The sequence below is a fragment of the Salmo salar genome, chromosome ssa12 (genome assembly GCF_905237065.1).
Source record: "Salmo salar chromosome ssa12, Ssal_v3.1, whole genome shotgun sequence".
In the NCBI taxonomy this organism is placed as follows: Eukaryota; Metazoa; Chordata; class Actinopteri; order Salmoniformes; family Salmonidae; genus Salmo; species Salmo salar.
In genome coordinates, this window is record NC_059453.1 from 93547195 (window position 1) to 93679599 (window position 132405).

At 42.9% G+C, this 132405-nt stretch overlaps 5 protein-coding genes and 1 pseudogene across 7 annotated transcripts; 4 read left to right on the forward strand and 2 right to left on the reverse strand.

The window, feature by feature from the left end:
* Nucleotides 1–2397: 2397 nt before the first annotated feature.
* Nucleotides 2398–7932, forward strand: LOC106566199 (deoxyribonuclease gamma-like; annotated as a pseudogene).
* Nucleotides 7933–8644: 712 nt separating this feature from the next.
* On the reverse strand, nucleotides 8645–10170 carry LOC106566187 (translation machinery-associated protein 7). Its single transcript, XM_014134060.2, has 4 exons — nucleotides 10013–10170; nucleotides 9492–9547; nucleotides 9255–9342; nucleotides 8645–8841 (listed from the first exon to the last, which is right to left on the reverse strand). The coding sequence occupies exons 1-4, from the start codon at nucleotides 10026–10028 to the stop codon at nucleotides 8807–8809; spliced, it is 195 nt and encodes a 64-aa protein (XP_013989535.1). The 5' UTR covers nucleotides 10029–10170; the 3' UTR covers nucleotides 8645–8806.
* LOC106566185 (mitochondrial potassium channel) lies at nucleotides 10128–12450 on the forward strand. Of its 3 annotated transcripts, none has more exons than XM_014134058.2 (4): nucleotides 10128–10217; nucleotides 10577–10978; nucleotides 11132–11296; nucleotides 11396–12450. In XM_014134058.2, the coding sequence occupies exons 2-4, from the start codon at nucleotides 10637–10639 to the stop codon at nucleotides 12206–12208; spliced, it is 1320 nt and encodes a 439-aa protein (XP_013989533.2). In that variant the 5' UTR covers nucleotides 10128–10217; nucleotides 10577–10636; the 3' UTR covers nucleotides 12209–12450. The 3 variants fall into 3 exon arrangements, with proteins under 3 accessions (XP_013989533.2, XP_013989534.2, XP_045547917.1); XM_014134059.2 differs by having other exon boundaries at nucleotides 10129–10217; nucleotides 10554–10978; XM_045691961.1 differs by lacking the exon at nucleotides 10128–10217 and having other exon boundaries at nucleotides 10232–10978.
* A 373-nt stretch (nucleotides 12451–12823) lies between these two features.
* On the forward strand, nucleotides 12824–27992 carry LOC100380341 (MCM2 minichromosome maintenance deficient 2, mitotin (S. cerevisiae)). Its single transcript, NM_001173626.1, is given in 16 exon segments — nucleotides 12824–12877; nucleotides 13770–13960; nucleotides 14769–14932; nucleotides 19559–19686; nucleotides 19782–19920; nucleotides 20122–20341; nucleotides 20922–21129; nucleotides 21664–21798; nucleotides 22073–22264; nucleotides 23268–23361; nucleotides 23612–23862; nucleotides 24104–24343; nucleotides 24505–24747; nucleotides 26088–26270; nucleotides 26548–26703; nucleotides 27334–27992. Coding segments are annotated over 16 exon segments (2661 nt in total). The 5' UTR covers nucleotides 12824–12871; the 3' UTR covers nucleotides 27445–27992.
* Nucleotides 27993–37512: 9520 nt separating this feature from the next.
* LOC106566198 (podocalyxin-like protein 2) lies at nucleotides 37513–68012 on the forward strand. Its single transcript, XM_045692148.1, has 10 exons — nucleotides 37513–38014; nucleotides 53620–53769; nucleotides 53941–54102; nucleotides 60476–60742; nucleotides 61182–61807; nucleotides 63259–63333; nucleotides 65175–65331; nucleotides 65544–65605; nucleotides 66114–66293; nucleotides 66994–68012. The coding sequence occupies exons 1-10, from the start codon at nucleotides 37984–37986 to the stop codon at nucleotides 67222–67224; spliced, it is 1941 nt and encodes a 646-aa protein (XP_045548104.1). The 5' UTR covers nucleotides 37513–37983; the 3' UTR covers nucleotides 67225–68012.
* Nucleotides 68013–70565: 2553 nt separating this feature from the next.
* Nucleotides 70566–82119, reverse strand: zgc:171566. The gene is made up of 8 exons (XM_014134057.2): nucleotides 81492–82119; nucleotides 80595–80760; nucleotides 80361–80445; nucleotides 79881–80019; nucleotides 79125–79231; nucleotides 77639–77729; nucleotides 77005–77142; nucleotides 70566–71120 (listed from the first exon to the last, which is right to left on the reverse strand). The coding sequence occupies exons 1-8, from the start codon at nucleotides 81592–81594 to the stop codon at nucleotides 70999–71001; spliced, it is 951 nt and encodes a 316-aa protein (XP_013989532.1). The 5' UTR covers nucleotides 81595–82119; the 3' UTR covers nucleotides 70566–70998.
* Between the last annotated feature and the right edge of the window lie 50286 nt (nucleotides 82120–132405).

Below are 132405 nucleotides of genomic sequence, written 5' to 3' on the forward strand. Positions count from 1 at the left end.
TTGGAAAGGAAATGACGCCACACCAAACTGGAAGTCTTCCGACTAGCTTGGAAAGACAGTACCGTGCAGTATCGAAGAGCCCTCACTGCTGCTCGATCATTATATTTTTCCAACCTAATTGAGGAAAATAAGAACAATCCAACATTTATTTTGATACTGTTGCAAAGCTAACTAAAAAGCAGCATTCCCCAAGAGAGGATGGCTCTCACTTCAGCAGTAATAAATTCATGAACTTCTTTGAGGAAAAGATCATGATCATTAGAAAGCAAATGATGGACTCCTCTTTAAATCTGCGTATTCCTCCACAGCTCAGTTGTCCTAGTAGACTGAGGCTGCTAGAATCCTGACTAGAACATAAACATTTGATCATATTATTCCAGTGCTAGCCTCCCTACACTGGCTTCCTGTTAAGGCTAGGGCTGATTTCAAGGTTTTACAGCTAACCTACAAAGCATTACATGGGCTTGCTCCTACCTATCTTTCCGATTTGGTCCTGCCCTACATACCTACACGTACGCTACGGTCACAAGACGCAGGCCTCCTAATTGTCCCTAGAATTTCTAAGCAAACAGCTGGAGGCAGGGCTTTCTCCTATAGAGCTCCATTTTTATGGAATAGTCTGCCTACCCATGTGAGAGACGCAGACTCAGTCTCAACCTTTAAGTCTTTACTGAAGACTCATCTCTTCAGTTGGTCCTATGATTGAGTGTAGTCTGGCCCAGGAGTGTGAAGGTGAATGGAAAGGCTCTGGAACAACGAACCACCCTTGCTGTCTCTGCCTGGCTGGTTCCCCTCTCTCCACTGGGATTCTCTGCCTCTAACCCTATTACAGGGGCTGAGTCACTGGCTTACTGGTGCTCTTTCATATCGTCCCTAGGAGGGGTGCGTCACTTGAGTGGGTTGAGTCACTGACGTGGTCTTCCTGTCTGGGTTGGAGCCCCCCCTTGGGTTGTGCCGTGGCGGAGATCTTTGTGGGCTATACTCGGCCTTGTCTTAGGACGGTAAGTTGGTGGTTGGAGACATCCCTCTAGTGGTGTGGGGGCTGTGCTTTGGCAAAGTGGGTGGGGTTATATCCTACCTGTTTGGCCCTGTCCGGGGGTTTCATCGGACGGGGCCACAGTGTCTCCTGACCCCTCCTGTCTCAGCCTCCAGTATTTATGCTGCAGTAGTTTATGTGTCGGGGGGCTAGGGTCAGTCTGTTATATCTGGAGTATTTCTCCTGTCTTATCCGGTGTCCTGTGTGAATTTAAGTATGCTCTCTCTAATTCTCTCTCTCTCTCTCTCTCTCTCTCTCTCTCTCTCTCAGAGGACCTGAGCACTAGGACCATGCCTCAGGACTACCTGGCATGATGACTCCTTGTTGACCCCATTCCACCTGCTGCTGCTCTAGAAACCCAGCCTAAAATCCCAGACAGCAAGCAATGCAGGTGTAGAAGCATGGTGGCTAGGAAAAACTCCCTAGAAAGGCCAGAACCTAGGAAGAAACCTAGATAGGAACCAGGCTATGAGGGGTGGCCAGTCCTCTTCTGGCTGTGCCGGGTGGAGATTGTAACAGAACATGGCCAAGATGTTCAAATGTCCATAGATGACCAGCAGGGTCAAATAATAATAATCATAGTAGTTGTCGAGGGTGCAACAGGTCAGCACCTCAGGAGTAAATGTCAGTTGGCTTTTCATAGCCGATCATTCAGAGTATCTCTACCACTCTTGCTGTCTCTCCAGACCGATGCTGACAGGAGAAATGAAGCCAAACTTTAATATATAGGCTAAACGCCAGTCATGTTTAACAAATATAATGTAGGTTGTATAATTAATATTAACATTGAAAGGCTTGATTCTGTCGTACTCAAGGCACCTCTCATTGAGTAACTCAAGGTGAAGGCCGACCGGGATACTGCATCCTGCCATTAGCAACTATATTATCCTTATAACGTCTTCTGTGTGGGATATTAAAATAATCACTTCAAGGACATACATCTGGTTTATTAGAAGCAATACATCTGGTTTATTAGAAGCAATACATCTGGTTTATTAGAAGCAATACATCTGGTTTATTAGAAGCAATACATCTGGTTTATTAGAAGCAATACATCTGGTTTATTAGAAGCAATACATCTGGTTTATTAGAAGCAATTACTCCGCAATGCAGAGTGCCTGGATACAGCCCTTTGCTGTGGTATATTTGCCATGTACCACAAACCCCCTAGGTGACTTATTGCTATTATAAACTGGTTACCAACGTAATTAGAGCAGTAAAAATAAATGCTTTGTCATACCAGTGATATACGGTCTGATATATCGCGGCTGTCTGCCAATCAGCATTCAGGGTTGGAACCACCCAGTTTATAATATGTGTTAAATCCTTTTGGCAGGGCCAATAAGAAGCATCCTTACACCATGGTGGAGAGTTCCAGACTGGGGCGCGACACCTACAAGGAACAGTTTGTCTTCCTCTACAGGTACTGACACAATGTGTTGTTAGACAACTTAATCAGATTTCACTTACATTGAGGCTTATCTAATTTGGGGGGGTTTACACAAAGATCTCAATTTTTCCACACACTATAATGAGGGATCCTGTTTTCTGCTAACAATGCCTGCAGTACCGCGGTCGGCCTTAACTTCCATGGCTTCAATGAGAGGAGGCAGACGTTTTGAGCAGGCTAATGTCCTGTTCACATGCTAGTTGGAACTCAGAATTTTCAGAGTTGCTAACTGGTTGAAATCGGCACGTGTATAGCTACAACCAGCACGTGAACAAGGCCTAAGATTGAACTATTTGACAATCATTCCGTGCAACTGAAATTAGGTATTTCCTCATTTTCCAGAGATAATCTACTGTGGCAATTTATTCTACACATAATATTCATATAAAGCTTGAGTTGGTGAGTATAGTTCAGTACAGGAAAGTAGAGTATAGTTCAGTACAGGAAAGTAGAGTATAGTTCAGTACAGTAGATTATAGTTCAGTACAGTAGATTATAGTTCAGTACAGTAGAGTATGGTTCAGTACAGGAAAGTAGAGTATAGTTCAGTACAGGAAAGTAGAGTATAGTTCAGTACAGTAGAGTATAGTTCAATACAGTAGAGTACAATTCGGTACAGGAAAGTAGAGTATGGTGCAGTACAGTAGAGTATAGTTCAGCACAGGAAAGTATAGTATAGTTCAGTAGAGTATAGTTCAGTACAGTAGAGTATAGTTCAGTAGAGTATAGTTCAGTACAGTAGAGTACAGTTCAGTACAGGAAAGTAGAGTATAGTTCAGTAGAGTATAGTTCAGTACAGGAAAGTAGAGTATAGTTCAGTACAAGAAAATAGAGTATAGTTCGGTACAGGAAAGTAGATTATAGTTCAGTACAGTAGAGTATAGTTCAGTGCAGGAAAGTAGAGTATAGTTCAGCAGAGTATAGTTTAGAATGGTAGAGTATAGTTCATAGAGTATAGTTCAGTACAGTAGAGTATAGTCCAGTACAGTATAGTCCAGTACAGGAAAGGAGAGTATAGTTCAGTACAGTAGAGTATAGTTCAGTACAGTAGACTATAGTTCAGTAGAGTATAGTTCAGCATAGTATAGTTCAGTACGGTAGAGTATAGTTCAGTACAGTAGAGTATAGTTCAGTACAGTAGAGTATAGTTCAGCACAGCAGAGTATAGTTCAGCAGAGTATAGTTTAGAATGGTAGAGTATAGTTCATAGAGTATAGTTCAGTACAGTAGAGTATAGCTCGGTACAGTAGAGTATAGTTCGGTACAGGAAAGTAGAGTATAGTTCAGTACAGTAGAGTATAGTTCAATACAGTAGAGTATAGTTCAGTACAGGAAAGTAGAGTATAGTTCAGTACAGTAGAGTATAGTTCAGTACAGTAGAGTATAGTTCAATACAGTAGAGTATAGTTCAGTACAGGAAAGTAGAGTATAGTTCAGCAGAGTATAGGTTAGAATGGTAGAGTATAGTTCATAGAGTATAGTTCAGTACAGTAGAGTATAGTTCAATACAGTAGAGTATAGTTCAGTACAGGAAAGCAGAGTATAGTTCAGTACAGTAGAGCATAGTTCAGTACAGTAGAGTATTGTTCGGTACTGAGTAAAGTTCAGCACAGTAGAGTATTGTCCAGTACTGAGTATAGTTCAGTACAGTATTGCTCAGTACTGAGTATTGTTCGGTAGAATAGAGTATTGTTCAGTAGAGTATAGTTCGGTGGAGTATAGTTCAGTACAGCAGAGTATAGTTCAGTACAGGAAAATAGAGTTTAGTTACATACTGTATAGTTCAGTAAAGTACTCAACTGAACTATACTGTACAGAACTATACTCTGCTATACTGAACTATACTCTGCTATACAGAACTATACTCTGCTATACAGAACTATACTCTACTTTCCTGTACTGTACTATACTCTACTGTACTGAACTATACTCTACTGAACAATATTCTACTGTACATAATTATAATCTGCTGTACAGAACTATACTCTGCTGTAGGCTACTGTACTGCACTGAACCACATACTCTATTGTACTGAACCATACTGTACTGTACTGAACCATACTCTACTGTACTGTACTGAACCATAACTCTACTGTATTTTACTGAACCATACTCTACTGTACTGTACTGAACTGTACTGAACCATACTCCACTTTACTGTACTGAACCATACTCTACTGTATTTTACTGAACCATACTGTACTGTACTGTACTGAACTGTACTGAACCATACTCCACTTTACTGTACTGAACCATACTCTACTGTATTGTACTGAACCGCATACTCTATTGTACTGAACCATACTGTACTGTACTGTACTGTACTGAACCATACTGTACTGAACCATACTGTACTGTACTGTACTGTACTGAACCATACTGTACTGTACCATACTGTACTGAACCATACTCTACTGTACTGTACCATACTGTACGGAACCATACTCTACTGTACTCTACTGAACCATACTGTACTGTACTGAACCATACTCTACTCTACTGAACCATACTCTACTCTACTGAACCATACTCTACTGTACTGAACCACACTCTACTGTACTGAACCATACTCTACTGTACTGTACTGAACCATACTGTACCGTATTGAACCATACTCTACTGTACTGAACCATACTCTACTGTACTGAACCACACTCTACTGTACTGTACTGAACCATACTCTACTGTACTGAACCACACTCTACTGTACTGTACTGAACCATACTCTACTACTGTACTGAACCATACTCTACTAAACCATACTCTACTGTACTGAACCACACTCTACTACTGTACTGAACCATACTCTACTGTACTGAACCATACTGTACCGTATTGAACCATACTCTACTGTACTGAACCATACTCTACTGTACTGTACTGAACCATACTCTACTGTACTGAACCATACTCTACTGTACTGTACTGTAACATACTGTACTGTACTGATCCATAGTGTGCTGTACTGTACTGAACCATACTGTACTGTACTGAACCATACTCTACTGTACTGAACCACACTCTACTGTACTGTACTGAACCATACTCTACTGTACTGAACCATACTCTACTCTACTCTACTGTACTGAACCATACTCTACTCAAGTTTACTGTACTTGAGTTTCTTATAATTCACTGGGTCTTTGTTCTTACAATAAATGTTTTGTATTAATTACCAGCCTTGCTATTTTCAATGTTGCTGATATTTAATTGGGTCAAGGTGTACAGAACGTAAACGCAGCTGTCTGGTATCTAACTTATTTCTGTGGGTTTTTAGTTGCAGGAAAGTTAACTTTCCTTTTTTAACTCTAACTTGCAGGTGCATGTTTAGGGATCCCGAGTGGCGCAGCGGTCTAAGGCACTGCATCTCAGTGCTTGAGGCGTCACTACAGACACCCTGGTTTGAATCCAGGCTGTATCACAACCGGCCGTGATTGGGAGTCACACAGGGTGGCGCACAATTGGCCCAGCATTGTCTGAGTTTGGCCAGTGTAGGCTGTCATTGTAAATAAGAATTTGTTCTTTTAACTGACTTGCCTGGTTAAATAAAGTCATCTCCAGTTATAAGTGTTTTAAGAATTACAGCCCTAACCTGCAACTGTCCATTAAGCTCTGACTGTTGGTTGCATTTGACCCAAGTAGGCTGGCTATTCAACTTGTTTCAGTTTAGGTATTGACTTCCTTTCTATGGAATCCTTGCTTGTTTGATCAACTACTAGTTCATGATGGTTTTACATGAATGTTGATTATTATTTTTATCCAGCAGCAGTCATGAAGGTTTCATCTTTCAATGTCCAGAAATTTGTGAAGGGCAAGATTTCAGACCCACAGAGCCTTGCTATCCTTGTTAAGGTATAGTATGATTGTATACCTGATCTTTCATTTTTATTTTATTTTTTATTTCGCCTTTATTTAACAAGGTAGGCCAGTTGAGAACAAGTTCTAATTTACAACTACGACCTGGTCAAGATAAAGCAAAGCAGTGCGACAAAAACAACAACAGAGTTACACATAAACAAATCATAAAAATCTTATAATCTCCTTTAAGAAAAATTTGGCAAAAAAAAACGTTTCTGAAGGATTTAAATTAGTCAAGTGATTTCTCTCAAGGTGGGTAATTTCATAGTAGTGATTTGAATGATCGTATCAGGGTGCAGTAGCCGGATGTTTTTCCAGACCATGAGACACTATAAATATATAAATAAGGCCCCCTGTCAGGTCAGGAAAACTCCTGGCCCTACATGATAATAATGATTCATTTACAAGTGTGTCATCTGATCTTGTGTTCTTGTCCAAATAGGTCCAATAAGAAGCAACAGTACACTCTGAAAATCAGCACTCGTCTGGGAAGACAGATACAAGGAGCAGTGTATGTTTCTGTACAGGTACAATTCAAACCCATGGTCAACCTTACCCTCATGAACCTCTATCTGATGTCATACATATTTTACATTGTGATCTGATTCAATGCTATTAAATGTGTTGCATTGTTTGTTCTGAAAAGGGATGATTGGGTGGACTTGGTCGGCGCCTGGCAACGAGTACAACCAGGCTGAAGATGTGGATGCCTTCGCCAGGGATCCGTACATTCTCCTCTTTAAAATGTCTCAACACTGGTAAGGAGCACAGGAGCACTGGAATTTAGCGTGATCCATCCATATGCCATTTGATTTAGCAAATCATATGAAAGTGAATGGTAAACAGACAGGTGGAGATTAAAGCAGAGAATAAAATTCCATCCATAAACAGATGTAATATTGACTTGTCATCTCTTCCTGGGTTTCTCAGCGCTAGAGGACTTGGTACTGAACCCAGTACACACCAAGCCTGAGGACTCAAAAGAAGGAGCTGGATGAGCTTTATGATGTCTTCCTGGAAGTGAAAAATAAATGGAAGACTGATGTAAGTTCTGAGCTAAGCCATTGACAGAGCTGGTTTAGAAAGAGGACCTACATATGAGCCTTTGACAAGTAAAATACAAAACCAGCCACATCTTGATTTCAAGATAACTCTATGTGTGAGAATAACATTGATTTATGAACAAACTGCTCTCATAAAAACACTATCCTCATTCTGGATGACAAGTAAATACATTTGTTGTGTAATGTTTCACTTGTACCAGAACTTTATGATCCTAGGTGACTTTAACGCAGACGGGTCCTACGTTTCTAACAAGGACATGAAAACATCTGCAGTGACACATGTCCACTGGATGATTAAAGATGACTGATACCACAGCAAACGAGAACACTTGACAGGTGGCTCACTGATTTATGAACATGTCTTAAAATGAACAATCACCTATGGAGATAACGTGCACATTTTTTTATTGTTAAAATGTCTTAAGGTATAATAAAACACATTTACTTGTGTAATATGACTGCTGACTTGTTCTGATCCACAGATTACATGCTTTACACCATCGTGCCAAACGATTCTACTTTCAGAAGGTATATGTGCTTTCTAAAGAAGATGGAAGTATGCACATTAGACAATACAAGCCAAGTTTAATCCTGGTAGATGGCTTGATTAACAATATTATAAACTATATGAAATTAAACACTTTAGTAGCCTACATTTACAATCTGTCTACACTAGAAATACATGTAAAAGGTGAACCCTCTGACTTACGTCTCCACATCTACCATGTTTTATCCGGCCCCTGAAGGTGAGTGAACATTACCCTGTTGAGGTACAGCTGAAAGGACTGACACCAACTAAATACAGTAAGCAGCATCATAGCGCTTTATTTTGAATCTCCCAAACTTTCCTCTTATGGAAAATCGTCAAAACGGGGTAAACAAGCAACATATTCTACACACATTCAAAAATCCAGTGTCGAAATATGAACAATAAAATGAATTGTAGATAAAACTAATTTTCTGGAACTGGGAAACAGAACCCTCTACATGGACAAAATTGGACTGTATGAAGAGAATTTAGGGAACTGAAGAGAGAACCTCAATGAGAGAAGCTGAATTTACAGATACAGGTGCTGAAGCTGCAGGTGGCCAAGCTTGGAAGAAGTGAAACTGTTTACATTTGACCATAATACTAGCCAGTTGTGCTGCACATCATGTTGGTATGTGTAGTGTAGTTACTGATCTAATGCTGATGTGTTTCCTGACCGTAGCTCAATGATTACAGAGGAGTGTAAATACAGCAGTAGTTACAAGACTTTATTAGTTCAGAACTTTTTCCTTTACAAGAACACATTGGATATTATTTTTTAAAAAGGGTCTTTGCATGTATTTTACAATGGACCCAAACAAGAAAAACAAATATGGGGGTTGGATTTGCCAGGGGCCTGCGATTCCAAATCACTTCTTTCCAGACTTCTTGATTCCTCCACCAGCTGAAAGAAAATGGAGAAGTTGAGAAAACCCATCTGAAATATGTATAACTTTTTCTAGAAAACTCATGTAGTGAGGCACTAATGTATAGACTCAAAGACATCTGTAGCAAGCAGAGTACATTGAATGGCAGGCAAGAATAGCCAAAAAGTTAAAACACTGCCACCTGGTGTTATGAGAATCAACAGACCTATTCTCCTCTGTGCTACATCGTTATCCTCTGCAGTATAAAACAGTTAAACACGGGCAAGGGTAAATAATACTCTATATATCTGGAGTCAGGGAATGGGTGGTTGGGTTGATTTGGGGGCAAATTGAAAGTCCACCCTTTAATTTATTTTGGGTATTGTTCGTTTTCTGATGAAACTGCTAGGAACCCTAATTAGATTCTTATTGTCAACAAAAACATTCTTACTCAAAGGTCCTTTTCCTGCTGCTTTCGTCTTCAATGCCTCCAAGGCTTTCTGGTCTTCTTTCTGCTTCTGTTTGAAGGCCATTTCATCCTGGATTTGACAAAGCAAATCTGCTCAGGATTACAATGGAAATGCACTGGTCCATATTTTAATGTATTCGAATGTTCAAAGATCCTGAGCGTTCCCTCGGGAATGATAAAGGCTACACACAACATTGTGCCAACACCACAATGACTTACATCATCCATCTCCTTTGTCGCTTTCTTGGCAGCTTTTAAAGGCTTCTTCTTACCACCTGTAAGACAAGAACATCTTATTGAATTAATATGAATCAATACCGCATATGAGCATCACACAAAGCCCAGAAGGTAGCATGCTACGTAAGTAGCTAAACTTGATTAAGACATGTGGGAGAAATGTACACATTACACAGCTAGCTATCCATCTAGCATAACTGTGATGCATGTATTAGCAAGCAGATGTAAGAACAATCAACAATATATAAACATCTATGGTACATACGAATGCCATCTCTGTAAATAGATTGAACGTTCAAGCCTAAGTAGCATGGCCATGTCTTTACTTTGGCATGGCTTGCCAGGCGCAAGCTATTCCAGCTACATTGCAATGCACGAGTTGCTAGTTAGCTAGACTTCACAGTCGTAGTCGAAACTTTTCTTCTATCTAGTAGCGGCAATATTAAGTTAAACCTGAAAATAAATATCAAACTTTATGTCAAAAATGTAAATGTGTATCTCACCTTCTCTTCCGGACATATTTCAGACTTTTCAATAAAACAACTGAGCTAGCGTGTTAGCAGTTGCTTACTAATCCGCGCTGTTAGGACCTTACTTCCGCTTTAAACCGGATGTAGGATTTTTGTGATGCGCCTGATCATAAATGCACCTTTCACTTTCTGTAGCCAGCTGATAATTTGCCGAACAATCAACACTTAAAGACAACCGGTACGTGATTATATATTTTTTTTAGGTAAAAAGAAAAATCAGAGAGATTAATAGCTACGAGTAGAACATGATGTTAATTTAGGTTTGGGTTGCAAGTTGTCAAACTGTCAGCTAGCTAGCTAGGTAGCTGTACTCGCTAGCCCGTTCTCTATGGTAATTGATTGGGGGTCTCAGCCACTGCATCATGGATAACATCCAAAATGGCCATAGATTTTCAATGAAATGCATAAACATCAGCATTGTAGAGGTCAAATGAGCAGTGCTAAAAAATATTCATGAACATTCATTGATACATCAAACCCCAACAGCCCACCCATATACTGTACTTTGATACAGGGTTTGACTGTACGGTTTTACAGGTGGCAGCTCCAATGTCTTCTGCTGTAGTGTCATAGTGAATATAACCGTCTGGCTTCTCAATGAGGTACAGAGGGAAACCGCTCATACCATGGTGCCATGGAATATCATGTCTCTACCGTTTCCACATCCCTTGGACGGTCAGAGGGACTGTGTATTCCAGCAGGAGCTACAGCACACAACAACAGAAACCACCACAGTCAAAAGATGACCGAGTAGACAAACCTGCTGTGCCTATTCAGGAGCATGCCATAGCTACAATACAGAATCTGACTGACTTGGGGAAGCAGTGGGGACAGAAGTCTATGAGCACTGCCTCAAACACAGTTAACTACTGGTGGGAGAGGTACGAGGAGTTTGTCGGCCTGAATGAAGTCAGATATGCCCAGTCTAAAGTTACAGAGGTAAGACAATATGCAAGCCAGGTGTATTGATGCATTTTTCACTGTATCTATCTTGTATCTATCTTACTATCTCTTCATTGAGTTTTCCATGACCTGGCCAGGAGAAAACCCTAGTTTGTCCTGGGACCCAGAGTTTGGCATGTTTTTCTTTAGGCAGAAAAGGCCTTCATGGTGGCCAGAGGGATGGTGCGTGAGGCCCATGGCAGCCTGGAGGTCCTACAGGTCCGGCTGAAGGAGGTGAGAGATCGACTGGATCGGGTCTCACGAGAGGAGGTCCATTACTTGGAGCTGGCCACGCTGGAGCACAAGTTGCTGCAGGTAACAACTGTCAACACAGAATAAAATGGAACATACACACATCTGTAGTGTTGCACTCTATTTAAAGAAGCAAACATTCTCACAATGTCTTGACCATAGGAGGAACGTCGAATGCGAACAGCCTACGAAAACGCAGAGGGGGCTGAAAGGGAGAAGTTTGCCTTATTCTCAGCGGGTGTACGTGAGAGCCACGAGAAAGAACGGACGCGGACGGAGCGTACCAAGAACTGGTCTGTGATAGGCTCTGTACTCGGTGCCTTCATAGGGGTCATGGGTTCTACCTATGTCAACAGGGTACGCCTACAGGAGCTGAAGACTTTACTACTAGAGGCCCAGAAAGGACCAGTCAACTTACAGGAGGCTATCAAAGTCCAGGCCAGTATACATAAGACACAACAAGAGGAGCTGAGAGGCCTTATAGACACCCTGAGGGCGACACTACAGCATAGAGCAGCTCAGGCTGAGAAAGATGTGAAGAAGCCAATGGCAGGTCCTGTTCCAGTTCCAGAACCCATCGTGGTTCCACCTCCACTCCAACCCTCTCCAAGTGCCTCTGAGACAGTTCTAAAAGAGATATTGCTCTATAGCCAGAAGGCACAGGTTCTTATAGAAGGTGTCCAGCCCCAGCTTGGGCAGCTAGACCAGGGTGTTGGGACGGTTCAATCGGAACTCAAGGACGTGAAGAATTTAATTGAGACGTATCATAGAGAAGAGAAGCCACCTGTAGTGATAAGTCAACAAGATTCACAGATGTTTGTATGTGAAACAGAGAGTGTTATGCAAGGACTTGACCAGACGGAGAAAAGACTTGAGGCTCAGATAAACCAGACTACCATGTACAACACTGTTCTGGCTTATGTTGCGCTTGCTTTCACTGTACCTGCACTGTATATTCTCTTTAGAGGTGTTTGACTAATGTTATGTACTGTAAAATAGTGTTATTAATCTAACCAGGTCCATCTTGATTTACAATGAAATAATTACAAATTAATATTTTGATTTTCTGTTCATGTCTTTTATACAGGGAAAATGAACCATGCACTGATGTGAAATCAATGACTGTATGAGAGTACTATAATTATGTTTAAATGTAATACATTATCAAATATGTTGAATTACACTACTCAATCTATTAAAATGTAATATGTCAAATATTTTATGTTTTGAATGTAGATTTGTTCTATAAATTAATCTGAAATAAATTGTCACTCCAAGAAAAAAAAGGAACATAAAACCTGTATTTCACACAAAAACATGGTCAAGTGTTACAGCGTTGCCCAATTTATTTATCGGTTGGTCCTATGACGGAAGTTATACAAGCGGTATCCCCGACCACCCGGCTTGCTGAGCGAACCAAAACGAGTGCATCCCAAAAAAATTTCTCTCCATAGGACTGACCAATCACAGAACCATCAATTAGCGCCGACCAATCATAATACTGAGTTTGGTTTTCAACGTTACATATTCATAAGATTTCGCGCGCTTTCCATACCACGTGAAGATTTCGCGCGAAAAGTCAGTGGTCAGACAAAAGACAGTTGAGTGGAAGCAGCGGAGACAAGCGAGCAATACACAATGGCGGTGAGTGATTATTATAGAAAATAGTTTTATATTCATATTTGCATGCTGTTTATTAGTTCACAGGTGGCTGTTTATCGCCTGTGATTGGTTAGCTAGCCTTGCTCGTGTTCTCTTTTGGCTCTTTAGTAAAAACAAGAGAGGAAGACATGTCAGGAAGCAGATTAGCTAGCTACGTTGTGTTGCCCACGAATCTTAGTTAGCTTTGTTACTTGCCAATTTAACAAGGCAAGTCAGTTAATAAAAACAAATTCTTACAATGAAGGCCTCACCCGGCTGACGCTGAGCCGATTGTGCGTCGCCCTATGGGACTCCCGATCACGGCCGGTTGTGATACAACCCGGGATCAAACCAGGGTCTGTAGTTACGCCTCTAAGTACTAGAGATGGCAGTGCCTTAGACCGCTCATAACTAGATGTCAAGTTAACTAACACTTAGTTAGAGATCAACGTGATAGAAAGTACATGTAATAATAGTTTATACGTTTTTATTGGCCATGTTAAAGTTATACACAACGTTGAATGTAGAATTGTATTGTGCGCTAGCTATAACGTTAGCTAGTTTGATTGCCAGGTTGTCAGCCATCAGTCGGCGAAACGAGCACTACATTGTCACCATCATAGTTAGCTAGCTAACTAGAGATACCCTGGTAACTAACTTGAAAAGTAAATGTTTCATTTTATATAGCTCATGTTCGCTAACTAATTTAACGTTAGTTCTTTGTTTACCACGTTACAGTACTTTCTGCGAGTTCAACATATTTAGGGAATTCCGCATTGGAACATCTTGTTACAATAACATTGTTATGCTATAAGTCATCACGTAAATAACTAGCCAAGTTTAGCTAATCGATTTTTTAAATTAACAAGGCTCTGTGTATTCTCCTCTTTGTCAGGATTCATCTGAGTCATATCACATGGTGACCAGCCCCAGCCATGGTTCCAGACGGGGAGACCTGACCTCCAGCCCGGGGAGAGACTTGCCTCCATTCGAGGACGAGTCAGAGGGGCTCCTGGGTGATGGTCCTCTGCCTGGGGAGGAGGAGGAGGGAGATGGGGAAGAACTGATCGGAGATGCGATGGAGAGGTGAGCAAGGGGAGGTGTTAAACTAGCTAGGTTAAAGTCTTACTGTGTTTTCATCTCCCTTGTACTGCTGTGTAACATGATTGCAATAAAAAAATAAAAAAGTATTTGATACATTACATTTACATTTTTTTAGTCATTTAGCAGACGCTCTTATCCAGAGCGACTTACAGTAGTGAGTGCAGACATTTCAGACATTTCTTCTTTTTATTATTTTTATTATTTATTTTTATAAATTATTTTGTACTGGCCCCCCATGGGAATTGAACCCACAACCCTGGCGTTGCACACACCATGCTGGCATTGCAAACACCATGCTCTACCAACTGAGCCACAGTTTTAGGGATTCAATCATGGACACTCTTACTGACAGTTGTGGCTGCTTTGCGTGATGTATTGTTGTCTCTACCTTATTGCCCTTTGTGCTGTTGTCTGTGCCCAATAATGTTTGTACCATGTTTTGTGCTGCTACCATGTTGTGTTGCTACGATGCTGTGTTATGTGTTGCTGCTTTGCTATGTTGTCTCTCATCGTGATTTGTGTTTTGTCATATATATTTTATTTATTTTAATCCCAGCCTCTGTCCCCGCTTGAGGCCTTTTGGTAGACCGTCATTGTAAATAAGAATTTGTTCTTAACCGACTTGCCTCGTTAAATAAAATACATTCATTCAAAGTCGAATTGATCCTTGTCGTTTACCTCATCCTGACTTAAGACGTAGTTCTTAACATAGTGTTCTGGTTGCTTTTATATTATCAAAGCATTTTCGTGTTCACCACACTGATGCCATCTTTCCCCCCCCCCCATACAGGGACTACCGAGCCATCCCTGAGCTGGACAGGTATGAGGAGGAGGGTCTGGATCTTGATGAGGAGCTGTCGGAGCTGTCTCCAGGAGCCAGGGCAGCAGCTGAGGACGCCATGAGGAGGAGAGACAGGGAGCAGGGAGGCAGGCTGAGGAGAGGACTACTGTATGGTGAGGATGTTATATATTATATACATGAGGAGGGGAGGCAGGCTGAGGAGAGGACTACTGTATGGTGAGGATGTTATATATTATATACGAGGAGGAGAGGCAGGCTGAGGAGAGGACTACTGTATGGTGAGGATGTTATATATTATATACATGAGATTCAGGGAGGCAGGCTGAGGAGAGGACTACTGTATGGTGAGGATGTTATATATTATATACATGAGGAGGAGAGGCAGGCTGAGGAGAGGACTACTGTATGGTGAGGATGTTATATATTATATACATGAGGAGGAGAGGCAGGCTGAGGAGAGGACTACTGTATGGTGAGGATGTTATATATTATATACATGAGGAGGAGAGGCAGGCTGAGGAGAGGACTACTGTATGGTGAGGATGTTATATATTATATACATGAGATTCAGGAGAGACAGGCTGAGGAGAGGACTACTGTATGGTGAGGATGTTATATATTATATACATGAGGAGGAGAGACAGGCTGAGGAGAGGACTACTGTATGGTGAGGATGTTATATATTATATACATGAGGAGGAGAGGCAGGCTGAGGAGAGGACTACTGTATGGTGAGGATGTTATATATTATATACAGAGGAGGAGAGGCAGGCTGAGGAGAGGACTACTGTATGGTGAGGATGTTATATATTATATACATGAGATTCAGGGAGGCAGGCTGAGGAGAGGACTACTGTATGGTGAGGATGTTATATATTATATACATGAGGAGGGGAGGCAGGCTGAGGAGAGGACTACTGTATGGTGAGGATGTTATATATTATATACATGAGATTCAGGGAGGCAGGCTGAGGAGAGGACTACTGTATGGTGAGGATGTTATATATTATATACATGAGGAGGAGAGACAGGCTGAGGAGAGGACTACTGTATGGTGAGGATGTTATATATTATATACATGAGGAGGAGAGGCAGGCTGAGGAGAGGACTACTGTATGGTGAGGATGTTATATATTATATACATGAGGAGGAGAGGCAGGCTGAGGAGAGGACTACTGTATGGTGAGGATGTTATATATTATATACATGAGGAGGAGAGGCAGGCTGAGGAGAGGACTACTGTATGGTGAGGATGTTATATATTATATACATGAGATTCAGGGAGGCAGGCTGAGGAGAGGACTACTGTATGGTGAGGATGTTATATATTATATACATGAGGAGGAGAGACAGGCTGAGGAGAGGACTACTGTATGGTGAGGATGTTATATATTATATACATGAGGAGGAGAGGCAGGCTGAGGAGAGGACTACTGTATGGTGAGGATGTTATATATTATATACATGAGGAGGAGAGGCAGGCTGAGGAGAGGACTACTGTATGGTGAGGATGTTATATATTATATACATGAGGAGGAGAGGCAGGCTGAGGAGAGGACTACTGTATGGTGAGGATGTTATATATTATATACATGAGGAGGAGAGGCAGGCTGAGGAGAGGACTACTGTATGGTGAGGATGTTATATATTATATACATGAGGAGGGGAGGCAGGCTGAGGAGAGGACTACTGTATGGTGAGGATGTTATATATTATATACATGAGATTCAGGGAGGCAGGCTGAGGAGAGGACTACTGTATGGTGAGGATGTTATATATTATATACATGAGGAGGGGAGGCAGGCTGAGGAGAGGACTACTGTATGGTGAGGATGTTATATATTATATACATGAGGAGGGGAGGCAGGCTGAGGAGAGGACTACTGTATGGTGAGGATGTTATATATTATATACATGAGGAGGGGAGGCAGGCTGAGGAGAGGACTACTGTATGGTGAGGATGTTATATATTATATACATGAGGAGGAGAGGCAGGCTGAGGAGAGGACTACTGTATGGTGAGGATGTTATATATTATATACATGAGGAGGAGAGGCAGGCTGAGGAGAGGACTACTGTATGGTGAGGATGTTATATATTATATACATGAGGAGGAGAGGCAGGCTGAGGAGAGGACTACTGTATGGTGAGGATGTTATATATTATATACATGAGGAGGGGAGGCAGGCTGAGGAGAGGACTACTGTATGGTGAGGATGTTATATATTATATACATGAGATTCAGGGAGGCAGGCTGAGGAGAGGACTACTGTATGGTGAGGATGTTATATATTATATACATGAGGAGGAGAGACAGGCTGAGGAGAGGACTACTGTATGGTGAGGATGTTATATATTATATACATGAGGAGGGGAGGCAGGCTGAGGAGAGGACTACTGTATGGTGAGGATGTTATATATTATATACATGAGGAGGGGAGGCAGGCTGAGGAGAGGACTACTGTATGGTGAGGATGTTATATATTATATACATGAGGAGGAGAGGCAGGCTGAGGAGAGGACTACTGTATGGTGAGGATGTTATATATTATATACATGAGGAGGAGAGGCAGGCTGAGGAGAGGACTACTGTATGGTGAGGATGTTATATATTATATACATGAGGAGGAGAGGCAGGCTGAGGAGAGGACTACTGTATGGTGAGGATGTTATATATTATATACATGAGATTCAGGGAGGCAGGCTGAGGAGAGGACTACTGTATGGTGAGGATGTTATATATTATATACATGAGGAGGAGAGGCAGGCTGAGGAGAGGACTACTGTATGGTGAGGATGTTATATATTATATACATGAGGAGGAGAGGCAGGCTGAGGAGAGGACTACTGTATGGTGAGGATGTTATATATTATATACATGAGGAGGAGAGGCAGGCTGAGGAGAGGACTACTGTATGGTGAGGATGTTATATATTATATACATGAGATTCAGGGAGGCAGGCTGAGGAGAGGACTACTGTATGGTGAGGATGTTATATATTATATACATGAGGAGGAGAGACAGGCTGAGGAGAGGACTACTGTATGGTGAGGATGTTATATATTATATACATGAGGAGGAGAGACAGGCTGAGGAGAGGACTACTGTATGGTGAGGATGTTATATATTATATACATGAGGAGGAGAGACAGGCTGAGGAGAGGACTACTGTATGGTGAGGATGTTATATATTATATACATGAGGAGGAGAGGCAGGCTGAGGAGAGGACTACTGTATGGTGAGGATGTTATATATTATATACATGAGATTCAGGGAGGCAGGCTGAGGAGAGGACTACTGTATGGTGAGGATGTTATATATTATATACATGAGGAGGAGAGACAGGCTGAGGAGAGGACTACTGTATGGTGAGGATGTTATATATTATATACATGAGATTCAGGGAGGCAGGCTGAGGAGAGGACTACTGTATGGTGAGGATGTTATATATTATATACATGAGGAGGAGAGACAGGCTGAGGAGAGGACTACTGTATGGTGAGGATGTTATATATTATATACATGAGGAGGAGAGGCAGGCTGAGGAGAGGACTACTGTATGGTGAGGATGTTATATATTATATACATGAGGAGGAGAGGACTACTGTATGGTGAGGATGTTATATATTATATACATGAGGAGGAGAGGCAGGCTGAGGAGAGGACTACTGTATGGTGAGGATGTTATATATTATATACATGAGATTCAGGGAGGCAGGCTGAGGAGAGGACTACTGTATGGTGAGGATGTTATATATTATATACATGAGGAGGGGAGGCAGGCTGAGGAGAGGACTACTGTATGGTGAGGATGTTATATATTATATACATGAGATTCAGGGAGACAGGCTGAGGAGAGGACTACTGTATGGTGAGGATGTTATATATTATATACATGAGATTCAGGGAGGCAGGCTGAGGAGAGGACTACTGTATGGTGAGGATGTTATATATTATATACATGAGATTCAGGGAGGCAGGCTGAGGAGAGGACTACTGTATGGTGAGGATGTTATATATTATATACATGAGGAGGGGAGGCAGGCTGAGGAGAGGACTACTGTATGGTGAGGATGTTATATATTATATACATGAGGAGGAGAGGCAGGCTGAGGAGAGGACTACTGTATGGTGAGGATGTTATATATTATATACATGAGATTCAGGGAGGCAGGCTGAGGAGAGGACTACTGTATGGTGAGGATGTTATATATTATATACATGAGATTCAGGGAGGCAGGCTGAGGAGAGGACTACTGTATGGTGAGGATGTTATATATTATATACGAGGAGGAGAGGCAGGCTGAGGAGAGGACTACTGTATGGTGAGGATGTTATATATTATATACATGAGATTCAGGGACAAGGAGGGTAGGCTGAGGAAATTAGGATGTGTGTGTGTATATATCTATCTTGAGGGGGAGAACTCACTAGAGGACTGTCCTATGGGGTATATATTCCATACTCTCTGATCATGGCAAAGGCCCAGAGAGCTGAATATACTGTAGGCCCTTTAAGACCTGTAAGTTTGGCCTGTAGCCTTTTGTCTTTGAAAATACTGCATTAGGCCTATATACTATATCATAATCTTACGCCGTTGTGGAATGTATGAAGTAACTCCAAACCTTGCTGCATCAACGACTTCCACTAATCGTTCACCTTTTTTTCCCAAACCCTTTCTGTTCATCATAACAGTGAGGATGAGAATTATCCTAAGCTTGCCGCATCAATGAACTCCTCCTACTAATTTCTACTCAATTCTCTTCCTCCAAACAGACAGTGAGGATGAGGATGAGCGCCCGGCCCGGAGGCGTCGCCTGGCTGAGCGTGCTGCAGATGGGTCCGGGGCGGAGGGAGAGGATGATGAGATGATTGAGAGCATTGAGAACCTGGAGGACATGAAGGTAAGAATAACAACTTTTTTTTTTTTTAATCTGTTTTAGTTTTTCACACTTTTTAAAATGTCTTTCTTTATTTCCCTGTGATTGGTTGGTTGTAGGGTCACTCAGTCAGGGAGTGGGTGGTCATGGCCGCTCCTCGTCTGGAGATATACCACCGTTTTAAGAACTTCCTGCGCACCCACGTGGATGAGAACGGGCACAATGTGTTCAAGGAGAAGATCACCGACATGTGTAAAGGTATTCAATAAAAGTACTAGATTAATCTGTCTGAAACTTCTCACAGAGAACAAGGACAGACTGGTGAGCTATCAGGATGTAGCAGCCAGGGAGCTGGCCTACTTCCTGCCTGAAGCACCTACTGAAATGCTGAAGAAAATTTTATTTTTTATTTTTATAATGTATGTAAATAACCAATGATGATGTATTTAAAACTTCCAGAGAACAAGGAGAGTCTGGTGGTGAACTACGAGGACCTAGCAGCCAGGGAACATGTCCTGGCCTACTTCCTGCCAGAGGCGCCTACTGAGATGCTGAAGATATTTGACGAGGCAGCCAAGGAAGTAGTCCTGGCCATGTACCCCAAATACGACCGCATCGCTCACGAGATCCACGTCAGGATCTGCAACCTGCCCCTCGTCGAAGAGCTGAGATCCCTCCGGTAAATACTGATAGGAAATGATCACGTGTCTTCCGTGATTTTAAAAGTAGACTCAATGATACAAAGTAGGCATTAGTAGATGGGGGGGGGGGACTTTTTCGACAACGAAGACTGAGGGCAATCATCTCGTCTACAGTTGTTACAGAGCTATTATTTAACCCTGCTGGTCATCTATGAAAGTGCTCTTCAAGGATGATTGAAATCTGGCCTTATTGGCCATGTTCTGTTATAATCTCCACCCGGCACAGCCAGAAGAGGACTGGTCCCCCCTCATAGCCTGGTTCCTCTCTAGGTTTCTTCCTAGGTTCCGGCCTTTCTAGGGAGTTTTTCCGAGCCACTGTGCTTCTACATCTGCATTGCTTGCTCTTTGGGGTTTTAGTGGTGGGTTTCTGTACAAGCACTTTGTGACATCAGCTGATGTAAAAAAAAAAGGGCTTTATAAATGTGATTTGAGGTAGAATATTAGAGGGGGGGTGCTCACAAATGCAGCCTCTTGCACCACTCCCTCTATAGGACTAATAGGATTGATTTGCCTCTTTCCAAAACATGATCCTTTGTTTTTCCCTCTTGTCCTCTCTAGACAACTCCACCTGAACCAGTTGATCCGTACCAGTGGAGTGGTGACCTGCTGTACAGGGGTTCTACCTCAGCTGGGCATGGTCAAGTACAACTGTAACAAGTGTAACTTCATCCTGGGGCCCTTCTTCCAGTCCCAGAACCAGGAAGTGAAGCCAGGCTCTTGCCCCGAGTGCCAGTCCTTCGGCCCTTTTGACATCAATATGGAGTTGGTGAGTCCAGTCGACCAAAAAATATGCTCTAAGGTAGTGGACCAATAGCAATACAGAATCTAGGTGAGTGAACCAATAGAGAATCTAATGAGATTAAAACGAGGAAGTGAAGCTGAGTGCCAGTCGACCAATCAGGCTCTTGACACACGTATGACCCTGGTGACATGATTTCCATCATTTAATAAATACAGGAAGGAAAAGTGGAATAACACTTAAAAAAACAAACAAAAATATATATATATATATTAGAGAATGTTCATAGGGGTTTGTGTGTACTGTAAGTGGTCTGTCCAGAAGAGGTCTACAGGGCAGTACAGCAAGGATGTTAAAATATGTAGCTGCTATTTTAGATGGAACTCAACATGTCAGCTGTGTGTTCTCCCAAATGTCTAATAAATGAGTCTTTATAAACCAAGGTTGAAGCAAAGCAGATACACTGGTTTGTATGTAAAATCACAGAGAATAAAAAATAATTTCTAAATAATGGGCCATTTAGTTTATTTATATATATCTTTTTTTTTTTTTTTTCCACAGACTGTGTACCAGAACTACCAGCGAATCACCATTCAGGAGAGCCCTGGGAAGATCGCCGCTGGCCGCCTCCCACGCTCCAAAGATGCCATCCTGTTGGCCGACCTGGTGGACCAATGCAAACCTGGAGACGAAATAGTGAGTCTGACTCCTAACAGAACTAACTTTCTTTTTTTGTCGTTCTCAACAGCGTAGGGTACAGTGACATTACCTGAGGACTCCATTATAACATATGGTTTCATAGGTAGATGCACCATGTTGTTTGACCCCATTTTGAACATTCATGTGTTTGTTCATACTAGTAAAAAATACCAAAGCAACTCTTTATATCTGGGGCAAAAGTTTAAAAACTTTTTCATCTTTTTCTATAATATTTTCCCAAAAGTAACATTGTAACTTTTTTTCCCTCCAGGAACTGACTGGCATCTACAACAACAACTATGACGGCTCTCTGAACATGGCCAACGGCTTCCCAGTGTTCGCTACGGTCATCATGGCCAATCATATCGCTCTGAGAGACAACAAAGTGGCCGTGGCCGAGCTCACCGACGAGGACATCAAGGCCATCGTGGCGCTGTCTAAGGACGAGCGCATCGGGGAGAGGGTGAGTTAGGAGGACCCTGCTGAGAGAGAGAGAGAGAGAGAGAGATTTTTGTGTGTATGTGGACACCCCTTCAAATTTGTGGATTCGGCTATTTCAGACCCTGCTGGTGTGATGTGGTGAAGCGTGATTCATCACTCCAGAGAACGTTTCCACTGCTCCAGAGTCCAATGGAGGTGAGCTTTACACCACTCCAGCCGATGCTTGGCATTGCACATGGTGATCTTAGGCTTGTGTGTGGCTGCTCGTCCATGGAAACCCATTTCATGAAGCTCCAGACGAACAGTTAATGTGCTGACGTTGCTTCCAGAGGTGGTTTGGAAGTCGGTAGTGAGTGCTGCAACTGAGGACAGACTACGCTCTTCAGCACTCGGCAGTCCTGTTCTGTGAGCTTGTGTTGCCTACCACTACGTGGCTGAGCCGTTGTTGCTCCTTGACTTTTCCACAGCTCTAGCAGGACAGAAATGTTATGAACTGACTTGTTGGAAAGGTGGCATCCTATGACGGTGCCACGTTGAAAGTCACTGAGCCCTTCAGTAAGTCTATTCTACTGCTTGTCTATGGAGATTGCATGGCTGTGTGCTCTATTTTATACCCCTGTCAGCAACGGATGTGGCTGAAATAGCCAAATCCACTAATTTGAAGGGGTGTCCACATACCTTTGTGTGTGTGTGTATGTATGTGTGAGAGTACGCAATTTTCGGCGACCACTTTTGGCTCGTGGGTGCTACTTTCAGAACTATTGGCTAGAAGGTAAACTAAAGTACTGGTGAAGCTCTTTGTCTTGCAGCTCAATGTGTAAAGTAAATGTTGCTTGTCAATACCCGTAGCTAGAAGGGCTTTTAGGAACTCCTATCTAGTCGTTCCTCCTATCATTAATATACCCTATTCATCCCCTGGTCTGTCTCCTGGTCTGTCTCCTGGTCTGTCTCCTGGTCTGTCTCCTGGTCTGTCTCCTGGTCTGTCTCCTGGTCTGTCTCCTGGTCTGTCTCCTGTCTGTCTGCAGATCTTCGCCAGTATCGGCCCCTCCATCTACGGCCACGAGGACATCAAGAGAGGCCTGGCTCTGGCGCTGTTTGGTGGAGAGCCTAAGAATCCAGGTTTGTGGACAATAGAAAAGGCTATTCCTACATACCAATTCTATACCCTTTTCCCTGAAGTGTGCGCCACTCCTATGCTTTAAAACAAAAACAAAAAAATCCCTGTGGGGGAAGTGCACAAGTGTACACTTCAGGGGAAAGGAATGGAGGATTTGGGAGCCGAGTTTTGATTACACAACCTGATTTTTTAAGAAATATAACACAACATTATTTAAAACCATCCACTGACTGGTCCATGCTCTCTTCTAAGGTGGGAAGCACAAGGTACGTGGGGACCTTAACGTGCTCCTGTGCGGTGACCCCGGTACGGCCAAGTCTCAGTTCTTGAAGTACGTGGAGAAGGTGGCCAGCAGAGCGGTGTTCACCACCGGCCAGGGAGCCTCCGCTGTGGGCCTGACCGCCTACGTACAGAGACACCCGGTGACCAGGGAGTGGACCCTGGAGGCTGGAGCCCTGGTGTTGGCGGACAGAGGAGTCTGTCTCATTGATGAGTTTGATAAGGTGAGGGGGGGGATTGTTTTTATACCCATCTGCCGACGCCTTAATAACCGTTTGTGTTTTTCGTGGGGTGTAGCTTGTGATATTCACATCTCATGAGTAAGGCCTGGCGTCTCTTCTGATTGGTAACTTCTAATTGGGGCCATGAGATTTCCCTGAACATGTGACCTGACCAGGTAAAACTCTTGGCCCCACTCAAGTTGTGGGAAACAGTATGGGGCTTAAAACAATCGCTCCTGTCCAGATGAACGATGCAGACAGGACCAGTATCCACGAGGCCATGGAACAACAGAGCATCTCCATCTCCAAGGCTGGCATCGTCACCTCGCTCCAGGCACGCTGTACTGTCATCGCTGCTGCCAACCCTATCGGTGGTCGTTATGATCCGTCTCTGACCTTCTCTGAGAACGTGGATCTGACCGAGCCCATCGTGTCTCGTTTTGACGTCCTGTGTGTGGTCAGAGATACTGTGGACCCGGTGCAGGTAAAGCTGCCTATCAACTAGCTTCCAAATGCTAACTTCCTTCATACATTTTTCATATTTTGTAATATTGGTACAAACTGGATTGTAATATAACTACTGTTGCTTAATTGATACTCTACAAAAACCCTGAAAACTCGACATCTCTCTTTTTACTACAACAGGATGAGATGCTGGCTCGTTTCGTGGTGGGCAGCCACATCAAGCATCACCCCAGCAACAAGGAAGCTGGGATGGCTGGCTTGGAGGAAGTGGTTCTGCCCAACACCACAGACGTACCTCCTATCCCCCAGGAGCTGCTGAGGAAATACATCATGTACTCCAAGGAAAGGGTCCGGCCCAAACTCAACCAGATGGACCAGGATAAGGTGGCTCACATCTACAGCGACCTGCGCAAAGAGTCCATGGTCAGTCTGTGACGAGTCTATTGCCTCAATTACAAAAGTCTTGCTAACTTGTTAGCTATTGGCTATTCAGAACAAACGTGTGAGAAGAAAAAAATAATCTGGAAATCAAGGTTTGAATCCTGTGTACCACAATCCTGTTAGCCATGTGAGTTTAGATCCCAGAACCAAGAGAACCGGTTTGATGGGACTCGTGCGGCAGACCTGAAACAGCCGTAATGCGAATTGGAATGTCTTGACTTAGTCTTAACCCCGGAATCAATAATAATCAATAGCTTTGTCTCCTTCCTGTCTGCTGTAAAGGGACTGGCAGCATCCTAGCTCATTATATTGGGAGTGCTGTAGTATCAATAGTGAGTCACAGCTACATATCTTCTCTAGGCGACAGATTTTTTTTATTTGGTTCTGATCACATCCCTGTTAGTTTAACGTCTTGTGTGTGTGTGTAATTAAATCCATATTGTTACGGAGTAGGAGACAGGCAGGCTCCCCGTCACATCGAGTGTATCCGCGTGGTTTATGATTAGTAATAGATCTATGTATTCCTCTCTAGGAGACAGGCAGCATCCCCATCACATCGAGTGTATCCGCGTGGTTTATGATTAGTAATAGATCTATGTATTCCTCTCTAGGAGACAGGCAGCATCCCCATCACATCGAGTGTATCCGCGTGATTTATGATTAGTAATAGATCTATGTATTCCTCTCTAGGAGACAGGCAGCATCCCCATCACATCGAGTGTATCCGCGTGGTTTATGATTAGTAATAGATCTATGTATTCCTCTCTAGGAGACAGGCAGGCTCCCCATCACATCGAGTGTATCCGCGTGGTTTATGATTAGTAATAGATCTATGTATTCCTCTCTAGGAGACAGGCAGCATCCCCATCACATCGAGTGTATCCGCGTGGTTTATGATTAGTAATAGATCTATGTATTCCTCTCTAGGAGACAGGCAGCATCCCCATCACATCGAGTGTATCCGCGTGGTTTATGATTAGTAATAGATCTATGTATTCCTCTCTAGGAGACAGGCAGCATCCCCATCACATCGAGTGTATCCGCGTGGTTTATGATTAGTAATAGATCTATGTATTCCTCTCTAGGAGACAGGCAGCATCCCCATCACATCGAGTGTATCCGCGTGGTTTATGATTAGTAATAGATCTATGTATTCCTCTCTAGGAGACAGGCAGCATCCCCGTCACATCGAGTGTATCCGCGTGGTTTATGATTAGTAATAGATCTATGTATTCCTCTCTAGGAGACAGGCAGCATCCCCATCACATCGAGTGTATCCGCGTGGTTTATGATTAGTAATAGATCTATGTATTCCTCTCTAGGCGACAGGCAGCATCCCCATCACAGTGCGTCACATCGAGTCGATGATCCGCATGGCTGAGGCCCACGCCAGGATGCACCTCCGAGACTACGTCGTGGAGGATGACGTCAACATGGCCATCAGAGTCATGCTGGAGAGCTTCATCGACACTCAGAAGTTCAGCGTCATGAGGAGCATGAGGAAGGTAAGCACAGGAACGGACTCCTCGACCTTAGGGGCCTGAGTCCTCGACCTTAGGGGCCAGGGGCCTCGACCTTAGGGGCCTGGGTCCTCGACTAAAGTTCACTTTCAATGGATATGAATTGGTGTCCGGGAAACCAGTCCTAGCAGGAGGCTTGCTAGTCACTTCCTCTAGTGACATCCTGAAACCAACCCCAGTCTGCTTGCTCCCCTGTTAACTGGTTTTCAGACAAGACAACTGGCTGCTGTTTTATTCTTCTCCCTCTTCCTCTTCTCTCTAGACGTTTGCCCGTTACCTGGCGTTCAGACGAGACAACAATGAGTTGCTGCTGTTCATCCTGAAGCAGCTGGTGTCGGAGCAGGTGGCGTATCAGAGGAACCGTTACGGAGCACAGCAGGACACCATCGAGATCCCAGAGAAAGACCTGGTGGACAAGGTAACGAGCTGCTTATCATGGTGTTGTCTTCCTCGGTAATGTACTACACCAAGCTGCTAATCATGGTGTTGTCTTCCTCGGTAATGTACTACACCAAGCTGCTAATCATGGTGTTGTCTTCCTCGGTAATGTACTACACCAAGCTGCTAATCATGGTGTTGTCTTCCTCGGTAATGTACTACACCAAGCTGCTAATCATGGTGTTGTCTTCCTCGGTAATGTACTACACCAAGCTGCTAATCATGGTGTTGTCTTCCTCGGTAATGTACTACACCAAGCTGCTAATCATGGTGTTGTCTTCCTCGGTAATGTACTACACCAAGCTGCTAATCATGGTGTTGTCTTCCTCGGTAATGTACTACACCAAGCTGCTAATCATGGTGTTGTCTTCCTCGGTAATGTACTACACCAAGCTGCTAATCATGGTGCCATCTCAATAGTCTGATGGCTTCGTCTCCTCTCCCTCGTCTGTTGTCTAGCGAGATGCTAACCGTTGGCATAATGTCAACTTGATTCATCTCTGTATCTATTTCTATTCTTCCCCTGGGGGGGGGGAATATCTTGTTACATTTTGTTGTCAACACTGCTGTAGTTTCTGAATTGTTCTGTTTGTGTTCTCTCCTTCCCCAGGCCAGACAGATCAGCATCCACAACCTGTCAGCGTTCTATGACAGCGAGGCGTTCCGATCCAACAAGTTCTCTCACGACACGAAGAAGAAGTTCATCCTGCAGCAGTTCTAAATCTGTTGCCGGGTAAAAAAACAACAACAAAAAGACTGTTCTAAATTCACCCTTTTCCATATGTAGTGTACTACTTTTGAATAGGGTCCATAGAGGTGTGATTTTTGGACGCAGCCTGTCTGGATGTGTAAATAGTTGTAAATGTTCTTCACCCTGTTGTTGGCTAAAAGAAGAATCCTATTATAAACTAAATGGCCCAATTGTAATGTTACAATATTGTATCTGTTAATGTGCAAGTTTTGTGAACCACTATACCTTTATTCCAAACTACTTTCTACTTTTACATCTTGGAACATAGCTTGTGTGTTTTTCTAACGGCCTTTTTGACATTTAACTGTAAGCTGTATTAATGTTTTGAAAGTTATTATTATAAAAAATGTTTTAGATAGTCTAGCCTGAAATCAGATTATCTTCCTGACACTGAAATATGGTGTAATATTATTTCCTTCTGGACCAATGACTTTCTGATGATCTTTATGATTTCCTGTTCTGGTCTGTGACAAGAGTTCTGGGATAATGTTTTGATAATAAATTACATTTTTGTAGAAGCATGTCATCACCCTGAATGTACTGAAGACATGGTTACCGAGTGGCGCAGTGGCGCACTGCATCCCAGCGCCGGAGGCGTCACTACAGACGCCACTATCACTGGGCTGTATCACAACCGGCCGTGATCAGGAGTTTCATAGCGCGGCGGACAATTGGCCCGGCGTCGTCCGGGTCAGGGCAGGGTTCGGTCGGGGTAGGCTGTCATTGTAAAATAAGAATTTGTTCTTAACTGACTTGCCTAGTTAAATTAAACAATAAATAAATGTAGATCCTTTGTTTAAACGGCGTCACCTGCCGCCACTGCAAGGCATCGACATCTGTAGGTGTGGTGGTGCGTTATCTGTAATGTTAAGGAAGTCGCACGTTTTTGATCGTCTTGAGTTCGATTACGTCATGCTAAACCGCAGATCATACTATTGACCAAGGGCCCGTTTCCGATTTAGGCAATTACACTTCTCAGTACTTGGTATTCTGTCTTTACCTTTTATGAAGGTGAGTAATGGGCTTTGCATTACGCACGCTGAATACATGTAATTCAACCGCTTGAAAACTCTCCCACTTGCTTACCAACAGATTTTCGCTTGGGTGTTTTCAATAGGGTTTTCAGTACATTTTATCTTACTGATGCAAATTTTGTTGACAGACTAAAATACATTGAGAGAACGGGTTCAGAAAATAGGGATCAATTAAAGAAATATATTTTAATATATGCATATTCATCTCTGTTTCAACACCAATTTGATAGATATAAAAAATACACCATCTTGTCTATTTAGACACGTGGGGGGAAAGTATGTATGAATTATAACTGGTTCGGAGAGCGTTTACGAACAAAATATATTGAATCAAAAATAGTGGTTTGACTCATTTGATAATTGCCACATTCAGTTCTATAACCCATGGTAATAGAATTTAAATTCCTCTATTGCCTACTCTAACCAGAACTGTGACGACGGCCAATTCGGGTTCGAACTGTTAGGCCTTGGTCTGCGCTCTGTTACGTAACATTTTAATTGACTATTCCCATTTTGCAGGGGGTGGAGCAGCACCCTTAACACCTCTAATAGCCGTGGGATGTAGAGGTGTATCTGTAGGCCACACCTACATTTCTTAAATCTCCACCCCGAACGAATAGCAGGTGATTTAGCATGCTATTCTCATGCATAAGTTCAAGGTCAAAATACTCAGAAGTGCATAAAAAGAGATCAACGTTCCATTTACTTATGCTTAACTCTGTTTGACCTCTACCACCATGTCACCTGTGCAACCAGAGGTGACAACTCGAGATGTCCTTTTACTCCACACACACACACAAAGGTGTCAAGGTCCTCCATCGCTATCTCTTTGGCAAATCAGACCATAACTCTGTCCTCCTGCTTCCTTCTTACAAGCAAAAACTTAAACAGGAAGTAGTAGTGACACGCTCAATACGGAAACTGGTCCGATTTGAAGCGAATGCTAAGCTACAGAACTGTTTCACTGGCACAGATTGGTCGGAAGTTGACATACACCTTAGCCAAATACATTTAAACTCAGTTTTTCACAATTCCTGACATTTAATCCTAGTAAAAATGCCCTGTCTTAGGTCAGTTAGGATCACCACTTTATTTTAAGAATGTGAAATGTCAGAATAATAGTAGAGTGATTTATTTCAACTTTTATTTCTTTCATCACATTCCCAGTGGATCAGAAGTTTACATACACTCAATTAGTATTTGCCTTTAAATTGTTTAACTTGGGTCAAATGTTTCAGGTAGCCTTCCACAAGCTTCCCACAATAAGTTGGGTGAAGTTTGGCCCATTCCTCCTGACAGCTGGTGTAACTGAGTCAAGTTTGTAGGCCTCCTTGCTCGCACACGCTTTTTCAGTTCTGCCCACAAATTTTCTATAGGATTGAGGTCAGGGCTTTGTGATGGCCACTCCAATACCTTGACTTTGTTGTCCTTAAGCCATTTTGCCACAACTTTGGAAGTATGCTTAGTTAGGGTCATTGTCCATTTGTAAGTCCCATTTGCGACCAAGCTTTAACTTCCTGACTGATGTCTTGATGTTGCTTTAACATATCCACATAATTTTACTTCTTCATGATGTCATCTATTTTGTGAAGGGCACCAGTCCCTTGTGCAGCAAAGCACCCCCACAACATGATGCTGCCACCCCTGTGCTTCACGGTTGGGATGGTGTTCTTCGGCTTGCAAGCCTCCCCCTTTTTCCTCCAAATATAACGATGGTCATTATGGCCAAACAGTTCTACAATCTTTGTCCCCATGTGCAGTTGCAAACTGTAGTCTGGCTGTTTTATGGTGGTTTTGGAGCAGTGGCTTCTTCCTTGTTGAGCGGCCTTTCAGGTTATGTCTATATTGGACTCGTTTTACTGTGGATATAGATACTTTTGTACCTGTTTCCTCCAGCATCTTCACAAGGTCCTTTGCTGTTATTCTGGGATTGATTTGCACTTTTCGCACTAAAGTACGTTCATCTCTAGGAGACAGAGCTCGTCTCCTTCCTGAGCGGTATGATGGCTGCGTGGTCCCTTGGTGTTTATACTTGCGTACTATTGTTTGTACAGATGAACGTGGTACCTTCAGGCATTTGGAAATTACTCCCAAGGATGAACCAGACTTGTGGAGGTCTACAGTTTTTTTCTGAGGTCGTGGCTGATTTCTTTTGATTTTCCCATGATGTCAAGCAAAGAGGCACTGAGTTGGAAGGTAGGCCTTGAAATACATCCACAGGTACACCTCCAATTGACTCAAATGATGTCAATTAGTCTATCAGAAGCTTCTAAAGCCATGACACAATTGTCTGGAATTTTCCAAGATGTTAAAAGACACAGTCAACTTAGTGTATGTAAACTTCTGACCTACTGGAATTGTGATTAGGTGAAATAATCTGTCTGTAAACAATTGTTGGAAAAATGACTTGTGTCATGCACAAAGTAGATGTCCTAACCGACTTGCCAAAACTATAGTTTGTAAACAAGAAATTTGTGGAGTGGTTGAAAAACGAGTTTTAATGACTCCAACCTAAGTGTATGTAAACTTCAGACTTCAACTGTATGTTTTGGGATTCATCCGATAACATTGTTTACCACAGTCACCATCTTCATTAAGTGCATTGATGACATCGTCAGTGCATTTGGAAAGTATTCGGATCCCCTTGACTTTTCCACATTTTGTTACGTTACAGCCTTATTCTAAAATGGACTAAATTGTTTTTTTCCCCTCAATCTATACACAATATCCCACAATGACAAAGCAAAAATAGGTTTTTTGAAATCTTTGCAAATGTATTAAAAATACAGAACTGAAATATAACATTTACATAAGTATTCAGACCCTATACTATACCCTAGTACTTTGTTGAAGCACCTTTGGCAGCGACTGCAGCACCGAGTATTCTTGGGTATGACGCTACAAGCTTGGCACACCTGTATTTGGGGAGTTTCTCCCATTCTTCTCTGCAGATCCTCAAGCTCTGTCAGGTTGGATGGGGAGTGTCGCTGCACATCTATTTTCAGGTCTCTCCAGAGATGTTCAAGTCCGGGCTCTGGCTGGGCCACTCAAGGACATTCAGAGACTCCTATGTTGTCTTGGCTGTGTTGTTGTCCTGTTGGAAGGTGAACCTTTTCCCTAGTCTGGGGTCCTGAACGCTCTGGAGCAGGTTTTCATCTAGGATCTCTCTGTACTTTGCTCCGTTCATCTTTCTCTCGACCCTGACTAGTCTCCCAGTCCCTTCTGCTGGAAAACATCCCCACAACATGATACTGCCACCACCATGCTTCACCGTAGGGATGGTGCCAGGTTTCCCCCACCATGCTTCACCGTAGGGATGGTGCCAGGTTTCCTCCACCATGCTTCACCGTAGGGATGGTGCCAGGTTTCCTCCAGACGTAACGCTTGGCATTCAGGACAAAGAGTTCAATCTTGGTTTCATCAGACCAGGGAATCTTGTTTCTCATGGTCTTAGTCCTTTTAGGTGCCTTTTGGAAAACTCCAAGCGGGCTGTCGTGTGCCTTTTACTGAGGAGTGGCTTCCGTCTGGCCACTCTACCATAAGTTTTCTCTTTGTCATTATGGGGTATTGCATGTAGATTGATGAGGGGGAAAAAAATGATATAATCCATTTTAGATTAAGGCTGTAACGTAACAAAATGTGGAAAAAGTCAACGGGGTCTGAATACTTCCTGAATGTACTACATGGCTACCTCAATTACCTGTCATTGGTATTTGCTGTGAAATGTATTCCTTGTGTCACTTTATTTTTTTTATTTTTTTTTACTTTGCTTTGTTAGAAAAGGACCCGTAAGTAAGTTTCACTCGTCTCACGGGTTGTTTATGACGCATGTGACAGATAAAAATGAGTTGATTTGATTTTGTCTCTACATCTCGTCTATCAGTGAATCAAACTCCTAGCCTGCTGTATATCTCAGCCTGGTCTCATTGACTAGACGTAACATTGTACATCTAGTCTATGACACTCAAATTAGTTTGACATGCTACGTTTACTTAACACAAATGAAAGGAGTGTGCATGTTCGAATCTCATCACGGACAACTTTAGCATTTGCGCTAGTTAGCAACTAAATACTATTTTTTTTCTACTTTGCATGTTTGCTAACCTTTCCCCTAACCTTAACCCTTCCCCTTCTCCTAACCTTAACCTTTTAGCTAACCCTTATCCTAAACCTTTAACCTCATGGGCTAGGTGGGACGCTTGCCCATAGATCTATGGAGGATCCCTGATTGTGATAAATATATATGTATTCCACAGTAAATCTCTCTGTTGCAGTCCAACTTCCTGTGTAGCCATTTGTTACTCCTTGTGTTATATAGCAGCCCTTTGCAGGGAAAGCATGTGGTTCTCTGCTCTCCTGCTGAGCTCTGGAAGGGGCAATGTTGTTAACCATCTGGTCTGGACCTAAGCAACCACATCCTTCAAATGTGCACTGCACTCACAGGCACTGCACCACACTGGGCATTGACTGGCAATTCTAGTGTGTGTGTGTCAGCTACTTTGTTATCTCTGTCTTAGGATTTCCAACATCGTCTTCTTCATGGAGGTCAATAGAATGATTAAAGACTATTCTCTGCTCTCAGTAGTTTCCAGGATGCTGCTGTAGGTGCACTCACAATCACTGAACCGCACCAGACATCCTTCACAATCACTGCACCAGACATCCTTCACATCCTTCACAATCACTGCACCGCACATCCTTCACAATCACTACACCGCACATCCTTCACAATCACTGCATCACATTTTTACATTTTAGTCATTTAGCAGACGCTCCTATCCAGAGCGACTTACAGTAATGAATGCATACATTTCATACATTTTTTCCCCCCATACTGGTCCCCCGTGGGAATCGAACCCACAACCCTGGCGTTGCAAACACCATGCTCTACCAACTGAGCCACACGGGATCCATGGACATCCTTCACAATCACTGCATCACATCGGACATCCTTCACAATCACTGCATCACATCGGACATCCTTCACAATCACTGCATCACATCGGACATCCTTCACAATCACTGCATCGCATCGGACATCCTTCACATCCTTCACAATCACTGCATCGCATTGGACAACCTTCACAATCACTGCATCGCATCGGACATCCTTCACATCCTTCACAATCACTGCATCGCATTGGACATCCTTCACAATCACTGCATCGCATTGGACATCCTTCACAATCACTGCATCGCATTGGACATCCTTCACAATCACTGTATTACATTGGACTTGATATTGATTGTTTGATTCTTCATCTTTGACCCAAGTCATTTGCATCTTTAGCCAGTGGTGTATGTGCACAATGATAATGTACACACACAAGCACTTTAGCTGATTGTTCTGAAGAGTTATCTCAGGACTTCCACTGTCGTCTTCTATCTCCTTCTCCTACCCAATCAGAAGGGCGATGTACATCTGATGGAGGTCAATACCATGATGAATGTTTATTCAACCAGCCGAGAATACTGTCCAGAATGCTGCTGGGATGATAGGAGAATGGGCAACAGACAGAGGCTAGTGGACTTTGCAGCGTTGCATAGGCAGGTAGCGAGCTTTAAGGGTAGATAGTATGATCATTTTTACATTTTAGTCATTTAGCAGACGCTCTTATCCAGAGCGACTTACAGTAGTGAATGCATACATTTCATTTCATACTTAAAAAAATAAAAATCCTACTGGCCCCCCGTGGGAATCGAACCCACAACCCTGGCGTTGCAAACACCATGCTCTACCAACTGAGCCACAGGGAAGGCTAATGATAGTCCCATGATAGTGATAAATGATAAATGATAGTCCCATGATGACCCTAACTCTTCACGACCCTAACTCAATCACTGCATCACACCACACTGGACATTGACTGTATGACTCTACATAATTATCTTTAGCCAAAGCGTAGGTACATACACTACCGGTCAATAGTTTTAGAACACCTACTCATTCAAGGGTTTTTCTTAATTTTTTACTATTTTCTACATTGTAGAATAATAGTGAAGACATCAAAACTATGAAATAACACATATGGAATCATGTAGGAACAAAAAAAAAAGTGTTAAACAAATCAAAATAGATTTTATATTTGAGATTCTTCAAATAACCACCCTTTGCCTTGATGACAGCTTTGCGCACTCTTGGCATTCTCTCAACCAGCTTCACCTGGAATGCTTTCCCAACAGTCTTGAAGGTGTTCAAACATATGCTGAGCACTTGTTGGCTGCTTTTCCTTCACACTACGTTCAGACTCATCCCAAACCATCTCAATTTGATTGAAGTTGGTTGATTGTGGAGGCCAGGTCATCTGATGCAGCACTCCATCACTCTCCTTCTTGGTCAAATAGCCCTTACACAGCCTGGAGGTGTGTTGGGTCATTGTCCTGTTGAAAAACAAATGATAGTCCCACTAAGCCCAAACCCGATGGGATGGTGTATCACTGCAGTATGCTGTAATAGCCATGCTGGTTAAGTGTGCCATGAATTCTAAATAGATGACAGACAGTGTCACCAGCAAAACACCCCCACATCATAACACCTCCTCCTCCATGCTTTACAGTGGGAAATAAACATGCAGAGATCATCCGTTCACCCACACCGCGTCTAACAAAGAAACAGCGGTTGGAACCAAACATCTCCAATTTGGACTCGAGACTCCGGACTTCATTGCTCGTGTTTCATGGCCCAAGCAAGTCTTCTTCTTATTGGTGTCCATTAGTAGTGGTTTCTTTGCAGCAATTCGACCATGAAGGCCTGATTCACGCAGTCTTCTCTGAACAGTTGATGTTGAGATGTGTCTGTTACTTAAACTCTGTGAAGAATTTATTTGGCCTGTAATTTCTGTGGCTGGTAACTCTAATGAACTTATCCTCTGCAGCAGACGTAACTCTGGGTCTTCCATTCCTGTGGCGGTCCTCATTAGAGCACGTTTCATAGCGCCTGATGATTTTTGCAACTGCACTTGAAGAAACTTTCAAAGTTCCTGACATTTTTCTCTTTGGTTATTTGAGCTGTTCTTGCCATAATATGGACTTGGACCAAATAGTGCTATCTTCTATTTTACCTTTATTTAACTAGGCAAGTCAGTTAACCTCTATGGGCTAGGTGGGACGCTTGCGTCCCACCTACGTAACAGCCACTGCCAGCCTGTGGCGCGATTTTCAAAACCTTAAAAATCCTATTACTTCAATTTCTCAAACATATGACTATTTTACAGCCATTTAAAGACAAGACTCTCGTTAATCTAACCACACTGTCCGATTTCAAAAAGGCTTTACAACGAAAGCAAAACATTAGATTATGTCAGCAGAGTACCAAGCCAGAAATAATCAGACACCCATTTTTCAAGCCAGCATATAATGTCACCAAAACCCAGAAGACAGCTAAATGCAGCACTCACCTTTGATGATCTTCATCAGATGACAACCCTAGGACATTATGTTATACAATACATGCATGTTTTGTTCAATCAAGTTCATATTTATATCAAAAACCAGCTTTTTACATTAGCATGTGACGTTCAGAACTAGCATACCCCCGCAAACTTCCGGGAATTCGCTAACATTTTACTAAATTACTCACGATAAACGTTCACAAAAAGCATAACAATTATTTTAAGAATTATAGATACAGACCTCCTCTATGCACTCGATATGTCCGATTTTAAAATAGCTTTTTGGTGAAAGCACATTTTGCAATATTCTAAGTACATAGCCCAGGCATCACGGGCTCGCTTATTTAGACACCCGGCAAGTTTAGCACTCACCAATATCAGATTTACTATTATAAAAGTTTGATTACCTTTTGTTGTCTTCGTCAGAATGCACACCCAGGACTGCTACTTCAATAACAAATGTTGGTTTGGTCCAAAATAATCCATTGTTATATCCGAATAGCGGCGTTTTGTTCGTGCGTTCCAGACACTATCCGAAATAGTAAAGAAGTGTCGCGCGCATGGCGCAATTCGTGACAATAAAATTCTAAATATTCCATTACCGTACTTCGAAGCATGTCAACCGCTGTTTAAAATCAATTTTTACGACATTTTTCTCGTAGAAAAGCGATAATATTCCAACAGGTAATCTCCTTTTCGGCAAACAGAGGAAAAAATCCCAAAGGCGGGGGCAGTCGGGGTCACGCGCATAAGCCCAGTGTCCCTTGATCGGCCACTTGAGAAAGGCGATAATGTGTTTCAGCCTGGGGCTGGAATGACGACATTCTGTTTTTTCCCGGGCTCTGAGCGCCTATGGACGACGTGGGAAGTGTCACGTTAGAGCAGAGATCCTTAGTAAATGATAGAGATGGAAAAGAAGTTCAAGAAATGGTCAGACAGGCCACTTCCTGTAAAGGAATCTCTCAGGTTTTGACCTGCCATTTGAGTTCTGTTATACTCACAGACACCATTCAAACAGTTTTAGAAAATTTAGGGTGTTTTCTATCCATATGTAATAAGTATATGCATATTCTAGTTACTGGGTAGGAGTGGTAACCAGATTAAATCGGGTATGTTTTTTATCCAGCCGTGTCAATACTGCCCCCTAGCCCTAACAGGTTAACCTAACTCCTAACCTTAACCCCTAGAGCTAGCTAACGTTAGCATTAGCCACCTAGCTAACGTTAGCTACAACAAATCTGTGGATGTCCGTCATGGTATATGTTATGAATTTGCAAATTCATAACATTTTACGAAATTGAATTTGTAACATTGTAGGAATTGTACATTCGTAACATATCATACCATGATGGACATCCACAAGTTAATACGAAAATTTAACATGTCATACTAAATAGGGTGTCTCGGATTTACTAAAAGAATAATACGATATGCTCTGAGACCAGGTTGCATCTCTACAGCTCTTTTATCAGAAAACCCAAATTGTGGGTGTGTGGTGTACAATTGGTAGAATACATAAAGGCCTGTTCTTCTAGTTTAAATTAATCACTGCACCCGTGCTATCATTTACACGAAAGAATGTGACTGTCAACATTTCATTCAGACGAGAGGGTTTACCTCTTAAGTGTCATTGTTTACATTATGTGACATACTCTGACGGGTGCGTATGCCCGCACAGACAGGCGTTGTCATGTGCCGCGTTCAAGACAACTCGGAAATTTCCGACTTGCACACTCGTTGAAGAAACATGGTGCCGGAGCTTCAACACTTGGAAAATATCAAAATAGACCAATAACGTACATACATTTTTAACTTCGGAGATACCGAGTTTCCGAGTTGTCTTGAAAGCACCATATTAGCAGCATCTGTCAGTGCGAGCCTGTCTCCACACACACACACACACACAGCGCTGAGAGAGATGCAGATAATCGTGAACCGGAGTATCCAAGTTCAGACGCTTATTACGTTTAGCGTTTCCCTTAACCAGCCAGTATGCGATGAGGCGCGTTCTCTCTGCCCGCTACAGCTGAAAACCAACGAGTAATAACACTTCTAAATAGTCTGGAATTGTTTTCGCTGCAGTCATGGCAGGCCTGCGTCGCCCGCTTTTATTCGGTAAGTCTTGTTTTTATTATGGCAGGTCTGCGCCGCTACAGTAGTCTAGTTACTGTTATTGGTGTCGCATTATAGCCCAAATCAACGTAAACTACGCGCTCAATCTCTTTTCAATTGAAACATTGCTTGGTTGTTGAAACATTGATACAAAAAAAAAATGGTATCATTTGTAATTGTTTAAATGATGGTTATTCGTGTTTTCGACCAGGATCCTTTCTACTATGAATTATCAACTAAAAAAGCTCAACGTGTCTCACTGAGTGTGTTTCTGCAGCAATCATAAATCACACGCCGTGTTTTCTCATGCAATATTCACAGATGCATAACATTGTCATCATCATTCTGTTGCTCAACAAAGGAGGGCCTGGACGTATCCAAAGAAAATCCATGTAGTTATGGTCTGTTATCTCCTACTTGATATCTTCTACACCCTAATAGAAGATAATATTAAATGTGACTCATTTGTGAGGCTTATTATAAAAGTGGACCCACTGATTTGGTGCAGTAGTGATTTCAAGTAGACCTGTGTTTAAACATGAAACCAGTGTGTTTAAAAAAAAATAATATATATATATATATATATATATTGTTTTTCTTTTTGTTAATCTGGCGTCATGAGATCATTTAGATTTAAAATAGATTTAATGTCAAAAACAATAAATATTATAGTTTACAGTACAGTACTGTTTTGCCTGTTTCTGTGTAGTACAGTACACAGCCTATAGAAAGAAGTCTGTCCTCAGACAGTCGAGAAGCAACACCAAACTCACGAGGAGCTGGATTGTATAGATCTAGAATTGATGATCTAAGGAAGCCCAGTTATGTGTAGGCTTTATTAATGAAGTTATGGTGGTGCGCTCCTACAGGCTAGTCATTATACTGGACACGACGAGCACAGCACAGTCAAACCTGGTTGGAGATTATCATCCCATTATTATCCCATTACTAGACAGTACACACATTTATCTTCACAGTACACACATTTATCTTCACAGTCTTATGGAACAGTTGTTTTCCTTCTGAGTTAACAAGTGACTTACCACTCAACCCCTCAACCCATAGTTTAATTGTAGTGACACTGTACTTGACAGATATTGATTGCATGGAACATTGTAAACCATCAGAACAGAGGCCACTAATTAGTGTTGCCACTCAGTGCTATAGCCAACTTATTGTATTGTTTGGTTCAATGAAAACAGTAGTCAGAGGAGTTGGCCTACTGGTATGGAACCAGGCTCCATCATTTCTCTATATCATTTCACCTCATCCAGACTCGGGACAATCATTTGCCAACTTCATCATTTTTTTAATGAGGGGATTGTATTATTTGCTGTCCTATTTCCATGACAGCCAATGAGAATATTACCTTGTTGCTCTATTGGTCCAGTGCTGACATTTACAGTAGTGCTGATATTTACAGTAGGGCTGACATTTACAGTAATGCTGACATCTACAGTAGTGCTGATATTTACAGTAGGGCTGACATTTACAGTAATGCTGACATCTACAGTAGTGCTGATATTTACAGTAGTGCTGACATTTACAGTAGTGCTGACATTTACAGTAGTGCTGACATCTACAGTAGTGCTGATATTTACAGTAGGGCTGACATTTACAGTAATGCTGACATCTACAGTGGTGCTGATATTTACAGTAGTGCTGACATTTACAGTAGTGCTGACATTTACAGTAGTGCTGACATTTACAGTAGTGCTGACATCTGTTTTAAGCACTATGCAGGCACAGAAGAACAAGGACAGCACTTCGGTACAGTAGCCTATAGGTTTCTCTGAAACTTCCCTCCCTCCACTGGCTCTGTAAAATGTGTTTACTTCAACACAATACTTTCCACTGCATTGGCTGGCTGGCTCACGACATCAGGAAGGATTCAATATCCAACACCGTGATTGTTTCTCAGTGACTATATTCTCAAAGATTATTATATTATTATATTACAGTGCATTTGGAAAGTATTCAGACCCCTTGACTTTCCCCCCCCCAATTTTTTTTTTTACATTACAGCCTTATTCTAAAATGGATTCAATTGTTTTTTTCAATTGTTTTTTTCTTCAGTATCACACTACACACAATACCCCAAAATGAAAAAGCAAAAACAGGTTTGACATTTTAGCAATAGTCCAAACATAAAAAAAATAAATATATATATCACATTTAAATAAGTATTCAGACCCTTTACTCAGTACTTTGTTGAAGCACCTTTGGCAGCGATTACAGCCTCGAGTCTTCTTGGGTATGACGCTACAAGCTTCGGCACACCTGTATTTGGGGAGTTTCTCCCATTCTTCTCTGTAGATCCTCTCAAGCTCTGTCAGGTTGGATGGGGAGCGTTGCTGCACAGCTATTTTCAGGTCTCTCCAGAGATGTTCGATCGGGTTCAAGTCCGGGGTCTGGCTGGGCCACTCAAGGTCATTCCGAAACTTGTCCTGAAGCCACTCCTGTGTTCTTGGCTGTGTGCTTAGGGTCGCTCTCTTGTTGGAAAGTGAACCTTTGCCCCAGTCTGAGGTCCTGAGTGCTCTGGAGCAGGTTTTCATCAAGGATCTCTCTGTACTTGCTCTGTTCATCTTTCCCTCGATCCTGACTAGTCTCCCAGTCCCTGCCACTGAAAAAACATTCCCACAGCATGATGCTGCCACCACCATGCTTCACCATAGGGATGGTGCCAGGTTTCCTCCAGATGTGATGCTTCGGCTTTCAGGCCAAAGAGTTCAATCTTGGTTTCATCAGACCAGAGAATCTTGTTTCTCATGGTCTGAGTCCTTTAGGTGCCTTTTGGCAAACTCCAAGCGGGCTGTCATGTGCCTTTTACTGAGGAGTGGCTTCTGTCTGGCCACTCTACCATAAAGGCCTGATTGGTGGAGTGCTGCAGAGATGGTTGTCCTTCTGGAAGGTTCTCCCATCTCCACAGAGGAACTCTAGAGCTCTGTCAGAGTGACCATCGGGTTCTTGGTCACCTCCCTGACCAAGGCCCTTCTCCCCCGATTGCTCAGTTTGGCCGGGCGGCCAGCTCTAGGAAGAGTCTTGGTGGTTCCAAACAAAATGATGGGGGCCACTAGGTTGTAATCTTGGGGACTTTTAATGCTGCAGAAATGTTTTGGTACCCTTCCCCAGATCTGTACCTCGACACAATCTTGTCTCAGAGCTCTACGGACAATTCCTTCGACTTGCTGGCTTGGGTTTTACTCTGACATGCACTGTCAACTGTGGGACCTTATATAGACAGGTGTGTTCCTTTCCAAATCATGTCCAATCAATTTACCACAGGTGGACTCCAATCAAGTTGTAGAAACATCTCAAGGATGATCAATGGAAACAAGATGCACCTGAGTTAAATTGCAAGTCTCTTAGCAAAGGGTCTGAATACTTATGTAAATATGGTATTTAAAAAAAATAATTTTTAAACCTGTTTTCTCTTTGTCATTATGGGGTATTGTGATGTCATTATGGGGTATTGTGATGTCATTATGGGGTAGTTATTGTGTGTGGATGTATGAGGAAAAACATTGATTAAATCAATTTTAGAAGAAGGATGTAACATATCAAAATGTGGAAAAATTCAAGGAGTCTGAACATTTTCCAAATGAACTGTATACACATATGAACTTGGTAATCTCAGCCTGTACACTTTCAACAGTTTTCTGCTGTGAGAAATGTACACTGTAGGCAGCCAGAGAACAGGCACTATACATTTCACTACTACCCACAGCTAAAGCTACCTGGCTGCCTACGCAGTGCTGTAAAGTCAGCCTCCCTCCCTCTGGCTATAGCCCTGCCATCCTCCTACAGGACACAGCATCATCCTGGAACCCATTCAAAGCAGCTAGAGTAGTCATTCATCATACTATTGACCCTCATGAATGTACTTAGCAGGACAGGTAAGTGATTGATTACTGATGTAGAATGATATTTAATTTATTTATTTAACCTTTATTTAACCAGGTAGGCAAGTTGAGAACAAGTTGTCATTTACAACTGCGACCTGGCCAAGATAAAGCAAAGCAGTTCGACAACATACAACAACACAGAGTTACACATGGAGTAAAAACAAACATACAGTCAATAATACAGTAGAAAAATAAGTCTATATACAATGTGAGCAAATGAGGTGAGATAAGGGAGGTAAAGGCAATAAATAGGCCATGGTGGCTATGATATGATATGGATATAATGAGATAGAGAGCTCTATAAAGATGAAGCAGCCTGAAGCACTTGTGTGAATCACACACACAGAGTATATACTACCGGTCAAAAGTTTTAGAACACTTACTCATTCAAGGGTTTTTCTTTATTTTTACTATTTTCTAAATTGTAGAATAATAGTGAAGACATCAAAAAATATGAAATAACACATATGGAATCATGTAGTAACCAAAAAAGTGTTAAAGAAATGACATTCTTCAAATAGCCACCCTTTGCCTTGATGACAGCTTTGCACACTCTTGGCATTCTCTCAACCAGCTTCACGAGGTAGTCACCTGGAATGCATTTCAATTAACAGGTGAGCCTTCTTAAAAGTTAATTTGTGGAATTTATTTTCTTCTTAATGTGTTTGAGCCAATCAGTTGGGTTGTGACAAGGTAGGGGGGTATATAGGGGCGGCAGCGTAGCCTAGTGGTTAGAGCGTTGGACTAGTAACTGAAAGGTTGCAAGATCGAATCCCCGAGCTGACAAGGTACAAATCTGTCGTTCTGCCCCTGAACAAGGCAGTTAACCCACTGTTCCTAGGCTGTCATTGAAAATAAGAATTTGTTCTTAGTTAACCTGTTAGGGCTAGGGGGCAGTATTGACACGGCTGGATAAAAAACATACCCGATTTAATCTGGTTACCACTCCTACCCAGTAACTAGAATATGCATATACTTATTACATATGGATAGAAAACACCCTAAATTTTCTAAAACTGTTTGAATGGTGTCTGTGAGTATAACAGAACTCAAATGGCAGGTCAAAACCTGAGAGATTCCTTTACAGGAAGTGGCCTGTCTGACAATTTCTTGAACTTCTTTTCCATCTCTATCATTTACTAAGGATCTCTGCTCTAACGTGACACTTCCCACGTCGTCCATAGGCGCTCAGAGCCCGGGAAAAAACAGAATGTCGTCATTCCAGCCCCAGGCTGAAACACATTATCGCCTTTCTCAAGTGGCCGATCAAGGGACACTGGGCTTATGCGCGTGACCCCGACCGCCCCGCCTTTGGGATTTTTTCCTCTGTTTGCCGAAAAGGAGATTCCCTGTCGGAATATTATCGCTTTTCTACGAGAAAAATGTCGTAAAAATTGATTTTAAACAGCGGTTGACATGCTTCGAAGTACGGTAATGGAATATTTAGAATTTTATTGTCACGAATTGCGCCATGCGCGCGACACTTCTTTACTATTTCGGATAGTGTCTGGAACGCACAAACAAAACGCCGCTATTCGGATATAACGATGGATTATTTTGGACCAAACCAACATTTGTTATTGAAGTAACAGTCCTGGGTGTGCATTCTGACGAAGACAACAAAAGGTAATCAAACTTTTATAATAGTAAATATGATTATGGTGAGTGCTAAACTTGCCGGGTGTCTAAATAGCGAGCCCGTGATGCCTGGGCTATGTACTTAGAATATTGCAAAATGTGCTTTCACCAAAAAGCTATTTTAAAATCGGACATATCGAGTGCATAGAGGAGGTCTGTATCTATAATTCTTAAAATAATTGTTATGCTTTTTGTGAACGTTTATCGTGAGTAATTTAGTAAAATGTTAGCGAATTCCCGGAAGTTTGCGGGGGTATGCTAGTTCTGAACGTCACATGCTAATGTAAAAAGCTGGTTTTTGATATAAATATGAACTTGATTGAACAAAACATGCATGTATTGTATAACATAATGTCCTAGGGTTGTCATCTGATGAAGATCATCAAAGGTGAGTGCTGCATTTAGCTGTCTTCTGGGTTTTGGTGACATTATATGCTGGCTTGAAAAATGGGTGTCTGATTATTTCTGGCTTGGTACTCTGCTGACATAATCTAATGTTTTGCTTTCGTTGTAAAGCCTTTTTGAAATCGGACAGTGTGGTTAGATTAACGAGAGTCTTGTCTTTAAATGGCTGTAAAATAGTCATATGTTTGAGAAATTGAAGTAATAGGATTTTTAAGGTTTTGAAAATCGCGCCACAGGCTGGCAGTGGCTGTTACGTAGGTGGGACGCAAGCGTCCCACCTAGCCCATAGAGGTTAACTGACTTGCCTAGTTAAATAAAGGTAAAATAGAAGATAGCACTATTTGGTCCAAGTCCATATTATGGCAAGAACAGCTCAAATAACCAAAGAGAAAAATGTCAGGAACTTTGAAAGTTTCTTCAAGTGCAGTTGCAAAAATCATCAGGCGCTATGAAACGTGCTCTAATGAGGACCGCCACAGGAATGGAAGACCCAGAGTTACGTCTGCTGCAGAGGATAAGTTCATTAGAGTTACCAGCCACAGAAATTACAGGCCAAATAAATTCTTCACAGAGTTTAAGTAACAGACACATCTCAACATCAACTGTTCAGAGAAGACTGCGTGAATCAGGCCTTCATGGTCGAATTGCTGCAAAGAAACCACTACTAATGGACACCAATAAGAAGAAGACTTGCTTGGGCCATGAAACACGAGCAATGAAGTCCGGAGTCTCGAGTCCAAATTGGAGATGTTTGGTTCCAACCGCTGTTTCTTTGTTAGACGCGGTGTGGGTGAACGGATGATCTCTGCATGTTTATTTCCCACTGTAAAGCATGGAGGAGGAGGTGTTATGATGTGGGGGTGTTTTGCTGGTGACACTGTCTGTGATCTATTTAGAATTCATGGCACACTTAACCAGCATGGCTATTACAGCATACTGCAGTGATACACCATCCCATCGGGTTTGGGCTTAGTGGGACTATCATTTGTTTTTCAACAGGACAATGACCCAACACACCTCCAGGCTGTGTAAGGGCTATTTGACCAAGAAGGAGAGTGATGGAGTGCTGCATCAGATGGCCTGGCCTCCACAATCAACCAACTTCAATCAAATTGAGATGGTTTGGGATGAGTCTGAACGTAGTGTGAAGGAAAAGCAGCCAACAAGTGCTCAGCATATGTTTGAACACCTTCAAGACTGTTGGGAAAGCATTCCAGGTGAAGCTGGTTGAGAGAATGCCAAGAGTGCGCAAAGCTGTCATCAAGGCAAAGGGTGGTTATTTGAAGAATCTCAAATATAAAATCTATTTTGATTTGTTTAACATTTTTTTTTTTTTCCTACATGATTCCATATGTGTTATTTCATAGTTTTGATGTCTTCACTATTATTCTACAATGTAGAAAATAGTAAAAAATTAAGAAAAACCCTTGAATGAGTAGGTGTTCTAAAACTATTGACCGGTAGTGTATGTACCTACGCTTTGGCTAAAGATAATTATGTAGAGTCATACAGTCAATGTCCAGTGTGGTGTGATGCAGTGATTGAGTTAGGGTCATGAAGAGTTAGGGTCATCATACTATCTACCCTTAAAGCTCGCTACCTGCCTATGCAACGCTGCAAAGTCCACTAGCCTCTGTCTGTTGCCCATTCTCCTATCATCCCAGCAGCATTCTGGACAGTATTCTCGGCTGGTTGAATAAACATTCATCATGGTATTGACCTCCATCAGATGTACATCGCCCTTCTGATTGGGTAGGAGAAGGAGATAGAAGACGACAGTGGAAGTCCTGAGATAACTCTTCAGAACAATCAGCTAAAGTGCTTGTGTGTGTACATTATCATTGTGCACATACACCATTGGCTAAAGATGCAAATGACTTGGGTCAAAGATGAAGAATCAAACAATCAATATCAAGTCCAATGTAATACAGTGATTGTGAAGGATGTCCAATGCGATGCAGTGATTGTGAAGGATGTCCAATGCGATGCAGTGATTGTGAAGGATGTCCAATGTGACGCAGTGATTGTGAAAGATGTCCGATGCGATGCAGTGATTGTGAAGGATGTCCAATGCGATGCAGTGATTGTGAAGGATGTCCGATGCGATGCAGTGATTTTGAAGGATGTCCAATGCGATGCAGTGATTGTGAAGGATGTCCAATGTGACGCAGTGATTGTGAAAGATGTCCGATGCGATGCAGTGATTGTGAAGGATGTCCAATGCGATGCAGTGATTGTGAAGGATGTCCGATGCGATGCAGTGATTTTGAAGGATGTCCAATGCGATGCAGTGATTGTGAAGGATGTCCAATGTGACGCAGTGATTGTGAAGGATGTCCAATGTGACGCAGTGATTGTGAAGGATGTCCGATGCGATGCAGTGATTGTGAAGGATGTCCGATGCGATGCAGTGATTGTGAAGGATGTCCAATGCGATGCAGTGATTGTGAAGGATGTCCAATGCGATGCAGTGATTGTGAAGGATGTGAAGGATGTCCAATGCGATGCAGTGATTGTGAAGGATGTGAAGGATGTCCAATGCGATGCAGTGATTGTGAAGGATGTGAAGGATGTCCGATGCGATGCAGTGATTGTGAAGGATGTCCAATGTGACGCAGTGATTGTGAAGGATGTCCGATGCGATGCAGTGATTGTGAAGGATGTGAAGGATGTCCGATGCGATGCAGTGATTGTGAAGGATGTCCATGGATCCCGTGTGGCTCAGTTGGTAGAGCATGGTGTTTGCAACGCCAGGGTTGTGGGTTCGATTCCCACGGGGGACCAGTATGGGGGAAAAAATGTATGAAATGTATGCATTCATTACTGTAAGTTGCTCTGGATAGGAGCGTCTGCTAAATGACTAAAATGTAAAAATGTGATGCAGTGATTGTGAAGGATGTGTGGTGTAGTGATTGTGAAGGATGTGCGGTGCAGTGATTGTGAAGGATGTCTGGTGTGGTGCAGTGATTGTGAGTGAGTGCACCTACAGCAGCATCCTGGAAACTACTGAGAGCAGAGAATAGTCTTTAATCATTCTATTGACCTCCATGAAGAAGACGATGTTGGAAATCCTAAGACAGAGATAACAAAGTAGCTGACACACACACACTAGAATTGCACAGTCAATGCCCAGTGTGGTGCAGTGCCTGTGAGTGCAGTGCACATTTGAAGGATGTGGTTGCTTAGGTCCAGACCAGATGGTTAACAACATTGCCCCTTCCAGAGCTCAGCAGGAGAGCAGAGAACCACATGCTTTCCCTGCAAAGGGCTGCTATATAACACAAGGAGTAACAAATGGCTACACAGGAAGTTTGACTGCAACAGAGAGATTTACTGTGGAATACATATATATTTATCACAATCAGGGATCCTCCATAGATCATGTTCCAAGTAAAGGAAACAAATATCTGGTATCTGTTTGGTATGATTTATTAGTGTCTTGTTGTTGTTGTTGTTGTTGTTGCTCTTGTTGTTGTTGATGTTGCTCTTGTTGTTGTTGTTGCTCTTGTTGTTGTTGTTGATGTTGCTCTTGTTGTTGTTGTTGCTTGTGTTGTTGTTGTTGTTGCTCTTGTTGTTGTTGATGATGCTCTTGTTGTTGTTGTTGATGTTGCTCTTGTTGTTGATGTTGCTCTTGTTGTTGTTGTTGCTCTTGTTGTTGATGTTGCTCTTGTTGTTGTTGTTGCTCTTGTTGTTGTTGTTGATGTTGCTCTTGTTGTTGTTGTTGCTCTTGTTGTTGATGTTGCTCTTGTTGTTGTTGTTGCTCTTGTTGTTGTTGTTGCTCTTGTTGTTGTTGTTGATGTTGCTCTTGTTGTTGTTGTTGCTCTTGTTGTTGTTGTTGCTCTTGTTGTTGTTGTTGATGTTGCTCTTGTTGTTGATGTTGCTCTTGTTGTTGTTGTTGCTCTTGTTGTTGTTGTTGCTCTTGTTGTTGTTGTTGATGTTGCTCTTGTTGTTGTTGTTGCTCTTGTTGTTGATGTTGCTCTTGTTGTTGTTGTTGCTCTTGTTGTTGTTGTTGATGTTGCTCTTGTTGTTGTTGTTGCTCTTGTTGTTGATGTTGCTCTTGTTGTTGTTGTTGCTCTTGTTGTTGTTGTTGATGTTGTTGTTGCTCTTGTTGTTGTTGTTGCTCTTGTTGTTGTTGTTGATGTTGCTCTTGTTGTTGTTGTTGCTCTTGTTGTTGTTGTTGATGTTGCTCTTGTTGTTGTTGTTGCTCTTGTTGTTGTTGTTGTTGTTGCTCTTGTTGTTGATGTTGCTCTTGTTGTTGTTGCTCTTGTTGTTGTTGTTGTTGCTCTTGTTGTTGTTGTTGTGCGAGTGTGAATTATTATGGTCAGTAGTACTTAGCCTTTCTATCAGTCATGGGTCAATGAAGTGACATTCAATGTAAAGTTTTGTCTCAGTCCTGGGTGATCTCCAAGTCTTGACCTTGAAGCTAGATGTAGAATACATATGTACAAGTCTTGACCTTGAAGCTAGATGTAGAATACATATGTAAAAGTCTTGACCTTGAAGCTAGATGTGGAATACATATGTAAAAGTCTTGACCTTGAAGCTAGATGTGGAATACATATGTAAAAGTCTTGACCTTGAAGCTAGATGTAGAATACATATGTAAAAGTCTTGACCTTGAAGCTAGATGTGGAATACATATGTAAAAGTCTTGACCATGAAGCTAGATGTAGAATACATATGTACAAGTCTTGACCTTGAAGCTAGATGTAGAATACATATGTAAAAGTCTTGACCTTGAAGCTAGATGTAGAATACATATGTACAAGTCTTGACCTTGAAGCTAGATGTAAAATACAGCTGTCCAAGTCTTGACCTTGAAGCTAGATGTAGAATACATTACTGTTTCAGCTCGTTGGTGAAAAAGGGCCACTTTTCCCTATGGGCCCTGCTCAAAAGTAGTGCACTGTATAGGTAATTGGGGTGTCATTGGGACGTACCCAAGGTTAGACGCAGACAGCCATGTGGAAACTCAGAGAGAACACAACCAGACCAGTACTATAATAGTTGGCCAGTATGTGGTCCAGTGAAACACGTTCCCATGATTCCTTACATTGCCTGAGACCTGCCGGAAGACTTGTGTTAGCTCCCTGAGCTTCAGCCTTTAGCTCGGCGCGCTAACACTGCCTCATGGTTGAGACAGGTTCAAACCCAGTTAGTCACACCAGAAGTTCTGGGGACTCAGAGGAGGATCTTAATTTGATCAGCCTGTTGCAGGATAACTTTTTTGGCAATGCAGAAAATGTAAAACTGACGACGCTGGGCCAATTGTGCGACTCCTCATGGGTCTCCCGGACACGCACAGCTGTGACACAGCCTGGGATTGAACCCAGGTCTGTAGTGACACCTCAAGCACTACAATGGAATGCTTTAGACAGCTGCACTACTCGGAAGGCCTATGACTGACTGCTCTATGGAGAGATAAGAGACTCAATAAGACGATAGTGTTCTCCATTCTGCTCTACGAGTTTTTAAGTTAAACCATACGAATGAATGGAAGTCTGGAGGTAGTTTCGTGCTAATAAATATAAGGGGTTAAATATGTGTCCAAAAAAATATATATATTTTGTGAGCTTTCTTATATCTCCTAGACATAGGACAGACACTTATTACAAAACCTTCATTCCTTATGATACATTTTTGGACTGTCTTTTTTTTGGCATTTATGAATGTGTTATTCAATGTGTTTCTATGGGCTATTGTAGTAAAGGCCAAATTCAATATTTTATCAAATAATTGTTTTATACATGTTTTTTTTATAGCAAAAATTCAAAATCAAATAGCTACATGATTCATGGTATGACCATCTTAAAACAATTCCATATGTTCGCTTTTCGAGGTTAAAAGGCTTCTGAAGGTTATAATTTCCACTTTGAAGCGGCCAGAGGCCCCAAACAACCGGGATGTGTTTGAAGAGCCAGCAGACAGACAGAGCCACGCCAGGAAGAGAACAGAGATGTGTATGAAGAGCCAGCAGACAGACAGAGCCACGCCAGGAAGAGAACAGAGATGTGTTTGAAGAGCCAGCAGACAGACAGAGCCACGCCAGGAAGAGAACAGAGATGTGTTTGAAGAGCCAGCAGACAGACAGAGCCACACCAGGAAGAGAACAGAGATGTGTTTGAAGAGCCAGCAGACAGAGCCACACCAGGAAGAGAACAGAGATGTGTTTGAAGAGCCAGCAGACAGACAGAGCCACACCAGGAAGAGAACAGAGATGTGTTTGAAGAGCCAGCAGACAGAGCCACACCAGGAAGAGAACAGAGATGTGTTTGAAGAGCCAGCAGACAGAGCCACACCAGGAAGAGAACAGAGATGTGTTTGAAGAGCCAGCAGACAGAGCCACGCCAGGAAGAGAACAGAGATGTGTTTGAAGAGCCAGCAGACAGAGCCACGCCAGGAAGAGAACAGAGATGTGTTTGAAGAGCCAGCAGACAGAGCCACACCAGGAAGAGAACAGAGATGTGTTTGAAGAGCCAGCAGACAGAGCCACGCCAGGAAGAGAACAGAGATGTGTTTGAAGAGCCAGCAGACAGACAGACAGAGCCACACCAGGAAGAGAACAGAGATGTGTTTGAAGAGCCAGCAGACAGAGCCACGCCAGGAAGAGAACAGAGATGTGTTTGAAGAGCCAGCAGACAGAGCCACGCCAGGAAGAGAACAGAGATGTGTTTGAAGAGCCAGCAGACAGAGCCACGCCAGGAAGAGAACAGAGATGTGTTTGAAGAGCCAGCAGACAGAGCCACGCCAGGAAGAGAACAGAGATGTGTTTGAAGAGCCAGCAGACAGACAGACAGAGCCACACCAGGAAGAGAACAGAGATGTGTTTGAAGAGCCAGCAGACAGAGCCACGCCAGGAAGAGAACAGAGATGTGTTTGAAGAGCCAGCAGATAGACAGAGCCACGCCAGGAAGAGAACAGAGATGTGTTTGAAGAGCCAGCAGATAGACAGAGCCACGCCAGGAAGAGAACAGAGATGTGTTTGAAGAGCCAGCAGACAGACAGACAGAGCCACACCAGGAAGAGAACAGAGATGTGTTTGAAGAGCCAGCAGACAGACAGAGCCACACCAGGAAGAGAACAGAGATGTGTTTGAAGAGCCAGCAGACAGACAGAGCCACACCAGGAAGAGAACAGAGATGTGTTTGAAGAGCCAGCAGACAGAGCCACGCCAGGAAGAGAACAGAGATGTGTTTGAAGAGCCAGCAGAGACAGAGCCACGCCAGGAAGAGAACAGAGATGTGTATGAAGAGCCAGCGCAGACAGAGCCACGCCAGGAAGAGAACAGAGATGTGTTTGAAGAGCCAGCAGCACAGACAGAGCCACACCAGGAAGAGAACAGAGATGTGTTTGAAGAGCCAGCAGACAGACAGAGCCACGCCAGGAAGAGAACAGAGATGTGTTTGAAGAGCCAGCAGACAGAGCCACGCCAGGAAGAGAACAGAGATGTGTTTGAAGAGCCAGCAGACAGAGCCACGCCAGGAAGAGAACAGAGATGTGTATGAAGAGCCAGCAGACAGACAGAGCCACGCCAGGAAGAGAACAGAGATGTGTTTGAAGAGCCAGCAGACGGACAGAGCCACGCCAGGAAGAGAACAGAGATGTGTTTGAAGAGCCAGCAGACAGACAGAGCCACGCCAGGAAGAGAACAGAGATGTGTATGAAGAGCCAGCAGACAGAGCCACACCAGGAAGAGAACAGAGATGTGTATGAAGAGCCAGCAGACAGAGCCACACCAGGAAGAGAACAGAGATGTGTATGAGTTATGTATCAGTGACAGAAGCCCTGCCAGCTGTAAAGGCTTGTCCTTATCTAACTACAAGCCTCTGTGACTCTGCATTAATGAAATCCACAGCCTGGAAAGTGTGTTTTGGGAATAAACAAGAGCCTAAACCTCTGTCTTGGTGATGCTTTCTGCCATGTAGCCGTGACCTCATTGTCCTAGTCAAAGAGGAGCCAGGCTTACTTATCTACAGTATCTGCAAGGCTCTGTGACTCAGCATTTAGAAAGTCATGGCTAGGATGGGAAATGTATTTTGAGAACAAGGAATAAATCTGTCTTCTTGTCATGTGGCTGGTGACAGAGCCACTGGGGAGCTTAGCCCAGTGTGACCTCATAGTTCAACATATTCAAACAGTGTGGAATTAAAGCTGGTTGGACTCTAGACTGTATTAAAGCCATTTGTGGTTAAAACTGGGGCTGGGATCAGACAGGGGCACATTCTTTAACAGGTCAAAGACTGACAGGTGTCACTCAAGTGCTTAGTAACTTAATGTCTATCTGTCACATACATTATCTGCTTTTAGTCATTTTACAGACACACTTATCCAGAGCGACTTACAGAAGTGCATGCATACATTTTCACATACTGGTCCTCCGTCGAATGCATACATTTCATACATTTATTTCTCCGTACTGGTCCCCCGTGGGAATCGAACCCACAACCCTGGCATTGCAAACACCATGCTCTACCAACTGAGCCACACGGGACCAGCTACACATTTAGAGTATTACCTTCTATTTCAAATCAAACCAAACTTTATTTGCCACATGCACCGAATACAACGTGTAGACTTTACCGTGAAATGGTTATTTACAAGCCTTTTAACCAACAGTGCAGTTCAAGAAGAAGAAAGTGACTATGCATACGTAACAAACAAACAGCGAGTAGCAGCAGTGTACGGGGGGGGGGGGATCAATGTAAATTGTCCAGTGGCGATTTTTATGAATTGTTCAGCAGTCTAATGACTTGGGGGTAGAAGCTGTTGAGGAACCTTTTGGTCCTAGACTTGGTCCTAAACTTGGTCCTAGACTTGGTCCTAGACTTGGTCCTAGACTTGGTCCTAGACTTGGTCCTAGACTTGGTCCTAAACTTGGTCCTAGACTTGGTCCTAAACTTGGTCCTAGACTTGGTCCTAGACTTGGTCCTAGACTTGGTCCTAGACTTGGCCCTAGACTTGGCCCTAGACTTGGCCCTAGACTTGGCCCTAGACTTGGTCCTAGACTTGGCCCTAGACTTGGCCCTAGACTTGGCGCTCCGGTGTTGCTTGCCTATCGGTAGCAGAGAAAACAGTCTATAACTTGGGTGACTGGAGTCTATTTGAAAGGACATCTTATTTTAGTAAATCTTAATTTAGTAAATCTTAATTTAGTAAATCTTATTTTAGTAAATCTTATTTTAGTAAATCTTAATTTAGTAAATCTTAATTTAGTAAATCTTATTTTAGTAAATCTTAATTTAGTAAATCTTAATTTAGTAAATCTTATTTTAGTAAATCTTAATTTAGTAAATCTTATTTTAGTAAATCTTCATTTAGTAAATCTTATTTTAGTAAATCTTCATTTAGTAAATCTTATTTTAGTAAATCTTCATTTAGTAAATCTTATTTTAGTAAATCTTCATTTAGCAATGCTTTATTTCACAGCCCGATGTAAGCTGGTACTTACCTAGTATATCTAAGAAATGGATGGAAATCTTCTCTCTCCGTCTCTCCTTCTCTCTCTCTCTCTCTCTCTTTCCATCTCTCTCATCTCTTTCTTTCCTTCTCTCTCTCCCTGTCCTTCTCTCTCTCTCTCTTTCTTTCTTTCTCTTTCTATCTTTCCTTCTCTCTTTCCTTCCCTCTTTCTTTCCTTCTCTCTTTCCTTCTCTCTCTTTCCAGGCTCCACACTGTTGTTCCTACTGTCATGTGATGCCCTGCTGAGTGATGGGCCACCCACCCTGCTGTCCACCTCCCAGCCCTCCCAGCCCTCTCCCCTGTCCCTCATGGACCTGGACCAAGATGTGGAGGAGCAGCCTGAGATGATGACAGGTACATTAGAGAAGTGGACCAGCAACCAAAGGGTTGCTGGTTCAAATCCTATACCCGACAGGGAAATCTATTGGGGCATAGTCTTGCATCATTATCCTAGAGCAAGGCATTTAATCCCCAAACTACTCCAGGGAGTGTCTGTGAGTAAATAAGTTTTCTTCTTCTCTGTAGTTCCAGGCAGCCCCACCACAGTACCAGGCCTAACCCCCCAGGGACAGGAGTCCTCAGGGTTATTCAATGACGACAACAAGCCTCTCCAGTCCTCTGTTCATCTCTGGGATGATGTCAGAGACCAAGTCAACACCACTGGTCTAGACAGCAAGTCCCTCAGAGGTACGTGGATGTATGTATATGACAGTGGTATGTCCTTTCTGTTTGACATCAGAGTTCCCCTGCTATATCTTGTCCACTCTTTTGTGAGAAGGACAGAGAAGATCTTTGATAGAGTGAATACATGGCAGCAGGTAACATGTCCCAAACAGCAGCGCTAGATGCTCACCACCACACACACTATATAAATTAATATGATATTGCTGAGATGGGTGTATTTATTCCCAGAACTGTTTATTGTGGTGGGCTGGGTACAGGCTAGGTACAGGCTGGGTACAGGCTAGGAACGGGCTGGGTACGGGCTGGGTACGGGCTAGGTACGGGCTGGGTACAGGCTAGGTACAGGCTGGGTACAGGCTGGGTACAGGCTAGGTACAGGCTGGGTACAGGCTGGGTACAGGCTGGGTACAGGCTAGGTACAGGCTGGGTACAGGCTAGGTACAGGCTGGGTACAGGCTGGGTACAGGCAGGGTACAGGCTAGGTACAGGCTGGGTACAGGCAAGGTACAGGCTGGGTACAGGCTGGGTACAGGCTAGGTACTGGCTGGGTACAGGCTGGGTACAGGCTAGGTACAGGCTGGGTACAGGCTGGGTACAGGCTAGGTACAGGCTGGGTACAGTACAGTAGAGTACAGTAGAGGACAGTACAGTAGAGGACAGTAGAGTACAGTAGAGGACAGTAGAGGACAGTACAGTAGAGGACAGTACAGTACAGTAGAGTACAGTAGAGGACAGTACAGTAGAATACAGTACAGTACAGTAGAGGACAGTAGAGGACAGTACAGTAGAGTACAGTAGAGGACAGTACAGTAGAATACAGTACAGTACAGTAGAGGACAGTAGAGGACAGTACAGTAGAGGACAGTACAGTAGAATACAGTACAGGACAGTAGAGGACAGTAGAGGACAGTACAGTAGAGGACAGTACAGTAGAATACAGTACAGTACAGTAGATTAGAGTACAGTAGAGTACAGTAGAGGACAGTACAGTAGAGGACAGTACAGTACAGTACAGTACAGTAGAGGACAGTATTGCACAGTACAGTAGAGGACAGTACAGTAGAGGACAGTACAGTAGAGGACAGTACAGTACAGTAGAGGACAGTACAGTAGAGGACAGTACAGTACAGTAGAGGACAGTACAGTAGAGGACAGTAGAGGACAGTAGAGTACAGTACAGTAGAGGACAGTAGAGTACAGTACAGTAGAGGACAGTACAGTACAGTACAGTAGAGGACAGTAGAGGACACTACAGTAGAGGACAGTACAGTACAGTACAGTAGAGGACAGTACAGTAGAGTACAGTACAGTAGAGGACAGTAGAGGAGAGGACAGTACAGTACAGTAGAGGACAGTAGAGAAGAGTACAGTAGAGGACAGTAGAGGACAGTACAGTACAGTAGAGTACAGTACAGTAGAGTAGAGTACAGTAGAGGACAGTACAGTACAGTAGAGGACAGTACAGTACAGTAGAGGACAGTACAGTACAGTAGAGGACAGTACAGTAGAGTACAGTAGAGGACAGTACAGTAGAGGACAGTACAGTAGAGGACAGTAGAGGACAGTACAGTAGAGAACAGTAGAGGACAGTACAGTAGAGTACAGTACAGTAGAGTACAGTAGAGGACAGTACAGTAGAGGACAGTACAGTACAGTAGAGGACAGTACAGTAGAGGACAGTACAGTACAGTAGAGGACAGTACAGTACAGTAGAGGACAGTACAGTAGAGGACAGTAGAGGACAGTACAGTAGAGGACAGTACAGTACAGTAGAGGACAGTAGAGTACAGTAGAGGACAGTACAGTAGAGGACAGTAGAGGACAGTACAGTAGAGGACAGTAGAGGACAGTAGTAGGCTAGTTGTGATGTCAGTTGTCCTCCTCTCTTTCTTAGTAATAAGACTCTCTTTAACCTGCTGAACCCAGAGATCACTGAAAGGATGACACAAAATAATCCATGCGGGACATGCTGTCACATCTTTTTAGTCCAGGACTATAGGTTAAATCGCCAATCTTTAATAGTCCTATCAGTCAAAAATAGGAGACTATCTTTAATAGTCCTATCAGTCAGTGGTAGTCTGCTATCTTTAATAGTCCTATCAGTCTATCTTTAATCAAATCAAACTTTATTTGTCACATGCGCATGAATACAACAGGTGTAGACTTTACCGTGAAATGCTTTACTTACAAGCCCTTAACCAACAGTGCAGTTCAATAAGAAGAAAATATTTACCAAGTAGAATAAAATAAAAAGTAATAATAAAAAGTAACACAATAACAATAATGAGGTTATATAGAGGGGTCACCGGTACCGAGTCAATGTGCAGGTACAGGTTAGTCCAGGTCATTTGTACATGTAGGTGGAGCTGAAGGGATTTATGCAAACAGTTTACATACACTTAGGTTGGAGTCATTAAAAGTCTTTTTTCAACCACAACACAAATTTCTTGTTAACAAACTATAGTTTTGGCAAGTCGGTTAGGACATCTACTTTGTGCATGACACAAGTAATTTTTCCAACAATTGTTTACAGACAGATTATTTAACTTATAATTCACTGTATCACAATTCCAGTGGGTCAGAAGTTTACATACACTAAGTTGACTGTGCCTTTAAACAGCATGGAAAATTCCAGAAAATTATGTCATGGCTTTAGAAGCTTCTGATAGGCTAATTGACATCATTTGAGTCAATTGGAGGTGTACCTGTGGATGTATTTCAAGGCCTACCTTCAAACTCAGTGCCTCTTTGCTTGACATCATGGGAAAATCAAAAGAAATCAGCCACGACCTCAGAAAACAAATTGTAGACCTCCACAAGTCTGGTTCATCCTTGGGAGCAATTTCCAAACCCCTGAAGGTACCACGTTCATCTGTACAAACAATAGTACGCAAGTATAAACACCATGGGACCACGCAGCCATCATACCACTCAGGAAGGAGACGAGTTCTGTCCCCTAGAGATGAACGTACTTTGGTGCGAAAAAGTGCAAATCAATCCCAGAACAACAGCAAAGGACCTTGTGAAGATGCTGGAGGAAACAGATACAAAAGTATCTATATCCACAGTAAAACGAGTCCTATATCGACATAACCTGAAAGGCTGCTCAGCAAGGAAGAAGCCACTGCTCCAAAACAGCCTTAAAAAAAGCCAGACTACGGTTTGCAACTGCACATGGGGACAAAGATCGTACATTTTGGAGAAATGTCCTCTGGTCTGATGAAACAAAAATAGAACTGTTTGGCCATAATGACCATCGTTATGTTTGGAGGAAAAAGGGGGAGGCTTGCAAGCCGAAGAACACCATCCCAACCGTGAAGCACGGGGGTGGCAGCATCATGTTGTGGGGGTGCTTTGCTGCAGGAGGGACAGGTGCACTTCACAAAATAGATGGCATCATGAGGCAGGAGAATTATGTGGATATATTGAAGCAACATCTCAGACATCAGTCAGGAATTTAAAGCTTGGTCGCAAATGGGGTTTCCAAATGGACAATGGCCCCAAGCATACTTCCAAAGTTGCGGCAAAATGGCTTAAGGACAACAAAGTCAAGGTATTGGAGTGGCCATCACAAAGCCTTGACCTCAATCCTATAGAAAATGTGTTGGCAGAACTGAAAAAGCGTGTGCGAGCAAGGAGGCCTACAAACCTGACTGAGTTACACCAGCTCTGTCAGGAGGAATGGGCCAAAATTCACCCAACTTATTGTGGGAAGCTTGTGGAAGGCTACCCGAAACGTTTGACTCAAGTGAAAAAATGTAAAGGCAATGCTACCAAGTACTAATTGAGTGTATGTAAACTTCTGACCCACTGGGAATGTGATGAAAGAAATAGAAGCTGAAATAAGTAATTCTCTCTACTATTATTCTGACATTTCACATTCTTAAAATAAAGTGGTGATCCTAACTAACCTAAAACAGGGAATTTTTACTAGGATTAAATGTCAGGAATTGTGAAAAACTGAGTTTAAATGTATTTGGCTAAGGTGTATGTAAACGTCCGACTTCAGCTGTAGATAACAAACAAACAGCTAGTAGCAGCAGTGTACAAAAGGGAGGGGGGGTCAATGTAAACTGTCCGGTCCTGGATGGCAGGAAGCTTGGCCCCAGTGATGTACTGGGCCATTCGCACTACCCTCTGTAGCGCCTTACGGTCAGATGCCGAGCCGTTGCCATACCAGGCGGTGATGCAACCGGTCAGGATGCTCTCGATGGTGCAGCTGTAGAAACTTTTGAGGATCTGGGGACCCATGCCAAATCTTTTCAGTCTCCTGAGGGGGAAAAGGTTTGTTTCGTGCCCTCTTCACGACTGACTTGGTATGTTTGGACCATGATAGTTCGTTGGGGATGTGGACGCCAAGGAACTCTCGACCCGCTCCACTACAGCCCCATTGATGTTAATGGGGGCCTGTTCGGCCTGCCTTTTCCTGTGGTCCAAAATCAGCTCCTTTGTCTTGCTCACATTGACCGAGGGGTTGTTGTCCTGGCACCACACTGACAGTTCTCTGACCTCCTCCCTATAGGCCATCTCATAGTTGTCGGTGATCAGGCCTACCACTGTTGTGTCGTCAGCAAACTTAATGATGGTGTTGGTGTCGTGTTTGGCCATGCAGTCGTGGGTGAACAGGGAATACAGGAGGGGACTAAGTACACACCCCTGAGGGGCCACAGTGTTAAAGATCAACGTGGCAGACGTGTTGTTGCCTACTCTTACCACCTGGGGGCAGCCCGTCAGGAAGTCCAGGATCCAGTTGCCGAGGGAGGTGTTTAGTCGCAGAGTCCTTAGCTTAGTGATGAGCTTCGTGGGCAATATGGTGTTGAACTCTGAGCTGTAGTCAATGAACAGCATTCTCACATTGGTGTTCCTTTTGTCCAGGTGAGAAAGGGCAGTGTGGAGTGCGATTGAGATTGCGTCATCTGTGGATCTGTTGGGGCGGTATGCGAATTAGAATGGGTCTAGGGTGTCCAGGAGGATGCTGTTGATGTGAGCCATGACCAGCCTTTCAAAGCACTTCATGGCTACCGATGTGAGTGCCACGGGGCAGGTTACCTTCGCTTCCTTGGGCACAGGGACTATGGTGGTCTGCTTGAAACATGTAGGTATTACAGACTCGGTCAGGGAGAGGTTGAAAATGTCAGTGAAGACACTTGACAGTTGGTCAGCGCATGCTTTGAGTACACGTCCTGGTAATCCGTCTGGCCCAGCGGCTTTGTGAATGTTGACCTGTTTAAAGGTTTTGTTCACATCGGCTACCTGGAGTGTTATCGCACAGTCGTCCGGAACAGCTGGTGCTCTCATGCATGCTTCAGTGTTGCTTGCCTCCAAGCGAGCATAAAAGGCATTTAGTTCATCTGGTAGGCTCGCGTCACTGGACAGCTTTGTAGTCCGTAATAGTTTTCAAGCCCTGCCACGTCCGATGAACGTCAGAGCCGGTGTAGTAGGATTCAATCTTAACCCTGTATTGACGCTTTGCTTGTTTGATGGTTCGTCTGAGGGCATAGCGCGATTTCTTATAAGCGTCCGGAATTGGTCTCCCGCTCCTTGAAAGCGTAAGCTCTAGCCTTTAGCTTGATGCGAATGTTGCCTGTAATCCATGGCTTCTGGTTGGGATATGTACGGACAGTCACTGTGGAGACGACATCATCGATGCACTTATTGATGAAGCCGATGACTGAGTAGTAGCCCTATCAGTCAATAATAGGAGACAATGGCTGTCACGAGCACCTTAGAGGCTGCTGCCCTATATACATCGACTTGAAATCACTGGCCACTGTAATAAATGGAAAACTAGTCACTTTAATAATGTTAACATACTTGCATTACTCATCTCATATGTATATACTGTATTCTATTCTACTGTATCTTAGTCTATGCCGCTTTGACGTTGCCCGTCCATATATTTATATATTCTTAATTACATTCCTTTACTTGGATTTGTGTGTATTGGGTATACGTTGTGAAATTGTTAGATATTACTTGTTAGATATTACTGCACTGTCGAAGCTAGAAACACAAGCATTTCGCTACACCTGCAATAACATCTGCAAAACATGTGTATGTCACCAATTAAAAAATGGATTTGATTTGTGTCCGAGAAAGCGGTTCTATATGTACATCATATGTCAGTGTGACTGTATCGGGGGGAGGGTGCCACCCAGTCTATTGTAAATCAAGCAACACTAGGGATTGACAGTCTGTCTGTGTTGTGGATAATACATCTGTCCCAGTCACACTGACATACGTCACAACACAGAGTTAAGGAGCGTTCCTAAGTTCATTATAATAAATCATAGGTTATGACTGTGTGTACTAGTAAATACCTGGTCATCCCTGTACTGTAAAGTCAAGTACTACCATTTCTTCTTGTTCGTCTCAGGTTACAGTCAGACCCTCTCCCAGACCTCCACCTCTCCTATGGAGGAACCCAGAAAGGGAAATCACACCGTTCTGGATGCGGTGGAGAAGCAGGAGCGGGAGCTATGGGAGATGGAGAGAGAGTCCAGCGACGTCCCACTGGAGGCTGGCTACGGCCAGAGGCAGGACCTGCCTACCACCACCTCCAACACCTCCAACACCAACACCTCCAACACCACCACCACCACCACCACCACCACCACCCCCACCCCCAACAACCCCACCCCCAGTACCACCACCTCCAACACCTCCAACACCACCACCCCCACCCCCAACAACCCCACCCCACCACCACCACCACCACCCCCAATACCCCCACCACCCCCACCACCAACACCCCCACCCCCAACAACCCCACCCCCACCACCACCACCACCCCCAATACCCCCACCACCCCCACCACCAACAACCCCACCCCCAGTACCACCACCTCCAACACCTCCAACACCACCACCCCCACCACCACCACCCCCACCCCCAACAACCCCACCCCCCACCACCACCACCCCCAATACCCCCACCACCCCCACCACCAACACCCCACCCCCAACAACCCCACCCCCACCACCACCACCACCCCCAATACCCCCACCACCCCCACCACCAACAACCCCACCCCCAGTACCACCACCTCCAACCCCACCACCCCACCACCACCACCCCCAATACCCCCACCACCCCCACCACCAACACCCCTGCTGCTGACCCTCTGGTTCCTGTAGAGTCAACCACCTTAGATCCCCAATACGTCCCAGTGTACGGGGGTTCACAATCAACTCCTGAAGACACAGTGGAGGTAGAGATAGCAGATGAGGAGGAGGAGGAGGAGGAGGAGGAGGAGGAGAGGGAGAGTTCCACCTCTGAGCCTGATGCCTCCACCTCCAGACCAACCCTCCCAGAGGTGGGTGTCTTCCCCAGTCTTGCGCCTCTCCAGTCGGACAACACCCATACAGAAGACCAGGAGGAGGAGGTGGTGGAGGAGGAAGAGGAGGCAGTGGTCCTTGGAGGACCTAGGAGTGACTCGGGAAGAGCAGGGAGAGGAGGGGAGATCTCTCCCCTGACCACAGTCCCCTTGGCGTCTCTGGCGCCCACGGTCGACTTCACAGAGGATTCATGGGACCGTCCGGAGGACGAGGAGATCCAGGAGAAGGAGCAGAGGCAGCAGCAGGAGAGGAGGAAGGAGGAGGAAAGGAGGAATGAAGAGGAGGAGCAGGCGGTCAGGCATGGAGGAACAGAGCTGTTAACAGAGACAGAGCTCCTCCATGGTGCACACTACTCACAGGGGATACAGCAGGTTCAGTAGTATCTCTAATATCTAATGTAGTGGAGGAAGTTCAGTAGTATGTCTAATCTCTAATGTAGTGGAGGAGGTTCAGTAGTATGTCTAATCTCTAATGTAGTGGAGGAGGTTCAGTAGTATCTCTAATCTCTAATGTAGTGGAGGAGGTTCAGTAGTATGTCTAATCTCTAATGTAGTGGAGGAGGTTCAGTAGTATGTCTAATCTCTAATGTAGTGGAGGAGGTTCAGTAGTATGTCTAATCTCTAATGTAGTGGAGGAGGTTCAGTAGTATGTCTAATCTCTTAATCTCTAATGTAGTAGAGGAGGTTCAGTAGTATCTCTAATCTCTAATGTAGTAGAGGAGGTTCAGTAGTATCTCTAATCTCTAATGTAGTAGAGGAGGTTCAGTAGTATCTCTAATCTCTAATGTAGTGGAGGAGGTTCAGTAGTATCTCTAATCTCTAATGTAGTGGAGGAGGTTCAGTAGTATGTCTAATCTCTAATGTAGTGGAGGAGGTTCAGTAGTATCTCTAATCTCTAATGTAGTAGAGGAGGTTCAGTAGTATCTCTAATCTCTAATGTAGTGGAGGAGGTTCAGTAGTATGTCTAATCTCTAATGTAGTGGAGGAGGTTCAGTAGTATGTCTAATCTCTAATGTAGTGGAGGAGGTTCAGTAGTATCTCTAATCTCTAATGTAGTAGAGGAGGTTCAGTAGTATCTCTAATCTCTAATGTAGTGGAGGAGGTTCAGTAGTATGTCTAATCTCTAATGTAGTAGAGGAGGTTCAGTAGTATCTCTAATCTCTAATGTAGTAGAGGAGGTTCAGTAGTATCTCTAATCTCTAATGTAGTGGAGGAGGTTCAGTAGTATGTCTTATCTCTAATGTAGTAGAGGAGGTTCAGTAGTATCTCTAATCTCTAATGTAGTAGAGGAGGTTCAGTAGTATGTCTAATCTCTAATGTAGTGGAGGAGGTTCAGTAGTATGTCTAATCTCTAATGTAGTAGAGGAGGTTCAGTAGTATCTCTAATCTCTAATGTAGTGGAGGAGGTTCAGTAGTATGTCTAATCTCTAATGTAGTGGAGGAGGTTCAGTAGTATCTCTAATGTAGTAGAGGAGGTTCAGTAGTATCTCTAATGTAGTGGAGGAGGTTCAGTAGTATCTCTAATCTCTAATGTAGTAGAGGAGGTTCAGTAGTATCTCTAATCTCTAATGTAGTGGAGGAGGTTCAGTAAACTAGGATCATATGAGGACTGAGCCTTGCCTGAAGACTTGTTAGCCCCCTGAGGTAATGCTCAAACTTTAGTTCGGCGTTCTCGTGACACACAGGAGACTGGTTTGAACCCAATCGGTTACACTATGGAACTGTGTATCACTCAGCCCCAGATATATTTTTTGAAGTTTGTGATTGGTTTGACAGCCTTTTACTAACTTCCTTTTCACCTCCTCTCTTAATGTAACCGCCAGGTGATCTGTGTGGACTGGAGCGATCTGGCTGGGAAGGGGTACGTCATCCTCAACATGTCAGACAACGTTGACTGTGTGAGTACCACAACGGGTCTAGCCACCAGGTGACATCATAAAGATATTTTAGGATCGTAATATTGCAGAACTGTATTGCTGATGTTTCTTAGAATCATTCGTTGGATAAAGTTCTGATTTTTGGTAAATGTGTAATTGAATCAATAGGGCATGACGTGATGCCATTAGATGGTTAAACCAGCCTGAACACTAGTGAATCTATAGTGAGTGTAGCGTACATTCTGGTCTAACCAGGCTATAGATCCAGACAGCTCCATTGTTGTCCTTCACTGTGAGACAACCCAGGAGCCCTTTCACTGTGAGGCAACCCAGGAGCCCTTTCACCGTGAGATAACCCAGGAGCCCTTTCACCGTGAGATAACCCAGGAGTCCATTCACTGTGAGACAACCCAGGAGCCCGTTCACTGTGAGATAACCCAGGAGCCCTTTCACCGTGAGATAACCCAGGAGCCCTTTCACTGTGAGGCAACCCAGGAGCCCTTTCACTGTGAGATAACCCATAAGCCCTTTCACCGTGAGATAACCCAGGAGCCCTTTCACTGTGAGACAACCCAGGAGCCCTTTCACTGTGAGGCAACCCAGGAGCCCTTTCACCGTGAGATAACCCAGGAGCCCTTTCACCGTGAGATAACCCAGGAGCCCTTTCACCGTGAGATAACCCAGGAGTCCGTTCACTGTGAGACAACCCAGGAGCCCTTTCACCGTGAGATAACCCAGGAGCCCTTTCACCGTGAGATAACCCAGGAGCCCTTTCACTGTGAGGCAACCCAGGAGCCCTTTCACTGTGAGATAACCCAGGAGCCCTTTCACTGTGAGACAACCCAGGAGCCCTTTCACTGTGAGGCAACCCAGGAGCCCTTTCACCGTGAGATAACCCAGGAGCCCTTTCACCGTGAGATAACCCAGGAGCCCTTTCACCGTGAGATAACCCAGGAGTCCGTTCACTGTGAGACAACCCAGGAGCCCGTTCACTGTGAGATAACCCAGGAGCCCTTTCACCGTGAGATAACCCAGGAGCCCTTTCACTGTGAGGCAACCCAGGAGCCCTTTCACTGTGAGATAACCCAGGAGTCCGTTCACTGTGAGACAACCCAGGAGCCCGTTCACTGTGAGATAACCCAGGAGCCCTTTCACCGTGAGATAACCCAGGAGCCCTTTCACTGTGAGGCAACCCAGGAGCCCTTTCACTGTGAGATAACCCAGGAGCCCTTTCACCGTGAGATAACCCAGGAGCCCTTTCACTGTGAGATAACCCAGGAGCCCTTTCACCGTGAGATAACCCAGGAGCCCTTTCACTGTGAGACAACCCAGGAGCCCTTTCTTTCCTCTGACAGTCGGTTTACAACATTCTCCTCACCGCCCTCCTCTCCACCCCCCCACCCTCATCCCCCCCCCTCCCTCCTCCGTCACCATGGAAACAACACAAAGCCGTGCAATTATAATCAATGTGACCTTTTTGGTTGTCACGCCAACCGCTGCAGAGTAATCACAACTACCCAGCAGGGAGGAAGACAGAAACCCTCTGATCCACAAAACAGCAGCTCCTCAAAGGAGCATGATTAGTTCAACAGCGTAGTTGGCAGGCAGATAGAACGTTGATTTATTCCATACAGCATGAGTCATCACCGTACAACTTTAAAAATTTTTTTCTCACAGAATACCATTTTGTATGTTAAACAGTTGCATATTTTGACTGTCTGTTTGTTTCTACCTTATCCTCCTGTCCTTGTTTCAGCTAGATCCTCTATACGACTAACTACAGATCTGACAACAAACAGGCCACCTGATGCCCCTTTGTTTTTCACTGTAACCTCTGACCTCTCCTGTTGTGTTATGTTCAGGATGACTTCCGTGTGGAGAGTGGAGACCGGCTCTTGGAGCTGCTAGAGACAGCCTTCTCTAGGAAGATGAACAGTCCTCAGGGTTCCTGGCTCATCTCTCTCTCTAAACCCACCAGACAGGACCACCAGCTGCTCATCACGCTGGCCAGCGAGCACGGTACCAGATAAATCAGAGAGCCGGGGCCCCACTTTCTCATTGCAGTCAAGCTCTCAAACCTAGGTTTCATAGAAATTCTGTGAAATATGTGATCCCGAGCCAAACTTGGTCAAATTATATGAAGATATACACGTAGATGTCTCAAACACAGGGAGTTGCTCACTTGTGTGATTTTTAGTACAATTTTTGTGTGATTTCTGACTGTCTTTTAGGAGTTATTGCCACCAAGGACATGTTGTCAATGTTAGGAGAAATCAGGAGAGGTTTACACGAGGTAAGATCCGTCGGTTTCTATGTACGGTTGTAAATTGGATCCTTCCGATCCTTCTGACTTTGTGTAAGGTTGTAAATTGGATCCTTCCGATCCTTCTGACTTTGTGTAAGGTTGTAAATTGGATCCTTCCGATCCTTCTGACTTTGTGTAAGGTTGTAAATTGGATCCTTCCGATCCTTCTGACTTTGTGTAAGGTTGTAAATTGGATCCTTCCGATCCTTCTGACTTTGTGTAAGGTTGTAAATTGGATCCTTCCGATCCTTCTGACTTTGTGTAAGGTTGTAAATTGGATCCTTCCGATCCTTCTGACTTTGTGTAAGGTTGTAAATTGGATCCTTCCGATCCTTCTGACTTTGTGTAAGGTTGTAAATTGGTCAGCCTGGTCTCAGTCCATCGTATCAACTGATTTAAAAAAAAACAACAAAAAACAAATTGCAGCACATCTTGGACCAGGTTAGTAATTCATCTGTCTGAATGAAAGTGAACTGTTCCATGTGTCTGGTTCCAGATCGGTATCCAGAACTACAGCAGTGCTAACACCTGTCACTCCAGACCCAGTCAGATGCGTAGCGACTACGGGAAGCTGTTTGTGGTCCTGGTGATCATAGGTTCTGTCTGTGTGGTCATCATCGCATCTGGTCTCATCTATATCTTCTGGCAGAGACGCCTGCCTAAGATCAAGACTATGGTAGGTGTAGATTTACTATAGTGCTGCAAAGCACTTTGTGACAATGTTGTTGTAAAAAAAAAATAAGGGCTAAATGAATAACATTGAATTGATTGATTGATGGATGAATTATGATGTTACTCTCCCCACGCTCAATTATTCAATTTCTTGTAAATTTATTATTATTATTTTCTTTTTAGCCTTTTTTTCCCCCAATTTCGTGGTATTAAATTGGTAGTTACAGTCTTGTAACTACCAACTCCCGTACGGACTCAGGAGAGGCGAAGGTCGAGAGCGGTGCGTCCTCCTAAACACGACCCAACCAAGCCGCACTGCTTCTTGACACAATGCCCACTTAACCCGGAAGCCAGCCGCACCAATGTGTCAGAGGAAACACCGTACACCTGGTGACCGTGTCAGTGTGCACTGCGCCACAGGAGTCGCTAGTGTCGGCCAAACCCTCCCCTACCCGGATGACGCTGGGCCAATTGTGCACGGGCCAATTGTGTACAACATTGTGCGCTGTCCCATGGGTCTCCTGGTCGCAGCTGGCTGCGACAGAGCCTGGACTCGAACCCAGGATCTCTAGTGGTACAGCTAGCACTGCGATGCAGTGCCTTCGACCACTGTGCCACTCGGGAGTCCCACGCTAAAATTATTTCAAACGTTATGTTTTGATTATGTAGAAACTTCTCCTCTTTCTTCTCCTTTCCCTCCCAAGACTCGAGGCGAGGAATTCCATTTTGTGGAGAACGGCTGCCATGACAACCCTACCCTGGATGTGACGAGTGACAGGGGGGGGCAGCCAGAGATGCAGGAGAAGAAACACCGTCACGCCAACGGACTGACGGCTGGGTCGGGGGGGGAGGGAGGGAGCAGTGGCTGGCAGGTCCTGGTCAACAAACCTGGAGGGAAGGAAGAGGATAATATGGAAGAGGATACACACCTTTAGTAGAGAGAAGAAGAGTGGAAGAGGATACACACCTTTTAGTAGAGAGAAGAAGAGTGGAAGAGGATACACACCTTTTAGTAGAGAGAAGAAGAGTGGAAGAGGATACACACCTTTTAGTAGAGAGAAGAAGAGTGGAAGAGGATACACACCTTTTAGTAGAGAGAAGAAGAGTGGAAGAGGATACACACCTTTTAGTAGAGAGAAGAAGAGTGGAAGAGGATACACACCTTTTAGTAGAGAGAAGAAGAGTGGAAGAGGATACACACCTTTTAGTAGAGAGAAGAAGAGTGGAAGAGGATACACACCTTTTAGTAGAGAGAAGAAGAGTGGAAGAGGATACACACCTTTAGTAGAGAGAAGAAGAGTGGAAGAGGAGAAGGAGGGTGGAAAAGGTAGCCTGGACCCAGATCTGTTTGTGTGTCTTGCCAACTTCTATGGTCACTGTCACATTTGGCGTGGCAAGACAGCACAAACAGATCTGGGAGTCGGACTAGGCTAGAAAGAGAACTCATGTGAATGCATCGGCTGTCAAATTATACTGAGCAAAAATATAAACGCAACATGTAAAGTGTTGGTCCCATGTTTCATGAGCTGAAATAAAGATCCCAGAAATTTTCCATACACACAAAAAAGCGTATTTCTCTCAAATTTTGTGCACAAATTTGTTTATAGTCCTGCTAGTGAGCATTTCTCCTTTGACAAAGTAATCCATCCACCTGACAGGTGTGGCATATCAAAAAGCTGATTAAACAGCATGATCAGTACACAGGTACAGCTTGTGCTGGGGACAATAAAAGGCCACTCTAAACCAGAGCTGTTGTCAGAGAATTGAATGTTCATTTCTCTACCATAAGCCACCGTCAACGTCGTTTTAGAGAATTTGGCAGAATGTCCAAGCGGCCTGACAACCGCAGACCACGTGTAACCACGCCAGCCCAGGACCTCCACATCCGTCTTCTTCACCTGAGAGATCGTCTGAGACCAGCCACCCGGACAGCTGATGAAACTGAGGAGTATTTCTGTCTCTAATAAAGCCCTTTTGTGAGGAAAAACTCAATCTTATTGGCTGGGCCTTGCTCCCCAGTGGGTGGGCCTGGCTCCCTAGTGGGTGGGCCTATGCCCTTCTACGCCAACCCATGGCTGCGCCCCTGCCCAGTCATGTGAAATCCATAGATTAGGGTTCTAACGAATTTATTTCAATTGACCGATTTCCTTATATGAACTGTAACTCAGTAAAATCGTTGAAATTGTTACATGTTGCGTTTTATATTTTTTTTGTTCAGTACAGAAAGACAAAGTATAGTAATCAGAAGTCACTTAAACAACTTATTAAAGCTACTTAGATGTTTTATCAATTGACTATGATTATGATATGGACTTGATCATCTACTCTGCTTTCCTTTCCTTTTGTCAACTAAGCATGATTCACATCTATTACTTAACACTGTACAGCTACAGGGACTTTTCAGAATAATGAAACGTTGATATTGAAGCGAATAGAGGTGGTGTCCCTCTGTTACGTGTATGAATGTTCGTAGTTGAACTACTGATGTTAGAATACTGTATTTATTTGACCATGTTGAATGCAGAGTTAAACTCTTTGTGCTAGCTATTCTTTATGATGTAAAGTTGGAATGGCTTTTTCTGTATCTGGTCTGTTCACACCGATCTTAGTTCAAAGTCACACAATCATTTGGAAGCATCCGTTAATTCCCAGCCTCCTTACAATCAAGACTGAGTTAGCAAAATAACTAGCTTGGTTGCCTGATCTGATTGCTTTAGCAAACTGATCTCTGGCTGCTGTGGCATGGTAACAAACAAGGGATTGGCTAAAGTACCTACAATTATATATATATACATATATATATTAATTTATCATAAGCACAGCAAATAATGTTTTCGGCTATGTGCTGTAGAAGGCCTGTAAATACGAATGTAAAGTCATGCTGCTAGTATTTCTGCTGAGGCACCGAAGCTAATGACATACTGTAGTTTAAATATATCTTCTCTGCCTGACAGTATTGTCTCTACTTCAAAATGGTGGGAAATGTTTTTTTTTTTTGTCTGCAGTCAGCTATAGAGCTCAGATCTTTTTGAGAGAGATCAATATCACCGAGATAGACTCACATCTCTCATAGCGTACACTGTGCTTAGCCTAGAGGTGTTTGAAATGCTTAAATCCGTAATACAAGCTAAAACTGTGTTGTGTGTGTGTGAAATCATCCAAAGAATAGTCAAATTTTATATGGTAGGGATAAGCTACTAAACACAGGTGGTTGGTGGCACCTTAATTAGGGAGGACGGGCTCATAGTAATGGCTGGAACAGAAGAAATGGAACATCAAAACACCAGGTTTCCATGTGTTTGATACCACTCCATTTACTCCATTCCAGACATGAATAGCTGTCTTCCCCTCTGCAACCTCCTGTGGTACTAAACTAACGCTTTCCCCTCCTGTTTGTTTTATTTTGCACTAGACAAGCAGATAGCCACAATGTGCTCTTTAAAATCTGTATTGGACGGTTGACCGCTCCAGGGTTGTGTTCATTAAGGCACCAAACGGAAGAAAACTGACAATCAGGGAAGGACTTGTTGGATCTGGTCCAATAACAAACGTTCGTAAAAAAACAAACAATTTAAAGCAATTTTACATTGCGTTCACTAATGAACACGACCCGGGAAAGTTCAGAGAATAAGGTCCTGATGTTCAGGATTGGTGGGTTTGAACTCAGTTTCATTGTCGTTATTAATGGCAAATCTCAATTGAAAATGTTTTAGTCCAAGACTAGGCTTATTGGAAACCAGCCGTAGGGCTGTGTGTGGGCTGCTCTTTGTATTGCTCCTGCACTGTTGTCTCTATCGTATGAGCAGCTCAGTAGCGTTAAAATGTCAAGTTTCTCGTATGTCATTTGTATAAGAATAATCCCCAGGTTCCATTGCTAACATCGAGTGAGAGTTGGCTGGAGAGAAGTTTAGAAGTATACTGTATCTTTGTTATTTTGATTTATAAAATGTACATTATTTTGTGTGAAACTTTGTATTCATGTTAGTTTTCATTTTTCACTGTTTTGTTATCTATGTATCATGTAATGTATGGAAAAATAAACATTTTTTGAAATGCTGCTTTGGTCGGACTTATATAGTCAGAAAGGCAGATTGCTTGAAGCCTACATGATATTGAAATATTATACAATTGCGCCATCTAGTGTATACTATAGAAAACCTCCCCATTCTGGAGCTACTTGTATATAATGTGCTTGAATCTGAATATTCAAGCACATATTGATGATGGCTTGATGCCAACTGACTGGCCCAATATATAAGAAATAATGTCAACAAGGTTTTGTTTGCAGACTTTATTGTCCATTAGTTTGACACATGGGTGAGTAAACAATAAAAACACTATTGTGATGGCACTAAAATGTGCTATCAATGCATTACAAACAGATTAATTCAGAATACTTTTTGCATTCGTGTGCAGGCAGTTTCGTTCTGTTTTCAGACGTTACAGTCAAGTTGTCATAATGGCAGTAAGAATGTACATATTTTCCCATTAATATCTTTACATCCAATATATTTCAACATTTTTAAAAACACATCAAGACTCCAAACCAAGTAAAAAAGAAAAGTAACATTTTTAGGATCATCTAACAGCAACAACTGCAATAAACACTGATCCAAAACATTTTTATTTATTTTTTACAGCTAATCAGAGCTCAAATACAAATGCAGTTTATTTTACAGTTTTAAAGAGACTATAATCAATTGTTAAATCTAATCAAAGTAATAATTTTGCACAAATATACCATCTAGACCTGTGAATACAGGAGAATAGTTGTAGATGAGAGCCCTCTCCTCCTCACTGGCTGAAGAGAACTTGTGACGATTCTTCATGGCTGTGAACAGGAGGATGAGTAGAACAACAGGAGATATTAGCCAACTGTGTTTAAAACGCTAGCATACTCCCAGATCTATAGGCCTACTACACTGAATAGAAATATAAATGCAACAATTTCAAAGATTTCACTGAGTTAAAGTTTATATAAAAGGAAAACAGCCAATTGAAATACATGAAATTAGGCCCTAATCTATGGATTTCACATGACTGGGAATACAGATATGCATCTGTTGGGTCACAGATAGTTTGGATGAGAAAACCAGTCAGTATCTGGTGTGACCACCATTTGTCTCATGCAGCGCTATACATCTCCTTCGTATAGAGTTGATCAGGTTGTTGATTGTGGCGTGTGGAATGTTGTCCCACTCCTCTTCAATGGCTGTGCAAAGTTGCTGGATATTGGAACTGGTAACATTAGTCGTACACGTTGATCCAGAGCATCCCAAACATGCTCAATGGGTGACATGTCTGGTGAGTATGCAGGCCATTGAAGAACTGGGACATTTTCAGCTTCCAGTAATTGTGTACAGATTCTTGTGACATGGGGCTGTGCGTTATCATGCTGAAACATGAGGTGATGGCAGCGGATGAATGGCACGACAATGGGCCTCAAGATCTCGTCACGTTATCTCTGTGCATTCAAATTGCCATTGATAAAATACAAAATTGTGTTCGTTGTCTGTAGTTTATGCCTTCCCATACCATAACCCCACCTCCACCATGGGGCACTCTGTTCACAATGTTGACATCATTAAACCGCTCACCCACACAAACGCCATACACACCGTCTGCCCGGTACAGTTGAAACTGGAATTTATTCATGAAGAGCACACTTCTCCAGCGTGCCAGTGGCCATCGAAGGTCAGCATTTGCCCACTGAAGTCGGTGACGATGCCGAACTGCAGTCAGGTCAAGACCTTGGTGATTAGCATACAAATGAGCTACCCTGAGACGGTGTCGGACAGTTTGTGCAGAAATTATTTAGTGTGCAAATACTGGATGTGGAGGTCCTGCGCTGGCGTGGTTACACGTGGTCTGCGGTTGTGAGGCCGGTTGGACGTACTGCCAAATTCTCAAAAAATGACGGAGGTGGCTTATGGTAGAAAAATTAACATTACATTTCTCTGGCAACAGCTCTGGTGGACATTCCCAAATGCCAAAATTGCCACGCTCCATCAAAACTTGAGACATCTGTGGCATTGTATTGTGTGACAAAACTGCACATTTTAGAGTGGCCTTTTGTCCCCAGCACAAGGGGCACCTGTGTAATGATCATGCCATTTAATCAGATTTTTGATATGCCACACCTGTCAGGTGGTTGGATTATCTTGGTCAAGAAGAAATGCTCATTAACAGGGATGTACACAAATGTGTGTACAACATATGAGAGAAATAAGCTTCTTGCGTGTGTAGAACATTTCTGGGATCTTTTATTTCAGAATAAAATGAAACATGGGACCAATACTTACGTTAATATTTTTTGTTCAGTGTATATGTGTTGTTGTAACCAACCATACTGTTGCATTACAATAATACGGAGTTGGCTAAACAGAAACCCATGTAGGAGCAGGATAGTGTCATACACAGTTCATTCAGTATTCAGACCCTTGACTATGTCCACATTTTGTTACGTTACAGCCTTATTCTAAAATAAAAACATTTTTAAATCCCCCCCTCAATCTACACACAATACCCCCATAATGACGTCACAATAGCCCCATAATGACATCACAATACCCCCATAATGACAAAGTAAAAACAGGTTTAGAAATGTTTGCAAATGTATTAAAAAGAAAAAAAAAAATACTTTATTTACATAAGCATTCTGATATTTTGCTATGAGACTCGAAAATGAGCTCAGGTGCATCCTGTTTCCATTGATGTTTCTAGAACTTGATTTGAGTCCACCTGTGGTAAATTCAATTGATTGGACATCATTTGGAAAGGCACACACCTGTCTATATAATGTCCCACAGTTGACAGCGCATGTCAGAGCAAAAACCAGGGAGGTGACCAAGAACCCAATGGTCACTGACTGAGCTCCAGAGCTCCTCAGTGGAGATGGGAGAACCTTCCAGAAGGACAACCATCTCTGCAGCACTCCTCCACCAACCAGGCCATTATGGTAGAGGGGCCAGACAGAAGCCACTCCTCAGTAAAAGGCACATGACAGCCCGCTTGGAGTTTGCCAAAAGAGCCCTAAGGACTCTCAGACCATGAGAAACAAGATTCTCTGGTCTGATGAAACCAAGATTGAACTCTTTGGCCTGAAAGCCGAAGCATCACATCTGGAGGAAACCTGGCACCATCCCTATGGTGAAGCATGGTGGAGGAAACCTGGCACCATCCCTACGGTGAAGCATGGTGGGGGAAACCTGGCACCGTCCCTACGGTGAAGCATGGTGTTGGTAGCATCATGCTGTGGGGATGTTTTTCAGCAGCAGGGAATGGGAGACGGGAAAGATGAACTGAGAAAAGTACAGAGGGATCCTTGAGGAAAACCTGCTCCAGAGTGCTCAGGACCTCAGACTGGGTTGAAGGTTCACCTTCCAACAGGACAACAACACAGCCAAGACAACATAGGAGTCTCTGAATGTCCTTGACTGGCCCAGCCAGAGCCCGGACTTGAACATCTCTGGAGAGACCTGAAAATAGCTGTGCAGCGACGCTCCCCATCCAACCTGACAGAGCTTGAGAGAATCTGCAGAGAAGAATGGGAGAAACTCCCCAAATACAGGTGTGCCGAAGCTTGTAGCGTCATACCCAAGAAGACTTGAGGCTGTAATCGCTGCCAAAGGTGCTTCAACAAAGTACTGAGTAAAGGGTTAGAATACTTATTTAAATGTGATATTTCCAGCCAGCGTCGTACAGTCCTATAACTGTACAGTCACTCACCGGGCCAGCGTCGTACAGTCCAATAACTAATCTACAGTCACTCACCAGGCCAGCGTCGTACAGTCCAATAACTAATCTACAGTCACTCACCAGGCCAGCGTCGTACAGTCCAATAACTGTACAGTCACTCACCAGGCAAGCGTCATACAGTCCAATAACTAATCTACAGTCACTCACCAGGCCAGCGTCATACAGTCCAATAACTAATCTACAGTCACTCTCCAGGCCAGCGTCGTACAGTCCAATAACTGTACAGTCACTCACCAGGCCAGCGTCGTACAGTCCAATAACTAATCTACAGTCACTCACCAGGCCAGCGTTGTACAGTCCAATAACTAATCTACAGTCACTCACCAGGCCAGCGTCGTACAGTCCAATAACTAATCTACAGTCACTCACCAGGCCAGCGTCGTACCGTCCAATAACTAATCTACAGTCACTCACCAGGCCAGCGTCGTACCGTCCAATAACTAATCTACAGTCACTCACCAGGCCAGCGTTGTACAGTCCAATAACTAATCTACAGTCACTCACCGGGCCAGCGTCGTACAGTCCAATAACTAATCTACAGTCACTCACCGGGCCAGCGTCGTACAGTCCAATAACTAATCTACAGTCACTCACCAGGCCAGCGTCGTACAGTCCAATAACTAATCTACAGTCACTCACCAGGCCAGCGTCGTACAGTCCAATAACTAATCTACAGTCACTCACCAGGCCAGCGTCGTACAGTCCAATAACTAATCTACAGTCACTCACCAGGCCAGCGTCATACAGTCCAATAACTGTACAGTCACTCACCGGGCCAGCGTCGTACAGTCCAATAACTGTACAGTCACTCACCAGGCCAGCGTCGTACAGTCCAATAACTAATCTACAGTCACTCACCAGGCCAGCGTCGTACAGTCCAATAACTAATCTACAGTCACTCACCAGGCCAGCGTCGTACAGTCCAATAACTAATCTACAGTCACTCACCGGGCCAGCGTCATACAGTCCAATAACTAATCTACAGTCACTCTCCAGGCCAGCGTCATACAGTCCAATAACTAATCTACAGTCACTCACCAGGCCAGCGTCGTACAGTCCAATAACTAATCTACAGTCACTCACCGGGCCTGCGTCGTACAGTCCAATAACTAATCTACAGTCACTCACCGGGCCAGCGTCGTACAGTCCAATAACTAATCTACAGTCACTCACCGGGCCAGCGTCGTACAGTCCAATAACTAATCTACAGTCACTCACCGGGCCAGCGTCGTACAGTCCAATAACTAATCTACAGTCACTCACCAGGCCAGCGTCGTACAGTCCAATAACTGTACAGTCACTCACCAGGCCAGCGTCATACAGTCCAATAACTGTACAGTCACTCAACAGGCCAGCGTCATACAGTCCAATAACTGTACAGTCACTCACCAGGCCAGCGTCGTACAGTCCAATAACTAATCTACAGTCACTCAACAGGCCAGCGTCGTACAGTCCAATAACTAATCTACAGTCACTCACCAGGCCAGCGTCGTACAGTCCAATAACTGTACAGTCACTCACCAGGCCAGCGTCATACAGTCCAATAACTGTACAGTCACTCACCAGGCCAGCGTCGTACAGTCCAATAACTGTACAGTCACTCACCAGGCCAGCGTCGTACAGTCCAATAACTAATCTACAGTCACTCACCAGGCCAGCGTCGTACAGTCCAATAACTAATCTACAGTTACTCACCAGGCCAGCGTCGTACAGTCCAATAACTAATCTACAGTCACTCACCGGGCCAGCGTCGTACAGTCCAATAACTAATCTACAGTCACTCACCAGGCCAGCGTCGTACAGTCCAATAACTAATCTACAGTCACTCACCGGGCCAGCGTCGTACAGTCCAATAACTAATCTACAGTCACTCACCAGGCCAGCGTCGTACCGTCCAATAACTAATCTACAGTCACTCACTGGGCCAGCGTCGTACAGTCCAATAACTAATCTACAGTCACTCACCAGGCCAGCGTCGTACAGTCCAATAACTAATCTACAGTCACTCACCGGGCCAGCGTCGTACAGTCCAATAACTAATCCACAGTCACTCACCAGGCCAGCGTCGTACAGTCCAATAACTAATCCACAGTCACTCACCAGGCCAGCGTCGTACAGTCCAATAACTAATCTACAGTCACTCACCAGGCCAGCGTCATACAGTCCAATAACTAATCTACAGTCACTCACCAGGCCAGCGTCGTACAGTCCAATAACTGTACAGTCACTCACCGGGCCAGCGTCGTACAGTCCAATAACTAATCTACAGTCACTCACCAGGCCAGCGTCGTACAGTCCAATAACTAATCTACAGTCACTCACCAGGCCAGCGTCGTACAGTCCAATAACTGTACAGTCACTCACCAGGCCAGCGTCGTACAGTCCAATAAATAATCTACAGTCACTCACCAGGCCAGCGTCGTACAGTCCAATAACTAATCTACAGTCACTCACCAGGCCAGCGTCGTACAGTCCAATAACTAATCTACAGTCACTCACCGGGCCAGCGTCGTACAGTCCAATAACTAATCTACAGTCACTCACCAGGCCAGCGTCGTACAGTCCAATAACTAATCTACAGTCACTCACCGGGCCAGCGTCGTACAGTCCAATAACTAATCTACAGTCACTCACCAGGCCAGCGTCGTACAGTCCAATAACTAATCTACAGTCACTCACCAGGCCAGCGTCGTACAGTCCAATAACTGTACAGTCACTCACCAGGCCAGCGTCGTACAGTCCAATAACTAATCTACAGTCACTCACCAGGCCAGCGTTGTACAGTCCAATAACTAATCTACAGTCACTCACCAGGCCAGCGTCGTACAGTCCAATAACTGTACAGTCATCCACCGGGCCAGCGTCGTACAGTCCAATAACTGTACAGTCACTCACCGGGCCAGCGTTGTTCTTAACTGATTTGCCTGCTTAAAGAAAAGTGGACTAAAATAACTCACCCTCGGAGACAAAGAAGAGTGCTGTGTAGAAGGATGCTCTGACGGAGGCAGCAGAGTGGACCATACCTGGCTTATCGACCCACTCAAAGGGACTCTTCTCAGGATGCCACTGGACAGCATAGAATGGATAGTGGTATGCTAGAACAAGAGAAACAGACATGAGAACATATATATATACTAGAACAACTCTAGGTCCTCGTTACAGCATAGTCATTAGACAGTAGAAAACAGACAGGGATTCACTACAAGAGAAAAACAGATCACTGTAGTCTCCATGTACAGTGTGGCTGACTAGGACCTGGAGTCTGACCGATTGATAAAAATCAACACACTGAAGTGAATGTATTTGTAAAAACATCACCCACGAGTTGAATACGTGTGAATCAACATACCCTGCTTGTGAATTATTGCACACACACACACCTACACCCAGCTGCAGGGATCCCATGGTTACATAATGTTTACCTACAGTAAACAGTGTGTTCAAATACAGTAAAACGTTTGTCCAAGAACCAGCTTAACAGATATCAGCTGAAAAGTGATAAGTCCTACCAGTAACGCCGACAACATTTGGCAGCCAAATTAACCTTGTGACTAAAGTCACTCTAGCCATGCTCAAGACACCGTACAGTACCTTCCATGGTAGAAATGAACTCTCTCCTGCCGTCTGTATTGGTGGTCAGAATCTTGTAGAAACGTTTCAGTTTGGCATTCCGGCTGTAGTTCTGGTGACATGAATCATTACATTTAGTTATTTTGGAATGTTCCGGAATTAAACAGGTTACATTGTTGCTGAGAAATACTTTTTTTATTTAATTTTTTGCTCTAGTCTAGGAAACAGGAGAACTGAAATGTCTAAAAGGTATAGGACAAGATATATTCAAATCAAATTTTATTTGCCACATGCGCATGAATACAACAGGTGTAGACTTTACCGTGAAATGCTTTACTTACAAGCCCTTAACCAACAGTGCAGTTCAAGAAGAAGAAAATATTTACCAAGTAGAATAAAATAAAGAGTAATAATAAAAAGTAACACAATAACAATAATGAGGCTATATACAGGGGTCACCGGTACCGAGTCAATGTGCAGGGGTACAGGCTAGTTGAGGTAATCTGTACATGTAGGTGGGGGCGAAGTGAGGTCATTTCTACATGTAGCTGGGGGCTAGTTGAGGTCATTTCTACATGTAGCTGGGGGCTAGTTGAGGTCATTTCTACATGTAGCTGGGGGCTAGTTGAGGTCATTTCTACATGTAGCTGGGGGCTAGTTGAGGTCATTTCTACATGTAGCTGGGGGCTAGTTGAGGTCATTTCTACATGTAGCTGGGGGCTAGTTGAGGTCATTTCTACATGTAGCTGGGGGCTAGTTGAGGTCATTTCTACATGTAGCTGGGGGCTAGTTGAGGTCATTTCTACATGTCGCTGGGGGCTAGTTGAGGTAATCTGTACATGTCGTTGGGGGCTAGTTGAGGTAATCTGTACATGTCGTTGGGGGCTAGTTGAGGTAATCTGTACATGTCGTTGGGGGCTAGTTGAGGTAATCTGTACATGTCGTTGGGGGCTAGTTGAGGTAATCTGTACATGTCGTTGGGGGCTAGTTGAGGTAATCTGTACACGGTAACTCTGACGCACAAACATTCAAACAAGTCTTCAGATATTCTCGGAACGAGACTGCTTGAGGTGGTATTACACTTACAGCTCAGTGGTTTGACAAGTTGAATAATTCACATACAGAATCATTCTTGTAGAAAAGAGAAGGAAGAAAGCACTGATAGGGCAATATTAGGGCTCTGTAGATAGCTGCTCTTTGGTAAAAAGGGGTTCATTGGTCATCAAAAAACGAGGATTTGTATGGCATGTTCAATGTAACAAACTCCTTAGAACTGATGTGTTGTTTTGGCAGCACTGCCTTCACCCTGACGAATACCATGCTGCCGAAACGCAGCAGTCCATAAAAATAAAACAAATCCATAAAAAAATTATTAAAAAAGCATTTTAATTCTATAAAATATTTCCTTCCTTAAAAACAAGTCTATTAGACCTAAAACAAGTCAGCCAGCAGTCAGACAGTACCAGAGACATATTCATGCGTGTTTATTGACGTCATCAGACAGTACCTGTAGCGACAGACTCCAGCTGTGGAAGTTGGAGGTGATGTTGTCCTCTGACAGAGACTGTAGCAGGCTACCGGGGAAGGCCTTGAACAGACGGCTGTTCTGTGAAGCTGTGGTAAACAAAGATAACTAGAATATTAAAAGCTTGAATCCTTAGTTGATACATATGTTTTTGGACTTGTAAATGAATGATATATACACCCATTGATTCTTGAAGAATATAAAACGTATAAAATGCCTGTCGTACCCAATCAGAACCCAGAATATAAACTTGTTTTTCTCCAATGTTTGTAAACAATGTGAATGTAAACAAACACTGTATAGCCTCAACACGTGGTAAATCTATACTATATCATGGATGGTCAGGCCTTGTATCCATAACGCTGGCTGTGAATCTGAGAGTAGTTACATTTCTCCAGGCCCATCCCTCAGCTTTTTATCAAAACAGTGGTGGCCGCTGGGGTGCCCGCTTTGTTATTATTTCACCTGCAGATTGTAGTTTTAAAGGCCAAAAATGTTTTGTCAAGACCAATGTTCAGTTTCTTTTGGTCCAGGGAACCTTTTTTCCCCCTATCATTTAGTCAAGCAATGGAAAAACGTTACGTTTTTCTTTCTATTTGCTGCCCAAATGAACACGGCCCTGTACTCCTATGAGGAGAAACTTCGGTCTGTGCAGTGTACAAGGCACAATATCAATATTTATAGACAAACATAGGCCTTTACTCATAAAGTGTGCAGAAACACGGTGTGGTCTCTGACCTGGGGTGAATGTGAGAGGCAGGGCCACAGCCTTGGTGTCTGTTAAAGTCAGAAGGTTCTTGTTGCTGGTCAGTACTGTCATCTGCTGTAGACCTTGGCACGTACCCCAAATAGGGAAGTAATCAGACGCATCGTTGGCCTGCATGGAGTAGAGGAAGACAACGACAAAAGAGGACCACGAATCAACCGGAGTTCTGCCCAACAGGTGTTGCTCAACAGGTGGAAGCAATATAGTGGACGCTCCACCACTAACTACACTGTTTATAGAAAGGTTAGAGACAAGGGAAAGGGGTAGGGAGCAGTCTTAATTAAACTGTGGCTACCAAACAGTATATTCAACATTTAAAACGATAGATTCGTTCTTTGAAACCGTTATATAGTTACTGAAAACAATTCAAAAACAGCCATCGTCAATGGAGGGATAAAAACCAAATTGCATTTTGGTGGGTATGGAATTGAGACATTGATTATATTATGTACCTTGATAGCCAGATCATAGAAGATCTTTGACAATCGACTGAACTGGGACGTCTCCAGATCTACGTCCCCTCCTGGTAGCAGCAACCTAAAACAACCAATCAACCAATCAGAATCAAGCAATCAAATTGAAATCAGAATTATTCATAATTGCATATAGTCCCTGGCATTTTAATTAATTTTCGATGAAGGAATCTCTTTACAGTAACATAATAAGTGAGCAATAATTTCACTCACCCGTTTATTGAGTTAAATATCTTCTCATATTCTTCATCCGTTTGGTGTATTCTTATGGGAACAACTCTGGCTCCAGCACTTTCCAAGTACTTTACATAGGAAGCAGCGATGTAGGAGGATCCCCGAGCATGAGGGTCTCCCACTATATTCTCTTGAGCCAGGATCCCTGAAATAACAATACACTTTCCATTACACTACAACAAAACAACAAGACTAGCAGCATGTCTAGGTGGGTGTAGTTGTACATTAAGTTGCCTCACGCTACAGAAACAGGAGCCAGGCTCCTGGCCAGTTCTGGCTTGGACATGACTTACAACAACACAAGGCCATATTCCTTTGAAAAACAACAAAAAACAGCAACAAACCCTCCAGTTGGGTTTGCTTTAAAGCTGATGGATAGGGTTAAAAGGTTACTGTGAAGACAGGTGTGGTTAATATATACAGCCATCATCATCATCTCACAGACTCATCATTCTTCTTAACTGTCCTCTCTCTGTCTACACTTGATTAACAACGTCTATAGGCGATTTCAATAGACTATTTTGCTACTTAGCCGATATATATAGGCATTTCTAAATAACATGCTTTTTAGAAGGCGAAATATTGAGAAGACTGTCTATAACTCTGCAATGGCTACATGAGGATTCACGTTGATCAGTGAAAAATATGAAATATATTTGTATAAAATTGATCAAATCTATGATGACATTCTGAAGTGAGTTTCTCTTGTTTCACTTCCTAGAAAAATTGACAATTTCATGTTGGAATTGGTAGGCTCCGATAATGTTCCCAGAACATTCTAGAATAACACATTAACAGCAGCAGCACATAAGGAACATTCCAGCTACACTCTCATACATACAAATTCAACCTATAGACTGATTCGGAAGGACTTACCGATGATGGGTCTGTAATTTAGATGGTCACTACAAACCACCAGCAGAGGCACACCGCAAAGGCAAGCGGCCAGCACCGCAAGAACCGCAAACGGAGGACTCATTCCCCTGGGGTAGCCTACCACACCAACATAAAATAAAACACGCTAAAATTCGCAGACACTAGTTCTCCTGCTTAACTGATCAGCAGCGCGGTATGTGATGGTGGTACCAGTGAGAATGAAGAGGCTGTAGTCTACTGCAGTTATGTGACGCGGAATCCCTACAGTAGAAACCTATCGATTCTCTTCGCGCGTGGCGGGGGACGCGTCAAAAATCGATTTCAGTCACGTGTGCAATTATGAAAACTCACCGAATGACAAAAATCGTGTGGACATGCGACATATTTCAACCAGGCTATAACACGAGAGGCAAAATTATGCTATTTCAGTGGCGTGTATTCATGGATATCAAGAGAAGCCAGGCTTCGCCAAAACATTAACCAAGAAAAAAAACATAAAATAATGACAAGAGGATAAACGTATCATACCAGAGAAAGCACCGAGCGAGCGAAACAGCGCCCCTCTGTCTCTCTATGTGTAGCCAGCCCATCTATCTGATTGCAGTCTTGTCAAAAAGAGTATTGCATTCAATGCAAGCGAAGCCACATAGCATTTTGGCCTCCCTTGATGAACAAAATGTACAATAACAGCCAATCAGCGTTGAGCTAAATTGAGCAAGCTGAACTGTAAATGATCCTGGTGCACCCCCCCCAAAACAATGTCAAGGGAAGCCAGTTTGGATTTGGCTTCAATCCAATCACATCACATCAAACCAAACGTCAATGACAGAAGAACATTTGAATTGTTGCATCTCGGACTTGTGGTTTTACTTAATTATCCGTACTGGCCTATGATTATATTGGTGAATCGGATCCAACCATAAATTCATACATTGTGCCCCTGGCCTAAGAGGATGGACATCACAATTATCACAACATATAGGTTGTAAAATGTCTTTTCCCCCCTGGCTTGGCTTCCCCAGTGATTTTACCCATGCACCACTACTGTTATTAAATCGGCATTCATGAATTCATCATGATTGACATTTGTAGGTGTCACACTTATGGTGGGAAAATTACAAACTCTGTTATACACATACGCTGTATCAGCCTTAAACCTGTACATGTCCACTGTCTGTTTCTGTCATGTACGAAGAAGCCAGTGTTTTTGTCTTTGTGTAACTTAGTCAAGCGACCAAAGACAAAGGGCCGTCTGAGAGTGACCACCGTTTTTGGTCCATCCTGTCCTTTTCGTATCTTTCAAGGGCACAGCTGTGTGGAGATATGAAGATAAGAGGCTAGCTTGAGCAGCAGCAGCTACATAGTAACAAAACTGGCGATATCACTTGTTTTGCTATGCTATGTTCGCTGCAGGTAGCCTAGTGGTTAGAGCCAGTAACTGAAAGGTTGTTGGATCAAATCCCCGAGCTGACAAGGTAAAAATCTGTCATTCTGCCCTTGAACAAGACAGTTAACACACTGTTCCCCGGTAGGCTGTCATTCCTAGTTAAATAAAGGTTACATGTACCCACCATGACCTCACACACCTGCTAAACTGCCACATAGACAAACAAGGTTGTACTTTCCTATAAAAGCTGAGACCCAACTCTTGTTCGTTGAGCCTTAACTCTGCACCATTGAGGGATTGTTAATAATTGCCCCAGATTTGCAAATCTTATAATAAAATTGTTGTTCAAAGAATCTACAGTCTCTCTTCCTTTCTGGTTAGAATTTCCACGACACTCTGCAAATGCATCTAGTGCGTCCTCTGCAGTCTACTTCTGTGAACAAATCGAACATACCTTTTTCCTTTAAGGAATCCTAGGAAATGAGTTATTGCTAGAATGGAGAGCTCTTTTATTATAGCTCAGTGATGGAGAGGCCAGAGATAGCCAGACTAGTAAATTGGGCAGAGGAACAGTAGAGGTGCATGAATAAAATCACTGGGGAAGCCAGGATTTTTTAAAACTATATTACAACCTGTGTTGTGATAATTGTGTTGTTTGCTCTATAACCTGTTAGTTCATATGCCTTGCCACTGTGATATATATACAGTGCATTCGGAAAGATTTCAGACCCCTTGACTTTTTCTATATTTTGTTACATTACATCCTTATTCTAAAATTGATTAAATTGTTTTTTTCCCCTCATCAATCTACACACAATACCCCATAATGACATCACAATACCCCATAATGACATCACAATACCCCATAATGACGAAGAAAAAAATGGTTTTTAGAAATGTTTGCAAATTTATTACAAATAAAAAAAATGAAATATCAAATTTTCATAAGTATTTCGACCCTTTACTCAGTACTTTGTTGAAGCACCTTTGGCAGCAATTACAGCCTCAAGTCTTCTTGGGTATGACACTACAAGCTTGGCATACCTGTATTTGTGGAGTTTCTCCCATTCTTCTCTGCAGGTCCTCTCAAGCTCTGTCAGGATGGATGGGGAGTGTCGCTGCACCTCTATTTTCAGGTCTCTCCAGAGATGTTTGATCGGGTTGAAGTCCGGATTCTGGCTGGGCAACTCAAGGACATTCAGAGACATGTCTCGAAGCCACTCCTGAGTTGTCTTGACTGTGTGTTTATGGTCATTGTCCTGTTGGAAGGTAAATCTTCGACCCAGTCTGAAGCCCTGAGCGCTCAGGAGCAGGTTTTCATCAAGGATTTCTCTGTACTTTTTTCTGTTCATCTTTCCCTCGATCCTGACTACCCTGCCACTGAAAAACATCCCCACAGCATGATGCTGCCACCAACGTGCTTCACCACAGGGATGGTACCAGGTTTCCTCCAGACGTGATGCTTGGCATTCTGGCCAAAAAGTTCAATCTTGGTTTCATCAGACCAGAGAATCTTGTTTCTCATGGTCTGAGAGTCCTTTAGGAGCCTTTTGGCAAACTCCAAGTGGGCTGGCATGTGCCTTTTACTGAGGAGTGGCTTCCGTCTGGCCACTCAACCATAAAGGCCTGATTGGTGGAGTGCTGCAGAGATGGTTGTCCTTCTGGAACGTTCTCCCATCTTCACAGAGGAACTCTGGAGTTCTGTCAGAGTCACCTCCCTGACCAAGGTCCTTCTCCCCTGATTGCTCAGTTTGTCCCGGGCGGCCAGCTCTAGGAGGAGTCTTGGTGGTTCCAAACCTCATCCATTTAAGAATGATGGAGGCCACTGTGTTCTTGGCGACCTTCAATGCTGAAGAAATGTTTTGTTACCCTTCCCCAGATCTGTGCCTCGACACAATCGACACAGACCTCATGGCTTGGTTTTTGCTCTGACATTCTGTTTTTAACTTTTAATAAATGTGCTAAAATGACTAAAACCGTGTTTTTGCGTTGTCATTATGAGGTATTGTGATGTCATTATGAGGTATTGTGATGTCATTATGAGGTATTGCGATGTCATTATGAGGTATTGTGATGTCATTATGAGGTATTGTGTGTAGATTGATGATGGAAAATATATTGATGGGAAAAAATATATTGAATCAATTTTACAATAAGATTGTAACAACAAAATGAGGAAAAAGTCAAGGGGTCTGAATACTCTCCGAATGTACTGTAGGCCTAAGGCCGAGACACAGTGGCAGAATAAATTCAATCATACCTTTGTTTCATCACAAAACCGGAGAGCAAAATCTGTCCGGTGGAGTCTACAAAGCATTATGCATGTCAGAAACATGTTACATGTGTTTATTTTAATTTTTTTATTTAACAAGGCAAGTCAGTTAAGAACAAAATCTTATTTACAATGACGGCCTACCAAAAGGCAAAAGGCCTCCTGTGGGGATGGGAGCTGGGACTAAAAATTAAAAAAATAAGAAATATATAAATATAGGACAAAACACACATCACGACAAGAGAGACAAGACAACACTACATAAAGAGAGATCTAAGACAACAACATAGCATGGCAGAAACACATGACAACACAGCATGGTAGCAACACAACATGACAACATCATGGTAGCAACACAAAACATGGTACAAACATGATTGGGCACAGACAACAGCACAAAGGGCAAGAGGTAGAGACAACAATACACCACGCAAAGCAGCCACAACTGTCATTAAGTGTCCATGATTGAGTTTTTGACTGAAGAGATGGAGATAAAACTGTCCAGTTTGAGTGTTTGTTGTAGCTCGTTCCAGTCGCTAATTGCAGCGAACGTAAAAGAGGAGCGACCCAGGGATGTGTGTGCTTTGGGGACCTTTAACAGAATGTGACTGGCAGAACGGGTGTTGTATGTGGAGGATGAGGGCTGCAGTAGATATCTCAGATAGGGGGGAGTGAAACCTAAGAGGTTTTTATAAATAAGCATAAACCAGTGTGTCTTGCGACAGGTATACAGAGATGACCAGTTTACAGAGGAGTACAGAGTGCAGTGATGTGTCCTATAAGGAGCATTGGTGGCAAATCTGATGGCCAAATGGTAAAGAACATCTAGCCGCTCGAGAGCACCCTTACCTGCCCATCTATAAATTATGTCTCTGTAATCTAGCATGGGAAGGATGGTCATCTGAATCAGGGTTAGTTTGGCAGCTGGGGTGAAAGAGGAGCGATTATGAGAGGAAACCAAGTCTAAATATAACCTTAGCCTACAGCTTTGATATGTGCTGAGAGAGGGACAGTGTACCGTCATACTCCCAAGTACTTGTATGAGGTGACTACCTCAAGCTCTAAACCCTCAGAGGTAGTAATCACACTGGTGGGGAGAGGGACATTCTTCTTACCGAACCACATGACCTTTGTTTTGGAGGTGTTCAGAACAAGGTTAAGGACAGAGAAAGCTTGTTGGACACTAAGAAAGCTTTGTTGTAGAGCATTTAACACAAAATCCAAGGGGAGGGGCCAGCTGAGTATAAGACTGTATCATCTGCATATAAATGGATAAGAGAGCGTCCTACTGCCTGAGCTATGTTGTTGATGTAAATTGAGAAGAGTGTGGGGCCTAGGATCGAGCCTTAGGGTATTCCCTTGGTGACAGGCAGTGGCCGAGACAGCAGATTTTCTGACTTTATACACTGCACTCTTTGAGAGAGGAAGTTAGCAAACCAGGCCAAAGACCCCTCAGAGACACCAATACTCCTTAGCCGGCCCACAAGAATGGAATGGTCTACTGTATCAAAAGCTTTGGCCAAGTCAATAAAAATAGCAGCACAACATTGCTTAGAATCAAGGGCAATGGTGAAATCATTGAGGACCTTTAAGGTTGCAGTGACATCCATAACCTGAGCGGAAACCAAATTGTATACCAGAGAGAATACTGTAGACATCAAGAAAGCCAGTCAGTTGATTATTGACAAGTTTTTCCAACACTTTTGATAAACAGGGCAAAATAGAATTAGGCTTATGACAGTTAGGATCAGCTTGATCTCACCCTTTAAATAAAGGATGAACCGTGGCTGCCTTCCAAGCAATGAGAACCTCCCCAGAAAGGAGACAGGTTAAAAAGTTTGTAGATAGGCTTGGCAATGATAGGGGCAGCAACCTTAAAGAAGAAAGGGTCTAAACTATCTGACCCAGATGTTTTTTTGGGGTCAAGTTTCAGGAGCTCCTTTAGCACTTCGGACTCAGTGACAGCCTGCAGGGAGAAATTTTGTAGCGGGGAAGGGGAAAAAGCGAGAGAAGTATAGGGGATAGTCGCATTAGAAGGGGTGGGAGATGAGGAAATGTTGGATGGACAAGGAGGCATGGCTGAGTAAAATAGGAATCCTGACTTAATGAAGTGGTGATTAAAGAGCTCAGTCATGTGCTTCTTGTCAGTAACAACCACATCATCAACATTAAGGGACATTGAGGAGCTGTGAGGAGGAGGGTTAATGCTCCAGGTCTTTAACCATTTTCCAGAACTTCTTGGGGTTAGACCCACAGAGAGAGAACTGCTCCTTAAAGTAACTAACTTTGACCTTCCAGATAGCCTGAGTGCACTTATTTCTCCTTTGCCTGAACGAGAGCCAGTCAGCCTGAGTATGCGTGTGCCGAGCCTTTCGCCAAATGTAATTCTTGAGGTCGAGTAACTCTGCGAGATCACGGTCGAACCAGGTGCTGAACCGGTTTTTAATTCTCATTTTCTTTATGGGGGCGTGTTTGTTAACAATACCACTGAAAATATCAAAAAGTATGTCCAAGCGTCTTCGACAGAAGGGATCAAGCTAATTCTATACCATTTTACAGAGGCCAGTTCATGAAGGAAGACTTGCTCATTACAGTTTTTTAGCCAGCGTCTATGACAAATCAGGACAGGTCGTTTCACTGAGCAGCCATTATGAACACAGGCTGTAAAACAGTGATCACTAAGGTCATTACAGAAAACACCAGACTGAAACCTATCAGGATTATTTATGAGGATAACATCAAGAAGAGTAGCCTTTTCTGGGTGTTTGGAGTCATACTTTATGGGATTGGTAATAATCTGAGAAAGATTTAGGGAGTCCCATTGCTTTAGGACTTGCTCAGGTGGTTTAAGCATGTCCCAGTTTAGGTCACCAAGCAGGACAAATTCAGACTTAGTGTAAGGGGCCAGGAGAGAGCTTAGGGCAGGTAGGGTACAGGCCGGTGCTGATGGAGGACGATGGCACCCAGCAACAGTCAACAAAGAGCTATTTGAAAGTTTAATACTTAAAACCAGCAAATCAAATTGTTTGGGGACAGACTTGTGGAGACAACTGAGCGCTGAAGGTGATCCTTGGTAAAGATTGCCACTCCCCCACCTTTGAAAGATCAGTCTTGCCGAAAAAGTTTATTTTTAATTTTTAATTTCACCTTTATTTAACCAGGTAGGCTAGTTGAGCACAAGTTCTCATTTGCAACTGCGACCTGGCCAAGATAATGCGTAGCAATTCGACACATACAACAACACAGAGTTACACATGGAATAAACAAAACATACAGTCAATAATACAGCAGAACAAAAGAAAAAAAAGTCTATATACAGTGAGTGCAAATGAGGTAAGTTAAGGCAATAAATAGGCCAAGGTGGCGAAGTAATTACAATATAGCAATTAAACACTGGAATGGTAGATGTGCAGAAGATGAATGTGCAAGTAGAGATACTGGGGTGCAAAGGAGCAAGATAAATAAATAAATACAGTATGGGGATGAGGTAGGTAGATAGATGGGCTGTTTACAGATGGACTATGTACAGGTGCAGTGATCTGTAAGATGTTCTGACAGCTGGTGCTTAAAGCTAGTGAGGGAGATATGAGTCTCCAGCTTCAGAGATTTTTGTAGTTCGTTCCAGTCATTGGCAGCAGAGAACTGGAAGGGAAGATGACCAAAGGAGGAATTGGCTTTGGGGGTGACCAGTGAGATATACCTGCTGCAGCACATGCTACAAGTGGGTGCTGCTATGGTGACCAGTGAGCTGAGATAAGGCGGGGCTTTACCTTGCAGAGACTTGTAGATAACCTGTAGCCAGTGGGTTTGGCGACGAGTATGAAGCGAGGGCCAACCAACGAGAGCGTACAGGTCGCAATGGTCGGTAGTGTATGGGGCTTTGGTGACAAAACGGACGTCACTGTGATAGACTGCATCCAATTTATTGAGTAGAGTGTTGGAGGCTATTTTATAGATGAATTCACCGAAGTCGAGGATCGGTAGGATGGTCAGTTTTACGAGGGTGTGTTTGGCAGCATGAGTGAAGGATGCTTTGTTGCGATATAGGAAGCCGATTCTAGATTTCATTTTGGATTGGAGATGCTTAATGTGAGTCTGGAAGGAGAGTTTACAGTCTAACCAGACACCTAGGTATACATCTTTGATGTATACAGAGAAAAAGGTTATAACCAGAAAGGTTAACATCAGTATTCAAAACACTCTTTCTTAACCACGTCTCAGTAATGACCAACACGTCTGAACCCACACTTTCAATTGATCCATTTGAGGTAATAAGCTTCTAGTGTTAACGTGCAGAAAACCCAGGCATTTACGAGAGCAGAAATCAGAGAAACAGATATCAGAGCACAAGTCAGAATTGAGTCTAGCAACAGTAGATGGGCCAGGGTGTACATGCACATTTCCAGATATCATCAACAGTAATACAATCAAGGCACGGCATAGTACAGGGAGAGCTCTGCAGTGCTGATTTATGACATCTGAATGTGCATCAAATGGCAACAAGATCATATTGTACAGCAATTTCATCAGGTAGCATGAATACAAAGCTGGCGTTAGAATAGGATGGGAGGCCAAAAGTCTGTGTAACCAATAGAGAGTCAGAGTCCCGAGTGTTGGGAACAAACATAGTCTGTCCCATGGTTGGGTAAAGAAAGTTCGTAGTCAACAAAGCACGCAGGTGTTATGAGGTGAATAGCAAAATACACAAGAAAAAAATGTAATATATAACGACTTGGGCTAGCCATTGTAAGATCAGAGTCACTCGCCCCAACAGTGCCTGTGTGCTGGAGGTGAGCGAAAGCTCGGGTGAGGGGGTGGGGGTGGGGGGGGAGTGTGGTGGGGGTACCCACCAGGGCAGACGGTGAACAGATCTTCAGGCGGAATCCAAGCAGCAATGCAGCAGGCAGTGGGAGTAGGTGTCACACCCATTTGTGAGACGCTTTTATTTCTGGAGGCAGATTTCTTGTAGAAAATGCCAGTGGATGGTCTTTGAACAGCAGGTAGGGGCTTCAAGGTCTCTGGATCTGGGTGGGGTAGACTGCCATTCATTGGGCTTAAAGGCTTCGACACCTCTCGCTTCACATGCCAGTGCTAATTGAAGTTGTATCTCTTTGTCCTAGTAAGCTTGGTAGCCTTAGCATTCAGTCCTTATAAAGTATTGGCTTTTGAAAGTAAAAAAAAAGCTTCAGAATAAGCATTACTCACTCAGTTCCAGGTTGGATGGTGACTTACAGCATTGTCAATCAAGTTAGTGTTTCTGACATTTTCAGACTACTAAACAACTATTAATTTAGAACACCGGAGAGTTACCGCAAGTCGCAAAGAAAACAGAAGCTGCCTCCACTTTTCCAGCACCATTTCAACATCATCAAATCATCTATGGTTAGTCTAATACAGTGACAACAAAAATATTCAAAAAACAATTTAGTAAATTAGATGCCTGTGCTGATGGAGGACGATAACACCCAGCAACAGTCAACAAAGAGCTATTTTAAAGCTTAATGCTTAAATCCAGCAAATCTAATTGTTTGGGGACAGACTTGGTGGAGACAACCGAGCACTGAAGGTGTTCCTTGGTAAAGATTGCCACTCCCCCACCTTTGGAAGATCTGTCTTGCCGAAAAAGGTTATAACCAGAACGGTTAACATCAGTGTTCAGAATACTCTTTCTTAACCATGACTAAGTAATGACCAACACTTCTGGATTGGATCTATTTTAGGTAATAAGCTTCTAGTTCTAACGTGCAGAAAACCCAGGCTTTTTTGAGAGCAGAAATCAGTATTAAAACAGCCGACTTCCCGCTCTCCCCCTCTACGAGAGAGGACCCACTGTAACCTGATCCTTCAGATCATCACAGGAGAGTCATGACATTCCCCCTCTACGAGAGAGAGAGAGCACGCTGTAGAGAGGACCCACTGTAACCTGATCCTTCAGCTCTTCACAGGAGAGTCATGACAGTGTGTAAGTAAAAACAAACATGTTGACTCATCCTACTTGTAGAGAAACGCCAATTCCATCCTCCTCTTTTTCATGTTACCGAAACGGTCTATGACTGTCAAAAACGAAACACTTTTAGTTTTTGCTGTCCTAGGCTACCTGGCTAAAATGCTTGCTCGCAAGGCTAACTTACTTTCACGTGCAACGATTAGCCAGCTAGTTAACATTAGCCTACTACATCTATCTACATATTGAACTTCCATCCCATCAGGCATGAGGCACAATGTATGAATTTATGGTTGGATCAGATTCGCCATTATAATCATTGACCAGTAAGGAGAATTCATTGAACGTCCAAATCCCTATCTCTGTCCACGGCTAATTTAGGAAAGAGATTAATTTTAGCTAGCTAGTCACCAGAGGTTAACAACACAATGAGATGCAACAATTCAAGTTCTGTCAATGAGGTTTGGCTTGATGCGATTGGTGCGTCAGGACCATTCACAGTTGAGCTTGCTCAGATTAGCTTAACGCTGATTGGCAACATTTTTTTCTTCTTTTTTTTTGTCAAGGGAGGCCAGATGCTCGCTGGCTTCCCTTGCCTTCAATGCTTAGGGTGACAACAATGTCATCTTGTTGATTTTGCCAGGGTCAGAGTAGAACAGAAGGTGTTGTATGATGGGTAGAGGAGGAGTAGTAGGCCTAGGCCAATACAGAGTGATACGAATTTGTGCTTCAGTAAGGTTGGCTTCTTAGTATTCATTGTCATGGTTATCAACTGTACTACAGAAATGGAACATAAAATCTCAGAAAATAGATATTGTGGTGGCAACTGGGTTAAAATGCTTACCGGAGTAGTGCAGGGTTTCCCAAACTTGGTCCTCGGGACCCCAAGGGTTGCACATTTCGTTTTTTTACCCTGACACGACACAGCTTCAATCACATTCACATCAAGCTTTGATAATTTGAATCAGCTGTGTAGTGCTACAGAAGAAAAAAAACCCTGCACCCCTTGGGGTCCCGAGGACCGAGTTTGGGAAACGCTGGAGTAGTGGTTACAGAGTAAATAGCACAGCACCACCCTTGCTTCTGATTGACGGAAGGTTAGCTACAAAGGCCAGTGTAATAAAAAAAAACACTTAGTAAAAAAAATGCTAAAGTAGCCATCTAGGTAATTGAAAAAAGATGTCAAAATTTTTTAATGTTATCTTTTTTTTACCCCTTTTTCTCCCCAATTTCGTGGTATCCGATTGGTAGTTACAGTCTTGTCTCATCACTGCAACTTCCGTACGGACTCGGGAGAGGCGAAGGTCGAGAGCCATGCGTCCTCCGAAACACGACCCAACCAAGCCGCACTGCTTCTTGACACAATGCCCACTTAACCCGGAAGCCAGCCGCACTAATGTGTCAGAGGAAACAGAACGCGATGGGACAAGGACATCCCTGCCGGCCAAACCCTCCCCTAACTGAGATAACCGTTTCATACATAAAACTAACTACAGTGTTCCAAGCTGCCTCTAGGAGCAACTTCAGCACAGGATCTGTTCGTCGGGAGCTTCATGAAATGGGTTTCCATGGCCGAACAGCCACACACAAGCCTAAGATCACCATGCGCAATGCCAAGCGTCGGCTGGAGTGGTGTAAAGCTCACCACCATTAGACTCTGGAGCAGTGGAAATGTGCTCTCTGGAGGGATGAATCAAGCTTCACCATCTGGCAGTCTGATGGGCGAATCTGGGTTTGCAGGATGCCAGGAGAACGCTACCTGCCCCTGTGCATAGTGCAAACTGTGCAGTTTGGTGAAGGAGGAATAATGGTCTGGGGCTGTTTTTCATGGTTCGAGCTAGGCCCCTTAGTTCCAGTGAAGGGAAATCTTAACGCTACAGCATACAACGACATTCTAGACGATTCTGTGCTTCCAACTTTGTGGCAACAGTTTGGGGAAGATCCTTTCCTGTTTCAGCATGGCAATGCCCGCGTGCACAAGGTGAGGTCCATTCAGAAATGGTTTGTCAAGATCCGTGTGGAAGAACTTGACTGGTCTGCACAAAGCCCTGACCTCAACCCCATCGAACACCTTTGGGATGAATTGGAACGCCGACTGCGAGCCAGGTCTAATCGCCCAACATCAGTGCCAGACCTCACTAATGCCCGTGGCTGAATAGAAACAGGTCCCCTGCAGCAAGCCTTCTCAGAAGAGTGGAGGCTGTTATAAACTCAATAAAAAAAGAAACGTCCTCTCAATGTCAACTACATTTATTTTCAGCAAACTTAACATGTGTAAATATTTCTATGAACATAACAAGATTCAACAACACAGATAAACTGAACAAGTTCCACAAACATGTGACTAACAGAAAGTATTAAGTACTGCAGTGCATCTCCTCCTCATGGACTACACCAGATTTGCCAGTTCTTGCTGTGAGATTTCCTGCAATGACAACAAGCTCAGTCCGATGATGCTGTGACACACCGCCCCAGACCATGACGGACCCTCCACCTCCAAATCGATCCCGCCCCAGAGTACAGGCCTCGGTGTAAAACTCATTCCTTCGGCGATAAACACGAATCCGACCATCACCCCTGGTGAGACAAAACCGCGACTCGTCAGTGAAGAGCACTTTTTGCCAGTCCTGTCTGGTCCAGCGACGGTGGGTTTGTGCCCATAGGTGACGTTGTTGCCGGTGATGTCTGGTGAGGACCTGCCTTACAATAGGCCTACAAGCCCTCAGTCCAGGCTCTCTCAGCCTATTGCGGACAGTCTAGGCACTGATGGAGGGATTGTGCGTTCTTGGTAACTCTGTAGTCCGAATGCCTCCTTGCAGCATGACTAAGGCACATTCACGAGATGAGCAGGGACCCTGGGCGTCTTTCTTTTGGTATTTTTTAGAGTCAGTAGAAAGGCCTCTTTAGTGTCCTGTTTTCATAACTGTGACCTTAATTGCCTACCGTCTGTAAGCTGTTAGTGTCTTAACGACCGTTCCACAGGTGCATGTTCATTAATTGTTTATGGTTCATTGAACAACCATGGGAAACAGTGTTTAAACCCTTTACAATGAAGATCGGTGAAGTTATTTGGATTTTTACAAATTATATTTGAAAGACAGGGTCCTGAAAAAGGGACATTTATTTTTTTGCTGAGTTTAGCAGCAAAGGGGAGACCAACTCCATATTAATGGGCAGCAGGTAGCCTAGTGGTTAGAGCATTGGACTTGTAACCAGAAGGTTGTAAGATTAAATACCTGAGCGGACAAGGTAAAAATCTGTCGTTCTGCCCCTGAACAAGGCAGTTAACCCACTAGGCCGTCATTGAAAATAAGAATTTGTTCTTAACTGACTTGCCTAGTAAAATAAAATAATGCCCATGATTTTGGAATGAGATCTTTGACAATCAGGTGTCCACATACTTTTGGTCATGTAATGTGTGTGTGACACTCTAGAGAATGTGAACAAACATCTCTGCAGTTCCTCCTGTGCCAGAAAGGACCAGACCTACTTATAGAAGACTTACAGTGGTTTACATGTAGCTACTTGCATAAGGTTGGTCATAGATGGTGCTAAATAGGTTTGAATAGCTGTAGTCTAGAGCACTAACGCACTGGATCAGACCTAGTTGTTGGACATTGATGTGTTGCATGGTTTTCAGAGGCCTTCTTGTAACATCAAACGTATTCAAGTCTATATTTAATGTCCATGTATAAAAAAAAGCGATTCTAACCCCACTTAGGCTGCTTATTGACAACCATGAAAACAAACCTTTATTTAACTTAGCAAGTCAGTTAAGAACAAATTCTTTTTTACAATGACGGCCTTCCCCGGCCAAACCGGACGACGCTGGGCCAATTGTGCGCTGCCTTATGCAGATGGGAATGAGTACCTAACTCTCACTGATAGTTTACCATTTTTAAGTAAAAAAGTAGCATAAAACTAAAATCTAATCTGGTCTTTGTTACAGCATATGACCAGCAACACAGTGGAGGAGCCTCTGGATCTGATGCGATCTCAGTCTGGATGAGAGGATATATGTGAAGATTAGGAATGACAGAGACAGATTGCACGTGAGTAGCCGATAAGACAGTGGTGATTCCTTTGACTTGGTTGCCTAGCTGCAGAAGTGTACATGTTTATTGTGATCAGTGTATACAGAGCAGATACAGTTGAAGTCTGAAGTTTACATACACTTAGGTTGGAATCATTAAAACTCATTTTTCAACTACTCCACAAATTTCTTGTTAACAAACTATAGTACTGGCAAGTCGGTTAGGACATCTACTTTGTGCATGACACAAGTCATTTTTCAAACAATTGTTTACAGACAGATTATTTCACTTATAATTCACTTATAATTCACTGTGTCACAATTCCAGTGGGTCAGAAGTTTACATACACTAAGTTGACTGTGCCTTTAAACAGCTTGGACAATTCCAGAAAATGATGTCATGGCTTTAGAAGCTTCTGATAGGCTAATTTACATAATTTGAGTCAATTGGAGGTGTACCTGTGGATGTATTTCAAGGCCTACCTTCCAACTCAGTGCCTCTTTGCTTGACATCATCGGAAAATCAAAAGAAATCAGCCAATACCTAAGAAAAAAAATTGTAGACCTCCACAAGTCTGGTTCATCCTTGGGAGCAATTTCCAGACTCATGAAGGTACTATGTTCATCTGTACAAACAATAGTACGCAAGTATAAACACCATGGGATCAGCAAGCCGTCATACAGTTCAGGAAGGAGACGCATTCTGTCTCCTAGAGATGAATGTACTTTGGTGCGAAAAGTGCAAATCAATCCCAGAACAACAGCAAAAGACCTTGTGAAGATGCTGGAGGAAACAGATACAAAGTATCTATATCCACAGTAAAACGAGTCCTATATCGACATAACCTGAAAGGCCGCTCAGCAAGGAAGAAGCCACTGCTCCAAAACAGCCTTAAAAAAGCCAGACTACGGTTTGCAACTGCACATGGGGACAAAGATCGTACTTTTGGAGAAATGTCCTCTGGCCTGATGAAACAAAAATAGAACTGTTTGGCCATAATGACCATCGTTATGTTTAGAGGAAAAAGGGGGAGGCTTGCAAGCCGAAGAACACCATCCCAATTGTGAAGCACGGGGTGGCAGCATCATGTTGTGGGGGTGCTTTGCTGCAGGAGGGACTGGTGCACTTCACAAAATAGATGGCATCATGAGGCAGGAAAATTATGTGGATGATTGAAGCAACATCTCAGACATCAGTTAGGAAGTTAAAGCTTGGTCGCAAATGGGTCTTCCAAATGGACAATGACCCTAAGCATACTTCCAAAGTTGCGGCAAAATGGCTTAAGGACAACAAAGTCAAGGTATTGGAGTGGCCATCACAAAGCCCTGACCTCAATCCTATAGAAAATGTGTTGGCAGAACTGAAAAAGTGTGTGCGAGCAAGGAGGCCTACAAACCTGACGCAGTTACAACAGCTTTGTTTGGAGAAATTGGCCAAAATTCACCCAACTTATTGTGGGAAGCTTGTGGAAGGCTACCCAAAATGTTTGACCCACGTTAAGCAATTTAAAGCCAATGCTACAGAATACTAATTGAGTGTATGTAAACTTCTGACCCACTGGGAATGTGATGAAAGAAAATAAAAGCTGAAATAAATCATTCTCTACTATTATTCTGACAGTTCACATTCTTAAAATAAAGTGGTGATCCTAACTGACCTAAGACAGGGAATTTTTACTAGGATTAAATGTCAGGAATTGTGAAAAACTGAGTTTAAATGTATTTTGCTAAGGTGTATATAAACTCCTGACTTCAACTGTATATCCTGGCTTGCCAAACTAGAGGCCTAACTTGGCACTTGCCACTGTAGAATCAGTCTTGACCTTTGAAATAATCCAAAGCTGTTTACAGTAGTTTTGTGTCTGTGGCCCCTGCTAAATCGAACCCAGGAACTTGGAGTTGCCAGCAACAGGCCCTAATGATCCTCTTTGTGGCATGAACTCCTAAGTCTGTGGTTTGTCTTTGTTCCAGGCCTACAATCAGCACTTAAACATGATATTGGGAGATGTTGAGGAGACGGTAACAACAGTAGAGAACAGCAAAAAAATATAAAAAAAACCAAACCAAAAAATCAGAATAGTTTCCCTAGCTTTTTACCTAGCCAGCTTGTCATTGTGCGTTCTATGCGAGAAAGAAAATGGAGGTGCATTAAAGTTGGGAGTGCCACTGGGGGAGAAACATGCATTCTGATAGGCAGGAAAATGTGTTTCCCAGCATTCCATTGCTACTGCGTATATTTCTCATCTCCTAATAATGAGCGCTCTGCGCCGTTTAAAACCCCCCCGGATTATATAGCGCTCCGCAATACCTTTGTGTGCATAGGGGAGACGGGGGGCTAAATGTAACGGGTAGGCCTACATTATATTAACTGTGTTTATGAAGTTTTTTGGGGGACATTAAAGTCATCAATATGTTGCTAACTAGTAACAAGATCATGTTTAGAGTTTGGGATCTAGCTAATGATTAGCCCAATGGTTACATGCTTCAGCTGCCCTACATATGATAATGCTTATTGCAAATAGCACAGCTGTCCGTCAGCATCATTTTATCTTTACTCATTTTGGAATAGAATGTCCTTTTGAAAAGTCACCAGGACTGACCTCAGTCAGCTCCTGGGTTCTCTTGGTTTGTAAGACTGGTAGGGTAGGATGTGTTACGAGTTGTAACGTTTTGGAGATAGGATAAGATGTGGTGTTCTGGAAGGGAGATACAAAAAAAAAGGTGAAACATTAGGAACACATAACATTTAAAAAAAACAATGCCGACATGCCAAAGTAGTGCCAGGTGACTGGAGAACATGAGCTTAACCCTCTAGAGCATGAGCTTAACCCTCTAGAACATGAGCTTAACCCTCTAGAACATGAGCTTAACCCTCTAGAACATGAGCTTAACCCTCTAGAGCATGAGCTTAACCCTCTAGAGCAGGAGCTTAACCCTCTAGAACATGAGCTTAACCCTCTAGAGCATGAGCTTAACCCTCTAGAGCATGAGCTTAACCCTCTAGAGCAGGGGTGTCATGAGCTTAACCCTCTAGAACATGAGCTTAACCCTCTAGAGCATGAGCTTAACCCTCTAGAGCAGGAGCTTAACCCTCTAGAGCATGAGCTTAACCCTCTAGAGCATGAGCTTAACCCTCTAGAGCATGAGCTTAACCCTCTAGAGCATGAGCTTAACCCTCTAGAACATGAGCTTAACCCTCTAGAGCATGAGCTTAACCCTCTAGAACATGAGCTTAACCCTCTAGAGCAGGGGTGTCAATCTCATTCCATGGAGGACATAGTGTCTACTGGCTTGTGTTTTTTTCCCCTTTCAATTAAAGCCCTAGACAACCACGTGAGGAGGGTTTCTTACTAATTAGTGACCTTAATTCATCAATCAAGTACAAGGGTGGAGCGGAAGACTCGGGGGGGGGGGAGTGGGGTGTTGTAGAGCAAAACAGAGAACACCATCGTATTCATGAGTCACCTTTCCATAGAAATGTCATAGTCAAACCGTTTGGGCGCTACAGACGTTTTCATGAGAAGACAGATTTGTTGTTGTTGTTGTTGTTGGGACGTCTCATGGTCTGACAAACATCGCTGATACTGTCAGGAGAAACAAAGAAGGAGCATTAGCATGGATACAACAGAAGTTCAGGCAGCATAATATACATGGTTTAAACACTTCTACTACATATACAGATATGAAAAAGGCACTTTCAGTCACACTCTGTGGCATCATCAAACTATTCTAGTGTTGAGGAAGGGGCGTGCGGGTTAAGTGGGGAATGAGGAGAGGGGATTAAGGGAGTGGGAACAGGTTTGGAGGGAAGGAGCATGCGGGTTAAGTGGGGAATGAGGAGAGGGGATTAAGGGAGTGGGAACAGGTTTGGAGGGAAGGAGCGTGCGGGTTAAGTAGGGAATGAGGAGAGGGTATTAACCTGTTTAGGATAGGGGGCAGTATTTTCACGGCCGGATAAAAAACGTACCCGATTTAATCTGGTTATTACTCCTGCCCAGAAACTAGAATATGCATATAATTATTTTATTCGGATAGAAAACAACCTAAAGTTTCTAAAACTGTTTGAATGGTGTCTGTGAGTATAACAGAACTCATATGGCAGGTCAAAACCTGAGAAGATTCCATACAGGAAGTGGCCCTATCTGACCATTTCTTGTCCTTCTATAGCCTCTTTATCAAAAATAGAGGATCTCTGCTGTAACGTGACATTTTCTAAGGCTCCCATAGGCTCTCAGAAGGCGCCAGAACGTTGAATGATGACTCTGAAGTCCCTGGGCGAAAAACAGTAGGGGTTTTGGAAAGTGGTCGTTCTGAGAACAATGACACGGGTGCGCGCGTGCATGTGAAGACTCCATTTTCTATTTTCAGTGTTTGAACGAAAACAAGGTCTCCCGGTCGGAATATTATCGCTATTTTACGAGAAAAATCGCATAAAAATTGATTTTAAACAGCGTTTGACATGCTTCGAAGTACGGTAATGGAATATTTTGAATTGTTTTGTCACGATACGCGCCGGCGCGTCACCCTTCGGATAGTGTCTTGAACGCAAGAACAAAACGCAGCTATTTGGATATAACCTCTTGACGGTCGCCTAGGATAGGGGGCGAGCGATTTTTGGAAAAGATTTGTGCCCTTTTTAAACGGCCTCCTACTCAAACTCAGAAGCTAGGATATGCATATAATTAATACTTGTGGATAGAAAACTCCCTAAAGTTTCTAAAACTGTTTGAATGGTGTCTGTGAGTATAACAGAACTCATATGGCAGTCAAAACCCCGAGACAGATCGTACCAGGATGTGGAATTCTGAATTGCGGACTCAACTTCATCACTTTGCCTGTAAATCACACAGTGAGCAATGGTTCATTGAGCACTTTCTATTGCTTCCACTAGATGTCCCCAGTCTTTACAAAGTGATTTGAGCCTTCTACTGTGAAAACTGACTGAATGAGACGCTGTGGAAAGTGGTCACATGGAGAGGGCCATCACCATTATGACGCCGGCGCCCCTGGCTACCCTCCCCTTTCGGAACGTTTTGAAAGACAATGCAATCGTCCCCCTTGAATCTTATTGGAGCTCTGGTTGAAAAAGGCCCTAAAGATTTATGTTATACAACGTTTGACATGTTTGAACGAACCTAAATAAAAATAAAAAATGCATTTTTTCGAAAGAGGAGTCCCGCGCACGACGGAACTTTTGGTGCAGCCTTCAGAACGCGCTAACAAGAACAAGCTATTGGAACATAAAGGATTAACTTTTTCGAACGAAAATACATTTGTTGTGGACCTGGGATTCCTGGAAGTGCTTTCTGATGAAGATAATCAAAGGTAAGGGATTATTGACAATAGTATACAAGACTAGATTTGATATGCGATTGTTCCAAGATGGCGCTGACCTATATTGCTAGCCTATTTTCTGAGTATCGCATCCCTTTTTATCGCAAAGTGTGATTACCCAGTAAAGTTATTTTTAAATCTGGCATTACAGGTGCTTTCAAGAGATATTCATCTATAAATCTTAGAATGACAATATTACATTTTAAAAATGTTTTCGAATAGTAATTTAGTAAATTGTAGCGCTGTTTCACCGGATGCATTTGTGGGAAAATAGTTAGTCAACGTTACGCGCCGATGTAAAATGCTGTTTTTATATATAAATATGAACTTTATCGAACAAAAGAATGCATGTATTGTGTAACATGATATCCTAGGTGTGTCATCTGATGAAGATTGTCAAAGGTTAGTGCTGCATTTAGCTGTTTTTTGGTTATTTGTGATGCATGTGGTTGGTCGGAAAATGGCTATGTGGCTACTTTTACGATATACTCCTCTAACATAATCTAATGTTTTGCTTTTGCTGTAAAGCCTTTTTGAAATCGGACGACGTGGGTCGATTCAGGAGAGGTGTATCTATAAAACGATATAACATAGTCCTATATTTGAAAAAAATATATATTAAATTTCGTTATGCTAATGGAGATAGGATTTTTCGCTGGATGTCCGTCCCGCATATGGGACGAGCCGAAGTACGGTAATGGAATATTTTGAAATTTTTTGTCACGATACGTGCCGGCGTGTCACCCTTCGGATAGAGTCTTGAACGCAAGAACAAAATGCAGCTATTTGGATATAACTATGGATTATTTGGAACCAAAACAACATTGGGTGTTGGAGTAGAAGTCCTGGGAGTGCATTCTGACGAAGAACAGCAAAGGTAATCCAATTTTTCTTATAGTAAATCTGAGTTTGGTGAGTGCCAAACTTGGTGGTTGTCAAAACAGCTAGCCATGATGGCCGGGCTATCTACTCAGAATATTGCAAAATGTGCTTTCACCGAAAAGCTATTTTAAAATCGGACACCGCGATTGCATAAAGGAGTTCTGTATCTATAATTCTTAAAATAATTGTTATGTTTTTTGTGAACGTTTATCGTGAGTAATTTAGTAAATTCACCGGAGGTTTTCGGTGGGTATGCTAGTTCTGAACGTCACATACTAATGTAAAAAGCTGGATATTGATATAAATATGAGCTTGATTGAACAAAACATGCATGTATTGTATAACATAATGTCCTAGGAGTGTCATCTGATGAAGATCATCAAAGGTTAGTGCTGCATTTAGCTGTGGTTTTGGTTTTTGTGACATTATATGCTAGCTTGAAAAATGGGTGTGTGATTATTTCTAGCTGGGTACTCTGCTGACATAATCTAATGTTTTGCTTTCGTTGTAAAGCCTTTTTGAAATCGGACAATGTGGTTAGATAAAGGAGAGTCTTGTCTTTAAAATGGTGTACAATAGTCATATGTTTGAAAAATTGAAGTTTTGGGATTTTTGAGGAGTTTGTAATTCGCGCCACGCTCTATCATTGGATATTGGCGAGGCGTTCCGCTAGCGGCACATCTAGATGTAAGAGGTTTTAAGGGAGTGGGAACAGGTGTGGAGGGAAGCAGCGTGCAGGTTAAGTGGGGAATGAGGAGAGGGGATTAAGGGAGGTGGAACAGGTTTGGAGGGAAGGAGCGTGACCTAGGGGTAATTGGAAGCAATTTGAGTCCTGTAGGGGTGCCATGACAAGGCTACAATCTAAATATTTGTAAGATATTTACACGTTCCCATTGACCCTAGAAAAAGGAATTGTTGTTGTAGTGTGCAGGTGCTCCTCTAACCAAGATTTGTGGACCCCTGAAGAGGTGCTCAGACAGCCCTGGAAATGTAACACTGAACTGCTGAAAGAAGGGTCAAGATGGCAACTTAATGTGTTTCTCTGTTTTCCAGTCAACAAAGAGGAACATCCCCATGTTGTTTGTCAGAGGCGATGGCGTCGTCCTGCTAGCGTCGCCCAACAGGGCGGGCTAGCAGCTCATGTTATGTTCATGGATCCTGAAGGAGAGGAAAGGACTTGTTTTCAATGGTGTTTTTGTTGTCAAATTGTAGATGCAGAGACTTTTATTTAGTTTAACTTTTGCTCGTTTTGAGTGACCAATGGTTTTAAGAAGTATTATTTTAGTTGGATCGCTATGGAAATTGTTTAAGATATTGATATCCTCCAATACAGTAAAGGAAATTAACCACTGGAGGCTGGTAGCTTCTTAATTAGGAGAGAACGGGCTCGTGGTAATGACTGGAGCGGATTTTGTGGAATGGTATCAAACACGTGGTCTCCAGCTGTTTCATGCAATTCCATTTACTCCGTTCCGGCCATTATGAGCCGTTCTCCTCTCGGCAGCCTCCTGTGAAATCAACCCAGGTGATGATTTAAATTGTTCCAAATAACACAAACCAGGATCATTTCACAAGCTCCTCTGTATTGTACAATAACACAGCCTGCATTTCTGTCTCAAAGTTGTTAGTCTTTTATATTTTTGTAGTGAACATGAACTATGCTAAGACAAGAACCATGTCCTCAGCTGTAAGTAACAATACCTCAGTACTCAATTTTGTTATTGTTTAAGTTCACTATTCTTTGATGCTTATTTGATGCTTATTTGAATAAAAAAAACAAAAAACAAATGGGATTAAAAAACAAATGAAGTTAGTTGTACAATACATTTTTTTTTGATAGATAAAATAATTAGCATATCATTTTTAACCTTGCGTATACTTTCCTTCTCCCCGATGAAAGGTGGCGTTCGAAGAGGGGAGGACACTCTTCCGTTCGCCTACTAACAAAATGACATCTCCTCAACCACTTATCAGGCTTCTGTGTCACGGAGGAGAGAGGGTGGAGGACTGACACTTTATTACCAAACGAGAAGGCCAAGGAGAGAATCTGAACCCTTTGTGTCCTGTAGTATTCCTACCAGTAGATGGCAGTGTTTAACACATACTCTAGACCTCTACTGTCTCACGCCAGTCACTAAAACTTCTGGAATTTTCCATTGCTGGGGTGGAGGAGATGGCAAGACTGGGAAGGATAAACAGACTGTGTTTTTTTAACTTTCATTTTCTAAGTTCAAAGCATTTATCATCGGTTAATCATGGCTTCTTTTTTCTTTGTTACAAGATGTAGGACTACTAGCCGGCAGGCCTAAATCAATCAATCAATTTGACACTGTTCATTCAAACGATTTGAAGTGTGTCTGTATGGATACATCAAACTGCAGTGATGGTTTATGTGTAGTTATGGGGTCAAGATCAAGGGCTGTATGTATCAAGCCTCTCAGAGTAGGAACGCTGATCTAGGATCAGCCTCCACCCACCCACCCCTGTTCATATATATTCATATATATATTATATTCATGTGTGTATATATATTATATTCATTTATATTATATTCATATATATTCATGCATATTCATATATATATTATATCCATATATATTATATTAATGTGTATATATTATATTCATGTATATTCATGTATATTCAAATATATATTATATTCATATATATTATATTCATGTATATTCATATATATATTCATGTGTGTGTATATATATATATATATATATATATATATATTCATGTGTGTGTATATATATATATATATATATATATATATATATATATATATAATATTCATGTATATTCATATATATTATATTCATGTGTATATATATTGTATTTATGTATATTCATGTATATTCATTTATATTATATTCATATATATTATATTTATGTTTATTCATGTATATTAATTTATATTATATTCATATATATATTATATTCATGTATATTAATTTATATTATATTCATATATATATATATATATATATATATTATATTCATGTATATTAATTTATATTATATTCATATATATTATATTCATGTATATTAATTTATATTATATTCATATTTATATTATATTCATATATATATTATATTCATGTATATTAATTTATATTATATTCATATATATATTATATTCATGTATATTAATTTATATTATATTCTATATATATATATATATATTATATTCATGTATATTAATTTATATTATATTCATATATATTATATTCATGTATATTAATTTATATTATATTCATATTTATATTATATTCATATATATATTATATTCATGTATATTAATTTATATTATATTCATATTTATATTATATTCATATATATATTATATTCATGTATATTAATTTATATTATATTCATATATATATTATATTTATTGTGATCTAGAAGGCTACCTCTCGAGACTCAGACCCAATATCCAACTGTCTATATAAGAATTCCCAGAATTCCCTACAGCAGGCCCAGGCTACCACTGATTAGTAGCGTAGAGAAGCGATGTGTCAGTAAATAGATGCTGTAAGATAGATGCTGTTTCCTCCCTGACAGGAAGTTTGTTCTTGAGAGAATACAAAATTAACTTATTCTCCAGCCAGGAGGACAAAGTTGTGTCCTAAATGGCTCCCTATCCCCTATTGAAGTGCAGTAACTTATTCTCCAGCCAAAAGGACCAAGGCTGCGTCCCTATTAAAAGGCACTACATTTGACCAGAGCCCTGTGAATGGCATTTGGAATGCAGGCCAAGTCTTCTTCTTCTTCCCACAGACTAATAATAACCCTCTGCCAGCAGTTTATCACCAAGCTGAGATTGGGCCGGGGTCAGGGTTGATACAGTGGCGAGGCATGTGAACCTCGCTGGGTGAAACACCAAGAAAGCATGTTTTTTTTCTCTCATCCCGCTGCCAGTTTGGAAAAAGCGTTGTGTCTCAGTACCCCTATCCACCACACTCCACTGTCTTCTTGTGTAAAGACAACATTAGCTTTGATTGTGTCTCATTACCACCTGCCGCCACACTACACTCACTCCACTGTCTTCTTATGTAAAGACAACATTAGCTTTTGTTTGTGTCCCAAATGCCACCCCATTCTATATAGTGCACTACTGTTGACCAGAGCCCTATATGACTATATAGAGAATATGGTGCCATTTGGAATGCAGACTTCGGCTGCATTAGTCTGCTATAATTACCTATTACCTATTATATTACCTATAATTACCTACTGGTACTATGTGAATGCTTTCGTTATTATGCAATAGCTCTCTTTGTGTCTCTATCTCTGTCTCTCTCTCTCTCTTTCTCTCTGTTTCTCTCTCTCTTTCACTCTGTTTCTCTCTCTCTTTCTCTCTCTCTTTCCCTCTCTCTGTTTCTCTCTCTCTGTTTCTCTCTCTCTCTTTCCCTCTCTCTGTCTCTCTCTCTGTTTCTCTCTTTCCCTCTCTGTTTCTCTCTCTCTTTCTCTCTCTGTTTCTCACTCCCTCTCTCTCTGTTTCTCTCTCTCTATCTTTCCCTCTCTCTTTCTCTCTCTCTTTCCCTATCTCTGTTTCTCTACCTCTGTTTCTCTCTCTCTCTTTCCCTCTCTCTGTTTCTCTCTTTCTCTCTCTCTGTTTCTCTCTCTCTTTCCCTCTCTCTGTTTCTCTCTTTCTCTCTCTCTGTTTCTCTCTCTCTCTCTTTCCCTCTCTGTTTCTCTCTCTTTCCCTCTCTCTGTTTCTCTCTCTTTCCCTCTCTCTGTTTCTCTCTCTCTCCCTCTCTGTTTCTCTCTCTCTTTCCCTCTCTCTGTTTCTTTCTCTCTTTCCCTCTCTCTGTTTCTCTCTCTCTCTATCTTTCCCTCTCTCTTTCTCTCTCTCTTTCCCTATCTCTGTTTCTCTACCTCTGTTTCTCTTTCTCTCTTTCCCTCTCTCTGTTTCTCTCTCTTTCCCTCTCTGTTTCTCTCTCTCTTTCCCTCTCTCTGTTTCTTTCTCTCTTTCCCTCTCTCTGTTTCTCTCTCTCACTCCCTCTCTCTCTGTTTCTCTCTCTCTTTCCCTCTCTCTCTTTCTCCTTCTCTCTCTGTTTCTCTGTCTGTATTGTAGTTCTATTGAGATAATAGTGGTAGCTATCCTATCAGTACATCCTCCCCTATTATTTTCTATCCTATCAGTACATCCTCCCCTATTATTTTCAAACAGTAGAACAGTGGCGCGTGTTGCCTTTTCGCGATCCTCCCCCTTCTTCTTCTGTGGTTGTGTCACTTTATATTGCAAATATGTTGTTAAGCCTGGCAGATTATATAACCACAGAGAGCGAGATGGCAGCTGTCGGAGAAAGGGCCATGTGAGCAGTGATGCCAATTCAGCCGACCAAAACGTAACATGTTCAACAACAACAGTAATGGCCTGTCATCAAGGCAAAGGGTGGCTATTTGAAGAATCTGAAATATAAAAGGTCCCCAAAGCACACACATCCCTGGGTCGCTCCTCTTTTCAGTTGGCTGCAGCTAGCGACTGGAACGAGCTGCAAAAAACACTCAAACCGGAGCAGTTATATCTCCATCTCTTCATTCAAAGACTCAATCATGGACACTCTTACTGACAGTTGTGGCTGGTTTGCGTGATGTATTGTTGTCTCTACCTTCTTGCCCTTTGTGCTGTTGTCTGTGCCCAATCATGTTTGTACCATTTTTTGTGCTGCTACCATGTTGTGCTGTTGTCATGTTGTGTTGCTACCATGCTGTGTTGTCATGTGTTGCTGCCATGCTATGCTGTTGTCTAAGGTCTCTCTTTATGTAGTGTTGTGGTGTCTCTCCTGTCGTGATGTGTGTTTTGTCCTGTATTTATTTATTTATTATTTATATTTATATTGTATTTATGTGTATATATATTCTTTTAACTCAGCCCCCGTCTCCGCAGGAGGCATTTTGCCTTTTGGTAGGCCATCATTGTAAATAAGAATTTGTTCTTAACTGACTTGCCTCGTTAAATAAATAAAATATTCAGACCCCTTCCATTTTTCCACATTTTGTTACGTTACAGTCTCATTTTAAAATTGATGAGGAAAAATGTTTTTTTAATCCATCTATCCATAATGGCAAAGCAAAAAAATAAAAATATTGATACAGTAGACCAATGTCACATACACATTGTTAGCAGATGTTAATGCGAGTGTAGCGAAATGCTTGTGCTTCTAGTTCCGACTATGCAGTAATATCTAACATGTAATCTAACAAATTCATAACAACTACCTTATACACGCAAATACACACAAATGTAAAGGGATGAATAAGAATATGTACATATAAATATATGGATGAGCGATGGCGTGCGGCATAGGCAAGATGCAGTAGATGGTATAGAATACAGTAAACAGTATATACAGTATATACATATGAGATGAGTAATGTAGGATATGTAAACATTATTAAAGTGGCGTTATTTAAAGTGACAAGTGATACATTTATTAAGTCCATTTATTAAAGTGGCCAGAGATTTAGTCTGTATGTTGGCAGCAGCCTTTCTATGTTAGTGATGGCTGTTTAACAGTCTGATGTCCTTGAGATAGAAGCTGTTTTTCAGTCTCTCGGTCCCTGCTTTGATGCACCTGTACTGACCTCGCCTTCTGGATGATAGCGGGGCGAACAGGCAGTGGCTCGGGTGGTTGTTGTCCTTGATGATCTTTTTGGCCTTCCCGGGTGCTGTAGGTGTCCTGGAGGGCAGGTAGTTTGCCCCCGGTGATGTGTTGTGCAGACCACACTACCCTCTGGAGAACCTTGCGGTTGAGGTTGGTGCAATTGCCGTACCAGGTGGTGATACAGCCCGACAGGATGCTCTCGATTGTTCATCTGTAAAAGTTTGTGAGGGTTTTAGATGACAAGCCACATATCTTCAGCTCGAAGGAATTGTCTGTAGAGCTCCGAGAGAGGATTGTGTCAAGGCACAGATCTACGAAAGGGTACCAAAAAATGTCAACGGTCTCCAAGAACACAGTGGCCTCCATCATTCTTAAATGGAAGAAGTTTGGAACCACCAAGACTCTTCCTAGATCTGAGAGAGAGAGAGCAAACTCAGGGAAGAAGAGCGTTGGTCAAGGAGGTGACCATTGGGTTGATGGTCACTCTGACAGAGATCCAGAGTTCCTCTGTGGAGATGGGAGAACCTTCCAGAAGTACAACCATCTCTGCAGCACTCCACCAATCAGGCCTTTATGGTAGAGTGGCCAGACAGAAGATACTTCTCAGTAAAAGACACATGACAGTCCACTTGGAGTTTGCCAAAAGGCACCTAAAGGACTCAGACCATGAGAAACAAGATTCTCTGGTCTGATGAAACCAAGGTTTAACTCTTTGGCCTGAATGCCAAGCTTCACGTCAGGAAGAAAGCTGGCACCATCCCTATGGTGAAGCATGGTGGTGGCAGCATCATGCTGTGGGGATATTTTTCAGCATTAGGAACTGGGAGACTAGTCAGGATCGAAGGAAAGATGAACGGAGAAAAGTACAGAGAGATCCTTGATGAAAACCTGCTGCAGAGCACTCAGGACCTCAGACGGTGGCAAATCAAATCAAATCAAATGTATTTATATAGACCTTCTTACATCAGCTGATATCTCAAAGTGCTGAACAGAAACCCAGCCTAAAACCCCAAACAGCAAGTAATGCAGGTGTAGAAGCACGGTGGCTAGGAAAAACTCTAGAGAGGAACCAGGCTATGAGGGGTGGCCAGTCCTCTTCTGGCTGTGCCGGGTGGAGATTATAACAGAACATGGCCAAGATGTTCAAATGTTCATAAATGACCAGCATGGTCAAATAATAATAATCACAGTAGTTGTCGAGGGTGCAACAAGTCAGCACCTCAAGAGTAAATGTCAGTTGGCTTTTCATAGCCGATCATTGAGAGTATCTCTACTGCTCCTGCTGTCTCTATAGAGAGTTGAAAACAGCAGGTCTGGGACAGGTAGCACGTCCGGTGAACAGGTCAGGGTTCCATAGCCGCAGGCAGAACAGTTGAAACTGGAGCAGCTGCACGGCCAGGTGGACTGGGGACAGCAAGGAGTCATCATGTCAGGTAGTCCTGAGGCATGGTCCCAGGGCTCAGGTCCTCCGAGAGAGAGAAAGAAAGAAAGAAAGAGAGAATTAGAGAGAGCATACTTAAATTCACACAGGACACCGGATAAGACAGGAGAAATACTCCAGATATAACAGACTGACCCTAGCCCCCCGACACATAAACTACTGCAGCATAAATACTGGAGGCTGAGACAGGAGGGGTCAGAAGACACTGTGGCCCCATCCGATGATACCCCGGACAGGGCCAAACAGGTAGGATATCACCCCACCCACTTTGTCAAAGCACAGCCCCCACACCTCTAGAGGGATATCTTCAACCACCAACTTACCATCCTGAGACAAGGTCGAATATAGCCCACAAAGATCTCCGCCACGGCACAACCCAAGGGGGGGCACCAACCCAGACAGGAAGACCACGTCAGTGACTCAACCCACTCAAGTGATGCACCCCTCCTAGGGACGGCATGGAAGAACACCAGTAAGCCAGTGACTCAGCCCCTGTAATAGGGTTAGAGGCAGAGAATCCCAGTGGAGAGAGGGGAACCGGCCAGGCAGAGACAGCAAGGGCGGTTCGTTGCTCCAGAGCCTTTCCGTTCACCTTCACACTCCTGGGCCAGACTACACTCAATCATAGGACCCACTGAAGAGATGAGTCTTCAGTAAAGACTTAAAGGTTGAGACCGAGTCTGCGTCTCTCACAAAGGTTCACCTTCCAACAGGACAATGACCCTAAGCACACAGCCAATACAACAAAGAAGTGGCTTCTTGACAAGTCTTAGTATGTCCTTGAGTGACCCAGCCAGAGCCTTGAACCCGATCGAACGTCTCTGGAGAGTACTCAGTAAAGGGTTTAAATACTTATGTAAATGTGATATTTCAATTTTTTTTATTTTCAATACATTTGCAAAATTTTCTAAAAACCTGTTTTTTGCTTTTTCATTTTGCGGTATTGTGTGCTGATTGAATGAGGAATAAAAACAATTTCATTCCTCTTAGAATAAGGCTGTAACGTAACAAAATGTGGACATTGTCAAGGGGTCTGGAAACTTTCCGAATGCGCTGTGTATAGGAAATAACCCTGGCTTGGACTTTGTTGTTTTTATATTCTCAGTCTGGTGTTTTGATTGGTTAATCCCTTCCTGTCACTGTCACGGTACAGTAGGTAAAATACGGTACAATAGGTACAACACGGTACAATACAGTACAGTAGGTACAGTAGGTAAAATATAGTACAGTACGGTACAATAGGTACAGTAGGAGCAATATAGTACAATACGGTAAAATAGATACAGTAGGTTCAGTAGGTACAATACGCTTCAGTAGGTACAGTAGGCTCAGTAGGTACAATACAGTACAATACGGTACAGTAGGTACAATATGGTTCAATACGGTACAGTAGGTACAATAAAGTACAATATGGTTCAATACGGTACAGTAGGTATAATACGGTATAGTCGGTACAGTAGGTACAATATGGTTCAGTACGGTACAGTAGGTACAATAAAGTACAATACGGTACAATATGGTACAGTAGGTACAATACGGTATAGTCGGTACAGTAGGTACAATATGGTTCAGTAGGTACAGTAGGTACAATACGGTACAGTAGGTACAATACGGTAAAGTCGGTACAGTAGGTACAATATGGTACAATACAGTACAGTAGGTTCAGTAGGTTCAGCAGGTACAATACGGTTCAGTAGGTACAGCAGGTTCAGTAGGGTTCAGTAGGTTCAGTAGGTTCAGTAGGTACAGTAGGTTCAGTAGGTTCAGTAGGTACAGTAGGTTCAGTAGGTTCAGTAGGTTCAGTAGGTACAGTAGGGTTCAGTAGGTACAGTAGGTACAGCAGGTACAGCAGGTACAGTAGGGTTCAATAGGTTCAGTAGGTTCAGTAGGGTTCAGTAGGGTTCAGTAGGGTTCAGTAGGTACAGTAGGTACAGCAGGTACAGCAGGTTCAGTAGGTTCAGTAGGTTCAGTAGGTACAGTAGGTTCATTAGGTTCAGTAGGTTCAGTAGGTTCAGTAGGGTTCAGTAGGTACAGTAGGTTCAGTAGGTTCAGTAGGTACAGTAGGGTTCAGTAGGTACAGTAGGTACAGCAGGTACAGCAGGTACAGTAGGTTCAGTAGGTTCAGTAGGTTCAGTAGGGTTCAGTAGGTTCAGTAGGGTTCAGTAGGTTCAGTAGGTTCAGTAGGTACAGCAGGTACAGTAGGTACAGTAGGTACAGTAGGTTCAGTAGGTTCAGTAGGTACAGTAGGTACAGCAGGTACAGTAGGGTTCAGTAGGTTCAGTAGGTACAGCAGGTACAGCAGTTACAGCAGGTACAGTAGGGTTCAGTAGGTTCAGTAGGTACAGCAGGTACAGTAGGGTTCAGCAGGTACGGTAGGTTCGGTAGGTACACCAGGTACAGTAGGGTTCAGTAGGTTCATTAGGTTCATTAGGTTCAGTAGGTTCAGTAGGTACAGTAGGTTCAGTAGGTTCAGTAGGTACTGTAGGTTCAGTAGGTTCAGTAGGTACAGTAGGTTCAGTAGGTACAGTAGGGTACAGTAGGTACAGTAGGTTCAGTAGGTTCAGTAGGTACAGCAGGTACAGCAGGTTCAGCAGGTTCAGCAGGTTCAGTAGGTACAGCAGGTTCAGTAGGTTCATTAGGTTCAGTAGGTTCAGTAGGTTAATTAGGTTCAGTAGGTTCAGTAGGTTCATTAGGTTAATTAGGTTCAGTAGGTTAATTAGGTTCAGTAGGTTCAGTAGGTTCAGTAGGTTCATTAGGTTCAGTAGGTTCAGTAGGTTCAGTAGGTTCATTAGGTTCAGTAGGTTCAGTAGGTTCAGTAGGGTTCAGTAGGTTCAGTAGGGTTCAGTAGGTTCAGTAGGTTCAGTAGATTCAGTAGGTTCATTAGGTTCAGTAGGTTCAGTAGGTTCAGTAGGTTCAGTAGGTTAATTAGGTTCAGTAGGTTAATTAGGTTCAGTAGGTTAATTAGGTTCAGTAGGTTCATTAGGTTCAGCAGGTTCAGCAGGTTCAGTAGGTTCAGTAGGTACAGCAGGTACAGTATGTACAACATGGTACTATCTGTCTGTCTGTCACTCTGTCTGTCTGTGAGTGTGTCTCTCTCCAATATGGTACTATCTGTGAGTCTGTCTGTCTGTCTGCCTCTCTCTCTCTATCTGTGAGTCTGTCTGTCTGTCTGTCTGTCTGCCTCTCTCTCTCTGTCTGTGAGTCTGTCTGTCTGCCTCTCTCTCTCTGTCTGTGAGTCTGTCTGTCTGCCTCTCTCTCTCTGTCTGTGAGTCTGTCTGTCTGCCTCCCTCTCTCTGTCTGTGAGTCTGTCTGTCTGCCTCTCTCTCTCTATCTGTGAGTCTGTCTGTGAGTCTGTCTGTCTGCCTCTCTCTCTCTATCTGTGAGTCTGTCTGTGAGTCTGTCTGTCTGTGTGTCTGTTTGTCTGTCTGCCTCCCTCTCTCTATCTGTGAGTCTGTCTGTGAGTCTCTCTGTCTGTGAGTCTGTCTGTCTGTGTGTCTGTTTGTCTGTCTGCCTCTCTCTCTCTGTCTGTGTGTCTGTCTCCATCTGTATGGCTGGATTCTGGTAAATAGATGTGTTTAGAGATGAAATGGAATTTGTTTTGAAGTGAACATTGATTACCCACAGCCTCTTTCTGTGTCCTTGTGATGCATTCTGGTAATACATTAATTCATATCAGAATTATCCTCCCCACATAAACAATGACCTCTCTCTGCGTCGGGGCTCCTTTCTAAAATATACATTTATCTCAATTGGATCCGCCTACAGCCTCGAAATCCAAACAGATTGATTGGATTTTGTCTGATTGATTGGATTTTGAGGCTAATTAACCTGGGTAAGTAAAGGGTAACCTAAAAAAACAAAACTGTGTCCTCTGCAGAGAGAGAGAGAGAGAGAGAGAGAGAGAGAGAGAGAGAGAGAGAGAGAGAGAGAGAGAGAGAGGCTGAGTCCAAATGATCCACAAGTGTGTCCCGCGGTGGCCTGTGAGTGTCCTGTCCTGTGAGTGTCCTGTAGGCTGTGAGTCAACCTGTCACGCTCCCAATCCCTCTAAGCAGGAAATGGCTGGAGAGAGTTTCTCTGACAGAAATAGACGGAAGGATTTGCGTGTGTGAACAGCTTTTAGTAAACTGTCTATTCATGTCTACAGATCCTCGTCGACGTTAATGCCATTACAACACGTGTGGGCAACATCAACAGCAGATCGTGGTGTTTTTTAGACTACCAGCTAGATTCTGGTCATGACAATGGATCAGTGCTCTTTAAGTGATCCTGAGTTTTCTCCGATTTCGTTGTCATTCTATGACTTGACCACGGCAGGTTAAAAATCATCATTTATTGATGAAACCGAACTGTTCCAAGCTTCACCTGGTCTGTCTGTCTGTCTGTCTGTCTGTCTGTCTGTCTGTCTGTCTGTCTGTCTGTCTGTCTGTCTGTCTGTCTGTCTCTCTCTCTCTCTCTCTCTGTGTGTCATATAGTAATTTTCAACAGAAAATATTTTGTTGAAATGTTTAGTTCTATTTCTCCTTTTCAGAGCTCAGAGTTAGTTTCACGTCTGTTTTCTCCAACCAGCTTTGGCCTGATGAGTAGCAGCAATAAGAAATTAGTCAAAAACAACTATCAGCAAGGAAGTGGTGAGGCCATTTCATCTTCTGCAGATGTACAGTAATGTGTTCTGTGGTCTGGGTTTCTGCTGGCATGCCGCTCATTTACTACGTTACAATGTGTTAGGCATTTAATAAAGTCTGTTATGTAAAATGGAAATCTGGAATTAGTTAAACCAGAGAGAGCCTGTAGCCTTAGGAGCCCAACCAAAGGAATTGTATTAACAGTTTATGTTCTTATAAAAGGTTGGAATCAAATCCTTCGGGTCTGTATTTAAAGGGCTGCTGTGTTGTCCTGAAACTGACCATGTGCTTATGTGATTGGATTTATATTGCGTTTCTCTCAAGGCAATACACATTTTTATTATTAAACTGAGTATCTCTCAAGGTGATTTTTATTTTTTATTTTATTAAACTGCGTCTCAAAGTGATTTATATTTTAATTAAACTGCTTCTATCTCAAGGTGAGTTTTGATTTGAAATGTAAAAAAATTTTTTAAAAAGAATATTGACCCATCAAAACAATATATATATATATAATATAACAACAGAAAGAATGGAAGAAGGAACAAAAAATAGTCTTGTTTTGTGTTTGTGGTCTATATTGTGTGGTTCAATCATATGACTAGCTTATTGCACAACAACAATTTTGTCTATTCCAAAAGGTCAAGGCCTAATGGTGGATATTTACGATAATACCCAGAAGGAATTCGCTACGAACTATTATCACCAAAACATTATCACTGACATAAACTGCCAACACAAAATCCCCAATGCTATTATCACCAAAACATTATCACTGACATAAACTGCCAACACAAAATCCCCAATGCTATTATCACCAAAACATTATCACTGACATAAACTGCCAACACAAAATCCCCAATGCTATTATCACCAAAACATTATCACTGACATAAACTGCCAACACAAAATCCCCAATGCTATTATCACCAAAACATTATCACTGACATAAACTACCAACACAAAATCCCCAATGCTGTGTATGCCAGTTTAATCTATGTTAATTATGTCCCCAGATATATTGCACATCGTTGTCTACATTGCACATAGTTTTGTAGTTATCCACCACCACACATTCCTGGCAAGCTGGTATAAGCCGTTCTCTTACCTCACCACCAAGTCAATGAGCACTGGTAGATTTATTGTCAATACATCCAGTTATGTGAGATTGCATCTCAAATATAACTTCATAGACCTCCTTCTAATCATTTTTCACATACTGTATCTGGTACATTTGGGATTTTGATGTTGTTGTGTGTTGGTCAAATATAGCATACTGTCGATGGTCAAAAACCAATGTAGCGTGCTGTTATTTGTCACAAACCAATGTAGCGTGCTGTTACTTGTCACAAACCAATGTAGCGTGCTGTTATTTGTCACTGCTAGTCATAACCAGTACCCCATGAACAGGCCAGTCCAGTACCGTTGAGCTTGGTTTGGCTCAGCTCATCTGTGTGAAAAGGTTTATATTTTTTCTCCTTATACAGTGACTCATGAGTAGCATTCTGAACTGTTTTCAAAACGTATTCGTCCAAACTCCATGGTGCCCTCTGAGAAGGTTATGACTGTGTGTGTGTCAGTATGCGTGTGTGTGTGTCAGTATGCGTGTGTGTGTGTATGTGTGTATGTGTGTGTGTGTGTGTGTGTGTGTCAGTATGTGTGTGTGTGTGTGTGTGTGTGTGTGTGTGTGTGTGTGTGTGTGTGTGTGTGTGTGTCAGTATGTGTGTGTGTGTGTGTGTGTGTGTGTCAGTGAGTGTGTGTGTGTGTGTGTCAGTGAGTGTGTGTGTGTGTGTCAGTATGTGTCAGTATGTGTGTGTGTGTGTGTGTGTGTGTGTGTGTGTCAGTGAGTGTGTGTGTGTGTGTGTGTGTGTGTGTGTCAGTGAGTGTGTGTGTGTGTGTGTGTCAGTGAGTGTGTAGTCCACATAACCAGTCTTGTTATTGCCAATGTGCAGTGGGATTTTTTTGTGTATTTTTTGTTGTTGTGCCCAGTCATGTAAGGTTGTAATTTAAAAATATATATAATAATCATGTTTGTGTCAGGCCGAGAAGGGCAAAGCTACAGCTTATGACTTATGGCAGCAGTGTTGGAACAGTAGGCTGGTGGTGAACATGCACTTCAATTTGAGGTGGGCCCTGAGGTGGGCCCTGTGGTGGGCCCTGTGGTGGGCCCTGAGGTGGGCCCTGACACCGTTCTTGTGGTGTTGGCTGCTGATTCATGCTCAGGTCAATTCAATTGAGTTGTTTGCTTATTTATACATTTGTCATCTATTTTTTTTAAGCTTTTTTAAAAATGTTGTCTTATTTCTTCCTGCCTGTCAGAGTAGGAACATTCATTGGACTGCATTCTATGTGTATCCTGTGCATATGACAAATAAAGTTGACCTTGCTTGTTTGATCTGTGTCAGACTGTTTAGCTTAACAACAGTAGAAGCTGCTTAGGCTTTTGTGTGTGTGTTTTGTGTAGACTACATTCAGGTATTTATGGTTTCATATTAGTGTATTCCAGATAGCCGCCAAATCTTGGTTCAAATACTGTTTGAAATCTGGTGATAGGGCTTACCCAATAAATAACTTTTACAAAAAAAATCACAAATTCATGGTAAACAGGTTGGAGAACTCAAAACACAGGCCGGGACCTCACGTCTTGCGTAACTTCCAGAACCACAGCTGTTCGTTTAGAAGATGATGGTAACTGATTATGGAAGCTGTGTGTGAGTGTGTTACAGTGCTGATTAAAGAAGCTTTGGCTCTGGCAAACAGTACAGGAGTACACTACAATACACCATGCCGTTAATGTATATGTGTCAGAGATTAAATGTGCCTCCATTCACCCATGCCCACACAAAGAAACCATGTTTCATAACACAGCTGACAAAAGGGTTATAATTAGCCTAGAAAAATGTTTTTAACTTTCCAATCCACTCTCTTCAGAGGGCTGTCAGTCAGTCATCATAGCAGTGGAGGTGGTTCCCCTCCACGATGTGTGTGTGTGTTCCCGTGTGGCTCAGTTGGTAGAGCATGGTGTTTGCATGGTGTTTGCAACGCCAGGGTTGTGGGTTCGATTCCCACGGGGGACCAGTACGAAAAGGAAAAAAAAATGAATGTATGAAATGTATGCATTCACTACTGTAAGTCGCTCTGGATAAGAGCGTGTGTGTGTGTGTGTGTGTGTGTGTGTGTGTGTGTGTGTGTGTGTGTGTGTGTGTGTGTGTGTGTGTGTGTGTGTGTGTGTGTGTGTGTGTGTGTGTGTGGATATTGCCTATGACACATGTCTACTGTACAGACAGGACGGTCTACTGTACATGATAGTAGCAGAGAGACAGATACATACTGTAGGTGGCATACTGGGTGCTCTCCAAAGCGGGCCTCCCAAGTGGTGATGCAGTCTAAGGCACTGCATCACTACACACCCGGGTTCGATCCCGGGCTGTGTAACAGCCGGCCATGACCTGGAGGCGGCGCACAATTGGCCCAGTGTCGTCCGGGTTAGGGGAGGGTTTGGCCTGCTGGGATTTCCTTGTCCCATTGTGCTCTAGCGGGCCGGACGCCTGAAAGCTGACTTTGGTCGCCAGCTGGACGATGTTTCCTCCAAAACATTAGTGTGTCTGGGTTAAGCAGGCAGTGCGGCTTGGCAGGGTCGTGTTTCAGGAGGACGCATGGCTCTCGACCTTCACCTCTCCCGAGTCCGTAGAGGAGTTGCAGCGATGGGACAAGACTGTAACTACCAATTGGACATCATGATTGGGGGGGGGTTAATCGATCGGACATGTTGTGTAGGTTTAGGTTAGGCCCGTCTACTCTGCTCTGCCAGCCCGTGGCAAGACCAAAGCTGGACTAAATCGCTAAATATTTCCCCGTACTGGCTTTGCCCCAGGCATTTGAATCTGTATTGGATGAGAATATGTCCATTGTGCGAAGCTAAGCTTTCTAAAGCGTTGTTTGTAAGCAGTTAATTGTACGATGTGGCAGTCTCCATCCCTCCCTGGCATGACCCTCGTTGTTTGGACTGTGGACAATAGCGTTAATGTCTGTCTGCTTGTATCCCAAATGGCATCTGATTCCCTATAATGTGCCACTAGTTATGACCAGAGCCCTATGGTGCTAAGTAGGCTTCCATTTAGGATGCAGCCCTTGTGTTAGTCATGCTGTGTGTAGCAGAATAAACACCCTCGCTCCCATCTCTCATTTCTCATTGTTGTGGTTCTCAAGGTTTTTGTGAAGCCTGCCAGGAACAATGATGGAGATATGTGCAAATTCTGAAGTAATCATTATTGTTGGATTATCGTGAATTATTTTGAATGAATTTCAATTGGACCCCCCCCCCCGGAAGTACTTAAACAGCTATATTTATACCACTAGGCTTCAGAGTTCCAAAATCGTCTGTTTTTGTAACACTCAGTCTCCATGTTCAGGTTGTCACAGACTTCTTGGAGAGATCATTCAGTGGCAATATCTGGACACACACACACACACACACACACACACACACACACACACACACACACACACACACACAAACTAATATTACTCTAGATCATGACTGTAGTAAAACAATGCTTCTGTGATTTCATTTGGTAGTTTACTTTAGGGCAACTGTTCAACAGGCCGTCCGATGCCAATGTAGAGTTCTGTCCCAGATGGCACCCTATTCCCTTTATAGTGCACTACGTTTGACCAGGGCACATAGGGAATAGGGTGCCATTTGGTATTCTTTTTATGGTGCGCTATGTTTGAGACGCAGCTCAACGTCTTAATTGTTCATGCAACAGTAAAAGTGTGGTTTGCCTGGCAGCGGACAGGAGGACTGGCACCATGAAAAAAACAAAACTGCTTCTGTTTGTGTTTTAGCTCCACATGCAGAAGATTCTGTGGCCTACCCCTTGTGCCGAAACAGACCGATGTGCATACCATGGCCCAATGTGAATACCATAACCCAATGAGAATACCATAGTCCAATGTGAATAGTATAGCCCAATGTGAATACTATAGCCCAATGAGAATACCATAGTCCAATGTGAATACTATACCCCATTGTGAATACCATAGCCCATAGCCCAAAATGAATACCATAGCCCAATGTGAATACTATAGCCACATGTGAATAGCATAGCCCAATGCGAATACTATAGCCCATTGTGAATACCATAGCCCATAGTCCAACGTGAATACCATAGCCCATTGTGAATACCATAGCCCAATGTGAATACCATAGCCCCACGTGAATACCATAGCCCAACGTGAATACCATAGCCCAATGTGAATACCATAGCCCAATGTGAATACTATAGCCCATTGTAGATACCATAGCCTCTGGCTGGGCCATTCAGAGACTCGTCCCGAAGCCACTCCTGCATTGTCTTAGCTGTGTGCTTAGGGTCGTTGTCCTGTTGGAAGGTAAACCTTCTCCCCAGGCTAAGGTCCTGAGTGCTCTGGAGCAGGTTTTCATCAAGGATCTCTCTGTACTTTGCTCCGTTCATCTTTGCCTCGATCCTGACAAGTCTCCCAGTCACTGCCGCTGAAAAACATCCCCACAGCATGATGCTGCCAACACCATGCTTCACCGTAGGGATGGTGCCAGGTTTCCTCCAGACGTGACGCTTGACATTCAGGCCAAAGAGTCCAAACTTGGTTTCTTCAGACTAGAGAATCTTGTTTCTCGTGGTCTACAAGTCTTTAGGTGCCTTTCGGCTACACATACTCTAAACGCATACATGTTACACATACTGTAAACACATATAGGTCACATACTGTAAACACATACAGGCTACACAATCTGTAAACACATACAGGTTACATACTCTAAACACATACAGGATACACATACTCTAAACACAACACATATAGGTCACATACTGTAAACACATATAGGTTACATACTGTAAACACATATAGGTTACATACTGTAAACACAACACATATAGGTTACACATACTGTAAACACATATAGGTCACATACTGTAAACACAACACATATAGGTTACACATACTGTAAACACAACACATATAGGTCACATACTGTAAACACAACACATATAGGTTACACATACTGTAAACACATATAGGTCACATACTGTAAACACATATAGGTTACATACTGTAAACACATATAGGTTACACATACTGTAAACACATATAGGTCACATACTGTAAACACATATAGGTCACATACTGTAAACACATATAGGTTACATACTGTAAACTCAACACATATAGGTTACATACTGTAAACACATATAGGCTACACATACTGTAAACACATATAGGTCACATACTGTAAACAAATATAGGTCACATACTGTAAACACATATAGGTCACATACTGTAAACACATATAGGTTACATACTGTAAACACAACACATATAGGTTACATACTGTAAACACATATAGGTTACATACTGTAAACACAACACATATAGGTTACATACTGTAAACACATATAGGTTACACATACTGTAAACACATACAGGTTACATACTCTAAACACATACAGGATACACATACTCTAAACACATACAGGATACACATACTGTAAACACATATAGGTTACATACTGTAAACACAACACATATAGGTTACACATACTCTAAACACAACACATATAGGTTACATACTGTAAACACATATAGGTCACATACTGTAAACACATACAGGCTACACATACTGTAAACACATACAGGCTACACATACTGTAAACACATACAGAATACACATACTGTAAACACATACAGGCTACACATACTGTAAACACATACATGCACACACGCAAGCATACACACGTTCGCACGTGTGGACACACAGACACACGTGTAAACATGAGTGTGCACAGACAAGCAAGCAATCTAGCAAGCAAGTGCACACATCATTCATTTCACAAATACATTGTCATCTTTCTGTTGATCTCAAACGCTCACATTACGTCAACATCTTCTGATTGTTCTGTGTTCTCAATGTTATTTGTGAACGTGAATGAATGGCCGCTTCTCACCAGCAGCATCTGAAAGGTCCTGTATGGCTGGACGATGCCCTGAAGTGCTGATCACATGTCTGTTGAAGCTTCACAACGGGTTAGGGTTAGTACTAGAACATAGAACATAGACGCCACGCTTCAGGTTTCGCTCAGAGAAACTATGTGAATTACAAGCAAACTTATGTAAACATGGACACTGTTACACTTTCACACATGAATCACTGTTCTACACACATTGAAACAGTCAGACAGGACACACACACACACACACACACACACACACACACACACACACACACACACACACACACACACACACACAATAACATTGTTCACAAACAGAAAAACAGTTTTTAATATAATTTCTGAGCATCCTAAAACCGGCTATGGAAACATTACTGAATTATGTCTTAATTAGATTCCAGTTCTTCTCCTGCCTGGTGGAACTTGCCACATGGTCTGTATTCCAAATGACTCCCTATTTCCTTTATAGTGAACTACTTTTGACCAGGGCCCATAGAGTTCTGGTCAAAAGTATTGCACAACAGAGGGAATAGGGCGCTATTTAGGATGAAACTATGGTGACGAAGATTAGATATGATCCACAGTACATCACAACGTGGTTCTAAAAAGGTACATTCTGTCTTCCTGAATGAAGTTCAGTGGTGAAAGCTCACATCCTGACTTGGTAGCACTTTCTAACATTTTTCCATTTAAGCGAAGCGTCTTGGTGTGGAGTGAATTTTTTCCCATCTGTGCATCAGATATACCAGCCTAGTACCTCCGAGTACTACCTCTGGTCAGGGTCAATAACATTGTGCTTTGGTGAGTTGTGTCGTTTCCAAGTATTCTTATGTGGAGTGTACTTCCCTGAATCCTAGGGCATTATCTCCGGGCGCTGAGTCAGGGCTTCATGTACGAGGCAAGGTTACGCATCACGTGATTCTGGTTGGCTGAACCACTTCTATTACACTTACATAACAAATCCCCCCACAAAATCCTCCCCGTAATCCTCACATTTGTCAGCCCATTTGGCTCCCTGCGTGTTTTCTGATAACAGCTTCGAAGTGAGGGTCAACACTTAACAGGACAGTTTGAGGTCAATTACGACTAAAGCACCAGTCATGGGCTTAACGAAGAGATTAACCAGTCATGGTTTTAACAAAGAGATTAACCAGTCATGGTTTTAACAAAGAGATTAACCAGTCATGGTCTTAACAAAGAGATTAACCAGTCATGGGTTTAACAAAGAGATTAACTAGTCATGGGTTTAACAAAGAGATTAACCCGTCATGGGCTTAACAAAGAGATTAACCAGTCATGGTTTTAACAAAGAGATTAACCAGTCATGGGTTTAACAATGAGATTAACCAGTAATGGGTTTAACAAAGAGATTAACCAGTCATGGTTTTAACAAAGAGATTAACCAGTCATGGTCTTAACAAAGAGATTAACCAGTCATGGGTTTAACAAAGAGATTAACCAGTCATGGGTTTAACAAAGAGATTAACCAGTCATGGGTTTAACAAAGAGATTAACCAGTCATGGTCTTAACAAAGAGATTAACCAGTCATGGGTTTAACAATGAGATTAACCAGTCATGGGTTTAACAAAGAGATTAACCAGTCATGGGTTTAACAAAGAGATTAACCAGTCATGGTCTTAACAAAGAGATTAACCAGTCATGGTTTTAACAATGAGATTAACCAGTCATGGGTTTAACAAAGAGATTAACCAGTCATGGGTTTAACAAAGAGATTAACCAGTCATGGGTTTAACAAAGATATTAACCAGTCATGGTCTCAACAAAGAGATTAACCAGTCATGGGTTTAACAATGAGATTAACCAGTCATGGGTTTAACAAAGAGATTAACCAGTCATGGGTTTAACAAAGATATTAACCAGTCATGGGTTTAACAATGAGATTAACCAGTCATGGGTTTAACAATGAGATTAACCAGTCATGGGTTTAACAAAGAGATTAACCAGTCATGGTCTTAACAAAGAGATTAACCAGTCATGGTTTTAACAATGAGATTAACCAGTCATGGGTTTAACAAAGAGATTAACCAGTCATGGGTTTAACAAAGAGATTAACCAGTCATGGGTTTAACAATGAGATTAACCAGTCATGGGTTTAACAATGAGATTAACCAGTCATGGGTTTAACAATGAAATTAACCAGTCATGGGTTTAACAAAGAGATTAACCAGTCATGGCCTTAACAAAGAGATTAACCAGTCATGGGTTTAACAAAGAGATTAACCAGTCATGGGTTTAACAAAGAGATTAACCAGTCATGGCCTTAACAAAGAGATTAACCAGTCATGGGTTTAACAAAGAGATTAACCAGTCATGGGTTTAACAATGAGATTAACCAGTCATGGGTTTAACAAAGAGATTAACCAGTCATGGGTTTAACAAAGAGATTAACCAGTCATGGGTTTAACAAAGAGATTAACCAGTCATGGGTTTAACAATGAGAATAACCAGTCACTTTAGCAGCTGCCAAATATCCTCAACCCTCTTTCTCCTCTGCCGCGTCCTTCTCATCTTTGTTCTCCTACTCCCCTCCTCTTCCTCCTTTCTCTTCTTGATCCATCTCTACTGAACTCATCTTGTGTTCAGCAGAGAGAGAGAAAGAAAGAGAGAAAGAGAGAGACACCATTGTAAATATAACCCATATTTCAATTTATTTATTTTCCCTTTTGTGCTTTAACTATTTGCACATCATTACAACACTGTATATAGACAGAATATGACATTTGAAATGTCGATATTCCTTTGAAACTTGTGAGTGTAATGTTTACTGTTCATTTTTTATTGTTTATTTCACTTTTATTTATTATCTATTTCACTTGCTTTGGCAATGTACACATATCTTCCCCATGCCAATAAAGCCATTTGAATTGAATTGAATTGGTCCATACTATAAATATTTATGGGGAATTTGCCCTGTCCTGTTGGTCAATACTAGACATATTTATGAGGTCCTGTTCTCTATGGTCCTACTTTTTACAATGTTTCACTCTGAAACCTACTTGTTTTACAATGGTTCTTTATGGGCCCTACTTGTTTTATAATGGTTCTCTATGGGTCCTACTTTTTACAATGGTTCTCTATGGGCACTACTTGTTTTATAACGGTTCTCTATGGGCCCTACTTGTTTTTTAATGGTTCTCTATGGGACCTTACTTGTTTTATAATGGTTCTCAATGGGCCCTACTTGTTTTATAATGGTTCTCTATGGGGCCCTACTTGTTCAATAATGGTTCTCTATGGGTTCTACTTTTTACAATGGTTCTCTATGGGTCCTACTTGTTATATAATGGTTCTCTATGGGGACTACTTGTTTTATAATGGTTCTCTATGGGCCCTACTTGTTTTATAATGGTTCTCTACGGGTTCTACTTTTTGCAATGGTTCACTCTGAAACCTACTTGTTTTATAATGGTTCACTCTGAAACCTACTTGTTTTATAATGGTTCTCTATGGGCCCTACTTGTTTTATAACGGTTCTCTATGGTCCTACTTTTTACAATGGTTCACTCTGAAACCTACTTGTTTTACAATGGTTCTCTATGGGCCTACTTGTTTTATAATGGTTCTCTATGGACCCTACTTGTTTTATAATGGTTCTCTATGGGACCCTACTTGTTTTATAATGGTTCTCTATGGGGACTACTTGTTTTATAACAGTTCTCTATGGGCCCTACTTGTTTTATAATGGTTCTCTATGCGGACTACTTGTTTTATAACAGTTCTCTATGGGCCCTACTTGTTTTATAATGGTTCTCTATGGGGACTACTTGTTTTATAATGGTTCTCTATGGGCCCTACTTGTTATATAATGGTTCTCTATGGGGACTACTTGTTTTATAACGGTTCTCTATGAGCCCTACTTGTTTTATAATGGTTCTCTATGGGGACTACTTGTTTTATAATGGTTCTCTATGGGGACTACTTGTTTTATAATGGTTCTCTATGGGCCCTACTTGTTTTACAATGGTTCTCTATGGGCCTTACTAAGCTTATTATCCTCCTTTGTCAGATTCTGTCTGCAGCAGCTCAATTGTTATCCAATTATCCGATACTGTCAATGTGATTTAGTAGTGGTTAGGATTCGGCCAGTGGAGGGTAGTAGTGGTGTAGTGGAGGGTAGTAGTGGTGGGTAGTAGTCGAGGGTAGTAGTGGAGTATAGTAGTGGAGGGTAGTAGTGGAGGGTATTAGTGGAGGGTAGTAGTGGTGGGTTGTAGTGGTGTAGTGGAGGGTAGTAGTAGTGGTGTAGTGGAGGGTAGTAGTGGAGGAGTGGTAGTGGAGGGTAGTAGTGGAGGGTTGTAGTGGTGGGTTGTAGTGGTGTAGTGGAGGGTAGTAGTGGTGTAGTGGAGGAGTGGTAGTGGAGGGTAGTAGTGGAGGGTTGTAGTGGTGTAGTGGAGGAGTGGTAGTGGAGGGTAGTAGTAGTGGTGTAGTGGAGGGTTGTAGTGGAGGGTAGTAGTGGTGTAGTGGAGGAGTGGTAGTGGAGGGTAGTAGTGGTGTACTGGTGGGTTGTAGTGGAGGGTAGTAGTGGAGGGTTGTAGTGGAGGGTAGTAGTGGAGGGTAGTAGTGGAGGGTAGAGGTGGAGGGTAGTAGTGGAGGGTAGTAGTGGAGGGTGGACCTCTACACCGCTCCACCGCTCCACCGCTACAACGCTACATCGCTACACCGCTCCACCGCTACAACGCTACATCGCTACACCGCTACACCGCTACAACGCTACAACGCTACATCGCTACACCGCTACAACGCTACACCGCTACAATGCTACAACGGTACACCGCTCCACCGCTACATTGCTACAACGCTACATCGCTCCACCGCTACAACGCTACAACGCTACACCGCTCCACCGCTACAACGCTACAATGGTACACCGCTCCACCGCTACAACGCTACATCGCTACAATGCTACAACGGTACACCGCTCCACCGCTACAACGCTACAACGCTACATCGCTACACCGCTACAACGCTACACCGCTACACCGCTACAATGCTACAACGGTACACCGCTCCACCGCTCCACCGCTACAATGCTACACCGCTCCACCGCTACAACGCTACAACGCTCCACCGCTACAACGCTACACCGCTACACCGCTCCACCGCTACACCGCTACACCGCTACAACGCTACACCGCTCCACCGCTACACCGCTACAACGCTCCACCGCTCCACCGCTACAGCGCTACATCGCTACACCGCTACACCGCTACAACGCTACACTGCTACACCGCTCCACCGCTACATCGCTACACCGCTCCACCGCTACACCGCTACACCGCTCCACCGCTACAACGCTACATCGCTACACCGCTCCACCGCTACATCATTTCACCACTACATCATTGGGACAGTCACTCCAGTGGATGTGCAGTAGAAGACGGATTCTCTAGCGATAAGACATTGTGGCTCTTCAAACGTAGACGGTGATGCAGGGTGCATGGATTAGAAGGGGCGCTGGAGTCTTTGTCTAACGCCTGTGTTCTATTTTTACATTGCTCTGTACAGTCCATCCAACACCATCCGATGCCATCCAACCCCATCGGTCATCTGTCACCATGTCCACTCACACACATTTGACAAAGTTGTTGTGCACATTTAGAATCCAGGTGTCAGAACTGATGTCAGTGAAAGTGATTCATTTTGGGGTTCAGTCCTGCTCTGCCAACATATGACTTCATTGGGAAGAATACTGTGTCTCTGAAGAGAGATGAGTGTTGAAGGTTCTGTTCTAGTGTTGAAGGTTCTGTTCTAGTGTTGAAGGTTCTGTTCTAGTGTTGAAGAGTCTGTTCTAGTGTTGAAGGTTCTGTTCTAGTGTTGAAGGTTCTGTTCTAGTGTTGAAGATTCTGTTCTAGTGTTGAAGATTCTGTTCTAGTGTTGAAGATTCTGTTCTAGTGTTGAAGGTTCTGTTCTAGTGTTGAAGATTCTGTTCTAGTGTTGAAGCTTCTGTTCTAGTGTTGAAGATTCTGTTCTAGTGTTGAAGAGTCTGTTCTGGTGTTGAAGGTTCTGTTCAGGTGTTGAAGATTCTGTTCTGGTGTTGAAGATTCTGTTCTAGTGTTGAAGGTTCTGTTCTAGTGTTGAAGATTCTGTTCTAGTGTTGAAGATTCTGTTCTAGTGTTGAAGATTCTGTTCTAGTGTTGAAAAGTCTGTTCTAGTGTTGAAGGTTCTGTTCTAGTGTTGAAGATTCTGTTCTAGTGTTGAAGATTCTGTTCTAGTGTTGAAGAGTCTGTTCTAGTGTTGAAGGTTCTGTTCTAGTGTTGAAGATTCTGTTCTAGTGTTGAAGATTATGTTCTAGTGTTGAAGATTCTGTTCTGGTGTTGAAGATTCTGTTCTGGTGTTGAAGGTTCTGTTGTAGTGTTGAAGAGTCTGTTCTAGTTTTGAAGATTCTGTTCTAGTGTTGAAGATTCTGTTCTAGTGTTGAAGGTTCTGTTCTAGTGTTGAAGATTATGTTCTAGTGTTGAAGATTCTGTTCTGGTGTTGAAGATTCTGTTCTAGTGTTGAAGTTGTGTTCTAGTGTTGAAGATTGTGTTCTAGTGTTGAAGATTATGTTCTAGTGTTGAAGGTTCTGTTCTAGTGTTGAAGATTCTGTTCTAGTGTTGAAGATTCTGTTCTAGTGTTGAAGTTGTGTTCTAGTGTTGAAGATTATGTTCTAGTGTTGAAGGTTCTGTTCTAGTGTTGAAGGTTCTGTTCTAGTGTTGAAGGTTCTGTTCTAGTGTTGAAGGTTCTGTTCTAGTGTTGAAAATTCTGTTCTAGTGTTGAAGAGTCTGTTCTGGTGTTGAAGAGTCTGTTCTAGTGTTGAAGGTTCTGTTCTAGTGTTGAAGATTCTGTTCTGGTGTTGAAGGTTCTGTTCTAGTGTTGAAGGTTCTGTTCTAGTGTTGAAGTTTCTGTTGTAGTGTTGAAGATTCTGTTCTGGTGTTGAAGAGTCTGTTCTAGTGTTGAAGGTTCTGTTCTAGTGTTGAAGATTCTGTTCTAGTGTTGAAGTTGTGTTCTAGTGTTGAAGCTAATGTTCTAGTGTTGAAGGTTCTGTTCTAGTGTTGAAGGTTCTGTTCTAGTGTTGAAGGTTCTGTTCTAGTGTTGAAGGTTCTGTTCTAGTGTTGAAGATTCTGTTCTGGTGTTGAAGATTCTGTTCTAGTGTTGAAGTTGTGTTCTAGTGTTGAAGATTCTGTTCTAGTGTTGAAGGTTCTGTTCTAGTGTTGAAGGATCTGTTCTAGTGTTGAAGGTTCTGTTCTAGTGTTGAAGATTCTGTTCTAGTGTTGAAGTCTCTGTTGTAGTGTTGAAGGTTCTGTTCTAGTGTTGAAGATTCTGTTCTAGTGTTGAAGAGTCTGTTCTAGTGTTGAAGGTTCTGTTCTAGTGTTGAAGATTCTGTTCTGGTGTTGAAGGTTCTGTTCTAGTGTTGAAGGTTCTGTTCTAGTGTTGAAGATTCTGTTGTAGTGTTGAAGATTCTGTTCTGGTGTTGAAGAGTCTGTTCTAGTGTTGAAGGTTCTGTTCTAGTGTTGAAGATTCTGTTCTAGTGTTGAAGTTGTGTTCTAGTGTTGAAGATTATGTTCTAGTGTTGAAGGTTCTGTTCTAGTGTTGAAGGTTCTGTTCTAGTGTTGAAGGTTCTGTTCTAGTGTTGAAGGTTCTGTTCTAGTGTTGAAGATTATGTTCTAGTGTTGAAGATTCTGTTCTGGTGTTGAAGAGTCTGTTCTAGTGTTGAAGGTTCTGTTCTAGTGTTGAAGATTCTGTTCTAGTGTTGAAGATTCTGTTCTAGTGTTGAAGGTTCTGTTCTAGTGTTGAAGATTCTGTTCTAGTGTTGAAAATTCTGTTCTGGTGTTGAAGAGTCTGTTCTAGTGTTGAAGATTCTGTTCTAGTGTTGAAGATTCTGTTCTAGTGTTGAAGATTCTGTTGTAGTGTTGAAGATTCTGTTCTAGTGTTGAAGGTTCTGTTCTAGTGTTGAAGATTCTGTTCTAGTGTTGAAGATTCTGTTCTAGTGTTGAAGATTCTGTTCTAGTGTTGAAGGTTCTGTTCTAGTGTTGAAGATTCTGTTCTAGTGTTGAAGATTCTGTTCTAGTGTTGAAGATTCTGTTCTAGTGTTGAAGATTCTGTTCTAGTGTTGAAGGTTCTGTTCTAGTGTTGAAGATTCTGTTCTAGTGTTGAAGATTCTGTTCTAGTGTTGAAGATTCTGTTCTAGTGTTGAAGGTTCTGTTCTAGTGTTGAAGATTCTGTTCTAGTGTTGAAAATTCTGTTCTGGTGTTGAAGAGTCTGTTCTAGTGTTGAAGATTCTGTTCTAGTGTTGAAGATTCTGTTCTAGTGTTGAAGATTCTGTTGTAGTGTTGAAGATTCTGTTCTGGTGTTGAAGAGTCTGTTCTAGTGTTGAAGTTGTGTTCTAGTGTTGAAGATTCTGTTCTAGTGTTGAAAATTCTGTTCTAGTGTTTGAAGATTCTGTTCTAGAACCTGCTTCGGGTTAAGCCTAGTCCTGAACTGAAACACACTTTCAATGAGAATTCTCCATTGGGCATGCTTATTAGTCCAGGACTAGGAGTTATGTATTAACCCTTATTTTACCAGGCAAATTGACTGAGAACATTCTCTTTTACAGCAACGACCTGGAGAAGAGTTAAAGGGGGGAGGAGAGGGGGTTATTTTGGGTCTGGGGAAACTGGTCCTTCGAATGGACACTCCACTATCTGCAAAAGGAATGGATATATTGGTGTACCTCATATAGTCGTGCAGCAATATATATTTTCGTCCCAAATGGCACCCTACTCCCTATAAAGTGCACTACTTTCCACAAGAGCCCTATGGGTGCAGTGAATAGGGCCATTTGGGACTCAACCCATCCTGGTGGTCATTATACAGTCATCCTATGGTTGTATATAGCGTTACTATCAAGAGGATGAGAAAGACAGATTGAAAAGCAGTGAAAACATATGGTTGTCAGTGTTCATAATCATAGCATCTGTTCACCATGCAGGCCTACAGACCTGGGTTCAAATACTATTTCAAATCTTTCAAATACTTTAAAGATTTGCATTAGCCTATCTGCAAGTGCCAGATGGGCAGAGTTCTGGACTTTTTGGGACTACTCCATTGGTTCCAATTGTGACAGGCAAGCTCAATTAAAACACAGTTTTGAGTATTTGACAGATTACAAATACTATTTGAACCCAGGTCTGCCGTGTTCCGTGCAGCAGTAGACACCAAGCCGCAGACTGTTAGCACTGGCTCGACCACAACCACAACCAGAGATATGCATTGGGGCAACTTGTCTTTATTGCTTTATTACAGAGTTGTTTTGAAGTCGAGTTCACATGGGTAAGTAATACGGCTCGTGGTGAGACTAGAGTTATCCTGAGAATGTCCCACCGACACACTGGAGCTTTGTCTGCCCAGCTCTCTGAGTGTAGCACCGTAATTGAACGATGGTGGCTGTGGTTCAAGTAGAACTGGCATTGAGCTGAGTGTACAGCGTCATCCACTATTATAATGTGCACGGTGTCTCATCTCACAACAGCCAATAGCTGTGCTGTGTTTTATCTGACAATTTTCCGGCGTTCATTTGGCTTAATAGAATGTGACAATAGAATAGAAGGAATTGTCTGCTGCTGCAGTATCTGGACACTCATCTAAACTAAAACACAAAAAAACCTCTCTTCACTTTGGTCACTTCCCGCTCAAACCACTGTCTCTGTCTGTATTAAAAAGAGTTAGCTTAGTAATGGATGAATGCAATGGCTACTTAATCCATCCCACGCTACATTAAAGTGCATCAGATCCAATATGCTAATTGCAGTGTGTAGCTGCGATCAGTCTCAACCTCTCTGTCTCTCTAAGGCCTGGACACTGACGTACTAAACCAACCTCTCTGTCTCTCTAAGGCCTGGACACTGACGTACTAAACCAACCTCTCTGTCTCTCTAAGGCCTGGACACTGACGTACTAAACCAACCTCTCTGTCTCTCTAAGGCCTGGACACTGACGTACTAAACCAACCTCTCTGTCTCTCTAAGGCCTGGACACTGACGTACTAAACCAACCTCTCTGTCTCTCTAAGGCCTGGACACTGACGTACTAAACCAACCTCTCTGTCTCTCTAAGGCCTGGACACTGACGTACTAAACCAACCTCTCTGTCTCTCTAAGGCCTGGACACTGACGTACTAAACCAACCTCTCTGTCTCTCTAAGGCCTGGACACTGACGTACTAAACCAACCTCTCTGTCTCTCTAAGGCCTCGACACTGACGTACTAAACCAACCTCTCTGTCTCTCTAAGGCTTGGACACTGACGTACTAAACCAACCTCTCTGTCTCTCTAAGGCCTGGACACTGATGTACTAAACCAACCTCTCTGTCTCTCTAAGGCCTGGACACTGACGTACTAAACCAACCTCTCTGTCTCTCTAAGGCCTGGACACTGACGTACTAAACCAACCTCTCTGTCTCTCTAAGGCCTGGACACTGACGTACTAAACCAACCTCTCTGTCTCTCTAAGGCCTGGACACTGATGTACTAAACCAACCTCTCTGTCTCTCTAAGGCCTGGACACTGACGTACTAAACCAACCTCTCTGTCTCTCTAAGGCCTGGACACTGACGTACTAAACCAACCTCTCTGTCTCTCTAAGGCCTGGACACTGATGTACTAAGCCAACCTCTCTCTCGGGTTCGTGCTGTGGGGGAGATCTTCATGGGCTGTACTCGGCCTTGTCTCAGGGTAGTAAGTTGGTGGTTGAAGATATCCCTCTAGTGGTGTGGGGGCTGTGCTTTGTCAAAGTGGGTGGGGTTATATCCTGCCTGGTTGGCCCTGCCCGGGGGTATCGTCGGACGGGGCCACAGTGTCTCCCGACCCCTCCTGTCTCAGCCTCCAGTATTTATGCTGCAGTAGTTTATGTGTCGGGGGGCTAGGGTCAGTCTGTTATATCTGGAGAATTTCTCCTGTCTTATCCGGTGTCCTGTGTGAATTTAAGTATGCTCTCTCTAATTCTCTCTCTCTCTCTCTCTCTCTCTCTCTCTCTCTCTCCCTCTCTCTTTCTTTCTCTCTCTCTCTTTCTCTCTTCTCTCGGAGGACCTGAGCCCTAGGACCATGCCTCAGAACTACCTGGCCTGATGACTCCTTGTTGTCCCCAGTCCACCCCAGTCCACCTGCTGCTGGTCCAGTTTCAACTGTTCTGCCTGTGGCTATGGAACCCTGACCGGTTCACCGGACGTGCTGTTTTCGACTCTCTCTCCCTACCGCACCTGCTGTCTCTAACTCTATTTCTCTCTGTCTCTGTCTCTCTCTCTAACTCTCTTTCTCTCTCTATCTCTCTCTCTAACTCTCTTTCTATATCTCTCTATCTCCCTCTCTAACTATCTTTCTATATCTCTCTCTATCTCTCTCTTTCTCTCTCTCTC

What these genes read in the sequence shown, in the direction of transcription:
- LOC106566187 (XM_014134060.2), bottom strand. An exon ending in CGACAAAGGAGATGGATGAT is followed by an intron (nt 9,343 to 9,491) that starts GTAAGTCATTGT and finishes TGTCAAATCCAG; the next exon opens with GATGAAATGGCCTTCAAACA. An exon ending in AGCAGGAAAAGGACCTTTGA is followed by an intron (nt 8,842 to 9,254) that starts GTAAGAATGTTT and finishes ATTTTCTTTCAG; the next exon opens with CTGGTGGAGGAATCAAGAAG.
- LOC106566185 (XM_014134058.2), top strand. Translation starts at nt 10,637, where the DNA reads ATGAGGTACAGAGGGAAACCGCTCATACCATGGTGCCATGGAATATCA. An exon ending in CCCAGTCTAAAGTTACAGAG is followed by an intron (nt 10,979 to 11,131) that starts GTAAGACAATAT and finishes GTTTTTCTTTAG; the next exon opens with GCAGAAAAGGCCTTCATGGT. An exon ending in TGGAGCACAAGTTGCTGCAG is followed by an intron (nt 11,297 to 11,395) that starts GTAACAACTGTC and finishes TCTTGACCATAG; the next exon opens with GAGGAACGTCGAATGCGAAC.
- LOC106566198 (XM_045692148.1), top strand. Translation starts at nt 37,984, where the DNA reads ATGGCAGGCCTGCGTCGCCCGCTTTTATTCG. An exon ending in ACTCACAGGGGATACAGCAG is followed by an intron (nt 61,808 to 63,258) that starts GTTCAGTAGTAT and finishes TGTAACCGCCAG; the next exon opens with GTGATCTGTGTGGACTGGAG. An exon ending in TGCCTAAGATCAAGACTATG is followed by an intron (nt 66,294 to 66,993) that starts GTAGGTGTAGAT and finishes TTCCCTCCCAAG; the next exon opens with ACTCGAGGCGAGGAATTCCA.
- zgc:171566 (XM_014134057.2), bottom strand. Translation starts at nt 81,594, where the DNA reads ATGAGTCCTCCGTTTGCGGTTCTTGCGGTGCTGGCCGCTTGCCTTTGC. An exon ending in ATATTTAACTCAATAAACGG is followed by an intron (nt 80,446 to 80,594) that starts GTGAGTGAAATT and finishes TGGTTGTTTTAG; the next exon opens with GTTGCTGCTACCAGGAGGGG. An exon ending in GCCTCTCACATTCACCCCAG is followed by an intron (nt 79,232 to 79,880) that starts GTCAGAGACCAC and finishes TGTTTACCACAG; the next exon opens with CTTCACAGAACAGCCGTCTG.